We start from the raw sequence: 144,179 nt of genomic DNA on the forward strand, positions 1-144,179 counted from the left end.
GTGTTGCATGGAGCAGTCCTATCCAATCAGTTTTAAGCCTATTCATGGACTCTGCTTTTATTCATTCTTGGGATGTCAAGGCTGCTGGCAGGGTCAGCTTTTATTGCCCATCCAAAATTGCCCATGATGGGGCGGGTGTGAGATGCCTTCTTGAATCACTGCAATCCATGTGGTGTAGGTGCACCCACAGTATTGTTAGAAAAGAGTTGCAAGTTTTTGACCCAGTAGTAGTGAAGGAACAATGATATAGTTCCAAGTCAAGACTGAAACAGGTGGGGTGAATGGCTTGGAGGGGAACTTGCAGATGCTAGTATTCCCAGGATCTACTCTTCTTCCAGGTAGGAAGGTTCTGTTGAAGGACCTTACCAAGTTGCTGCAGTGTATATAGTACACACTGCTACCTAAGCTCCAGTGGTGGCGGTATGAATGTTTAAAGTGGTGGATGGAGTGCCAATCAAGTGGGTTGTTTTGTCTTGGATGGCATTGAGCTTCTTGGGTGGTGTTGCAGTTTCACTTGTCCATACAAGTGGAGACTATTCCATCACACTCCTGACTTGTGCTGTGTAGATGATGGACAGGCTTTGGGATGGCAGGAGATGAGTTACTTGCCACCTCTGACCTGCTCTTGTAGCCACAGAATTTTTATATGACTGGCCTAGTTCAGTTTCTAGTCAATGGTAATCCCAGGATGTTGATGGTGGGGGGTCAAAAATGGTAATGCTGTTGAATGTCATGGGGAAATGCCTAAATTCTCTCTTGTTGGAGATTTTCATTTGTGTGCTGTTACTGTTACTTGCCGCCTATCGGCCCAAGCCTGAATGATGTCCACATCTTGCTTCATGCAGTGTCAGGAACATACATTTTTATTTCTGTTGGACTGTTGTAAAGAACATATCTTTTTATTTTCTGTTGGACTGTGGATTAAAATTACAATGGCTGCAGTTTACAAGACATATCCACTGGAACAGGATGAGAGATATATACAATATTGCAATCCTAGAACAGAGTGTGCCACGACAGACAGGATGGTGCCGGAAAGGAGTCCTGGACCAAGGGAGCTGCCTGACAACAGCATTTTAATTGGCTCCTGACCAGGTGACTAGGGTTTTGTGTGGTAGCAATGCAGCGGAAATCTCCTGGCCTGCAAAGAGAAAACATCTAAAATCTCTTTTCCTCATATCTCTATAACCTGCTTTCTCTCTGAGGAAACACCTGTAAAAAAGAAAAGGAGAAAACTGCTGTTCGAGACATTGAAAAGCAAGTTCTCAATTAGTGAACTAAATGCTGAAATTTCTGGAAGACCACCTCATGTCATCAACAATAACTTAAAGGAATTTGGAAGACATCGATCAAAATCAATCCTTTGAATCCTGTACTCCAGAATTGGCACTATTGAACTGTTTTATCCCACCCTTAAAATCCATGTTTTGTGTGTCTTATATGTCGTATGTGTGTGTGTAGGGCTTTAAGGAGGTGGAGTTTAAGTTATAGTGTTATAAGTTAGCAGTTCATATTTATTTCTTTTGTCACTAGTTAAAGACAATTTGTTCAATAAACAGTCATTTACTTATCAAGTTCACAAACCTGGTGCTCGTATTCTGTTAACCTAAATTAAACAGTTAGGTAGAACTGGGGAAATCTGGTGGTTTGGTCAAACTTTTCACATTTGTCGCCGCTCAGGGAACAGTGGGGCTTGATATTACAGCACACTATCCCCAGTGAGTTATGACAGCAGGTGCAAACCGTTTCGGTATCTGAAAAGCTACAAATAGTACTGAACATTGTGCAATCGTTGGTGAACATCGCCACTTCTGACCTTATGTTGGAGAGAAAGTCTTTGATGAAGCAACTGAACCTGGTCCAACCTAGGACATTACCCCGAGGACATCCTGTAGCAATTTCTTAGGTCTATGACTGCCTCCTACAACTACAACCATCTTCCTTTGTGCTTAGTGTGAGTAGAACCAGTGGAATGTTTTCCTCCTGATTCTCTTTGATTTCAATTTTGATGGATCTTTGATGCCACATGCAGTCAAATGCTGCCTTGATATCAAAAGCAATCACTCTCGTGTGGAATTCAGCTCTTTTGTCCACGTTTGGACCAAGGCTGTAATGAGATCTGGAGGTGAATGGCTCTTCCGGAACCCAACTGAGCATCAGTGAGCAGGTTATTGGTAAGTGCTGCTTGATATCACTGTTGACGACATTTTCCATCACTTTGCTGATGATCAAGAGAGTAGACTGATAAGGTGGTAATTGGCTGAATTAGATTTCCCCTTTTCTTTGTGGACAGGACATAGCTGGGCAATTTTCTACATTACTGGGTAGATACCAGTGTTATAACTGTACATGAACAGCTTGGCTAAAGGTACAGCTAGCTTTGGAGCACAAGTCTTCAGTACTACAGCCAGGAAATTGTCAGGGACCATAGCTTTTGCTGTATTCAGTGCATTCAACAGTTTCTTAATACCACTGAATCAAATTTCCTGAAGACTGGCATCTGTGATGCTGGGGTCCCAGGAGGAGACCAAGATGGATCATCCACTCAGCACTTCTGGCTGAAGTGCAAATGCTACAGCCTAGTCTCTTTCATTGACGTGCTGGTTTTTGTAGCCTCCCCCTCCAGTAAGTCATTTAATTGTCCACTTACATTCACAACTGGATGTAGCAGGACTACAGAGCTTTGGTCTGATCCATTGGCTGTGGGATCACTTAGCTCTGTCTACAGGATGCTGCTTCTGCTATTAGCATGCATGAAGTCCTATTTTATAGCTTCACCAGGTTGGCACCTCATTTTTAGGTATGCATGGTGCTGCTTCTAACATGCTCTCCTGCACTCCTCATTGAACCAGGGTTAGTCCCCTGCCTCAATGGTAATGGTAGAAGGAGAGATATGTCAGGCCATGAGGTTACAGATTGTGGTTAAATACAGTTCTGCTGCTGATGACACCTAGTGCATTATGGATACCCAGTTTTGAGCTGCAAGATCTGCTCTGAGTCTATCCCATTTAGCATGATGGTCACAATGGAGTGTGTCCTCAATGTGAATTAGGGACTTGGTCTCCAAAGGGACAGTGTAGTGATCATTCCTACTAATACTGCACAGACACATGCACCTGCAACAGGTAGACTGGTAAGGGTGAGGGATCAAGTAGGTTTTTCCCTCTTGCTGGTTGCCTCACCACCTGCTACAGGCCCAGTCTGGCAGATATGTCCTTCAGAACTCAGCCAGCTCAGTCAGCAGTGGTAGTACCAAGACACTCCTAGTGATGGATATTGCAGTCCCCCAATCAGAGGACATTCTGCATCCTTGCTACTCTCGGTCCTTCTTCCAAGTGGTGTTCGACTTGGAAAAGCACCGATTCATCAGCTGAGAGTTGTGGTAGGTAGTGATCAGCAGGGTTTCCTTGCCTGTGTTTGATCTAATGCAATGAGATTTCATGAGTCAATGTTGAGGACTGCCAGGGACACTCCTCCGCACCCCCCTCCCCCCCACCCCTTACAGTATACCACTTCTGTCCTGCTGTACTCAGGGATGTTGATGGAGGAGTTTGGGACATTGGCCGTAAGGTATGATCCAGTGAATGTGACTTGTCAGGCTGTTTTGGCACAAGCCCCCAGATGATAGTGAGGAATACTTTCCAGGGTTGATTGGGCATGGTGTGCTTTTCCATGTTTGGTGTCTAAGTCAATGCCAGGTCTTATTCTCCTTCCACCTTTCTGTAGCAGTTTGAAATGGCTTTGCAAGTCACAGAGTTGTATCGGAGGACAGTTAGGAGTCAACCATATTGTTAAGGGTCTGAAGTTACATGTAGGCCAGGCCAGGTAAGGAAGGCAGATTTCCTCTTCTGAAGGACATGAGTCCTAGGCTGCCTGTAATTTTGCAGGCTGGATGAGTCCACGTTTCATGTATGTCTTGAGTATGAGCGGTTGAAGTCCCTCTCCTACTATTTAAAGGAGCTGCACCCCAATTTCTGGCCGCGCTTCTGGTCCATATTCCGGATCTTTGGCCACCTTACATGGAGGGGGAAGAACGTGTCAGAGGACTATCTCATGGAACTGCTCCTGGGCCCAGTCCAGGTGGTCACCAGAGGTCCAGACAACAGACCGTGACTCAAGAGGGTCATTAGACTCAAATGCCTGCCTCTTTTGAGGCAAATGATCAGCCATAATCATACTGAATTGTGGAACAAGCTCAAGGGATCATATGGTCTACTCCTGTTTCTATCTCTTATATTCTTTCTTCTGCAGCCAATTCCGCACCCTGGTATCTCTGCAGAAGGTTCACGCTGTATCTGCTAGTATATTTTAGGTCTTCCATAAACACTGGAGGGACTGGAGTGTGTCAACACCGGGAATTACATTGATGTTTTGTGCTTCACGTATGATTTGGAGTTTATTGTTTGTGTTCCTAAAAAGGAGGCACTTTTGTTAATTTGATTTTTACTAATGACCTCTAATGCCTAATTGGCCTTTTATATGAGCTAGGATTACGTGCTTAAGAACTGGCACTAGCTCTGTGACTTGGGACAGTTGAGGACTTGAACTAGATGTACTCCTACCCTTTTAGCAGCGGACACGTCACATTCCCCACTGCAGCTGCTACCAATTCAAAGGGAAGGCAGAAATGTAACATGGGTTTTGTAGTTTTCTGTCTAATTGCATTCTTGCAACCAACAAGCAGACTGAACTACATGTCCCACTGATCTTTTCAAACTTCGATTCAGTTGAAGTGAGGTAGCAACATATTCGGGGAATAAATGGCCAACGTTTCTTTTTTGCGAGCGATGTACGTACACAGAGTAGGGCTGGCGTCCCAGCAGTATAGAACGCAACTCCGGCTGCAGTACTCTGCAGTGTCCGAAATCTGTAAGTCGCATTTCGGAAGGCCCGGAAATGCAGCAGTCAGAGCTAGTCTGCTGCAAAAACTGAATGCATTTTATTGTGTTGGCTCAGCTCCCAGTCGGTGTATTTTTATCGAGTCCAGACTGAGAAATCGAGTTCCAGAGAGGAAGCAAGACAACAAAGTATCTTTAAAAAGGAGTGCGCCACCCGCATCAACAACTCAGAAAGGTAATTGTTGCAAAGGGATCCCTCCGAACTAACAATTGCAATCTTTCTAACACTGCTGCTGCTCATCGTGAACAAGGTGGGTCCAAAACTATCAGCTATTCCACTTCATTCCCTCAGCCTTCACATTAGCCCAGAATCTAAAGTTGTAAGTTAAAGAAAAATAGAAGAGGATATGATCATTGGTGAGTGATCCCAGGAAAGAAGGCTAACATAGATAAAAACTCAGAAGAACTTGCATTTGGGCAGCACCTTATCACATTGCTGGACATATCCCAACGTGTCCCACATGTTCGGCTGGAACTTACCCAAAAAAGTAGAAAGCTACCCACACAAGAAATAGGAGGAGTAGACCCATTTGGCCTGCGGAGCCAACTCTGTCCTTCAATACGATCACAGCTGATCGTGTACTTTCCTGCCCGCTCCCATATGCCTTGATTCCCTGAGAGACCAAAAGTTAATCTATCTGTAATGAACTTCACATACCGGACAGGTTTCTTACTTGAAATGGATAACTTTATTACAGAATTACCTGGAAAAACTCAGCAGGTCTGGCAGCATCGGTGGAGAAGAAAAGAGTTGACGTTTCGAGTCCTCATGACCCTTCAACAGAACTGGTTGAATCCAAGGAAAGGGGTGAAATATAAGCTGCTTTAAGGTTGGGGAGGGGGCAGTGGGTGGGTTGGGTGGGGGGAGAGAAGTGGAGGGGGGTGGTGTGGTTGTAGGGACAAGCAAGCAGTGATAGGAGCAGATAATCAAAAGATGTCACAGACAAAAGAACACAGAGGTGTTGAAGTTGGTGATATTATCTAATCGAATGTGCTAATTAAGTCACTGAGAAAGGAGATATGGCTGTGAAAGCGGGTTTTAGTAAACACCTTGTCAAAACAAGCTCGTTTAGAAACTGCATGCTTGAACCAGGTCCACAATTAGAAACAAAAACAGAATTACCTGGAAAAACTCAGCAGGTCTGGCAGCATCGGCGGAGAAGAAAAGAGTTGACGTTTCGAGTCCTCATGACCCTTCAACAGAACTAAGTGAATCCAAGGAAGGGGTGAAATATAAGCTGGTTTAAGGTGTGTGTGCGTGTGTGTGTGCGCGTGTGTGTATGCGGGGGGGGGTGGGTGGGTGGTGGCGGTTGGGGGGGGAGAGAAGTGGAGGGGGAGGTGTGGTTGTAGGGACAAGCAAGCAGTGATAGGAACAGATAATCAAAAGATGTCACAGATAAAAGAACACAGGCGTTGAAGGTAGTGATATTATCTAAACGAATGTGCTAATTAAGAATGGATGATAGGGCACTCAAGGTACAGCTCTAGTGGGGTGGCAAGGCTAGCAGGGCATATAAGATTTAAAAATAATGGAAATAGGTGGGAAAAGAAAAAGCTACATAAATTATTGGAAAAAACAAAAGGAAGGGGGAAGAAACAGAAACTTTCTACATTCATTGTATGGACACAACCAAATCTGTTTGAACAGCAACACTTAAAAGTTCCACACCTTTTCAAAAATATTCAGCTTTTCTATTCTTATGACCAAAGTGAATAACTTCACACTTCCTTACGTAATACTCCATCCACCACCTTGTTTTCAACTCACATAACCTGTTTGTATGTCTTTGAAGCCTCTCTTGTGTCCTCCACACAGCTTACCTTCCCATCTAGCTTGATATCATCAGCAAACTTAAATACATTACTCCATGCCTCTTCATCTAAGTCATTATATAGATTGTATATAGCCCAGAACTGATCCTTGCAGCACTCCACTATTCATACAAACAAGAAGCATTTGATCCCTCAAACCTGCTCCCCCTTTTAATAAGATCATGGCTGATCTGATAGTAACCTCAAATCTGCATCCCACCTACCCCCAATAATCTATCACCCCTTTGCTTACCAAGAATTTATCCACCTCTGCCTTAAAAATATTCAAAGACTCTGCTTCCACTGCCTTTTGAGGAAGAGAATTCAAAAGCTTCACATCCCTCTGAGAGAAAAACCCTCATCTCTGTCTTAAATGAGCAACCCCTTATTTTTAAACAGTGACTCTTAGTTCTAGATTCTCCCACAAGAGGAAACATCCTCTTCACATCCACCCTGTCAAGACCCCTCAGGATCTTATATGTTTCAATCAGGTCACCTCTTACTCTTCTCAAGTCCAGCTGATACAAGCCTAGTCTGTCCAACCTTTCCTCATAAGACAACCTGCCCATTCTAGGTATTAATCTGGTCAACCTTCTCTGAACTGCTTCCAACATATTTACATCCTTTTTTAAATGAGGTGACCAGTACTGTACACAGTGCTCCAGATGTGGTCTCATCAGTGCTCTGTATAACTGAAGTATAACCTTCCTATTTTTGTATTCAATTCCCCTTGCAATGAATTATAACATTATATTAGCTTTCCTAATTATTTGCTGTTCCTGCATACTAGCCTTTTGCAATATGCACTAAGACACCCAGATCCCTCTGCAATCTCTCACCATTTAGATAATATGCTTCTATTTTGTTCTTCCTGCCAAACTGGGCAATTTCACATTTTCCTACATTATATTCCATTTGCCAGATCTTTGCCCACTCACAACCTATCTTTGTGTCATCAGCAAATTTGGCAACCATCTCATCCATCTCTTCATCCAAGTCATTTATATAAATTGTAAACAGTTGAGACCCCAGCACTGATCCCTGTGGCACACTGTTCATTACATCTTGCCAACCTGAAAAAGACTGATTTATGTCTACTTTTTGCTTCCTGTAGTCAGCCAATCCTCTATCCATGCCAATATCTAACCCCTTTTCCCGTGAGCTTTTATTTTCCACAATAATCTTTGATGTGGTACTTTATGCCTTCTGGAAACCTAAGTACAGAACATCTACCGGTTCACCTTTAGCCACAGAACATGTTACTTCCTCAAAGAACTCCAATAAGTTGGTTAAACACGATTTCCCTTTCACAAAACCATGTTGACTCTGCCTGATTTCCTTGAATGTATCCAAGTGCCTTGCTATAGCTTCTAACAATTTCCCTATGACAGATGTTAATCTAACAGGCCTGTAGTTTTCCACTTTCTGTCTCCCTCCCTATTTGAATAATGGAGTTACATTTGCTATCTTCCAATCTAATGGGACCTTCCCCTAATCTAGGGAGTTTCGTAAAATTAAAACCAATGCATCAACTATCTCACTAGCCACTTCTTTTAAGACCCTAGGATGAGGTCCATTAGGACCTGGACACTTGTCAACCTGCAGCTGCAACATTTTGCTCAGTACCATTTCTCTGGTGATTGTAATTTTCCTGAATTCTTCCATCCCTTCTATTTTCTGACTTATACTTGTTTCTGGGATGATGCAAAATACCAGTTCAATCCATCTACCATTTCCTTGGGCAGAATTTCGCCCTCAGTTGGCGGGCGGGCAGCCAAACTCCGCCTCCAAAACGGGACCTGCCGCCATTTTGAATGGGCGGGCCAATTAGGGTCCGCCCAGTGGCCTGCCCGACAGGAAGGGCTATGCACTTCCTGTGCATGGCGGGGGGGTGGATGGATCCCCCATTTGTCAAAGTGCACTGTTTCGCACATGCGCACGAAAGAGCGCACTGCTCCCTGAGACTAAGTGCTGTCTCAGGGAGATTAGTGATAGTCTAAAAAAATTCAAAAATAGAAAAATTTAAAAATTATTAACATGTCCCCCTGTGACAATGTCATACAAGTTGGGACATGTTAATAAATATCACATAAAATTTATTAAACTTTTTAAAAATGGACATGAAACCTCATCCCGCCAGTGGATGAGGTTTTATGTATTATCAGAAGCTCGCTGGGGCTCCTGGCCTGCCCGCCAGCCTTAAGGTTGGACGGGCAGGTATTTAATTATCTTAATTACTCTGCCAATGGCCTTAATTGGCCATTGACAAGTCGGTGGGCGAAAAGCTGATTTCGCTGTCCGCCCTAAAAATTTAAGTGGACCGGGATGACGTTGGGGGTTCCTCCCGATGTCATCCTGCATCATTTTCCCGTCAGCAAGCGGGCCCCGTCCCCAAATCACCAACGGGAAAATTCTGGCCCTTTTTTTTCATTGTCAATTCTCCAGACTCACTATCTATAGGACCAACACTCACTTTGTTAATTCACTTCTTTATTAAATACTTATGGAAACTCTTACTATCTGTTTTTATATTTCTGGCTAGCTTTCTCTCATACTCTAATTTTTCCCTCCTTAATCTTTTAGTCATCCTTTACTGTTCCTTATATTCTGTCCAATCTTCTGGCCTTCCACCTATCTTTACACAGTTAAATACTTTTTCTTTAAGTTTAATACCATTGCTAACTTTTCGAGTTAACCACGGATGGTGTATCCATCACTTGGACTTTTTCTTACTCATTGGAATGTATCTACTCGGTGTATTCTGAAATATCCCCTTCAATGTTTGCCACTGCATCTCTGTTGACCTATCCATTAACCTAATTTGCCAATTCACTTTAGCCAACTCTGCTTTCACGCCCACATGATTGCCCTTATATAAGTTTAAAAACATAGGGCAGGATTTTACCGTCGGCGAATGGGGGCGGGGCCCGCTCGCTGACGTGTGATGACGTCGGGCGGAGGTCCCGACATCACCCCGTCCTATTTAAATTTTCAGGAAGGCGGGGGCGCAGCAAAATCAGCTGCGGGCCTGCCGACCTGCCGAAGGCCACTTGAGGCCATTGAGAGGATCAGTTAAGCAATTAAAGGACCTGCCCCTCCAACCTTAAGGTTGGCGGGCTGGCCAGGAGCCCCAGCGGCAACTAGAAAAAACATGAAACCTCATCCAGTGGCGGGATGAGGTTTCATGTAGGGTTTTAAGAATTTTAATAAAGTTGTTATAGAAATTATGAACATGTCCCAACTCATGTGACATTGTCACATGAGGGGATATGTAAGGGATTTTTTTTTTTCTATTTTTAATATTGTTGAAAGTAGAGGCGATCTCCCTGAGGCAGCACTTAGCCTTAGGGAGATGAGTGCACTCTTTCGTGCGCATGCGCAAAAGAGCGCACTCTCGATTTTTAGGCACTCCCCCCGCCCACACAGGGAGGGCATAGCACTTCCCTGCGGACATCATGCTGGGTGGGCCTTAATTGGCCCGCCCACATAAAATGGTGTCGCGCCTCCGATCGGGGGCGCCGATTGGAAGCGCACCCACACGCGCCAGCCCATCACCTTCTACCCCGACAGGGGGAAAATTCTGCCCATAGTCTCAGCCTTACATTCGGTTTGAGGGAGAAAGGGGTAAGAATCAATCATATTATGGTCGCTGCTGCCTAGGGGCTTCACTATGAGAACTTTAATTAATCCCATCTCATTGCACAATACCAAGGCTGGTATAGTCTGCTCCATAGTTAGCTCCAGAACAGGCTGTTCTAAGAAACTATCCTGGAAACATTCTGTGAACTCTTCATCTAGTCTACCTTTGCCCATCTGACTTTTCCAGTCTATATGATACTATGATTCACTGCCTGCCAACTTAAAAAAGCCCCCTTTAGGCCCACTCTTTGTATTTTACCTGTTAACCTATCTTCTATTCATGCTAATATATATTCCCAACTCCATGAGCCCTTATCTTGCCAATGAATGCCATTTGGAAATCCAGGTATACTACATCAACCCTTTGATCTACCCTACCTGTTACATCCTCAAAAAACTCTGATAATATTGTCAAATGGGATTTTCTTTCTGTAGAACCATGTTGACTTAGTCTAATCATACCTTGCTTTTCTAAGTACATTGTTAAGACTTCCTTACTAATAGGTTCCTAACAAATGACGTTAGGCTAACTGGCCTGTAGCTTCCTGTTTTCTCTCTCCCTCTTTTTCTTGCCAACTTCCAATCTGATGGGACCCGTTCCCGAACCTAAGGAATTTTGAAAAATCATAGTACATCCACTATCTCTGCAGCTACCTCATTTAGAACCCTAGGGGTTAGGCCATCAGGTCACGAGAATTTGCCGGATTTTAGTTCTTCAAGTTTCTCCAATACTTTTCTCTGATGTTGGTTTCCTCACTATTTTTAGCCCTTAGGTTACCGTCTATTGCTGGTATGAAACTTGGGTCTTCTACTATGAAGACAGACACAAAATATTTGTTCAATGTCTCTGCCATTTCCTCATTCCCCGTGATAATTTCACCTTTGCTTCTAAGGGACCAACATTTACTTTAGCTACTGTCTTTTTATATATTTATAAAAGCTCTTAATTTTTTTATATTTCTGGCTAGTTAACCCTAATATTCTGTTTTTTTCCTTTTTTATCAACTTTTTGGGGCCTTAGCCCATTTTGAAAACATCCCCAATCCTTGAACTTGGTTTGCAACATTCTAAGCCTCTTCTTTTAATCTAATACTATCCTTAACTTCCTGAGCCACACATGGGTCTTTATTGCTGACTTTTCATTTTTCAATGGAATGTATTTTTGCTGAACATTTCAAATTGTTTCTTTAAATGTTTCCAATGTTCATTTACCATATACATTTTAATCTATTTACCCAATTAACCCATGCCAGTTCTTCCTTCATACATGTGTAATTGGCTTTGTTTAATTTTGGGATTCTTGTTGGTGATTGGGGAATGTCACTTTCAAATTTAATCTGAAATTCAATGGTATTATGATCATTTTCCCAGTGGTTCTTTTGCAGTGACATTACTAATTAACCCTGCTTCATTGCACAATACTAGATAGTTTTATCCCTAGTCGATTTCACAAGATATTGTTCCAAAAAAACTCTCAAATATATTCTACAAACTCCTCTTCTCTATCACTCTTGCCAATTTGATTGGTCCTGTCTATAAGAAGATTAAAGTCTCCAACAATTATTGCATTGCCTTTGTTACAAGCTCCAATAATTATTTAATGCTCTGTCCAATGGTATAACTACTGTTAGGGGGCCTATAAACTCCCACCAGTGTTTTCTGACTCTTACTATTCCTAATTTCAACCCATACTGATTCAACTTCATGATCTCCTGAGGGCAGATCCTGTCTCATTAATGTCCTTATGTCATCCTTTACTATCAGGGCTACTCCTTTTTCCATTCTGTCTGTCTTCCTGAAATATTATGTACCCTGCAATATTTATTTCCCAGCCTTGATCACCTTGCAACCATGTCTCCCTAATGGCGATTAGATCTAAATCGTTTACCTCTATTTGTGCCACTAGTTCACTTATCTTATTACAGATGCTTCATACATTCAGATAAAAAAAACCTTTAATTTCATTTTTTTACTTCTCTGCCCTGCAATTACCTTATTTGTTGATGAACAATTTTTGTAGACACCCCCCCCGTCCCCAACCTCTGTTCCTTCCTGCCTCATTTTGCTTGTCTTTACCCACATCGCTATATTGTTCTGATGCTTCACCCTTTCTCAATCTCCCTTCACCCAAACTCTGTTAGTTTAAAGTCCTGTTCAAAGCCTTAGTTAAAAAATTGGCCAGGACACTGGTCCCAGCCCGGTTCAAGTGAAGGCCATCCAAATGGAATAGCTCCCTCTTCCCTGAGTACTGATGTCAGTGCCCCGTGAATCAAAATGCCTTTTTTCCACACTGCTTTTTGAGCCATGCACTTAATTCTCAAATCTGCTTGACCCTATGCCAATTGGTATGTGGCTCAGGTACCAATCCAGAGATGATTACCTTTGATGTTCTGTGTTTGACTCTAACTCCTCAAATTCTTTTAGCAGAACATCTTTCCTGGTTCAACCTATGTTGTTGATTCCCACATGGACCACAACAACTTGATCCTCCCTCTCCAGCCACGTGGAGATGTCCTTAACCCTGGCACCGGGCAAACAGCACAACCTTTGGAGCTCACAGTCACAGCTGCAGAGAACAGTATCTATCCCCCTGGCTATCCTGTCCCCTTATCACATTCCTCACCGCTGCCCTTACTCAAATGGCATCCTTCACGATCGTGCCATGGCCAGTCCGCTCATCCACATTATAGTCCTTCTCATTATAGTCCTTCTCCTCATCCACAAAGGTAGCATGCACCTCGTACCTGTTTGCCAAAATCAGGTGCTGAGGCTCCTCTATCACTATATGCTGGTTCCCCCTACCTGCCTCTGGGAACAGTGTGTCCAGGTAACTCTACCCCACCCTGGTGCCTCACAATGTCTGCAGCTCAGCAGCTGTAAGCTGAAGTTGTGCATGCTGCAGCCACTTATTGCAGATATGGTTGTCTGGGGTTGCAGTGCATTCCACAGATTGCCATGTGCTGCAGTCGTGGTACACCACCAGCTCTGCCATTTCTGTCCAAACTTAATTATTTAGTTAGCCAATTAGTTAATAATTTTCACATCGAAAGTGATAGAAAGTTGCACTCTCCTATCTTGGTGACAAAGGAAGAAAACTCACCAACTACTTTCAGTTGATTGACAGATAACTGCTACTGTCAGGCATCTCCCTGTTTAACAAGACTATTTAACTCACTTGAAGGTTGAAAGTTCTGTGACAAAGCCTGATTCTTAATCTAATTTTAAGCTTGATAAAAAACTTACGAGAACTTACCCATGAACCAAATTCCAAACTGCACACTCTGTCCACGTCTTACTCTGTGTAGTCACCTCTCCATCTGTCTCCTTACTCTCAAGTATACCCTGTCCACACAAAAAAATGGCATCTAATCAGACCAATTACCACCCCATTAGGCTACTCTCAAACATCAGCATAGTGATGCAAGACCTTCTCAACTGTGTTATCAAATGGCACTTAGACACCAATAACCTATGGATTCCGCCAGGGCCACTCGACTCAAATCTCTCACAGCTTTAGCTCAGACATGGACGAAAGAGCTGAATTATAGAGGTGAGGTGGTTGTGACTGCCTTTAACATCAAGGTAACTGAGAATGTGACACTGAAGAGCTCTAGTAAAATTGATGTTACTGGTGATCAGGGAGAAAACTCTTCACTGGCTGGAGATCTACTTGGCACAAAAGAAGGTGGTTATTGGAGGCCAATCATCTCAGCTCCATGACATCCCTACAGGAGCTCCTCAGGGCAGTGACTTAAGCCCAACCATCTTCATCTGCTCCTTCAATGATCATCTATCCGTTGTAAGGTCAGAATTGGGAATGTTCATTGACGATACAGTGTTCAATTCCACTTGTAATTATTCAGATAATGAAGCCATCTGTGCCAGACAACATCTAGGCTTAGGCTGAAAAGTGGCAGACAATATTTGTGCTACAGAAGTGCCAGGCAATGCCATCATCAGATTCCCCCATCATCAACATCATGGGGTGGAAGAGTTACCGTTGACTAAAGACTTAATTAGCCCAGCCACATAAATATTGTGGTTACAAGAGCAGGTCATAGATTGGGTATTCTGCAGTAATTAACTCCTTAAAGCCTGTCCAGCATCTACATAATGCAAGTCAGGAATCTGATCTTCCCACTTGGTTCAATTCCAACTACTGCCAAGGCTCAAAACCATCCAGGATAAAGGAGTCTGATAGATCGACATCCCATCCACCACCTTAAACGTTCACTACTACCAATGTGGCTGCAGTAAGTACCGTGTACAAGATGGACTTCAGAAACTCGCCAAGTCTCCTTTGACAGCACCTCCCAAACCTACAACCTGTACCACCTAGAAGGACAAAGGCAGCTGGCACATGGGAGCACCACCACTGACTGCAAGTTCACCCTTCACGGCACACATCCTCTTGACTTGGAAACATGTCACCATTCCTTCATTGTCACTGGGTCAAAATCATTGAACTCCCTACCTAACAGCACTGTGAACGTAACTATGCCAAATGACCTGCAGCTCAGGAAGGAAACTCCAACACCAAGGGTGATTAGGGATTGGCAATAAATACTGGCCTTGTCAGTGATGCCCACGTCCCATGAATTAATTTTTAAAAAATGTACATGAATTACTTTGATCCATAGCAGCATGAACTGTACTTCAATGTGAGAGCCAATTTGTCAGCACCAAGGTGCTGCAGACAGCAAGTGCTGATTAGCCACTTATTCTGCTTCTGGTGGTTGTAGTTTGAGGCGAATGTTGCCTAGGAAAGACAGGAAGACAGAATAAGAATCTGCATCTTCTAGCTGCCAAGGAACCCAATTATTGAGATCATTGTCATGTACTTATTCTGTTGCATTCATTTTTATACTTGTGTAGCAACTGGTATGTAAGTGGAAACTGAATATAGTGATCACATTTGAAATGTAAATTCAGAGCACAATGTCAAAATAAATGCTGATAGGACAAGTGAAGGAGCCTAATTTAGAATGATGCCAAGTAGTTCTTCTCACACAGTAATCTGCAACTGCAATTGGTTTTCAAGTAATGAAAGAAAATGAATTGGAGTCAATTAAGAGATAGCGGACTGAGGGTTTCACCAGCTGTACAAACTAAAATAGGCTGAATGGATGAAAAAAATAATATTTTTCCTTGTGATCAAGAGTGAAAACACCCTTTGGTACTTTCTGCCTATTCTCCAAGATTGATAAGACACTAAGGCTGATTGGGATGCATCTAGTGAAGATGATTAAACCCAGCACAGACCTGGGATCAAACCCTGGGTCTCTGGTCTCAGGTCTGTGTAGCTCAGTGCACCACTAAGGGATGCAATTATCCATAGATCCAGGGTAATCATCTTCATCCCTGTCTTAATTTTTAAACAAATAAATATTTGTAAATATTTTCAAGTATCGATTGCTATAGTTTGTGCTTTCTCCCAAAGTGTATTTTGTTTTCCTAGTAAAAAGGTAGTTTGCAGAAGCAGACTGAACTTACAGTGAACTGAAACCTGTACCACCACGAGTGAGAGTGTGCTGCAATTACCCTTCAGTTATGGTGTACTGCACTGATAATTTCATGGGATGCCCATCATGCTCTCCTACCTAATCTGACAAATTAGAACTGCTACATTGGCAGTCATTTGTATTCGGGCTAAGGGTAATGAATTTATTTACAAGTGAAATATTACTCAAAAGTAATATCCAAGTGAAGCCACTAGTAAGATATTTATAGATCAAATCTGTCTAGGAGTGGTGAAAATGTCATTTTCTAGAACGTATTTCTTGTATGACTCATTACACAATGAGATTTGTCAATGAAACGGTTGTAGATGTTATAGAAATCCATGGAGTTCAATTGTCACTTTTAGGATCTGAAGCAAACTAAAGATTGCAGAAAAGTTCACAGTTGGACCATAAGACATAGGAGCAGAAATTAAGCCATTCGGCCCATCGAGTTTCCTCTGCCATTCAATCATGTCTGATAAGTTTCTCGACCCCATTCTCCCGCCTTCTCCCCGTAACCTTTTGATCCCCTTACCAATCAAGAACCTATCTATCTTGGTCTTAAATACACTCAATGACCTGGCCTCCACCACCTTCTGTGGCAATGAATTCCATAGATTCACCACTCTCTGGCTAAAGAAGTTTCTCCTCATCTCTGTTCTAAAAAGTCTTCCCTTTACTCTGAGGCTGTGCCCTCGGGTCCTAGTCTCTCCTACTAATGGAAACATCTTCCCCATGTCCACTCTATCCAGGCCTTACAGTATTCTGTAAGCTTCAATCAGATCCCCCTCATCCTTCTAAACTCCATCAAGTATAGACCCAGAGTCCTCAAACGTTCCTCATATGTTAAGCCTTTCATTCCTGGGATCATTATGCAGTTTCTGGCTCACTAAAGCCAAATCCCATCACCTAAGGTCAGAGGTAATATTAAATTATATATTAATAAGCAGATCTATATACCTACATAACAGGCAGCTCACCATCACCTTCTCAAGGGCAACTAGGGATGGGCAATAAATGCTGGCCCAGCCAGCGAAGCCCAAATCCTGTGAATGAATTTTAAAAAACATGTCTGTTTCTCACCCCTGCCTTGGATTTAAACACGGTACATTTTGGCCCTCCCAAACATGGTTATTAGATTAATCAATCTGGCCTATTTCCACTTAGGTCTCCATTTTAAAATTCATTAAGGAAAAACAGCATCTGTTTTCTTTATTGGCTATAAAACATTTTGGATCATCTTGAGGATATGCAAGTTATTTCTTTGGTACAAAGTTTCATTAAAGAAATTTCATATTTTTCTTACAATAACCTAAGGATAAGTTGTAAATTCTTTTATCCTCGAGTATTTTAATAATTGATGGAAGGTTTTAAGTATGTATGAGTGATGATCATCTAATCAAATCATTTTGATACTGGTAATTTATACCATTTTAAATTGCAAGATTTGCTGTTATATAATTTTGTTTCAAATTCTTGTGTTCCACAGTAAAGGAAGCTGGAAAAGACCTTACCTATCTTCTAGTGGTCTTGGTTGGGATTGGTATAACAGGTAAGAGATCTTGGCAAGACCATACTTGGAGTACTGCATACAACTTTGGTCTCCTTATTTAAGGAGAGATATACTTGCATTGGAGGCACTTTGGACAAGGTTCATTAAATTGATTCCTGGGATGAATAGGTTGCCTTATGACTTCTGAGGAAAGATTGAGCAGGTTGGGCTTCTACTGGTTGGAGTTTAGAAGAATGAAAGGTGATCTTATTGAAACATATAGGGCTGGATTTTTGTCTCCGACTCAGGAAAAGCTAGTCAGGGCAGTTCCTTATCTCGCCAGCCTGAACCTGCCACCACCCCCCATATTCGCCATAGTTTCATCTCCTTGAGATATCAAACACATTGCCATTCGTACTGCATAGAAAAAAACTCCAGACCCATTGAAAGAAAATGTTAAATCCCCTCAAGTGGGCATTGAGTTATAAAAGCAAACGTCTGCTTAGAAACCACATCAAAGACAGATAATCCTTTAATTTTTTTAAACAGGCAAACAGTATACACAGAGATAAAAACAAAAAAACTGCGGATGCTGGAAATCCAAAACAAAAACAGAATTACCTGGAAAAACTCAGCAGGTCTGGCAGCATCGGCGGAGAAGAAAAGAGTTGACATTTCGAGTCCTCATGACCCTTCGACAGAACTAGAGTTCTGTCGAAGGGTCATGAGGACTCGAAACGTCAACTCTTTTCTTCTCCGCCGATGCTGCCAGACCTGCTGAGTTTTTCCAGGTAATTCTGTTTTTGTTTTAAACAGTATACGCAACCATCTGCTGAGCTAAGTGTTTCACTGGATTTTGGATCTTGGCCAAGCATTCATAATGGATTCAGCTGTCAAAGCAAACCATTACAACTCCAGATAATGGAGCCCTTTGAAACTGAAAGAATAGATGCTAGATTTTTTTACTGAGCTACACTCAAAGGCTGCCATTCAAAGAATTCCAGGAGCAATGTGGCTGTTTTTTTTTTAAGTTAAAGCAGGAGGTCAATTCTTTTCAAAGTTAAAGCACAGTGGACATTTAAATCACATCAGATCATGACATGAGATTTCCGAAGCACTCTTCTTCAGTTTTGAATGCAAATAGCACTTTTTCCAATAGAACAGTAGTCTAATGTATTTCAACACTTAACCGTAACATTGACCAGCAAGGTCTTATCTTACTTTTTCAGAACAGAGCCCTATGATCAATCACTGCAGTAAAAACACATCTGACTTATAAGACAACATCCAGTAGTGACATTTGAAGTTGTCAAGACATTTAACACTTAGCTGCCAGAATGTTCCTGACTCTTCAGCAAGCTTCCCCCAAGGTTCCGAACTCTCTTACCTAGCTGGTTTTCCAAAAGTTTCCAAAACCCACCCAACCCGGTGAAAAAACTCTGAGACATAAAATACAAATTTCCCTTCGGCCTGTCAATGGTGACCCCACCCCCCCCGATGCCACAGGATGAACTTTGGTAGAACTAACCTTGTTGGACCTAACCTAACCGCTTCCCAGCTATGGGAAGTCTATGAGGGGCTCTTTTTGAGGGGGAGATCAAATTTCTGGTCCAGCGGTCTCAGTTTGATCATTCCTGCCCCCATTCCTGACTTTTTTGGAACAAAATACCAACCCACAAGATTCCAAGGGAGCTTGACATGGTAGATACTGAGAGGATGTTTCACCTCGTGGAGAAATCTAGAACTGGGGGGATGCAATTTCAGAATAAGGAATCTCCCATTTAAGACAGAGATGGGGAGGAATTTTTTCTCTCAGCAGTTCAATAATTTCTGGAATCCTCTTTCCCCCCCCCAAATAGCTATGGAGGCTGGGATGGTGAATATATTCAAGGTTGGAGTTAAGCAGATTTTTGATCTAGAAAGGAGTTGAGGTTTATGGCGGGTGGGGGTTGGTGGGGCAGGCAAGAAAATGGAGTTGGAACCACAGTTGGATCAGCCATGATCCAAAATCATTTTTAGCAGCTAATGAACATGCAACTTCCAAGGGACATTCAGTATTGAAAAAGATTCATCTGCTCTGTTTCACTTTAGTGATGTATGCTGGTGCCAAAACAATTGCTGATATACTTTGAATGGTAGAGCAGGCTAGAGGAGCTGAATGACCTCCTCCTGCTATTTCTTATGTTGTTATGAATAACTAACATGCAATTTTTTTAATTGCTCTTTTGGGAAGTTAGGGGGAAACAAAAGAACAAGCTTCAGTGTTTTTTTTTAAATTGTCTCCATTTTCCTAAACCATGTATACTTTTTGATTGGCTATGGACTTTCTTTGAACATTTGTTTCCTGAACTAGGTCCTCATCTAGTTCTAGAAGTTGTATGACAGTGGCCTGGGATAATTTGGTGTTGTGCAATGAGAAGGGGTTAATAATTTTGTTGTGCAGGGTCCTTTAGGGAACAGTGACCATAACATGATGGAATTCTTCATTAGGATAGAAAATGAAGAAGTCCCAATCTGAAATTAGGGTCCTAAATCTAAACAAAGGAAACAATGAAGGTATGAGCTGTGAGTTGGTTAAGATAGATTGGGGAACTTCATTAAAAGGTGGACAGGCAGTGGCTAATATTTAAAGAACAAATGTATGCATAGCTAACAGTTATAATTTCCTTTCTGGCACAAAAACACGACAGGAAAAGCAACCCAACCATGGCTAACAAAAGAAATTAAGGATAGTATTAGATCCAAAGAGGAATCACGTAAAGTTGCTAGAAAATGTAGCAAGCTTGAGAATTGGGAGCAATTTAAAATTCCGCAAAGGAGCACCGAGAGATTGATTAAGAGGGGAAAAATAGTATATGAGAGTAAACTTGCAAGGAACTGTAAAAGCTTCTATAAATATGTAAAAAGAAAAAGATTGATCAAGACAAATGTAGATCCCTTACAGTCTGAAATGGGAGAATAGAGAACAAGGAAATGGAAGAGCAATTAAACAACTACTTTAGTTTTGTCTTCCCGGAGGAAGACACAAATAACTTCCCAAAAATATTAGGGAATTCAGGGTCTAATGGGAAAAAGGAATTGAAAGAAATTAGAATTACTAAAAAAAATAGTGTTGGGGAAATTAGTGGGACTGAAAGCCAATAAATTCCCAGGGTCTGATAATCTACATCCCAGGGTACTTAAGGAGGTGGCCGTGGAAATAGTTGATGCGTTGATTGTCATCTTCCAAAATTCTATAGATTCTGGAACAGTCCTGACCGATTGGAAGATGGCAAATGTAACCACACTATTTTTAAAAAGGAGGGAGGTAATTACAGGAAATTACAGACCAATTAGCCTAACATTAGTAATAGAGTTGTGATAACAGGACACTTAGAAAATATCAACAGAATTAGATAAAATCATTTATTCATTCACAGGATGTGGGCATCGCTGGCTAGGCCTGCATTTATTGCCCATCTCTTCTTGCCCTTATTGAGAGGGCATTTAAGAGTCAACCACATTGCTTTGGGATCTGGACTCACATGTAGGCCAGACCAGGCAAGAATAGCAGGTTTCCTTCCCTGAAGGGCATTCATGAACTAGATGGTTTTTTTTACAACAATCAGACAGTGGTTCTCATCAGACTTTTAATTCCAGATTTTTATTGGATTCAAATTGGATTGGGATTCGAACTCTAGTCCCTAGAGCATTACCCTGGGTCTCTGGATTACTAGCCCAGTGACAACACCACTACGCTACCACCTTACCAAGGAGAATCAGTGGATGTGGCGTATTTGGATTTTCAGAAAACTGTTCATGACAACATAAGAAAAGTCCCACAGAAGAGGCTAGTGTGCAAAATGAAAGCACATGGGATTGGGGGTAACATATTGGCATGAATTGAGAATTGGCTAGCAGACAGGAAACGGAGAGTAGGAATAAATGGGTCTTTTTTGCAATGGCAGGCGCTGACTAGTGGGGTATCGCAGGGATCAGTGCTTGGGCCTCAGCTATTCACAATATATATCAATGATTTGGATGAGGGAACTAAATGTTACATTTCCAAGTTTGCTGATGACACAAAACTTGGTGGGAACGTGAGCGGTGAGGTGGATGTTAAGATGCTACAAGGTGACCTAGACAAGTTGAGTGAGAGGGTAAATACATGGCAGATGGAGTATAACCTGGATAAGTGTGAAGTTATCCACTTTGGTAGGAACAGCAGAATGGCAGAGTATTACTTAAATGGTGATAAATTGAAAAACTATGATGTACAAAGGGACCTGGGTATCCTTGTACACCAGTCACTGAAAGCAAGTATGCAGGCGTAATAAGCAGCTAAGAAGGCAAATGGTATGTTGATCTTCATTGCAAGAAGACTTGAGTACTGGAGCAAGAATGTCGTACTGCGCTACACAGGGCCTCGCTGAGATGACACCTAGAGTATTGTTGCAGTTTTGGTCTACTTACCTAAGAAAGAATATACTTGCCATAGAGGGAGTGCAGTGAAGATTCACCAGTCTAATTCCTGGGATGCCAGGATTGTCTTATGAGGAGAGATTGGGTCGGCTAGGCCCGTATTCACTGGAGTTTAGAAGAATGAGAGGGAATCTCATTGAAACGTATGAAATTCTGACAGAGCTAGTCAGACTGGATGCAGGGTCTAGAACAAGAGGTCACAGTCTCAGGATACGGGGTAGGCCATTTAGGATTGAGATGAGGAGAAACTTCTTCACTCAGAGGGTGGTGAACCTGTGGAATTTTCTACCACAGAAAGCTTTGGAGGCCACGTCACTGAATATATTTCCTCCTTAGATAAAATATTTCATTTGTTTTGTCAGAGCTCCTCATGGATGTGCAAGGAGACTTGAAATGGCAATTTTCCATGGGAGACAAAAATGGTGCCATGTTTTACAAAGTATATTAATGGTTGAACTTACGCAGCTAAAGTTGGAGGGAGTGGGGTTGGGAAAAGGAGGTTCCTTGTTCTCCTAAAAACTTCAGACATGGCAAAAGTTGCAACAGACTTACTCTAACATAACTCCCTATCGCTATGGAGCTATAGTCTTGCTGTTAATTCCTTGTCTCAACCACCAGGGGGAACAGGAGGAGAATGGATTTCTAAACTCTGAAGGCATCAAAGGGTATGAGGAGAGAGCAGGAATATGGCATTGCGAGAGGGGATCAGCCATGATCATATTTTTTTTATTCATTCATGGGATGTGGGCTTTGTTGGCTGTGTCAGCATTTATTGCCCATCCCAAGTTGCCCTTGAGAAGGTGGTGGTGAGCTGCCTTCTTGAACCGCTGCAATCCATGTGGTGTAGGTACACCCACAGTGCTGTTAGGAAGGGAGTTCCAGGATTTTGACCCAGCGACAGTGAAGGAACAGCGATATATTTTTAAGTCAGGATGGTGAGTGACTTGGAGGGGAACTTCCAGTTGGTGGTGTTCCCATCTATCTGCTGCCCTTGTCCTTCTAGGTGTTAGTGGTTGTGGGTTTGGAAGGTGCTGTCTAAGGAGCTTTGGTGAATTACTGCAGTGCATATTGTAGATGGTGCACACTGTTGCTACTCTGCGTTGATGGTGGATGGAGTGAGTGTGGTGGATGTGGTGCCAATCAAGCAGACTGCTTTGTCCTGGATGGTGTCCAGCTTCCCCACTGTTGTAGAAACTGCACTCATCCAGGCAAATGGGGAGTATTGCATCTCACTCCTGTCTCGTGCCTTGTAGATGGTGGACAGGCTTTGGGGAGTCAGGAGGTCAGTTACTCATCACACGATTCCTAGCCCCTGACCTGCTCTTGTAGCCACAGTATTTATATGGCTAGTCCAGTTCAGTTTCTGGTCAATGGTAACCCCCAGGATGTTGATAGTGGGGAATTCAGTGATGGTAACATCAAAGGGCAGTGGTTGGATTTTCTCTTGTTGGAGATTGTCATTGGCTGACACTTGTGTGGCACGAATGTTACTTGCCACTTGTCAGACCAAGCCTTAATGTTGTCCAGGTCTTGCTGCATTTGGACATGGAATACTTCAGTATCTGAGGAGTCGCGAATGGTGCTGAACATTGTGCAATCATAAGCGAACATCCCCACTTCTGACCTTATGATGGGAGGAAGGTCATTGATGAAGCAGGACACTACCCTGAGGAACTCCTGCAGCGATGTCCTGGAGCTGAGATGACTGACCTCCAACAACTACAACCATCTTCCCTTGTGCTCGGTATGACTCCAACCAGCAGAGAGCTTTCCCCCTGACTCCTATTGACTCCAGTTTTGCTAGGGCTCCTTGATGCCACACTTGGTCAAATGCTGCCTTGATGTCAAAGGCAGTCACTCTCACCTCAGCTCAGGAGTTCAGCTCTTTTGTCCATGTTTGAACCAAGGCTGTAATGAAGCCAGGAGCCGAGTGGCCCTGGTGGAACCCAAACTGGGCATCAGTGAGCAGATTATTGCTAAGCAAGTGCTGCTTGATAGCACTATTGATAGTCCCTTATTGAATGGCGGAGCAGGCTCAAAGGGCCCAATGATCTGATCCTGCTCCTATTTTCTTATGTTTTCTAATTTTTCTGATTTCCGCCTTCACCCCCATGCACCTGCCACACACCACCCACCCCCCCGCAATTAATTAGACTGCAGTACTCCTATGCACGTGAGAATTACATTTTGCTGTGAAGTATTGTAAAATTCTGTTCAACAAGTTAGAGATGTCTACAGCCAATGTGTGCAAGTGGCCATTTATTCATCCCAAATTAACCGAAATACAGAGAAGTTACCATTGATTTGTGTGGGGGACTGCTGCAAATACTGTCAAAACCCTGTCCTTAAACTTTTGAAAAGATTTGGTGAAATGTGGTTTGGAAACTAACTGATGTGTAAGATTAATATTTCCCTTTTACAATTACTTGTAGGATGTTATATAAACCTAATATGAATATCATCCATACACGTTTACTCATTGTTTAACATTCTTAAAACCATAGCTTGCAATTTTGCTTCTTTTGACTTAATGTCAATTCAACAAAATTATACCTTTAATGAAGCAGAAAACTGAAGTGGAACTTGTATATTGCTACTGATGAAAGGGTGGAAGAAGTTCTAAATTTTTGTTTACAGGTTACAAAACTTCAAACTTAAGTAGCCTTGTGAAGTTTAAAGTACTGTACTACATTGTCTTGGATTGGAAGTTGGGAGGGTAGAATTTAAAGTGTTTTTTTATTCTTTCACGGGATATGAGCATTGTTGGCTAGGCCAGCATTTGTTGCTCTTCCCTACTTGCCCTTGAGAAGGTGGTGGTGATCCCCCTTCCTAAACCATTGCAGTCTGTGGGGTGAAGGTACACCCACAAACCTATTAGGAAGGGAGTTCCAGGATTTTGACCCAGTGACAGTGAAGGAACAGCGATATAGTTCCGTATGTCTGGAGACTTCTGGCCCGAGAGATGGGGTATTTACTTGAGCCATGGAAATACAATTTTGAAAACAACTTTTACCCCACTGCTGACAATGTTAAAACCTGCTGTGTATCCTCCTGTTTCCAGCTGGAAATGCAATCTCAGATGAAACAACTAACTTGCTTCTAATTCAGTTCCTTGTTCCCAAGTCTTCTCATTTCACCATCTCCTCCTCCTGCACATTTATGATAATTAGGGTCTTGCAAATCCTTCGGGAGTCTCATGTGCATCCTGAAATGTACCATATATCACAGTTTCAACTTACTGCCTAAAGCTATTCATTGGCACTAAATGTCAAACTAGTTGTGGTCAACTGCCAAAAGAGACTGAGTTGGTATCTGATCAACTCCATTGTCTCTTCAACACTGGGTTCAGTTATGCTGCCATCATTCTCTGTATGGTGGCTCAGCTGAATATAATCAAACGTACTCAACAGTTTATCACTCAGCAAGATCATACCCATTCAAATCTTTCAATTTGTGTTTACAGCACCATGGAATGTTTTCATTTCAATCCACTTGCATCATTATACAGGTTGGCATAAATATATGCACAGATTGAATGACAAGCATTCCAGTGTGCCTTTTAGTTTTGATTTTCCTCCTGTTCACCTCAAACATTCAGATGTTTTCTCCTCTCCTCTAACCAAGAGGGTTATATTTTTGACTGGTCATCTGTTAATGATGATTTGAAGCAGGATTCTACATATAAACCCATTTATTACCGCCTATGACCCCTCTGAATGGGTGGCTGAGACAGGGAACTAGCAGCAAGACTGTAGTTCCATAGCGATAGGGAGTTATGTTAGAGTTAGCCTGTTGCAACATTTGGCCAAGTCTGAAGTTTTTAAAAGAACAAGGAACCTCCTTTTCCCAGCCCCACTTCAACATTAATATGCTTTGTAGAACATGGCACCATTTTTGTCTCCCATGGAAAGTTGCCATTTCAAGCCTCCTTGCACATCCAGGAGGGGCTCTGACAAAACAAATTACAGGCGTGTCTCAGTGAGTCTCCATCAACTGAGCTAGATATGTCATCATTTTACCTTGCCTTGAAGGCAAGTCCAGAAGTAGTCAAAGTGCGTATTGAACCTAGATGTCTTCTATATTCCCCAGCTTTCAGAGGGAAAAGGAGCCCTACTGAATGCAAATCAATCAAAAAAAGAAATTAATAGATAAATTCCTTTTAAAGTTTCTTTGTGGCGAAAGCACTTTATATGCTCCATACTGAAATACTATAGCACATTCCTTCTCCTTTAAAATGTGGTTCTCTCATTTCAGGTGGATTATTCTATGTAATATTTAAAGAGCTGTTTTCCTCCTCAAGTCCCAGCAAAATATATGGAGACGCCCTGAAGAAGTGTAGAGCCCACCCCGAGGTATTCAACTGTCTTTCTGATGCTTGTGTGGAGGTTCATTTATTCTTTTTAATATTTAAGTTTTGTTTGTGCATCTCACATGGCAAGCTATTGTCCCCCTATTTTGAATATTTTGCAAAGTTATAAGTGTGTTAACAGGGGTGAAGGGCTTCAGTTATGTGGAGGTACGAGAAAAGCTGTGATTGTTCTCCTTAGAGCAGAGATGGATAAGAAGCAATTTAACAGATGTCAAACTTATGAGAGGTTTTGATGGAGTAAATAAGGAGAAGTAGTTCCCACTACTGGGTAGGTTGGTAACCTGATATTATTGATTTACGATAATTCGCAAAAGAACCAGAGGGAACAGGAGGAGATTTTTTGTTTCTGCATTAAGTTGCGATGATCTGTAATATATATTGCCTAAAAGGCTAGTGGAAGCAGGTTCAGTAATAACTTTCAAAAGGAAATGGAATATATACTTGAAAAAAATTTCAGGCCTGTGGGGAAAGAACTAAGGAGTGGGACTAATTAAACAGCTCTTTCACTGCAGCAGGCATGATGGGCTGAATGGCCTCCTGGATTGACTAGGAATAGCTGTTGTGGGATTTTAATTATGTCAATTAATCTTTGCTCTAAGGGAAATGTTGTTAAGCTATTTGCGGTCTCCTCTACATTGGAGAGACCAAACGTAAACTGGGCGACCGCTTTGCAGAACACCTGCGGTCTGTCCGCAAGAATGACCCAAACCTCCCTGTCGCTTGCCATTTTAACACTCTATCCTGCTCTCTTGCCCACATGTCTGTCCTTAGCTTGCTGCATTGTTCCAGTGAAGCCCAACGCAAACTGGAGGAACAGCACCTCATCTTCCGACTAGGCACTTTACAGCCTTCCGGACTGAATATTGAATTCAACAACTTTAGATCTTGAACTCCCTCCTGCATCCCCACCCACTTTCTGTTTCTTCCCCTTTCCTTTTGTTTTTTCCAATAATTTATATAGCTTTTTCTTTTCCCACCTATTTCCATTATTTTTAAATCTTATATGCCCTGCTAGCCTTTCCACCCCATCCCCACTAGAGCTGTACCTTGAGTGCCCTACCATCCATTCTTAATTAGCACATTCGTTTAGATAATATCACTACCTTCAACGCCTCTTCTTTTGTTCTTTTGTCTGTGACATCTTTTGATTATCTGTTCCTATCACTGCTTGCTTGTTCCTACAACCACACCACCCCCCCCCCCACAACTTCTCTTCTCCCCCCCCCCCCCCCCCCCCCCGCCACCCAACCACCTTAAACCAGCTTATATTTCACCCCTTTCCTAAGATTCACTCAGTTCTGTTGAAGGGTCATGAGGACTCGAAACATCAAATCTTTTCTTCTCCGCCGATGCTGCCAGACCTGCTGAGTTTTTCCAGGTAATTCTGTTTTTGTTTTGGATTTCCAGCATCCGCAGTTTTTTGTTTTTATCTCTTTGTTAAGCTAGTGTTTATTTTGCATGTTACTTGGTTTATTTTGGGTTCTTTAACATAAATTAGTCGATCTCGCACAGTAGTGCATATGCAGGTGTTCAATTACAGCATTTAGGTCAAGATGAAGTCAGGGAATAATTGGACCGGGGAGGTAGATGATGAATAATAGGGGAGAGGAGATATGACAAAGGGATGGAACACTTACAAGCAATGAAAAGACCTTCTAGCATGTACTTTATCTCACCCAATTGTGTATCATTTTTAATATACAGAAAATCACAGAATTTTAACAGCACAGAAGGAGGCTATTCGGTCCATCGTGTCTGCACTGGCTCTCCAAATGAGCATTATGACCTGGTGCCACTGCCCTGCCTTTTCCCCGCACTCCTACACTTTGTTTCTTTTCAAATAATCATCTAATGTTCTGTTGAATGCCTCGATTGAACCTGCCTTCACCACACTACCAGGCAATGCATTCCAGACCTGACCCACTCATTGTGTGAAAAAGATTTTTCACACGTCACATTGGCTTCTCTTGCAAATCACTTTAAATCTATGCCCTCTCCTTCTTGGTCCTTTTATGAGGGGGAACAGCTTCTCCCTATCTGTCCAGCCCCCTCATTATTTTGAAAACCTCTATCAAATCTCCTCTTAGCCTTCTTCTTTCCAAGGAGAACAGTCCTAACCTCTCCAATCTATCTTCGTAACTATAGTTTCTCATCCCTGGAACCATTCTTGTAAACCTTTTCTGCACTCTCCAATGTGTTCACATTCTGCCATTAATGTGGCATCCAGAACCGTACTCTCCACTTGCCTCGATGAGTGCAGCTCCAACAACACTCAAGAAGCTCAATGTCATTCAGGACAAAGCAGCCCGCTTGATTGGCACCCCATCAACAAACATTCACTCCCTCCACTACAGTGGCCGCAGTGTGTACCATCTGCAAGATGCACTGCAGGAACTCACCAAGGGTCCTAAGACAGCATCTTCCAAACCCATATCTGCTACAATATCGAAGGAAAAGGACAGGAGATGCATGGGAACACCACCACCTCCCCAAAATCTGTCCACCATCTACAAGGCACAAGAGTGTGATGGAATACTCTCCACTTGACTGGGTGAGTGAAGCTCCAACAACACTCAACAAAGCAGCCTGCTTGACTGGCAGCTCATCCACCACCTTAAATATTCACTCACTCCACCACCAGCACACAATGGCTGCAGTGTATCACACACATACACACACCCTCTCACATTGGCCACTCCACCTGAAGTTGTGTGGTATCCTGAGAGAAGGTGTAAAAATCCTGAACAATTTGCAAAATCTGGGAAATTCCTCTCCAATCGCCTTGCCACCCTCGCCACACCTCCCGCACCCCGAACCATCCCTGGCCACTAGTCAAATAGATCAATTTGGCACTGATAATTCTATGCAGTAACTACCTATTTTTGTTTGAGGTGTTCTCTGCTTCAGTCAGAAACAGGTCCAGCTCTCTCGAAGGAATTCATCACACTAGCTGACAGCCTGTTTCAGAGGTGCACTACTCTGGGAAAAGTACCACCTCCTGACACCTAACCTAGATCTGGACTTGTAGGACATAAAATTCTGACCACTGGTCAACCCTAGCCTATTTAATTGGAACAAACTGTTTACTCAAACATAATCATTTTGTAAAACTCAGTCAAATTATGCCTAAGTCTACATTTCTCTTTTAAGTGTAGAGTCCAAGCTGCTTTAGTCTAAATGATAACTAAGATGCTTCAAACTAGGAATTGACCTAGTGGACCTCCTGCACTCTTTCAAAAGTCCCAATATTGTTCATCATCTGAGGAGTCTAAAACCAGACACAGTATTATAACTGAGGCCTGACCAAGGTCTTGTACAAGGACAAAATCTTATGCCTTGGTTTATGCAGCCCAACACCCTATCCACGTTAGCTATCACTTCATGGCATTGCTCAAGAACCTTTGGAGATTATGCTCTAGAATGTCCAGATTTTTTTCTCCTGCCTGCTTTAGTCACTGTTCCTGAGGGGTTCAGCATTCACTCTACCTACCTACATTGCACTTTCTTAAGTTAAATATCATTTCCTAGTCACAAGCCCAATCCCCCAACACAACAAGATCTGCCTGAAGCAATCTAATATTTTCTGCGGTCTTGACACTTGCACAAAATTTAGTATCATCTGCACATTTGCAGATCATGCCCCAACACCTGTATCAGTAATAAACATCACAAAGATCAACAGTCCCAACACCAGTCCGTGTGGGACACCACAAGTGACTGATCTCCAAGCGATCCAAATCCACCTATAACTATTTTCTACTGCCTTCCGGCCAGTTCTTAATCCAGGCAAGTAAATTACTAATAATACCAGAGGCTTTAATCTTGTAGATTAAGGTTTTCTTTAAGTAACCTCCATTAAGACTGAATTTTATTCCCTCATTGTGGGAAATGATGGTGACCTTCAACAAATGCAATCAAATTTGTAAGAAAGCGCGACATTTTTTTCGAAGTCATGTTTAGCATCCCTCATGTCCCTCTCTATTCAATCATACATTGCATCCCTAATAATTCCCTTAATCATCTTTCCTTTTACTGACTTCAAACTAATTGGCCTATAGTTACCCTGGTCCATCTTTTCTTGTTTAAAGATGGGGATTATGTTAGTCCCCTTCCAGTCTGGGGGAGCCATCCCTGAGTGCAGTGAGCTTTTAAAGATATGGGCAACAGGATCACAAAGTGCTTACTTAATAATTCCACCTTTACCCATGAGTCCTTCATAACCTGCCCCCGAATATCTACCAATGGTCCAATACAGTTTGACAGTTCTCTGACTCCTAGCATAAACTGAATAGCTTTTTGCATTACTTCCACGATTGTCTATGATCCTCTTTTCCATTATCCTTTTAACTGACTTAATATTGGAAGGGACAGAGGGGAGGAGAAAGGGAATATAGGAAGTGTTGGGATATGTAGGAGAACAGGAATGGAACTAGCCAGCCATTCATTAAACTTGAAAATCAGAAAAAGGAGGGATTGACTAGCTCTCCATCCTTCCTTGACTGCAAGTGGCATTGATTTCAAAACCTTCAGGTCAGTAGGACTGTGATATCTATTCTCAGCATCACCAAACTGCAATTTTGATCCACCGGTGCTAGAACCATTGACAACTCACTTTCTAGTTGGAGATTAGACACTGGTTCACCCAATGTTGTGGCCAGTCTGGGACTGTCACTTCTGGGCGATTGAAGAAGCCTACTGGAGCAAAAGGAGGCCCCAGTGTCTCTACTGTATGAAAATATAACAGCATTCTTCGAGATAATCTAGCCTGAAGTTAGTTTATGTTTTAGCTGGGAACTTAAACTAGGAATTTGCCATTTAAAAATGTGATCTGAGCGCCACCTCTAGGCATGTTGCATGGAATTTGATGACCCATCAATTTTAATATACTGTAATAACAGTAAAGCTATTTTGCAAATGTTCATGACTGTTGGACATGAAATATTTTTCATTTCTGGCAAACACTGTTGGGTCAGTAATAACTTCCTCTATTCTGCCTGGTCTATTTGTCCCAGACCCAATCTCACTCTACAGTCTTCTCTACATTAGAGAAACGAAGTGCAGATTAGATGACCACTTCTGTACTATCTGCAAGTGTGACCCTGACTTCCTGTAGCTTACTGCTTTAACCACTACACGCACCCTGCCCCCTCGCCTCCAAGTTCCCTACCTGACCCCTACTGTCACTGGCCTTGTACATCATTCCAAAAAAGCTCAACACCAGCTTCAAGAAGAGTATCTTGTCTTTTTCTATGGCTTCCTGACACTATTTCTAGGTTAGATGTTGATTTCAGTAATTTCAGAATTTAGGTATATGCATCTTTTGCAATAAAAGCAAAATATCGCAACACATCTCTCCAGCTCTGAAGAATCATATAGACTCAAAATGTTAACTCCGTTTCTCGCTCCACAGATGCTGCCAGACCTACTGAGTTTTCCGAGCATTTTCTGTCCATATTTTTAAACCTGTTTTAACTTCATACCCAATCCCACCCCCACCCCCAGAGTTATTCATGTTCCCCAGCTCTTGTCACATTTCCCCAGGCCCATCACTTCCTTAAACAAAAGGACAAATGCAGATGCTGAAAATCTGAAATTATAAACAGAAAATGCTGGAACCTCAGCAGGTCAGTATGCATCTGTGACAAGTTAATGTTTCCAATTTAGAATCCTTCATCAGAATACACACACTGGTGGAATTTTCCCATCCCACCTATGGCGGGTTTCATGGTGGGCAGAGAATCCAGAAGCAAGCAAAATGTCGCGAATCTGCCATCGTAAAAAGAGGTTGCAGTATTCCCAATGGTGTGTTTATGGCGGGTCGGATATCCCGTGGACTAGTGGCATGAATGCCATTTGCATTCATTAACATGTCATGAATGCTCATTAAAACAGCTGCACGCCGGACTCTTGTCAGGCCTTCCAATCTTGCATCACACCAGTGGGAAATTACATCAGCCTCAAATTCATTTGAAAAGAGGTGGCATGCACAAGTCGGACCTCACTTCGCTGGTAACTTTGAGGTAAGTGAAACATACATAGCCTGCCTGTCATAGCACTGCGCCAGTCTTGTTGCGATGAATGCCACACTGCTGGGGCTGTAGGGTTGGTCTGCTCCTGCTCTTTGCCTACATTGATCCGAGGAACATCATTGTGCTGTGGTACTCATGCAGGCTTCCACTTTCAGAAACTAGTGCTTCAAGTAGGACTGAGAGACGAGAGTGGGGTTGATGAACATGATGGGGGAAATTGGGAAGGAAGACTGTGGAATGGCAATGAGGGGAAGGGTAAACACGAGGGAGGCAACAGGGAGGAAAGGCTGCGGATTGCAGTGAGGAGGGAGGGCGAACGCAAGGGGGGCCTTTCTGGGGTCATCCTCTTCTTGCCGCAGGAGCAGACTTAGAAAGAAAGGAGGAAGACCTCCTTGCGATAAAAGCCACTGAAAACCAATGGCTTCATTAGCACTATTAAAGGGCTACTCAGAACTCAGTCGCTTCACATCACAGTTGCTGCATCTCAAGTAACACATTGGGAATGCAGGCAATGGTGAAGGAGGCACAACTGTATCATATATGTCATTCCATCAATGAAGGCCTGTCACACGTTCACCAGATGTGGCATTCCTAGTGGGCCAAAGGACATCCACTCATTGACCATGAGCAACTGATTGGTCATTAATATGCCACATCAGAGATTGGAGCACAGAGCTAGATTGAGTCACTCATCTCACTGAAACTTTAGCATCCCACGCAGGGCTCAATATGTTACATATCTGCGAATGCCATCTTGGTAACCTCAATGTGCGTGCTAGTGTCTCAGGGACAAGGCAACATCATCCGCCATGCAGGTAGGGCATGAAAAACTATGGACTCTTACTGTCTCCCAACGTACCATCTTCTGATCTTCACTTTCTTTTCCCTTGAATCATTAATGTCTTCAATGTTTCCTTTCAGAGAGAAAGCAAAAGCACATATGGGTCAAGGGCCAAATGCTGCCTTTGTTGGGGTTCGAATGCAACGGAAGAGGCAAAGTGAGGAGGGGCAACTCCACGCACAGCTCCAGCAGGAGGGAGGTGGTCAGGCGGAGCCAGAGCATGAATAGGAGGGTCAGGAGGAGAGACATAGACAACCAGGGCAACTCGCGGGGCCTAGGGCTTCTATTAGAAGAGGCTCCTATTTACAAATGAGTGACAGGCAATGCTATGCATGTGTGTGCTTGTCCTGAGCTCTGGTACATCACATATGTCACATCCTTCGTGAAGACCTATGCCATGTAGAGTTGGAGGGTATCCCCTGCCAGTGGCTTTGAAGGTGACCACAGCACTCAATTCCTTAGCCTCCTGTTCTTTCCAAGGGGCAACAGGGAACCTGTGTGGCATCTCTCAGTTGGCAACACATCAATGCATGAAGGAGGTCACAGATGCCCTTTATAGGAAGGCCCATCATTATGTCAAGTTTGCTCTGGATGAAGATAGCCAAGCTGCAAGATTCACTGGCTTCGCAGCCATCTTAGGCTCCCAAGAGTACACGGTACAATGGATTGTACCCATGTGGCTTTACAAGCTCCATGGCAGCAGGCCCTATTGTTTATAAACTGCAAGGGCTACCATTCCATCAATGTACAACTGGTGTGTGATCACTGGAAACATATACTGCACGTTTGTGTGCAATACCCTGGGAATTACCACGATTCCTACATCATGAGTCACTCCCAGGTGCCTGAGATTTTTGAGGAGCCATTAAGTTTGCAGGGATGGCTGCCTGGGAATGGGGAGTACTCACTGAAACACTGGCTGATGACACCAGTGCATTGCCCTCAGAGTTGTTTTGAGGAGATGCACAATGCTGCTCACAGCTCCACATGATCCCCTATAGAGCAGACCATAGGGCTTCTGAAGATGCATTTCAGATGCTTGGACCGCTCAGGTGGCTCACTCCAATACACTCCCAATAGGGTTTCCCGCATCATTGCAGAGTGTTGGGCCCTTCACAATCTGGCTATGCAGAGAGATGAACCCTTGCCAGAGGATGAGCTGGAGAAGGATGAGAGCTCATCGGAGGCTGAAGATCTGGAGGCCCAGCAACTCATGAGGCTGCTGAGGGTCATTATGAGCACGATCACACCACGGAGGAAGGGAGACATGGGAGGCATGCCTGTGATACGTCAATCACTGACAGGTTCCAGGAAGAATAAAGTGAGGGAATATGGCCACATCTTTCCTAGCCCTCAACGCCATTTTCTTTCATCTCAGGGGTTGTCCACCTACTTGCAGCAAGAACGAGTCCTACATTCACATTTGCGCTTCCTGATCTCATGAGTCATCAGGCCATGATCTTTGCTTTGATCCATGGGGCTCTGTGAGTGAGCTTACTCTTGGAACTGAGAGACCACTTGGAACAAGAGCGATGCGTGAGAAGACATGAAACCTTTGCTGCCATATAATGATGCAAACACTGCTGCGACTGAGATGTAGACGTGCCTAGGGATTTCTTCCTCCTGTGTGTGCTGATGAGCTGCCGTCACTCAGTGGTGCCCCTTGAGGAAGAAGGGATAGAAATGCTTACATCACACACTTCAAGTAAAGATTTTAACACATCTCCCTGACGTCACACAAGGGTGCGGAGACTAGTTCAATTGTGGTTGACATCACAGGAATGTAAATCTCACAGTGGAACACTATCACTGAGTGGGAGGAAGGCTAAACCTCAAAATAAGAGGATTCCAAAGTACAAAATCACAATGCCTTCAGTTGACAGGAACATTCACATAACCATCAATTATATTAACAAAAATGCAATTTATTTACATGTCTAGCACACCCGTGACCCAAAAGTGACATCAGTTTTTCTTAACTCTCCTAACTCTACCGTTATGCCTGGGTGCAGCCCCGACATCTTCAGCAGAGGTGACTGCTACATCCTGATGTCTGTGATGACCTTGATGGATGTCCTCTGGTGGCCTGAGGCCTGGAGAGCCTTGGCCTGATAAGGGTCACCTGCTCAGTGGCCTGAGAAGCTGGAATGGATGGGGTCACAGGTAGAGGGGGCTGTGAGTGGCTGCACACCCTTGGAGTGTCCTGAGAGGAGACCCTCGGGGTGTCCAGCTGGCACTCATCTCCCCCCCCCCCCCCCATGTGGGTGCCAGAGGGCCCCGTCCTGACTCCTGCAAGAGATGCCTGGAAGGAGGTCAAGGTGCCTTGTCCTGATGTCACCTACATCATGATGGTGCCCACCAGGGTGCATGGCCATGGATGCAGGGCCGAACAGAAATCCTGCTGGACCAAGGTCTCCACTGTGGTCGTCAGCCTTCCCATGCTGACCTCAAGGCATTCACATTTTGGAGCTACAATATCAGACAGAACACGGATGGACTCCTTCATTGTTCACTTTAGTCTGCTGAGTGACTATTGAGCTCCTGCCTGATGTTCCGCCGCCTGTTGCATCTCCAGCATTGATTTGGTGGCCGCTTCCAGAGGCTCATCATCTGACTCTGACTGAGCTGGTGACCGGTCTCCGAGTGTCAGAGACCTGGGCTGCCCCTGCCTCCAACTGCTGCAGCAACATTTCAGTGAGGTGTCCCCAGAAAGTGAGCCCGAGCCTAATGTGCCCCACCGACGTGTCTGTCTCTGAGCTTGTGGAGGGTGCATGTGAGTTCCATGACAGTTCTTCCTGAGCTTCCCCTTTGGATGAAGTCTGTGGTGCGGGACTGGCTTGGGGGTCTCGATCTGCTGGTGCCTAAAAAATAGAGTTTCAGTTAATGAGCATGAGCTAGTTAAGCCTGCATGTGACTCACTGTGAATGTCAGGATTTGATGAGGTGATGATACTGTGATCCATGCTAGGTTGCTGGGAGAGGCTGATCTCCCCTTCCCCACAGGAGCTATCCCTGTCCTCCCCAGTCAGCATGGCTGAAACCTCAAACTCAATGAGGGCAATGATGTCAGCCCCCGCAACCCCTCCCACTCTCTCTCATACCTGTTGTGCACCAGCTTGGCCTGTATGAAGAAAGAAAGGCATGTGATGAGAAGGGATGGAGCAGAGGTTGGGTGAGATGCATGTCCCCTGTGTGTGGTGAGCCCTCCCCAGAAGGGCCATAGAATGGAGCGTGAGCAACATGACAGATGGGATGATGGTGATGTAAATGCTTCAGTGAGAGTGCTGATATGTATCCCCTGCTAATGGTTGCTTAAGATCCCTGAAGAGAGTAGCCGTTTGAGTGCATGATGCCATGATGAGAGTTTGATATTGGAGGGAGTTGAAGGATGACTTACCCTGATGAAGAAGATGAGATCATTCACCCTCTTCATGCACTGGGTTGCATTTTGGGCGCAGGTGCCAGCCGCACTAACCTGCTCTCCGACGGCCTCCCAGGCTGGAGATGTGAGGCTGCTCTGCTTCCTGGAGCCATCCATGGGATAGCATGTGTGCCTTTGCGCCTGCACCTCTCTGATCAAGGCCTGGAGGGCCTGGTGCGTGAAGTGTTGCTTTCTTCAGGCCTTCCTCTTCTGGCTGCCAGATGTCTCTGGTGGGCTGGAGAGAGTGAGATTGTGTGCTGGACTTGCCTTTAAATATGGCGCCCAGACCTTTGAACCCACCAGCTGACAGCAGGTGGACAAATCAGCTCGCAACCCGCCAGGTGATTCAGACCAATGCACATCTTTGCATAATTAATGATCCTCCAAGATCAAAATCGGGCAAGAGTTTCCACCATTCAGGACAGCAGGGTGCCAAAACCATCCGCCACCACACTTAGTCTCATTAATAAAAATTCTGCCCACAGTCTCTTTAACATGCGAATACTTCTGTCCATCACTTGACCTATTAACATAATTTCAGTCATGATTCCCCTCTCGATTTATCTGTTCCCCTGTTCTGATTGTATCAACTCCTGTGCACCAGTTCTGAAGAAAGGTTCACATTTGAAACATGAACTTGGCTGCTCTCTCTGAGATGCTGACTGGCCAGTTCCATCATTTCAAGTTTTTGTTTCAGAGTTCCAGCAACTGCAGTATTTTGATTTTTGCCTTTGCTTTGAAAAAACTTAAGCTTTCATTTTTTTAAAGTTTGATTTCTAATTCTTAAATGAGAAATTTCTGAACAGATGGTTGCAGCACCAAAGTTTAAACTAAGTGAAATGCCAAGTCTATCAGATGGAGTAAATGACACCCCCCACAGGGCCCTTGCTCATCATGGTGTATCTCCGAGCTCTAATTTATCATGCTTTTTCTCACTTAGCAGTGTCCCTGCCAAATGGAGATATGAATTATGCATTGGAAGAAAACATACGCACTATGCCAAGTATTTTGCATGGGACAATATTTGCGCAGATCTTGTTAGCCTTTTGCTGCCAGAATCATTGGTAATTTAGTAGAAGCCAAGACGTGGGGTTAAGACTTATAGTGCAGGACACCATGGAATGAAATTGGTGGTGGGCAGTAGCTCAAAATGGATGATAACATATCAGCAAGCTGATTTACACGCTGTCCAATTTTCTTTTCAAAAGAAAACCGGCAAGTGCATGAAACAAATGTTCTGCATTACGATAATGACTGCACTTCAAAAGCACTTTGTTGACTACAAAGAACTTTAGGATGTCCTGAGATGAAAAAGCACTAAATAGTTTCTTTCCTTACTGATTCACTTAGACTTCTACCCAAAACCAGTTTCACTGTCCGATACCAATTTCACCCTTGCCCACCAATAATAATGATAAGGAAATAACCTGTCACTAATGTACTGTGCTCTTCTTTGGTATCATTTCTCTAAACTGGGAAAGGTGAGTAGCACTGGAATACTTCAATGAGGGTGGAATAGTTAAATTTTTTAACAGCCATATACTGGTCTAATACAGACTGCACAAACGCGGTTAAGGTTTTAACTTTTCTCTTTAACTGCAAGCCACCATTCTGGTGTTGACTGGGTTCCAACTTCTAATGCGCTTCATCTGCTTTCAGCTGGCTCTTTAGGAAGGGCAAAATCAAACAGATGGAGCAGTAAGTGAGCTTGTATTTTCCCTGTAAGGAGCACCCTTGCTTGTCCAAACTGCTGATTGATGGTTGTTTGATTATCAAATATCCATTTTGCCATTATAAGATACACTTTTGAAGTTGTTCCACACAGATTAGAACTGGACCAGATCTGATGTTGTTTTAAACTTAGTGCATCATTTTAACAACAGCAATAACAATTTTTAATTTTCCATTTAATCTACCTTATAGGAACTGTCTTGCTATAAACAAAATAACTGGTCCATGAAGTAATTTGTATTCTGTTCCAAATTAGCAGACTTGGCTATCATCCAGCAAAGAGAATTTTCTCAAGCAATGCAATACCTGTTTAGTACCCCGAACAAAGGAATTGAGTGCAACAGTTGTCATACATGTTTTTCTATGGTTGTTCATTTTTAGCCAATGACTACTTTTGTCAGTTCTTCTCTGTTGTAACCTCCAAATTTTGCACTTTTCCCATCATTTTTACTTTTCTCAATTTGTTAATCCTTTAAAAAAAATCATTGGCCCTGAGCTCTAAATACAACATAGTACTTATTCTTCAGGGCCCTCAACCATGTCCGGCCCATCTCCCGCGCATCCGCCCTCATGCCCTCTCCTCCCTCCCAGAAACATGATAGGGTTCCCCTTGTCCTCACTTATCACCCCACCAGCCTCCGCATTCAAAGGATCATCCTCCGCCATTTCCGCCAACTCCATGATGCCACCACCAAACACATCTTCCCTTCACCCCCCCATCGGCATTCCGTAGGGATCGTTCCCTCCAGGACACCCTGGTCCACTCCTCCATCACCCCCTACTCCTCAACCCCCTCCTATGGCATCACCCCATGCCCACGCAAAAGATGTAACACCTGCCCCTTCACTTCCTCTCTCCTCACTGTCCAAAGGCCCAAACACTCCTTTCAAGTGAAGCAGCATTTCACTTGCATTTCCCCCAACTTAGTCTACTGCACTCGTTGCTCCTAATGTGGTCTCCTCCATATTGGAGAGACCAAACGTAAACTGGGCGACCACTTTGCAGAACATCTGCGGTCTGTCCGCAAGAATGACCCAAACCTCCCTGTCGCTTGCCATTTTAACACTCCACCCTGCTCTCTTGCCCACATGTCTGTCCTTGGCTTGCTGCATTGTTCCAGTGAAGCCCAACGCAAACTGGAGGAACAATACCTCATCTTCCGACTAGGCACTTTACAGCCTTCCAGACTGAATATTGAATTCAACAACTTTAGATCTTGAGCTCCCTCCTCCATCCCCACCCCCTTTCTGTTTCTTCCCCCTCCTTTTGTTTTTTCCAATAAATTATATAGATTTTTCTTTTCCCATCTATTTCCATTATTTTTAAATCCTTTATGCTCCCCCCACCCCCAGTAGAGCTATACCTTGAGTGCCCTACCATCCATTCTTAATTAGCACATTCGTTTAGATAATATCACCAACTTTAACACCTATGTGTTCTTTTGTTCTGTTGTCTGTGACATCTTTTGATGATCTGCTTCTATCACTGCTTGTTTGTCCCTACATCCACACCAACCCCCTCCACTTCTCTCCCCCCACCCAAACCACCCCCCCCCCCACACACACACACACACACACACCTTAAACCAGCTTATATTTCACCCCTTTCTTGGATTCACTCAAGTTCTGTCGAAGGGTCATGAGGACTTGAAACGTCAACTCTTTTCTTCTCCGCTGATGCTGCCAGACCTGCTGAGTTTTTCCAGGTAATTCTGTTTTTGTTCTGGATTTCCAGCATCTGCAGTTTTTTTGTTTTTATACTTGTTCTTCCTTCTCACTGCATCCTCAATACATTATTAAGTGCATCACGTATCTGATTCTGGTTCATTCTTTGCAGGACTTCAATATGAGGGAGAGAAAAAGTGGAAGAGAATAAAATAACCAAAATGATTCATTCAATAATTAACCAGTCTCCCAATGGAATAGAGTAAACCAAACCAAACTAATTAAAATAGCCTTATTGAATACAATATCACATCTTCCCATGGGTTTTGAACTCTCAATCTGAGTTTTTAGTCCAATATCATAACCACTAGATCACTTCTAATTAAAGTGGTACCTTGTCTATTTTTTTAATAAAGAAAACTTGTGCCACAGTATGCCACCTTAAGTGTACAGCACACAGTGGGGCCCTAAAATTATCCCCTGTAATACTGGAGTACAAACATGTAACACATTTGTTCAAAATTCCTCTCTGCTATGTTAGCAGTGATGCTAACTCATTTAAAATAACTGGGTTAATGCCTTTACTGTCTTGTGGGGAGAGAAATTCCAGAGAATGCATCAAGTATTTTCTATACTTATCTAATTTCAGGGCCTGAGTAAATCTTCACTCTTATCTCCCAAGTGGTACAGAACTCATACAGATAAGCTGTAAATCTGTTGAACTTGTGAGCTCACAATTGCTGAAGAGCTAATATTTGCTTAAGATGAAGACAAGCTGTGTTGCTGGTCGAGGAGCTGGCATTTGTTTCTCTGCTCTGCTTCTGATACATTACCAATACACCCCTGTAATTATTTTACATGCTTGCTTAGTGTGTGTCTCCCCTGCCTATATGATGTACATGTATCAGTATGTACAGTGAGCAATTCTGATGGAAGCAGGTTCCTATGAAATCCATGTTGCTGTTTTTTGGCCCTTTTGTTCCTATCCTACTAAGGGATGTATTATTATATCAAAATCAGAGTATAATGCACCTTTTTTTGCACAGAATATGGAAGAGAGTTTGTGATTAATATCACAAAACTTTACAACAGTATGTATATAATTTGAATGCCTAGTTTTAAGAACAGCTTGTGTTCACAGATAATTGGAGCACTGGGAGAACCTATAAAAGGTTATGGAGAGACATCTCGACGCGGTAGAAGACGACATGTCAGGTAAATTAAGATTCAACATAGTAAAGATTGTTATGTGCCTCTTCAGTAAATTTAACACATTAAAGATTGTCAATAAAGATGGTACCTTTTCTCGTTGATGGAGGATTTGTCTTCACCTTCCATCCCTACAACAACTTGGATTTGTATAGCACCTTTTAATGTAGTAAAATGTTCCGAGGCGTTTCACAGGAATATTGCCAAACAAAATTTGACCCTGAGCTACATAAGAACATGTTAGACCAGATGACCAAATCTTGGTCAAAGAAGTAGGTTTCAAGGGACGCCTGAAAGAAATCAGCGACCATTTTACGTCCCTCTGAACTAGCATGGAAATCAGGAAGGATATATAACAATTGGCCAATCTGTTATCGCCTGGCTTACATATCATAACAAGTTAAAATTACCCACTTCTGACTACAGGTTTAATGAAATTGGTGAAAGTCTGCAAATACTATCAATAACCCTCTAAACTTCCCTCCAATTCTTATGACCTGTGAGTCCCTAGTTTCCATTGGTGCTGTGCTTTTGGCTGTCTAGGCCCAAGCCTCTAGAATTCCCTCTGTAAACCTTTCCATTTCTCTACCTCTGTCTCCATCTTTAAGACGCTCTTTAAAGCCTCCTCCTTTGACCAAGCTTTTGGTCATCTGCCCTAAAATCTCCTTCCTAATAGAGACCCGCAAAACATTTGTAGCCAAATCAGTATCTTTGTTCCAACAGCACTTCTTCAAATCCAGGATTTCTAGTTAATCTTTCACCTAGAATTTAATAGAATCAAAACTACTCACTCTGGAAAAAACTACATTAAAACTGTCTATCTGAAAAAACAGCCCTGGGAATACAAATACAAATTTTGTCAAGTGCCTCGCCTTGTGACTTGTTTAAAATCATAGAATTTGAAAGCCTAATTGGGACTGTTCCTCCTGAGTTGAAAAGGCAAGTTTACACCTGATTTGCTCAATATTATTTAAGGATTAAACACTTTATTTCCTTGAAATCTGCCTGTTATAATTTCAGCATTTATCACCAAAGAGCACAGCTTCCTAACTACCAATCTTGGTCCATGGCAAAGTCCTCTTTTAGGATTCAAATTTTGTAGGAACATTATAGCTGCTCCTCCCTTGAGCCTAAGTTTGTGCAGTGGCGTGCCCATTGGTGTAGAAACTCTGGAGGGTATAGACAGTTATCATATTCTCCATCTATAGAATCAATGCTGATATATGCTTTTCATTTGCCTGACAGTGTTACTAAAGCTTTTTCATTCAAATTCAGTGAATTTTCCATCTTTAGCACAAAGAATAGTATTTAAATAATACATGTCAAATAATTGTCCCCATCATTTTGCCACACTTAATCAATTCCAGCATCTCATCCAGCTATTCCAGGCAATCCCATCCTTCCCTTGTCATCACTCTCATACCATCCCATCCCTTTCATTCCTCCCATCCCATCCCCACCTTACTCTTGCCTTCCCCATCAATCTCATCCCTCACAGTCGCTCCAGACAAGGTAACTTTTTTGTTGAACTCACCCTACCCCTTCAGTTGTTTCTATTCTCCATCAACCAGCACCGCCATGCATCCCCCCCAACCCTGCCAGCACCAACTGTTGGCAGCCACAAATGTATGTCACACATTCCAGTCCTCCACATGCCCCATCAGACTCTGCATGTACCAGGCACCACCCATCAAATAAACCTGCCAGACAGATCCCTTAAACAGACCAATCAAAAAAGTTCAGAGAAAAAAATGCTTATTATGATTGTGGATGTGGCAAATTCTTGTTGAATAGGTCATAAGCTCTCTTGGTTCAGCAATATTGTTTAATGTGAGGAAATATAAGCAAAATTCGGGGGTCTTAACCTCAAAACAAATGCCATTTTGCAATGGTATCATCAACTTTTATTTACGTAAACACCTTTTAATATAATAAAACACCCTAAGGCACATCATTGGAGCATTATGAAACAACATTTGATACTGTAAGGGAGTGCTCCTTGTTTATTCCCCCCTACCAACACCACCAAAAAAGACAATCTAGTCAATCGTCTCATTGTTTTTTATGGCATCTTGTTACACGCACGTTAGCTCATTCGATCCTTGCGAAAACAATGGTGACTACATTTCAGAAGTATTTCATTGGCCTTAAAGCATTTTGAAACATCCTGAGGATATGTAATTGCACATTTTTCCTTCCTTTTCTTCTTCCTTGTAATATTGCTTTTCTGTCTTTTAGTCATGTGGAATACGTGAAGGATGGTGTGAAGCATATTCAAATCAAATTTTACATTGAGGGCTCCGAACCCATAAAAGGAACAGTGCACTTGGATGCAAAAGAGGTTAATTATTTTCTTCAATTGATTGTTCTGCAGGCCTTGCTAGTTCTATTTTTAGTTTTAGTGTCAAGTTTTTTTTAATAACTGCCCTCTCACCACCCTCCCCACCCCCCCCAACGCAAGTTACAATTTTAGTAAAATACTGGTAACTGTGATGTTAATTGTTGAAGCAGCAAAGTTGTGTCACAGAGCATTCATCTGCTGTCCCCTGCTCCACATAGTTCCTGACCTGAGGTACCTAAAGTCAAGATAGTAAAAGAGGACAGTGCCAGTTGGGAGATTGTGCTGTCTCCTTAGTAGGTGAAGGTGAGAATATTCGGTGGGCAGTTTAGGCTTGAGTGATAACTCAGCAACTAGTCATTAGCGGTGCTTTGGGAGAAGGTTGGCAGCAGAAGAGTGAATCAATACAGACGAAAGAATGAAGATTTAGAATATCTAAATATTACTAATTAGGTAATTTAAAAAAAAAAATAAACTATTAAAATGTCATCCATTTCCATGTGTCAGATTGGATTTAAGCTGCAAATTGGAAGTGGATAATGAAATTTTAATTTTTGATGGACAACTTAAAAATTAAAATGTTGATTTGGAATAAAATGCCCATAGGATTTGATTTTTCATATAAAAGTATACAGCTGTATAAAAATCTGTGCTTGAGAATACAGTGGTGCTATTTGAAACACTGAGAAGTTTGAATGTTCATCTCTCAGAAACATCTGTGTTGTTGCCTATCTGCAGTTTACCAGAACAGGCCAGCAAACTTATTTTAACTGCACACCGAGTTTCCGATTCAACAGAATGTTTTGCTTTTAAAGTAAGGTTCAGAATTGTTCACCTTAATTTCCATATTGACATAAAAAAATCAAAACAATTCCAAAAAGACAAAGTACAAATTCAGCGCCATTTGTTTTCTGCCCCTTATTACTTTAGATGAGAGAAGAGCAAATTATGATTATAAAACAAAGCTATCTTTTTTTCCCTTTATTGCAGAACCCCGAAAGTGGAAGGTACGACTTTCATTATATATTTGTGGACTTTGACACTTATCCTAAAAGGACCATTATTGTTGAAGACAACCGGTAAAGGAACTGATTGCATTCGTTTCCATGAGCTAATACGAAACCAGAGATTGCTTTTGGTTTTTGTAGATCGAATAAATTATGTGAATGAAAGATGATTTGGATAATTAATCATCCTTTTCAGATGATGTCATCCCAATTTATTCTTGTAGAGGGTCAGGCTCAGATCTGAGGTATAATATCTGTAAATGATACTGGCTTTTTATACAGTGTATTGATTAACATGCTCTCTATTTTAAATCATCGAGTTTAGCCTGTTGCGTTGAAAAGTTTTACAGGTAATATCAAGTTTAAGGACTAATTGCTAGCCCTTTTCTTTGAACAAACAAAATTCAATTATGGCACGAAAACAAATGATAAGTTATAAATAAATAACTCTGTGATTGCAAATTATATTCTTGTTTTTCATCTTTTGATAGGTCTGCCTAAGGTATGCACCATACACTGAGTGGATACACTTATATGCCACTTTTAAATTACTTCTAATGCTACTTTTAAGCAGGCAGCTAGGAACTGATATTTTTTTCCCTCCATTGTTCCTTCCTTTCTGCCATACTCTCCCTTCCTCCTCTGATCTATACCTCCTTCCCTGGTGGAGAAGCAGCTGATATCTTCTTAGCATCCCCATCCAAGCGTGTTTAAAATCAGAAACGTTGGGAAACTATGGGCAAAGTCCTATTTACTATAATTTAGAGAAATTACTTACATGTTGATGCTCCAGCGTTCATACTAATTTAAATGTGTTTTGAGTTTAACAAGGCTTTGGGAAATCTGAAATCATGAAGGTGTTAAAAGCCTTGCCCGGTAGTCTCCATCTGAGCACCAGACTTTAACTAGTGAGAATAGATAAAGCTTTTAACATTAGCCCAATTGAAACCTGGCGGGTCAGGCCTTTTTAAAAACTCAAAACCTCCTAGAAAGGGTGGCTGACCTCAAGCTGAGCTTAGCTGCCCTGATGCATTCATGCTGATGCCAGTGGCCTGCCCAAGCTATGCAAATATACCTGTGAGCTAGATTTCCTGTTCCACGGGGTAAATTGCAGAAAAAGAACCCTCCCCCCCAACTCCAGTCCAGACTGTAAACACCACCTAATATGTGGGGACAGGTATATTCAGCTTGAGGTCAGCCACCCTTTCTAGGAGGTTTTGAGTTTTTAAAAGGCCTGACCTGCCAGGTCTCAATTGGGCTAATGTTAAAAGCTTTATCTTATCTTACTAGTTAAAGTCTGGTGCTCAGATGGAAACCACTAGGCAAGGCTTTTAACACCTTCGTGATTCCAGATTTCCCAAAGCCTTGTTAAACCTAAAGCATCTCCTCCAAAAGATAGCTCCTCCAACAGTGCAGCACAAGTTCACTGAAATGGCAGCCTAGATTATGTGATCAAATCTCTAGATGGAATTTAGAACCCACAGTGTTCAGTCAAAAGCAGCACCTCCAATAGAACAGCCCTCCCTAAGCATTGCACTGAAGCGTTGGGCTGAATTATGTGCTGAAGTCACTCGTCTGGGATTTGAATTCACAATCTTCAAACTCACAGGCATAAGTGCTGCACTGCCAACTCTAATCATAGGAGGAACTACAGAACAACATTTTAACCCAGGGACAACAGCACAGGGAATCTGCAAGTATAGGGCTTATTTGTTAAATATAGTGAGGTGGTCTCAGGGTTCCAAAAGTACTATGCCAGTAGATGGTGCTATGAATGTAACGTTACATGACAAGTCAAAAACAATGGGTCAGAACTTACTACATGACAGCCCTAACAAAATCCTGAACAATCCTCATGAATTCCAGTCTTGGAAATAAAATAAATGCACTTGTAACTTCCCAAAACCACTTAATCAAGTAGAGAAGATTGCAATCAGCATGTACAACTTCAGAATTGCACGTAAGTGGTAAAGGGGCAGGACAGGTCAGTAAACGTGTGATGCACCTCCTCCAGTAATGCAGATGAAATTGTGCTAGATTGCCCTAACAACCACCCCCACCCACTCCCAATGATGGGAAACATCCACTCTCTTCAGAAATTGAATTCAGGAATAAACCTGGCTGCTCAACTGATGTTATGGACTGAATTTTACTGTGAGCTTCCAGATCCTGATGTTGGGCTGAAGAGCTTATTTCCAAGACTGGAATTCATGAGGATTGTTCAGGATTCTGTTAGGGCTGTCATGCAGCAAACTCTGACCCATTGTTTTCAACTTGTCATGTAACATTACATTCATAGCATCATCTACTGGCATAGTATTTCTGGAAACCAGAGACCACTTCACTATTTTTAACAAATAAGCCCTGTACTTGCAGATCCCTTGTGTTGTCATTCCTTGGTCCTGAGCCTGCAATTGAAGGCAGCAAGATTGACTCAACCATTTTATCCCTAGTTGGGCACCTACTGGCCCACCATTGACCACACTGGCCCAATTAAAGAGGGTGGACATGCTCCTGATGTTGCCAGCCCAATTATATGGGATCTGTAAGTATCTCTGAAACTTCAGAAATGTCACCGGGAGAGGTGGGTGCTGATGAGGCAAGTCGGTTACTGAGGGCACTTCCAGGTACACGGATAAAAAATAAATTCAGATGGCCAAAGATCAGAGGGTAACCCCCTCCAGGGAGATCTTTGGGATTGTGCGGACTGCATTCCTTGACCACTGGCCTTCTATGGGGCATGGAATCCATGGCTGCAAAGGTGACCCCGGCTGCCACCAGGAGGCTGTCTCCATTAAGCTGGAGTGGGCAGCCAATCCACCTGGCAGTCCACCACTGGAAAAATTCCCTGGCAGTGGGACTGCGTCAGGGAGCTGTCCTGATCCAGGACCTGCTATTTTACTGCTCCTCTCCACCGCCTCCCATCCGGGCAGCGGTAAAATTCTGTCTTATATCTTTTTCCAACAACCCCCAAGAACAAACCCTGCCACCATCACCCCTGGAAACCACTAATTCTTGAATGTAATGAGTCACACATCCTGTCACCCCAATGAACAAAAATGTTTAGAGTTAACTAAATCAGAGAGCCAGGGTCAGCTTTGATTTCTTGGCACTTCTTCAAGAAGGAGATTTGTGTCATTCAGGCTGCCAAATGTGGTGTTAAAATGATTGGTTGCTGCAGTAAACAGATGAAGTCTGGGAAAATGCCCCAGTTCAGGTCATTGAGTGCATTTTGTTCCAAAAAAGAATGGATGGTTAAATTCAATCTACTGCCTTACAACAATGGGGTGATTTGCCATATAATACAGGATTTATCGTATTATCGTAAAACAGCAGAAACTTACTGTTAATCTGCTACATGTTGCATACCATTTTGTGTGTTCTCAGTTTTACAGTAAACAAAGACTCTGTATAAAATAAGGCTATTCATTTATGCAAAAAATAGAATTTGCATTAATATAGCACCTTTCACAATCTCAGGACATCCCAAAGCTCTTTACAGCCAACCAATTATTTACTTTTGAAATGTAATCACTGTTGTAAATTGAGAAATGTGACAAACACAGCAAGATCCCACCAATAGCAGTGAGACAATCTGTTTTTGTGTTGTTGGTTTAGGGCTAAATATTGACCAAGTTACTGGGTAGAACTGCCCTGTTCTTCTTTGAAATAGAGCCACAAGGAATCTTTGTCCACCTGAGAGGTTAAATGAGGCCATGGTTTAACATCTCAGCTGGGAGATGGCATCTCCGACAGTGCATGCCCTCAGTACTCTATTAAAGCATCAGCCTAGATCTTGTGCTCAAGTCTCCAGCATGGAATTTGAACCCACAACATTCTAACTCAAAAGTAAATGTGTTACCGCTGAACTGGAGTGAGTAGTGATTTACAATTTTCACAGAAAAAAACACTCATGGAAATCATCCTCAAAACACTAATAAAACAACCTAAAACTATGTTGTATGAGAACAAAATTTGAGTTATTGCAATACTATAAATTAGTAGCCTTGGGGATCCATGATAAATCCTGTATTATATGGCATATCACCCCATTGTTGTAAGGCAGTAGATTGATTTTAACCACCCATTCTTTTTTGGAACAAAATGCACTCAATGACTTGAACTGGGGCATTTTCCCAGACTTCATCTGTTTAGTGCTTGTAAGGAACCCTCCGGATAGTGGCAACTAGCCAGCAGGCAGGCGAGGACGTTCAATTGGTATCAAAGGAAGACTCCACAGCAAACCAGTAAGTTGTGGGAGGCAGTTTCAGGAGGGTCTTGCTAGAATAAAGGGCAGAAGTCCAAGGCAGGGGAAGCGATGACTTTCCTTCTGGGTCTTGAAAGGAGATCTCCTGTTCTTCCTGGTCCCACAAGAGAAAGTGTTTTCACTGCTATGGGAGGGTCTCTTCATGCTTCCTGATGGCACTGGCCTGCTTTCAAGTGGCAACAATGCCACTGCTGCATCTGGTTCAGGCCCAGGTTAAAAAGCATGGAAGTAATTGAACCCCAATTTCTATAAATTCACAGGCCTATTGCTTCTGACAAGTGCAGCGGCCCCTTAAGTGGACTGAGCCATTACAATGGTGACCAGTGTGATTGCAGTGGAGTTTGAGGGGACAGGAGTAAGTCACATTGCTCCATTTTAAAAGGTCCCCCTGCCCCTTACTGTCAGACAGGATGGGTTAAAATTGACCCCAACATATCCTACAATCACAGAAGGCAATGCCACAGATGTTGCTTGTAATATAAGAATAATATAAGCTACGATATCTCCAAAAATATTTAACCAAACACTGCTTGCTACGTTTCTGTCAGTAAAAGAATAGTCTAGAGTGCAGTCAGAGCCAAGTTTGTGGTACCACAAGCGGCTCGGCTGTACAGAAAGGGGGAAGAAGAATGAAAGAGCAATAGCGATGGGGGATTCATTGGTTAAGGGAGCAAACAAATGCTTCTGTGGCCATAGATGAGACTCCAGGATGTTACTTTGCCTCCCTGGTGCCAGGGTCAAGGATGTACAGAGCGGCTGCAGGACATTCTTCTGGGGGAGGGTGAACAGCCAGAGGTCGTGGTCCATGTTGATACCAATGATTTAGGTAGGAAGGGGGATGTGGTCCTGCAATCAGAATTTAGGAAGATGGGCTGAAAATTAGCAAGCAGGACCTCAAACGTAGTAATCTCCGGATTACTCCCAGTGCCACATGCCATTGAGTACAGAGGATAAGGCATATGAATGCGTGGCTGGAAAGCTGGTGCAGGACAGAGGGCTTTAGATTCCTAGGGCACTGGGACTGGCTCTGGGGGAGATGGCACCTGTACAAGCCAGACAGGTTGCACCTGAACATAGCTGGGACTGAAATCCTTGCTAGTGCTGTTGGGAGGGCTTTAATCTAACTCATCAGGGGTGTGAGAACCAAGAAAAAGTATTAGAGAGGAATACCAGGGTGTGCAAAATACTGGGAGGGACAGATGGCACTAGTATTCAGAATAATAAGTTAATAGGTGAAATCAGGGTGAGGGAGAAAGTAACAAAATCTAAATCATGCTTACTATGCATGTATGTGAATGCATAGAGTATAGTAAATAAGATTGGGAGTTACAGGCGTAGATTGCCATGTGGAAATATGATGTTGTGGCGGTAACAGAGACCTGGCTCAAGGAAGGGCAGAACTGGGTGTTAAAAATTCCTGGGTACAGGGTGCTCAGAAAAGATAGGAAAGGAAGGAGAGGAGGAGGGGTGGAAGTATTGATTAAGGAGAGCCATGCTGGAGAAAGAAGATGTCCCAGGGGGTTAAAGGGCAGAATCAATTTGGCTGGAGCTCAGGGACAAAAAGGCTGCAATTGCATTGCCTGGTGTAGTCTATAGACCACCAACTAGTGAGAAAGACGTAGAAGAACAAATCTGCAGGGAAATTACAGAGAGATGCAAGCATTATCGAGTAGTTATAATGGGGGACTTTAATTACCTGAATGTAGACTGGGACAATGTAAAGGGTGGAGAGGGGCAAAAGTTCCTAGATTGTGTTCAGAAAAATTTTCTACAGGTATATTTGTCCAATCTAACAAGAAAAGACCCACTGTCGGACTTGGTTCTTGGAAATGAGGTGGGCCAAATAGATCAAGTGTCAGTGGGGGAACATTTAGGAGACAGTGATTATTGTATTGTACATTTTAGGATGATGATAGAAAAGGACGATAGGCAATCCAAAGAATAATTAACTGGACGAGAGCCGACTTCGATGTGGCAAGAACAGAGTTGGGCCAGATAGACTGGAACTAAAGATTGATGGGAAAAACCATAGCTGAACAATGGGCTACCTTCAAAAAATAATTAGTTTCGGCATAGTCAAGGTATATTCCATCAAAAGGGAAAGGTTGGGCAAACAAATCCTGAACTCCCTGGATGAAAAAGGAGATAGAAATTAAGATAAAAAGAAGTGTGCTTATGACAGTTGGCAGGTAGAAAATGCAATTGAGAACCAAGTGAAAGACAGAAGGTTCAGAGTGGAGGTGAAAAAGCATATTAGAGAAGCGAAGAGGGATCATGAGAAAGGACTGGTAGTCAACTTAAAGGGGAATCCCAAAGACTTCTATAGGCATATAAATAGTAAAAGAGTGGTAAAAGGAGAAGTTAGGCTGATTAGGGACCTAAAAAGGATTTATACATAGACGAAGGGGTCATGGCTGGGGTTTTTAAATGAATGCTTTGCGTCCGTCCTTACCAAGAAGGTAGATGCTACCCAGGCCATGGTGACAGACGAGGAAACACTGTCACTAGAAGAGTTCAAAATTGCTAAGAATAAGTGTTGAATAGACTGTCAATATTTAAAATTGATAAGGCATGGGACCGGATGGGATGCATTCAAGGATATTGAAGAAAGTGAGAGTGGAAATTGCAGGGGCACTGGCTATAATCTTTTAGTCTTCCCTAGACTCAGGGGAGATGCCAGAGAACTGGAGAATTGAAACCATTATACCCTTGTTAAAAAAAGGTTGTAAGGATAAGCCTAGCAAATACAGACCAGTCATTTTAACTTCAGTGTTGGGAAAGATTCTAGAAACAATTATTTGGGTTAGAATTAGTAGTCGCATGGAAAACTATGGTTTGATAAGGAAGAGCCAGCATGAATTTCTAAAGGGGAACCTGTGTTTAACTAACTTGCCAGAGTTTTTTTGAAGAGGTAACAGAAAAGGCCAATGAGGGTAATGCTGTTGATGTGGTGTACATGGACTTTCAAAAGGCATTTGATACAGTGCCACAAAATAGACTTGTGAGAAAAATTATTGTTCATGGAATAAAAGGGACAGTAGCAACGTGGATACAAAATTGGCTGAAAAATAGAAGCAGAGAGTAATGGTTAATGGATATTTTTCAGGCTGGAGGAAGGTTTGTAGTTGAGTTCCCCGCGCGTCAGTATTGGGACCCTTGCTTTTCCTGATATGTATTAATGATCTAGATCTTGGTGTGCAGGGGACAATTTCAAAGTTTGCGGATGATACAAAGCTTGGGAGTGTTGTAAACTGCGAGGAGAACAATGTAGAACTTCAAAAGGACATAGACAAGTTGGTGGAGTGGGCAGATAGGTGGCAGATGAAGTTCAATGCAGAGAAGTGTGAGGTGATGCATTTTTGGTAGGAAGAACATGGGCAGACACTATAAAATAAGGGGTGAAATTTTGAAGGGGGTGCAGGAGCAGAAAGTCCTGGGTGTACATGTGCATAGATCATTGAAGGTGGCAGGACAGGTGGAGAGAGCAGTTAATAAAGCATATAGTATCCTGGGCTTTATTAATAGGGGCATAGAGTACAAGAGCAGGGAGGTAATGCTGAATTTATAAGACACCCATTAGATTTCAGCTGGAGTATTGTGTACAGTTCTGGGTGCCACATTATAGGAAGGATGTGAACACATTGAAGAGAGTGAAGAAGAGGTTTACAAGAATGTTTCCAGAGGTGAGAAACTTCAGTTACGAAGATAGATTGGCGACGTTGGGACTGCTCTCCTTGGGGAGAACAAGGTTAAGAGGAGATTTGATAGAGATGTTCGAAATCATGCGGGGCTGGACAGAATAGATAGGGAGAAGTTGTTCCCGCTCATAAAAGGATCAAGAACGAGAGGGCACAGATTTAAAGTGATTTGTAAAAGAAGCAAATGTGACGTGAGAAAAAACTTTGTCACACAATGAGTGGTTCAGGTCTGGAATGCACTGCCTGGAAGTGTGGCGGAGGTAGGTTCAGTCGAGGCATTCAAGAGGGCATTAGATGATTAGTTGAATAGAAACAATGTGCAGGGGTACAGAGGAAAGGCAAGGCTATGGCACTTGGTCACAATGCTCATTTGGAGAGTTGGTGCTGGCACGATGGGCCGAGTGACCTCCCTCTGTGCTGTTAAAATTCTGTGATTCTGTATTTCTAAATAGGTGAGAAGCTAGGAACTGTGGACAAGCAGAGAGAATTAGAGGTTCAATTACATAAATAACAAGAAACTACTGGACAGATACAATGAATAATTTAAAAGATTAATGGAATGTTGGCCTTTATCTCGAGAGAGCTGGAATATGAAGCGGTGGAAGTTATGGTACAGCTGTAGAGAGCTCTAGTTAAACATCAACTGGAGTATTGCATTCAGTTTTGGGCTCTGCACCTTAGGAAGAATATATTGTCCTCAGAGGGGTGGAGCACTGATTGACCAGAATTATACCAGACTAAAGTTGTTAAATTATACGCACGTGTAGAGCAGTCTTACATTCTCTCGAACCTAGAAGATAAAGGGATGATCTAATTAAAGTAGGTAAAATGGTTTGATAGGGTAAGATAGAGAGAAGCTATTTCCTCAGGTGAGTAAACCTAAAACAAGAGGGCTTGTTGGGGTGGGGGTCGCTGGGCGGGGTGATGTTGGGAAGTGGCATGGGGAGGGAATGTCATAAAGTATTCTTCACACAGTGGGCAATACAAATCTAAAACTGTCCCTGAAAAGTTGTTGAGGCTAAATTAACTGAAAAATTCAAGCTGAGATTGATAGATTTTTGTTCAACAAGGGTGATAAATGTTACAATTATCTCTTCCTACGTAGTGTTCCAGTTCTTTGACGAGCTCATACTATATAATCCATCATGAGTACTCAGATAAATCATACAACACGATTCCAGAATGATTACTTTTTACTCGATAATTCTTTATCGAGCTCACGAGTTACTATGAGAACTCAGATACATCACACTCCACAATCCAGTGCAACTGCAGCATATAGTAGTTTACTCAAAACTCATACCAATTCTACTTTTGACCTCTACATTTCATGCATACTACCACTAAGTCACAATACATCAGAAGACACCTAAAGTGACATCAAGTTGACATCATGGAGTCAAGAAGATATACACTTAGCCCATCTCAATCCCTCCTAATCTTTCTGTTACCATGGTTGAATGGTTTACTTAAGCTCTTCTGATCACCTTATTACAATGAATACAATGATCATACAAACAACTCCCACACCCTGAAGGTAAGGGTGAATGATTTTCACACATCCTTGCCTTAGACCTGCTTCACAAAGCTTGCCTGTTCAGCACAAGGCTGTTTTAACTCACAGTGGGCTGATCCCACAAATAAAGAGGTACACGAGTAGTGTGAACTCACATCATCACAGGCCAAAACCTCCTCCTCCAAGACCTCTCGTGCATTATCCAGCTTGAATGGGATTGCACTTGCATGGTTCCATTATTATCTACCCCATCACAACCAAAGAAACACCTGTAATTACTCCTTTTCCCGCATTCGCACCATTACCTCTAATGTCCCCTATGGATCTATCCTTGGCCCCCTTTAATATATCACCTACATGCAGCCCTTCAACAACATAATCCGAAACCACACCATCACATGTATGCTGATGACAGCCAGTTCTACCTCACCACCACCTCAGAATCACAGAATTTTAATGGCACAGAAGGAGGCCATTTGGCACATCGTGTCTGCACCAGCTCTCCAAATGAGCATTATGACCTAGTGGCATTGCCCTGCCTCTTCCCCTGCACATTATTTCTATTCAAATAATCATCTAATGGCCTCTTGAATGCCTTGATTGAATCTGCCTCCACCACACTTCCAGGCAGTGCATTCCAGACCCAAACCACTCGTTGTGTGAAAAAGTTTTCTCACACGTCACATTTGCTTCTTTTCAACCCCTCTCAACCCCTTCAGTATTTCTAAGACTGCTTGTCCAACATCCAGTACAAGATGAACAGAAATTTCCTGCAACAGATATTGGAAAGACTGTCTTTGGACCACACGTCAAACTCCGTTCCCAAGCCAGCCATTCAATTCCTCTCCCTAGCAACTTCCTAAGGTTGGATCAGACTGTTTGAAACTTGGTGTCATATTTAAGTCCAACTGCATATCCACGTCATTCCTAAGACCACCTAAGACCAGTGGCGTAGTAGTATTGTTGCTGGACTGGTAATCTAGAGACCTGGGTAGATGGTGGAATTTGAATTCAACAAATATCTGGAATTAAGAGTATAATAATGACCCTGAAACCATTGTTGATTATTGTTAAAAAAAAATCCCATCTGGTTCACTGATGCCCTTTAGAGAAAGAAATCAGCTGTCCTCACCTGGCCTAGCCAACATGTGACTCCAGACCCACAGCAATGTGGTTGACTCTTAAAAATGCCCTCTGAACAAAGGCAGTTAGGGATGGGCAATGCTGACCTAACCAATGACACCCACATTTCATGAATAAATAATTTTTAAAAATTCAGCCTTCATAATATCACTGGATTCCAGCCCTGCCTTGGCTCAACTGCTGTTGAAACCCTCACCTTTGTTACCTCTAGTCTTAATTATTCCAATGGACTCCTGGCCACTCTTCCATCTTCCACCCTCCCCATAAACTTAGGGTCATCTAAAACTCTGCTCCCTGTATCCTAGCCCACATCAAGTCTCACTCATCCATCACCCAGTGTATACTGACTTACATTGGCTCCCATTTAAGCAATGTCTCAATTTTAAAATGCTTACCGTTGTTTTCAAATCCTTCCATGGCCTTATCCCTTACTATCTATGTAACTTTTGCCAGTTCTACAATCCTCTAAAATATCTGCGCTCTTGTGCAACTCGGATTTTAATCACTCCATCATTGATGGCCATGCCTTCAGCTGCTGAGGTTCTAATCTCTGAAATTCCCTCCCTAAAGCTCTTTGCCTCTCTACCTTTCTTACTGCCTTTAGGGCAGTCCTTCAATCTTAACTCTTTATCCAAGCTTTTGCTCACCTGTCTTAATATCCCCTAATGTAACTAAGTATCAAATTTTGTTTAACGCTCCTGTTTAGCGCCTTGGGATGTTTTACTATGATAAAGGCGCTGTATAAATGCAAGTTGTTGAAACCAAGGCACATAGATGAAGTTAAGATAGAGATCAGCCATGATTTAACTGAATGCAGGACAGGCTTGAGGGGCTAAATGGCCTGCTCCAGTTCCCATTTTCTTGTAAGTGGAGAGAACTTCACCATGGCATTTTGAGTAAATTAATTAAATTAAAAAGACTGTAAATTAAAGCTGGTGTCAGTAAAACTGGCCATGCAGTTGGCAGATTGTTGTAATGGTTCACTAATGTCCTTTAAGGATGAAAACCTGTTGGCTTACCAAGTCTGGCCTATGTCTGACTCTTGTTTTGTTCTTAACTACCTTGCTAAGGTTCCCAACAAGCATACAGTTGTCGCAAACTTAGTGCAAATAGAGTTAGGCATTAAATGCCAGCTTTGCTAATAGTGTCCACATGTCAAGAATAAATAAAAGGAGCAGGAAAAACAAATTAAGTAGATGACAAAAACCCCTTGTAACATATAGTTAGCAACTTTCAACCTGAGCACCGTAGACTTCACACAGTCATGTAAAGGTTGACTTCAGTCTGTTTCTGTTCCTGTTGATGTGAGCATTAAACATCAAAAATGCCAAACTGAGGCTAAATAATTTATATAAGAATAGACTTAGCAACCTGCGCACAACACTAAGCAATGAATTAAGTAGCAGAGTATAATGTCATCCACAAGTCACCTATAACCACATGCTAACTGTACCATACAGAATGCATAACAATTTTGTAAGATAGATGCCATCCAAAAAAAAATGAGATGATGAGTCTGAACAAGTAAAATCAACTGTAAAAAATAACCCACCAAACTTTGCACCAGTTACCTATGAAATTTCATTCTGCCATTTTGATGATTTGCATATAAAGTTTTCAGAATCTTCATGGAACAATTAACCAAGGAAATGGAACTCTATCACATAAACACGTTAGGACTTGTTTAGGCCAGCAATGTGATGTCTGATTATGCCTTCTTTGATGCTACTTATGGTCAAACTGCCTCTTTTTCTTTCCATTGCCATCCCCTCCTGAAAAATGTAAGAATGTTTTGTCTAATAGCAAACAGCCCTGTACGTGCCACATCAGACACAATGTTCTGATTGATCCAAGTATCTGAAGTATTGTTTAAGCATCCTGATGATTTGATTAATGTATAACTTATGCTTTTGTGTTGTAACAATGCACAACAAGGAGTTCAGATCTGCGCAACAACATCAATAGCATCTCTGCAGCAAAGACTGAGAGTCCAGAAGGCTGTGTTGCCTGCCTGGTGCCAGGGTTCAGGACATCTGCTCAGGGCTGGAATGGAACCTGGAGGGGGTGGATCCAGTTGTCATGGCCCACGTAGGTAGCAATGACATAGGCAGGACAAGGAAAGAGGTTTTGAATTGTCAGAGGAGCTAGGCACCAAATTAAGAAGCAGAACCTCAAAGGTAATAGTCTGGATTATTATTTGAGCCACATGCAAATTGGCATAAGGTAAATAAGATTAGAGGAATGAATGTCTGGCTCGAAGACTGGTGTGGGAGAAGTGGGTTCCGGTTTGTGGGGCAGTACTGGGGAAAGTGGGGTCTGTACCGTTGGGACGGTCTACACCTGAACTGTGCTGGGACCAGTATTCTAGCAAACTGCATAACTAGGGAAGTAGAGAGGGATTTAAATTAAATAGTGGGGGCAAGGGATCAAATTTAGGAAGATGTGGTAACTCACAGACTGGAGATGAGGCAAGAGAGAAAGATATTAATATGGGAAATGATAAACAGACCATGACAAAAAGGAATATAAAGTACAATTCTTAGAGTAAGTCAGCAGATAAGGTTTGTGGCTACAAAAATAATAAAACAACAAAAGTAAAGGCTCTTTATCTGAATGCATGCAGCTTTCTAAACAAAATAGATGAACTGATAGCTCAAATAGAAATAAATAAGTATGATCTGATAGCCGTAACAGAGACATGGTTGCAGGATGACATAGATTGGGACCTGAATATTGAAGAGTACATAACATGCAGGAAGGACAGGAAGTCAGGAAAAGGTGGAGGCGCGGCTCTATTAATTAATGATGGTATTAGTACAATAGAGAGGGATGACCTAAATTCAGGAAACCAGGATGTAGAACCGATTTAGGTGGAGATGAGAAATGATAAAGGCAAGAAGTCACTTGTGGGAGTTGTGCATAAGCCCCCTGACACATGGTAGGATAGAGTACAAAGGAAGAAATAGTGGGAGCTTGTCAGAAAGATACAGCAATAATAATGGGTAGTTTAATCTCCATGAATCTACATTTCAGTCTACTGGAAAAGCCAGATGGGCAATGGTAGCCTAGATGAGGAGTTCATGCAATGTTTTCTGGATAGTTTCCTAGAACAGCACATTCTGGAGCCAACCAGAGTGCTGGCTATACCAGATCTGCTACTGTGCAATGAGATAGGGTTAATTAGTGACATCATAGTGAAGTGGCATCATGGTGGCAGTGATCATAATATGATTGAATTTTACATTCAGTTTGAGGGAGAGAAAAGTGGGTCCAAGACTAGTATTAAATAAGGGCAATGATGAGAGCATGGAGGTGGAGCTAACTAAAGTAAACTGGCAAATTAAATTAAGTGATAGGTCAATAGAGATGCATTGACAGACATTTAAGGCGATATTTCAGAATACACAGTATAGATATATTCCAACGAGAAAGAAAAATTCCAAGGGAGGACCCACCATCCATGGTTAACTAAAAAAGTTAAAGATAGTATCAAACTTCAAGAAAAAGCATATAACTGTGCAAAGATGGGTGGCAGGTCAGAAGATTGGACAGAATATAAAATGCATCAAAGAATGACTAAAAGATTAATAAAGAGGTAAAAATCAAAGTACGAGAGAAAGCTAACTATAAATATAAAGACGGATAGTAAGAGTTTCTATGATACTTGAAAGAGAAAAGCGTTTTAAAAAGTGAGCATTGGTCCTATAGAAAGTAAGACTGGGGAATTACTTATGGAAAATAAGGAGATGACAGATGAACTGAACAGGTATTTTGCATTGGTGTTCACTATAGAGGTTAGAAGTATATCTCAGAAATGGCTGTAAATCAGCAGATGGTAAGGGGGGAGGAACTCAGGAAAATTACAATCACCTGGAAAGTGAATCCGAGCAAATTGTTGAAATGCAGGTTGACAAGTCCAAAGGTCCTGATGGATTTCATCCTAGGGTCTTAAAAGAAGTGGCTAGTGACATAGTTAATGCGTCAGTTTTAATTTTTCAGAATTGCCTAGATGTGGGTAAGGTTCCATTAGGTTGGAGAATAATAAATGTAACTAATTTATTCAAAAAGGGAAGGAGAGAGAAAGCAGGAAGCTACTGGCCAATTGGCTTAACATCCATCATAGAGAAAATGTTAGAAGCTATTATTAAAGACATTAAAGCACGGCATTTGGATAAAATCAAGGTAATCAGGCAGAGTCAACAAGGTTTTGTGAAAGGGAAATCATGTTTAACCAACTCATTGGAGTTCTTTGAAGAAATCACATGTGCTGTGGATAATGGAGAACTGGTGGTTGTACTGTACTTAGATTTCCAGAAGGCATTTGATATAATGCCACATCAAAGATTATTGCGGAAAGTAAATGCTTATGGTATAGGGAGTAACATATTGGTATGGTTAGAAGATTGGCTGGCTAACAGGAAACAGACAGTATGCTTAAATGTGTTGTTTTCTGGTTAGCAAGCTGCAACAAGTGGTGTGCTTCAAAGCCCGGTGCTGGGGCCTAAACCTTTTACAATTTATATAAACAACTTGGATGAAGGGACCAAAGGTATGGTTGCTAAATTTGCTGATGACACAAAGATAGGCATGAAAGTAAGTTATAAAGAGGACATAAGGAGGCTACAAAAAAATATAGATAGGTTAAGTGAGTGGGCAAAGATCTGACAAATGGAGTTTAGTGTGGGAAAATGTGAAATTGTCCATTTTGGCAGGAAAAATAAAAAAAAGCATATTTTCTAAATGGTGAGAAATTGCAGAGCTCTGGGATGCAGAGGGATCTGGGTGTCCTAGTGTGTAAATTGCAAAAGGCTAGTATATAGGTACAGCGAGTAATTAGGAAAGCTAATAGAATGTTATCATTTATTGCGAGAGCAATTGAATACAAGAGAAGGAAGATTATGCTTCAGTTATACAGAGCACTAATGAGACCACATCTGGAGTATTGTGTACAGTATTGGTCTCCTTATTTAGGGATGTAAATGCTTTGGAAGCAGTTCAGAGAAGATTTACGAGACTTAGACCTGGAATGGCGGGCTTCCTTATGAGGAAAGGTTGGACAGGCTAGATTTTTATCTGCTGGAGTTTAGAAGAGTAAGAAGTGACTTGATTGAAACATGTAAGATGCTGAGGAGTCTTGACAGAGTGGTTGTGGAGCGGATGTTTCCTCTTGTGGGAGAATCTAGATCTAGGGGACACTGTTTAAAAATAAGGGGTCACCCATTTAAGGCAGCGATGATGAGAGCATTGTGAGTCTTTGAAACACTCTTCCTCAAAGGATGGTAGAAGCAGAGTCTTTGAATATTTGTAGGTCAGAGGTAGACAGATTCTTGATAAGCAAGGGGTGAAAGGTTATCGGGGCTAGACGGGAATGTGAAGCTCGGGTTACAATCAGATCAGCCATCATCTTATTGAATGGCAGAGTAGACCCGAGGGGCCGAGTGGCCTACTCCTGCTCCTAAATCATTTGTTCGTAAGATTGAATCCATATTCCAGCAACAAGCAATGTTCTATTTCCCAAAAGTAAATGATGTAACATTTTCACATAACATAGTCCCAGATGTGCACTAAGTGAGGTAGCGGGTTTTCACACTGTATCTTGCCAAACCCTTCACACTCCTTATGCATTCTCGGGAAACACACCATTTCCAAGATGGGCAGGTTCTCTTTCACCCACCATTCCAACACCTCGCCACTTCATCACGCCAGGTGCCATATTTTAAGTCCAGTCGTGCGCACACATCTCATTGCTCCCAGCCCATGACTACTGCAGGGATGATGTCCACAAAAGGCAACAAGACTGCAGCCCCAGGTTTAATGACGCATCACTGGAATGCCATGTGGAGCCTGCCATGATGCCCTCTACCTCTGCTCTGGCCATAGGACAGGCAGCAGCATCACCAATCCAGCATGGCAGGCAGTGGCAGCAGTGGTCACTGCCAATGCTGCACTGAAGAGATTGACTATCCAATGCCGATAGAGGATAAATGATCTCACCTATGCAGCCAGGTTATGGCAACCATCTCAGCACATTAAACTCAAACGTAAGCTCATCACACATTCACTGGCATCTCACTCACTGCCAGCTCAAGGGAGATCACCACTCATTCTCACACACATACCCTCGCATGCCCATCTGTCCTCATCTCCTCTGGCCTCACCATCTTGAGGCCACTTGCAAGTGTTAACATGTGTCACCACACACACCCTGGGTTACCCTCCACCCCCATTACAGCTCTCGTCCTGCGGCCTCGTCCTTTGCCTGAGGCCACTTCTCCCACTTCCCCATTCAAGACCTTGCCCTGCAGCCATTGAAAAGCCACCCACATATGGCTGATTTGGTAGGTAGAGACCTACCGGTGAGCCCCCCTAAAAGTGATGTGGTGCTGTCTGTGAAGCCTGGCGCTGATGACTGTGAGTCCTGACCGAAGCAAGGTAGGCAAACAAACCTTGAAGTCCTGAGCAAAGTGTGCACATCACTTATGTGCTGTTGTGAAACACATCAGCATGTTTTCTGCCAACATGGGCAGGCAATCCATTTGGGGAGAATGAGTCCGGCAGGCTGGCCTTATAATTATATATTGATGTATTACAATGAGGTTCCTGCTGTCTGATGTCAGGAAGCGCGGCCCACCATTGGCGGGCTGAGCGGACGATCGCAAACTGGTTTCACGCAGTCGTGAAACTGATCGTGCCACATTGTCCGCTGACGCTAACGAACACACCTAATGCCAGCGGGCACAGAAAATCCCAGCCAATGTAGATTTCCTCAAGCTGAAAGAGTCAGAAAGTTTAACATTACCAGAATCAGATTTGGGCACCACACATCACCTACATAGTCATCAAGGAATATTTTTCTGTTGATGTATACCCACAGCATTAGGGACAGATGCTTACATTTCACTTAAGGGCTACAACCTATAACTCAAGAAGCTCTGAAAATCATAGCAGAGGAAGACCATTGATTAGCAAGTTGCTTTATGCAAATATTGAGAAACCAGAAATGCCAAATCAGAACAATATATATGAAAGATATGGCTGCAGTTCTGTCAGGAGATGTGAGCCTGGCACTACCGATCCCACACAAGGTCACTCCAGGTGTGCACCATACCACATGCATGCTACTGGCCACAAAAGCTGCAGCGGGCATCCAAAGCAATTGGGTGTTGTGTTTGCTCTAGTACAGCCACTGACACCATTTTCATGTGTCTCAACAGGAGAAGAGATGGCAGAATACAAGGGAGAGGGCACTGACCAGAGGCGGGCCCGCTCCTCGCTATTCTGACCCCGATGCAGGAGAAGGTGGTTGTTATTTCTTCTAGTTCACATACGTCAGAAAGAATCACACTATAGACTCAAAATGCTGGAGTTTCATTGAGTGTACTTCTTTCAGCTCTCCACATAGCTGGTAAGCTGAATAGGCTGATACATTGTTACCTAGTACGTAACTGCAGTGCAGCATTAAACATGGCACCCTGAGACATATATTCAGACAACAATTAGTACCTAGCTCTTTATGAATAATATAACAATATTTCAGTCCTCCTTTTAAAAAAATGTAATTCCCCTGTATCAATAAAACTGTTCCAACCATTAACCTTTTTTAAACTAAAGGTTAACATTTGACTTTTATAAATACCTTAAGAGTCTGTTTTAACCTGTTTTCCTTTTGCAAATTATTATTCATGGTTTCACTTAGATGGTGGATCTGTTTGTGGATTTGGTTTTCATTGCTCTCAATGATCAGTTGACATGCTGCACAGGCGTCTTGTGTGTTGCTCCTGGTGTTGTAGGAGCTGTGCTTGATGCTGCTAATGTTGTGTCATTCGTTGATGATGTTGTTGATGTTGTACCGCCAGTTGGTGCTGTTGTTGATGTTGACTCGCTGGGAGTGATGTTGCTGGTGTTGTTGATGATATTTTCTGCTTTATCAACTCAGGTATAAGTTCAATATGGAGTCTGTTCCTTCTCATTTGCTTACCAGTTTCAGTCTCAATGATGTATGACCTTGGAGTTTCAGCTTCATCAACAACTTTTGCTGGCTTCCAGGTTTTCATGAATGGATCCTGTACACGTATAGTTCGTCCTTTCAACAGCTCAGGCAGGGATTTAGCATGCATGTTCAAGTGTTGACCCTTCTACCTGTGCATCAGGGAGTTGTTGGCTTACTTCCTCCTTGTCACTTGGAGGAAGTATCTTGCTTGATAGAGATATACTTTCTTCCTTTCAACAGCTCCACAAGTCATTTCATGTCAGCCTTGAGAGGTGTAGATTGAAGTGACAATAAGACAAGTTTTAGATCTTCCTTCATCTCTTGGCATTTTCTGAGAATTCTCTTGAATGTCTGGACATGTCTTTCTATAAACCTGTGTGCCCTTGGATATTGTGGTGACAAAGTGATAATGTTGAACCCATACTGTTCAGCAAATTCCTTAAATTCTCTGGAGGTGAGTTGGGTTCTATTGTCAAATATTATTCTTTCAGGTATTCCTTGCTCAGGGTAGAAAACTCATACTGGCGAGATGATTGTCATGGCTCTCAAACTTTTCAACTTTCGGGTAAAAGGGAACTTTGAGTAGTAGTCTGCAACTCGTTTACTTTCTGCTGGAACACATCCTGGCTCACTTTGAGGCCAAGAGGTTCACACAGCAATTTGTACTGGCCAAAGGATGTGTTGAATTTTGTCAACAGTGAAGATTTTTCGTCAAGCTTGACATTCCAATAGCCATTTCTGGCATCAAGCTCGCTTAAAACTTTTGCCCCTACCAGTGCTGAAAATGGTAATGATTCCTCTTTGTTGTTTGAGTAAGATCTTTGGGAACTGAGCAAATTCTTAACCATCCATTTGGCTTCTCTCTCTTCTGCTGGAATTTACCCAATCTATAGGTTCTGTGACTCTGTCAATCATCTTTGTTTTTTCCATCTCTTAGAGCTCTTTTTCAAACTTCCCTTTTAGTTCTATTGGTATTTGATGTGGGGAATGAATCACTGGTTGCATCACTAGGTCAATAATGATATGATATCCAAAATCTTCAAAACATCCAAACATCTTGCCAAAGCAATCTGGATACATTTGTACCAGATCTTCATTACTTCTGAAACATATTGCTTCTCAATATGGTGTACTACCTTCAACCCTCAGTGCCGCCTCCTTCATCTCATGGCTCATTGAGATAAGCTGCAGCTCTTCACAGCTGCTCAATCTCAGGGTAGCAGGACCGCCTGTTTTAGTGACATAGAACATACCGTTAACATCATTTTCTCTGTGTGTCCGTCTGATTTGGGTTGTTTGTTGAATTTCAGTTCCCCCATATGTCATTAGCATGATGTTGCTCAGTTTCAGGAGACCTTTTCTTGGGTACCCATTTTCCTTCAAATTTTCAGGACAGATCTTCTGAGAAAGACTGAACTCTGTGCTGCATTATCAAGCTTCAGATTCAATTTATGGTTGTGGGCTTATTTCTCAGCCTCCTCCTGATCTGAATGGTTATGTGACTATCCTGTCTCTGGGCATAGTCACATCCAGCCATTTCATGCATTTGTATGGTTCCTTTGCATACTGTGTTCTCAAACTCATCGTTATCTTCAAGGGTATGGATGTTTTGGGTTTTTTTCTTATACATTTGTTTAGTTGCTCTGTCTCTGATAACTTGTTTGCCATTTTCTTTATTTATTTTGCACATTTTTTGATTTGCCTTTCCACAAGCCCTGCAGTTTGATCCACATTTCCTTCTGTCTGTGAACTCATATGAGTGTTTGCAGCTCCTGCAAATCTTTCTCTCTGTTTTACTGTATTAATGCTGCTGCCTTTCTCTTAACTGAAAGTTCACCATTTGGGTAGTCAGTGTCTTCATCTATCAATTCATGACTTCATGTGCTCTGGCAGTGTCTATAGCCTGTTATATTGTGAGCATGTCCTTTCCAATTAATCCTTTTTGTACTTCAGGGTGTGCAGAGCTGCAGATGAGCATCTAGCAGCCTTCCACCTGTGCCCTTGAATTTACATTTTCAGTTATTTTAAGAAATTGTTAATAAGTTCACCTGTTTCCTGCCTCAGCTCTTGAAATTTGTATGGTAGATCAGACAATTTGGCTTTAGCTGGAGGTGTGTGATGAATTTTTCTAAAAATTGTCTGCTCCCAGGTATTAAAGTCTCTCCTGCCCATAAAATGATGCAGCTGACTCTTTCCTTTTTGCTAGTGCCTTTTAGAAAGCTACTGAATGTTAGTCTGCACTTCTGTTTAAACTTCTCAAATGCCTCAACGGCATCATTAGCCTCCTAATTAATCATGGGCTGGAGCTATGTGTTTATTGCTGTGGCGGCCATTATGTTTATGCACAATTAACTCAGCTTTTTTCTTTCTTTCTCTGGCACTAATTACAGTTGATTTTTGAATCTATTTCAGCATTAAATTTGTTTAAAATGTTTGGGGTTTTACCCACAGACAACCGTTGCCACCATGTTATGCCTTCCAGTTCCCATAAGCTAGAAATAATTGCACTTTAGACTCAAAACGCTGGAGCTTCATTGAGTGTGTTTCTTTCAGTTCTCCATATGGCAGTTAGATTGATAGACTGATACATTGTTCCTTGGCACATGACTGCAATGCAGCAGTGAATATGGCACCCTGGGATATTTATTCACATAATAATTAGCTCCTAGCTCTTCACGCATAATATAACAAATCAACAATGTTAGAGCTGATGGGATACCAGGATGGCTGCTCCATCGTGAATGGAGAGGCCAGAGTACAGTCTGATGAGGGTGAGTTGCCTTGGAAACAGGCATGGGGAAAACATTAAGTGTGCATGAGGGATGGTCACACCTTCCAAGTTACAAACATGCATTTGAGTTACAGCTGAATATGTGGGCCCCTGAAGGGTCGAATAGACCTGACCATTCTGTTTTCTCATGCAGGTCAACCATAGGACCATAGAGCCATGCCACCCTGGGGGACATCAGCCCACCTCTAAAGAGGAGGAGGAGAGGACCTCAGAGAGTACAGCATCACATCCTTGCCCCCAGCCTGCACCAATCCTGATACTTTCATTTCGGTGGATATGCGCAGGATGGTGGATTCAGGGTCATAACCTGCTTCGAGCATCACACAAGCACCTAACCAGCTACCAGAGGTTGTGACAACTGAGACTTCTGACAGTCAGAGCAGGGTGGGAGATCAGGCACATGCTGAGAAGCAGGCTGATGATGAGTCTTTGGAGTTGACCATAAGGCAACAGTAGCTGGAAGTTCTATGTGAAGAGCATGATGATCAGGCAGAGTTTCCAGAGGGTATACATGCTTTGGCTCAGACAGCGGAGAAGTCCACCCAGGCCATGTGTGCTGCAATCTTCCTCTCATCTGTGCCCAAGGTCACCTCCATCGAAAGATTGGCAACTCTCATAGAGAGTCACATCTGGCAGTCCCTTCGGTGGCAGATCTGCATATCATCACTTTGTCACTGAGTTCAAGGGAGCTGATGCAAGATAAAAAAGAGTGTGAGGCATCTGAAGTCACCACCAGGTCCATGTCCATCTCAGGTGGGCAGGGAGGTACAACTGTGCCTTTCAAGGGAAGAGAGGATGCTGTATCTAGGGGCACCTCTCTGGGCACTCCGAATGTGGACATCCTCAGCCCCTCTGCCAGTGACACTAGTGCCTCAGGTAATCTCAATGACAAAGGAGGCTCCTGCACCTGCCAGGCAACCAGAGGACGGCCGCCAAGATCATCTCAGGCATGGGACAGCAAATTCGGCAGCCTGCTTCCACCACAGCTGGCAGCAAAAGGGGAGCATCATGTAGGAGCCGGCATAGAAAATTTAAGAAAACACTTTGAATGAACATGGACTTCACAGGTGCTAGTTATATATAGGATTATTGCAACAGTTAATGCAATAAATGTTGAATGCCACTTATGACCATCTCCATATAGTAATATAAAAGCAAAAAAACTGCAGATGCTGGAAATCCAAAACAAAAACAAAAATACCTGGAAAAACTCAGCAGGTCTGGAGCATCTGCGGATAGGAGCACAGTTAACATTTCGATTCTAAATGACCCTTCAACAGTTCTGTTGAAGGCAAAAACAGAATTACCTGGAAAAACTCAGCAGGTCTGGCAGCATCGGCGAGAAGAAAAGAGTTGATGTTTCGAGTCCTCATGACCCTTCAACAGAACTGAGTGACTCTTAGGAAAGGGGTGAAATATAAGCTGGTTTAAGGTGTGGGGGGTGGGGGTTGGGTGGGGGGAGAGAAGTGGAGGGGGGTGGTGTGGTTGTAGGGACAAGCAAGTAGTGATAGGAGCAAAACAAAAACAGAATTACCTGGAAAAACTCAGCAGGTCTGGCAGCATCGGCGGAAAAGAAAAGAGTTGACGTTTCGAGTCCTCATGACTCTTCAACAGAACTAAGTGAATCCAAGGAAGGGGTGAAATATAAGCTGGTTTAAGGTGTGTGTGTGTGTGTGTGTGTGTGTGTGGGGGTGGGGGTGGGGGGGGGCGTTGGGTGGGGGGAGAGAAATGGAGGGGGGGTGTGGTTGCAGGGACAAGCAAGCAGTGATAGAAGCAGATCATCAAAAGATGTCACAGACAACAGAACAAAAGAACACATAGGTGTTGAAGTTGGTGATATATATCTAAACAAATGTGCTAATTAAGAATGGATGGTAGGGCACACAAGGTATAGCTCTAGTGGGGCTGGGGGAGCATAAAAGATTTAAAAATATTTTAAAATAATGGAAATAGGTGGGAAAAGAAAAATCTAGGTGCAGATAATCAAAAGATGTCACAGAAAAAAGAACACATAGGTATTGAAGTTGGTGATATTATCTAAACGAATGTGCTAATTAAGAATGGATGGTAGGGCACTCAAGTTTTGGTCTAGTGGGGTTGAGGGTGCATAAAAGATTTAAAAATATTTAAAAATAATGGAAACAGGTGGGAAAAGAAAAATCTATATAATTTATTGGAAAAAACAAAAGGAAGGGGGAAGAAACAGAAAGTGGGTGGTGATGGAGGAGGGAGTTCAAGACCTAAAGTTGTTGAATTCAATATTCAGTCCGGAAGGCTGTAAAGTGCCTAGTCGGAAGATGAGGTGCTGTTCCTCCAGTTTGCATTGGGCTTCACTGGAACAATGCAGCAAGCCAAGGAGAGACATGTGGGCAAGAGAGCAGGGTGGAGTGTTAAAATGGCAATCGACAGGGAGGTTTGGCTCATTCTTGCGGACAGACCGCAGGTGTTCTGCAAAGCGGTCGCCCAGTTTATGTTGGTCTCTCCAATGTAGAGGAGACCGCATTGGGAGCAACGATTACAGTAGACTAAGTTGGGGGAAAAGCAAGTGAAATGCTGCTTCACTTGAAAGGAGTGTTTGGGCCCTTGGATGGTGAGGAGAGAGGAAGTGAAGGGGCAGGTGTTACATCTTTTGCGTGGGCATGGGGAGGTGCCATAGGTGGGGGTTGAGGAGTAGGGGGTGATGGAGGAGTGGATCAGGGTGTCCCGGAGGGAACGATCCCTACGGAATGCCGCCAGGGGTGGTGAAGGGAAGATGTGTTTGGTGGTGGCATCATGCTGGAGTTGGCGGAAATGGCAGAGGATGATCCTTTGAATGCGGAGGCTGGTGGGGTGATAAGTGAGGACAAGGGGGACCCTATCATGTTTCTGGGAAGGAGGAGAAGGCGTGAGGGCAGATGCGCGGGAGATGGGCCGGACATGGTTGAGGGCCCTGTCAAACACCGTGGGTGGAAAACCTCGGTTAAGGAAGAAGGAGGACATGTCAGAGGAACTGTTTTTGAAGGTAGCATCATCAGAACAGATGTGATGGAGGCGAAGGAACTGAGAGAATGGGATGGAGTCCTTACAGGAAGTGGGGTGTGAGGAGCTGTAGTCGAGGAAGCTGTGGGAGTCGGCAGGCTTGTAATGGATATTGGTGGACAGTCTATCACCAGAGATTGAGACAGGGAGGTCAAGGAAGGGAAGGGAAGTGTCAGAGATGGACCACGTGAAAATGATGGAGGGGTGGAGATTGGAAGCAAAATTAATAAATTTTTCCAAGTCCTGATGAGAGCATGAAGCAGCACAGAAGTAATCATCAACGTACCGGAGAAAGAGTTGTGGAAGGGGGCCGGAGTAGGACTGGAACAAGGAATGTTCCACATACCCCATAAAGAGACAGGCATAGCTGGGGCCCATGCGGGTACCCATAGCCACACCTTTTATTTGGAGGAAGTGAGAGGAGTTGAAGGAGAAATTGTTCAGTGTGAGAACAAGTTCAGCCAGACGGAGGAGAGTAGTGGTGGATGGGGATTGTTCGGGCCTCTGTTCGAGGAAGAAGCTAAGGGCCCTCAGACCATCCTGGTGGGGATGGAGGTGTAGAGGGATTGGACGTCCATGGTGAAGAGGAAGCAGTTGGGGCCAGGGAACTGGAAATTGTTGATGTGACGTAAGATGTCAGAGGAATCATGGATGTAGGTGGGAAGGGACTGGACAAGGGGAGAGAGAAGGGAGTCAAGATAACGAGAAATGATTTCTGTGGGGCAGGAGCAAGCTGACACGATCAGTCTACCGGGAGAGTGCTGTTTGTGGATTTTGGGTAGGAGGTAGAAGCGGGCCGTCCGAGGTTGGGCAACTATCAGGTTGGAAGCTGTGGGAGGAAGATCTCCAGAGGGGATGAGGTCAGTGACAGTCCTGGAAACAAAGGCTTGATGTTCAGTGGTGGGGTCATGGTCCAGGGAGAGGTAGGAGGAAGTGTCTGTGAGTTGACGCTCAGCCTCCGCGAGGAGTTTTGTTTTGTTTTGTTTTTGTTTTGGATTTCCAGCATCCGCAGTTTTTTGTCTTTATTTTTAGTTCTGTTGAAGGGTTATTCGGACTCGAAACATTAACCGTGCTCCTATCTGCAGATGCTGCCAGACCTGCTGAGTTTTTCCAGGTATTTTTGTTTTTGTTTTCCATATAGTAATGGTGCCCCAGTGACAGTGCAGGGGTGGGACGGGTCGAAACAGGGGCTGGCTGGGATTAACCATGGTGGGTGTGCTCATCTTTTGCATACTGCAGATGCAACAGGTGGTAGTGGATGAGGGGCTCTGGATTTCCAGCAGAGTTGAGTATCTTTTGTGTATTTGGAGTGTGAATCTTTATTTTTCTGGATGGCTGAAGTGGTAAGGGTCAGGAGAAATGCTTGAACATAAATCCCTCTGAACCTCCCTTGCACCTAGATCTTGATGCCCTAGAAGCAGCCCTTTTTATCTGTCAGGATGCTGTGGCTCCTTTTCAACTTCTTCATCTCTTCCTTGTCTAAAAATGTCTCACGTTCCACTATGTCTTCAGTAGCCAGAACCCGCACTCCCTGCCCCACTCTGCAGTGCCAGGTTTTGGGGGAGGCAATAGCATAGTGGTATTGTTGCTGGACTAGTAATACAGAGATCCACAGTAATGCTTTGGGGATCCAGGTTCAAATCTCACTATAGCAGATGATGAAATTCGAATTCAATAAAAAAAATCTGGACCATGAAACAATTGTCGTAAAAACCCATCTGGTTCACTAATGTCCTTTAGGGAAGGAAATCCTTACCTGGTCTGACCTACATGTGACTCCAAACCCACAGCAATGTGGTTAACTCTTAACTGCCCTCAGAAATAGCTGAGCAATCCACTCAGCTCTCAAAGGCAATTAAGGATGGGCAATAAATGCTGGCCTAGCCAGCCATACCTCCATCATGTGAACAAGTAAAAAAAAAAGACCAGGAATCCATTGTCTCTAAATTGGTCAAGGCATCTAATGGATCAAGGCCATTACACTTCAGTGGAGTTCTGTTTGAGTTTCTCTGCCCATGGTAACCAGATTACTTGGCCTGTCTCCAAGCTGAGGTGTTAATCCAGAATTCTCAGTTTTACTAGAATTCTCTGTTTTATTTTGAGTTAAAAGTACATTTCAAAACATAACCGTCTTATAAAATCTGTTATGAAGAGCATGTGGGGTCAGAATCTTAGGAGGAGCAGCAAAATTGCAAACAGTTTGGTTTAACCTGAGGTAGTGTCTGGGGAGTTGGTGTCAAGGGTGCAAAGTTTGTGCTAAGGACTGAAAATAATTGCTTTGATTTTCTCATTGTTTAGTTGGACTAATTTGCGACCAGATGTTGGACCAGCATACTGGCAGCACACAGAATGTAGAGGGGTTGAGAGAAGTAGAGTTGGGTGTGTTTAGTGTACATTTGTCTATCGCCAAAGGGCAACATTTAGATGGAGGGACTAAGTTTGGGTGACTGAGGTACTTTGGAGATAACAGTGTATGGTTAGAAGGGAAGCCATTGCTGGAGTTGATCTGGCCACAGTCGAATATTTAAGAATGGACCTAAGCAAGGAAAGTGCAATAAAATTGGAGAACTAAGGAGAGGGAATTGAGAAGAAAATATGGACGACTATGTGAAAGGCAGCAGAGAACTCGAGGAAAACGAAATGCAATCATGCGCCATTATCTCAGTCTCAGAGGATGCCATTTATGACTTTATTTACAGGTGTTTCAATTCTGTGCTGATTGGAGTGATTCAAGCACAGGATTTGGGAGAGATTTGCATGAACTTGGAAGGTGACAACACCTTCAAAGACCTTGAAGGTAGCAGATAGGGCAGTAGTTTGCAAGGATAGGGCGTTTGAGCATGTTCTTCTTGAGGAGTACCTAATAATGGCAGATTTGGTGGGAGGGGAATAGTACTGGAGAAAAAAATTGGCAATCTCAGCTCGTTTGGGGGTCCAGAAGATGTTCATCAATTTAATGGAAATTGACCAAGAGAGCAGGAGGTGGGATTCATGGATGAAATGAGTTTAGCAACGGCGTGGAGTAGGCTGCAATTGAAACTAAAGATATACAGATGATAGAGAGCTAAGAAAGGGGGTAGCCTTTGACACATAGCTCAACTCCTGCCTGTATCATCTGAAATTCCTTTCTCTCTTTCCTGGGCACCCTAGTTATCATCAGGAGACTGAAACCTTTGCTTTCTTTCTCTTCATCTTCTATAGATAGAAGATCCAATTCCTTTGAGCAGCAAAATTATGCATGCCTCTATACTCTTTGACATCCTTGCGGGGCTAAAGTGAGATTCCACAATGCTGATGACCCTTTCAATAATGATGTGTGTAGCACATAAGGCTTAACTGAGTCTGTTGCCAGTATCTTTCTTCAGATGAAGGAACAGCTTCATCAGCCAGGGTGGCTCTGGTCTTCAAGTAATTATCCTGACCCATTGTTCTGGCTGAACAATGTTGGTCTTTTTGATGGCCAGAGAACAAAAGAATCATAGCTTCCATGGTGGTAAGCATTCACATGCAGGATGATGTGGGGATTAGGGGAGCTGGTGGCTGGTAATGTCACTGGACTAGTAATCCAGAGGCCCAAGCTGATGCTCAAGGGACTTGGATTTAAATCACAGCATGGCAGTTGGTGGAATTGAAATTAAATTAATAAAATCTGGAATTAAAAGCTAGTCTCAGTAATAGTGATTGTTGATTGTCATAAAAACCCATCTGGTTCACTAATATCCTTTAGGGAAGTAAACCTGCCATCCTTACCTGGTCTGGCCTACATGTGACTCCAAACTCACAGTAATGTGGTTGACTCTTTACTACTCTCTGAAATGGTCTAGCAAGCTACTCAGCTCACGGGCAATTAGGGATGGGCAAGAAATGCTTGCCTTGCCAGTGAGGCCCACATCCCATGAAAGGATAAATGTGGGAAAGGTAGAATAATAGTTCCAGCGTGAAAACTTCAAGGCAGAATTCCAATGTGTACGCCAAGTCTTCCTCTAAGCATGAGATTGGCCAAAACTTTGAAGGCACAGCATAGACTGCTGTTTGAAACTTTTTAACCTGCTTGTCTTAGGGTTTCTTCAATCTTCTGCCAAAATTACAGTGGGAGATTGAGAGAACCATGCTGAAATGCTAGTTGCTGATTGTTTGCTTTGGAGGGGTTTAGAATTTCAATCCAAGCCTTTGCTGATATTTGAGCTTCCAAATCATTATTAGAAAAGCTTTGACATTTAGAGGCATCATTGTAATAGAACTTGAAGCTGGGACTTTTGGGACTGGAGGTTCTAATGTTGAACGAAATACAGTTTTCACTGGATCAAAGTACTTTGAATCATCAGTGGAACAGGAAAATGGTTAATAATTCACTAGTGTTCTGCTTTACAGTTTGGTTCTTCAGTCTACTTCAGACTTTTATTTTCGTGAGTACCTTCAATTAAGTTAGGTGATGCAAATTGTAATTCTGTACGTATTTAGATTTTTTTCATATATTCAACCTTTCTGTCCTGAAGCTGTTGTGGCTCCAAATACTTTCCTTCAGTAGGGGGTGGGGGAATGAGGAGGCATTGGGGGGAACGGGGTGGGAGGCAGAGTCCTTGCCAGCTTCTTCTACTAATATGAATGCACTCAAATAATACTTCATGAGGAGAGGAGGAACTATATGAAAATCTTGCCTTTCTCCTTACACAGATGAAAAAGTCCAACAAAATATTTTAGTAACATGGACAATGTCATTCTTTATGTACAATTCTGCATTTTTAAAAAAGTCAATTTTCTCCACTTCATCCTGGGCTTTGCTTCCACAGGTGTTCACAACCCTTTCATAACTTGCCCAAGTGCTCATTCATTGTGTATCAACTGAACAGTGAATGCTGACAGGCTATTAAATAGTAATGGCCCGTACAACAAATCTTGACCCTCTCCTCCATCTGACATCATACATATGTATTTCCAGCAGGGAGGTTAATGAACAGCCATTAGGAGTAGGAACCTTGACTGATCATTCCCGCTCCCTAGGCCAGGTACATGTTGCACAGTTTTTGCTGCAATCTTCAGCCAGAAGTGCCGAGTGGATGATCCATCTTGGTCTCCTCCAGAGGTCCCCAGCATCATAGATGCCATTCTTCAGCCAATTTGATTCACTCCCCATGATATCAAGAAATGGCTAAAGGCACTGGATATATGGGCCCTGACAATATTCCGGTAATAGGTACTGAAGACTTGTGCTCCAGAACTTGCTGCGCCTCTAGCCAAGCTGTTCCAGTACAGCTACAACACTGGCACCTAGCTGGCTATGTGGAAAATTGCCCACATATGCCCTGTACACAAAAAGCAGGACAAATCCAACCCAGCCAATTACCATCAGATTGCTCTCGATCATCAGTAAAGTAATGGAAGGGGTCATCAACAGTGCTATCAAGTGGCATTTGGTTAGCAATAACCTGTTCACTGATGCCCAGTTTGGATTCCACCAGGGCCACTCAGCTCCCGACCTCATTACAGCCACAGTTCAAACATGGACAAAAGAGTAGAACACCCGAGGTGAAGTGAGAGTTACTGCCCTTGACATCAAGGCAGCATTTGACAGAGTGTGGCATCAAGGAGCCCTGAAAAAACTGGAGCCAATGGGGATCAGGGGGAAAACTCTCCTCTGGTTGGAGTCATATCTGGCACAAAGGAAGATGGTTGTGGTCGTTGGAGGTCAGTCACCTCAGCTCCATGACATCACTACAGGAGTTCCTCAGGGTGGTGTCCTCGGCCCAACCATCTTCAGCTGCTTCATCAATGGCCTTTCTTCCAACATAAGGTCAGAAGTGGAGATGTTCACTGATAATTGCACAATGTTCAGCACCATTTGCGACTCCTCAGATACTGAAGAGTCTATGTCCAAATGCAACAAGACCTGGACAATATTCACGCTTGGGCTGACAATTGGCAAGTAACATTCACACCACACAAGTGTCAGGCAATGACAGTCTCCAATAAGAGAGAATCCAATCATCGCCCCTTGAGGTTCAATGGTATTACTATCACTGAATCCCCACTATCAACATCTTGGGGGGTTACCATTGACCAGAAACTGAACTGGACTAGCCATATAAATACTGTGGCTATAAGAGCAGGTCAGAGGTAAGGAATTGTGCGATGAGTAACTCACCTCCTGACTCCCCAAAGCCTGTCCACCATGTACAAGGCACAAGTCAGGAGTGTGATAGAATACTCCCCATTTTCCTGGATGAGTGCAGCTCCCACAACACTCAAAAAGCTTGACACCATCCAGAACAAAGCAGCCCCCTTGATTGGTACCACATCCACAAAGATTCACTCCCTCCACCATCGATGCACAGTAGCAACAGTGTGTACCATCTACAAGGTGCACTGCAGGAACTCACCAAGACTCCTTCGACAGCACCTTCCAAATCCACGACCACTACCACCTAGAAGGCCAAGGGCAGCAGATAGATGGGAACACCACCACCTGCAAGTTCCCCTGAAAGTCACTCACCGTCCTAATCTGGAAATACATTGCTATTCCTTCACTGTCGCTGGGTCAAAATCCTGGAACTCACTCCCTAACAGCACTGTTGGTGTACCTACACCACATGGACTGCAGTGGTTCAAGAAGGCAGCTCACCACCACCTTCTCAAGGACAACTAGGGACGGGCAATAAATGCTGGCCTAACGAGCGAAGCCCACATCCCATGAATGAATTTTTAAAAATTGTAGCATTTCAACCAGTACCTGAACAGGAACAGCTACTGCAACTAGACCATACCATGCATTCCTAATGGGGCATTGGATGGTGGTGGGCAGATGAGTACATGACGAAGATCATAATAACGAATCCAATCTTCATTCACTTTCTGCTAAAAAGACTTTTTTCAGCAGTTGACTGTGTACCTTGGCTTTCTGTTGTTGCCAAACTCCGAGATTAAATAAAATCTGGCACCTATTCAGAATAATAATAGGACTTCCAAATTGCAGGAGCTGTGTTCTCTGCAGATCCTGTTACCATATAGCTTCCTACCAGTAAATCACAACTTCTGCTATCTGCTTCTGATGCATGGATCATGAGCAGGCAGCAGGGCTGAAACCTGAGAGCTGCAGGGCATGAATAGACACAAATTCACCATAATCTGAAATTTAACATTTGTTTATTTTTTGATCTTTTATCATTGATTAATGTGGATTCAACATTGATTAATCTGAATGGGGAACTGTGCCATTGCAATAACTGAAAGGCTGTGGAGAAATCTTTCAGTGCTATTAATCAATCATTTCTTTATGCACTGCCCTTGGGTACCTTCTGTGCTGTGATCCAGTAGTGTGATATGAAAGGTGAAAAGAGGGCCTGAAGTATTCTGTTCATAATTGTTAATTTTCTTACAGTGGATTAAGCTAAACAGATTAGCACTGCTAGGAGACTAACCTTTAACTATTGTCCATGTTTGTTTGGTACAGATGTCTGTTTTCCATTTTGGAAGCCATACAATTTTATTTGAAGTTCTACAATACATTCAAATACCTACATACATACAAGTGTTAGCCTTGGCTCAGTGGTAGCAACTCCCCTTTGAATCTGAAGTTTATGGGTGGGTTCAGGCACGATTCCAGAGATATTAGCTGTCACCTCAGTGCTACTCTGTTGCAGGTTCTATGAGTGTTCAACTGAGTCTCCAACTTCCACTCAGGGTATGCAATATATTGATGGGGAGCTCTCCTGATGAGCATCTATCCCTTAAACAAAATTACTTAAACAGAACTGGTCATTTATCCCCCTGCAGCTCTACACATCTTAGCTGTTATATTTGGCTACATTACCTCAGTAACTACACAACATTCCATTTTTAGACATTGTGAGGTCATGAAAGTTGCCAAATAAACAAAAATCTTCCTTTTTCCTCCAATACAAAAATATGCTATGCTAATTTGTGATTATTAAAAGAACCTTGTTTGAAGCACATTGTTACAGGAAAATTACATAGTATAATTCTGTCATTTAGTTTGCCATAGAACTGGAGGAAGATTAAAGTATTAGTGGGTGACAAAAATCAAATCACCCAAAGACATGCTGTTCTTCAGAGATTTCATTTTGTGAAACAAGTTGCTGGGACCTGACTGGATTACCAGATGTTTAGTCTGAAAATGCAAATGTCTATCTAAAGTACAACACTGGGTCACATAGACACTCGATGCAAGGTATTAGCAGTTAGGTCCTTCATTTCATGCAAAATACTGCTGCTAAAGGTACTGGGGGCTAAATTGGATAGCCCCTGAGAATGGGAGAGGGATTGCATACATGATTAACCTGTACCCACTCAGCATAATGCATGCTGTCTGCTCATTACCAGATTGCTGTGTGCACCCAGTGCTAATTGCGCTGTTCATTGGCTGCATGCATCAACAAAAGCCCTGATTTCATTACTTGTTAGCATTATTTAAAGCAAGACAGCACTAATTAAAGCTAGCCTGCACCTCTTATGACTGCAGGAAGCACCATCATTTGGAATAGTGCTGTGCAACAAAGAACAATGGCTGGCCCTGGGAGAGAGTCTGCACCAAGGTTTTCTGATGTTGCACTAGAATTCTTGGTGGAGGATGTGGAAAGGAGGGGGAAATGTTTCAATTGGCATGGAAGGAGGAGGCCCTCAAACATATGATGTGAAGGCAGTGGGAACAGATGCAAATCCAAGAGTTTAGTCCTAAGCACCTGGATGCAGGGCTGCAAGAACGTAAAAAAGGAAATCGGAGCGGGAGTAAATCATATGGCCCCCTGAGTCTGCTCCTCCATTCAGTACAATCATGGCTGCATGATCCTGCCTCAACTCTACTTTCCCACCCATTTCCAATATCTCATGATTCACTGAGAGATCAAAATCTAGCCATCTCATTCTTAAATGTACTCAATAATGGAGCATCCAGAACCCTATTAATGACATTAAAAGAGTATTCAAGGTGAGCGCATCTTCAAATGCCATATTCTATCAATTATACCACCAACCTCAGCTGCCGCTCTATTCAGCATTCCCCCATCCCTCACTTAACAACATTCTCTACCAATAAGGACTCATGCCTAACACTCATATGCTTCACCTCACCCTGACACAGCGTGTGAAGTGATACACTTTGGTAAGAATTACGAGGAGAGGCAATGTAATTTAAATGGTACAATTCTCAAGAGGATGCAGGAACAGAGAGAGCTGGGGTAAGTGTGCACAAATCATTGAAGGTTTGCAGGACAGGTTGAGAAAATGGATCAGAAGGAATATGCGATCCTGAGCTTTACAGAGAGGCATTGAGAACAAAAGCAAGGAAGTTATGAAAGATAAAGTGGACCTTTATAAAGCACTGTCCATTCCTCATTGCCCTTGGGAAGGTGGTAGTGAGCCATCTTTAATGAATACAACTGAGAGGCTTGTTAGGCTATTTCAGAGGGAAGGTAGGAGTCAACCACACTACTGTGGGATTGGAGTCACACATTGGTCAGACTTAGTAAGGACAGCAGATTTCCTTCCTTAAAGGACATTGATGAATCAGATGAGTTTCCACAACAATCCTGTAGTTTCATGGTTTCCATTATTGAAACTAACTTTTATTTAATTAACTGAATAAATTCCCTAGCTTCTACATTGGAATTAGAAATCAAATTTCTAAATCATTAGTCTAGGCCTCTGGATTACTAGTCCAATAACAAAGCAACTATGGGATGAAACCTCACTGAAGTTAGTAGACTCTCACGAAGGTTGATAAAGTGTCATTAAAGTGGTAACGTGTCACTGAAGCTGGTGTTGACAGAATTACCAGCTCTCACGTCAATTGTCCATTACTAACAAGCCGAATGGATTGTACCTACTGAGACTGGAAGCTGTCTCCTTGACAGCACAGTGGAAACCAATGACCATGAGCTTCTTGGATCAAACAGTCATTTCTGGTCCCTCCACAAGGGGGGCCAGGCTAGGGCTGGGGACTAAAGTGATATTGTGCTGGTGTTGATAGGTGACTTGGGGAAAGAATACAACGAGGGGACACAGTTTAAAAATAAGGGGTCTCCCATTTGGGAATGAAGAGAATTTTTTTCTCTCAAAGGTCATGGACAGAATTTTGCCATTGGCGAGCAGGGGGCGGGGCCCACACGCCGATGTGTAAAATGACACGGGATGACGTTCAGGCCATTGACAGGATCACTTAACCAATTAAAGGACCTGCCTGTCCAACCTTAAGGTTGGCGGGCAGGCCAGGAGCCCCAGCGGCAAATAGAGAAAACATGAAACCTCATCCACTGGCGGGATGAGGTTTCATGCAGGGTTTTAAAAATTGTAATGAAGTTATTCTGTAAATTATGAACAAGTCCCAACTCATATAACATTGTCACATGAGGGGACATGTAAGGGATTTTTCTTTTCTCAATTTTTAATAGTTTTAAAAATCAAAGCGATCTCCCTGAGGCTGCACTTAGCCTCAGGGAGATGTGCGCTCTTTCGTGCGCATGTGCAAAAGAGCGCACCCTTTTAGGGATTTCCCCTGCCCTCATAGCGCTTCCTGGTGGACGTCACACTGGGCGGGCCAATTAAGAGTAAGGGAATAACTAGGGAAAGAGTAGGGCCCATTAAGGACCATAGTGGTAATGTGTGTGTGGAGCCGGAAGACATAGGTAGGGTTCTAAATGAATACTTTGTGTCGGTGTTCACAAATGAGAGGGATGACGTGGGTATGGAAAACAGGCAGAAGGACTGTGATATAATCAAAGAAATTAGCATAGAAAGGGAGGAGGTTCTAAGTGGTCTGGCAGACTTAAAAGTAGATAAATCTCCAGGCCCAGATGAAATGTATCCCAGGCTGTTGAGTGAGGCAAGGGAGGAGATAGCAAGGACACTAGCAATAATTTTCAATATCTCTCTGACCACAGAAGAGGTGCCAGAGGACTGAAGGACAGCCAATGTGGTACCGTTATTCAAAGAGGGAGGAAGGGATAAACCAGGGAACTACAGGCCAGTCAGTCTAACCTCAGTGGTGGGGAAACTATTGGAAGCAATTCTGAGGGACAGAATTAATCTACACTTGGAGAGCGGGGATTAATCAAGGACAGTCAACATGGTTTTGTTTAGGGGAGGTCATGTCTGACCAATTTGATTGAATTTTTAGAAGAGGTGACCAGGTGTGTAGATGCGGGCAATGCATTTGACATAGTCTACTTGGACTTCAGCAAAGCTTCTGATAAGGTCCCACATGGGAGACTGACAACGAAGGTAAGAGCCCATTGGATCCAAGGCAATTTGGCAAATTGGATCCAGAATTGGCTGAGTGGCAGGAAGCAGAGGGTGATGGTCGAGGGGCGTTTTTGTGACTAGATGCCTGTGTCCAGTGGGGTTCCACAGGGTTCGGTGTTGGGTCTCTTGCTGTTTGTGGTAGATATACACGATTTAGACTTGAAAGTAGGAGGGTTGATCAGTAAATTTGCGGATGACACAAAAATTGGTGGGGTGGAAAATAGTGAGGAGGATAGCCTTAGATTACAGGAGGATATAGACGGGCTTGTCAGATGGGCTGATTAGTGGCAAATGGAATTTAATCCGGATAAATGTGAGGTGATGCACTTGGGCAGGACAAACAAGACATGGGAATACCCAATGAATGGTAGGACCCTGGGAAGTATCGAGGATCAGAGGGACCTTGGTGTGCATGTCCACTGGTCCCTCAAGGTAGCGGGACAAGTAGATAAGGTGGTTAAGAAGGCATATGGAATATTTGCCTTTAATAGCCAAGGCATAGAATAAAAGAGCAGGGGGGTTATGCTGGAACTGCATAAAACACTGGTTAGGCCACAGCTAGAGTATTGTGTACAGTTCTGGAATCCGCATTAGAGGAAGAATGTGATTGCACTAGAGAGAGTGCAGAGGAGATTTATCAGGATGTTGCCTGGGCTGGAGAGTTTTAGTTATGAGGTGAGATTGGATAGGCTGGGGTTATTTTCCCTGGAGCAGAGGAGATTGAGGGAGGACATGATTGAGATGTATAAAATTATGAGGGGCATAGATAGGGTAGACAGGAAAGAACTTTTTGCCTTGGTAGAGAGATCAATAACCAGGGGGAATAGATTTAAGGTAAGGGGCAGAAGCCTTAGAGGGGATGTGAGGAAACATTTTTTCACCCATTGGGTGGTGGGAATCTGGAACTCACTGCCTGAAAGGGTGGTAGAGGCAGAAACCCTCATAACATTTAAGAAGTATTTGGATGCGCACTTGCGGTGCCATGGCATACAAGGCTATGGGCCTAGTGCTGGAAAATGGGATTAGAATAGTTAGGTACTTGTTTGACCGGTGCAGACTCGATGGGCTGAAAGGCCTTTTTCTGTGCTGTAGACCTCTTATGACTCTATGGGAAAAATTTTCCCCCCTTGGGGAAGTGCGGGAGCGAGCGCAGGCAGACGTGCCTTCAAACGGCGCCCTCAATCAGGGGCACGCCGCCATTTTACATGGGTGGGCCGATTATGGCCCGCCCGGCGTGACATCCGTCAGGAAGCGCTATGCACTCCCTGTGTGGGCGGGGGGGGGGATTCCCTCAGCCAGGAGTGCGTTCTTTCGCGCATGCATGCGAAAGAGCGCACTGATTTCCCTGAGGCTAAGTGCCGCCTCAGGGAGATCGGCTCCAAATTAAAAATTGTAATACGAATGATAAAAAAATTTCCCTGACGTCTCATCATGTGACACTGTCACATGAGTTCGGACATGTCCATAACTTTTTTTCAAACCTTTATCAAAAATTTAAATACCCTCATGAAACCTCATCCTGCCTATGGATGAGGTTTCGTGCTTTTTCTGAAGCATGCCAGAGCTCCCGGTCTGCCCGCAAACTTTAAGGTTGTACGGGCAGGTCCATTAATAATTTTGATTATTTCTCAATGGCCTCAACGGGCAGTTGACAGGTCGGCGGGCACACAGCTGACTTGGCCATGCCCCCGCCAACCTGAAAATTGAAATGACGCGGGTTGATGTCAAGAGCTCCACCCAACGTCATCCCACATCATTTTACGCGTCGGCGAGTGGGCCCCACCCCCAACCCCCACTCCCCGATGGGAAAATTCTTCCCTATAACTCTATCATCTTAACAAATAGTGGAGCAGGCGCGATGTGATGAATGGCCTACTCCTCCTCCTAATTCATATGTTCGTACGTTCATTTGACGTATAATAACACCAGGATCATTACTGTTCTCCCAGTTGCCATCTTGAAAGGGCAGTTTAGATTTTGCACAGTTCAGGGACTCCCTCACAGTCATGTCGGCCAGCGATAAAAGTTGCATTCTCCACAATTCTCTTATACAAAAAGGGCTAACATGAAGGAGGCAGAAGGTGACATCAATCTGGAATCTAGGCCAGAGTAACAAGTAGACACTTAAAATGAAGAAGTGACTGCAGAAACACTCGTGCAGGTTGGAAGACTGGTAATTTAGGCATTTGCCCAAAATGCATTTAGCAGCCTGAGATGTCCTTTGAATCACCCCTACTGTCTACACATGTCAAGGAAACTGTCACAAAAAACACCTTCAGCGTTTCTTCCACCATTATCAATGTCCGTCTTTTATTGTTGTGCGGACAGAATGTGCATAGCATCCTCAATGTTACAAAATCAAACTGTTGGTGCGGAGCTTCGTTTGTGGGAAACATAATGAATGGGAAATCATTGTGAACATGTCTGTGTTTACACTTGGTGCATTAGGCTCCCACCAGGAACTTGTCTTCACATATCATCCTTCAGGTGAATAAGATTTATGGAATAAATTGAGTATCGTATGATTGGCTCAGGCGTTTTGCAACAAAGCTGGCTGTCAGTGTTCCTGCCTTGCTTCAAGCACCTCCTTTCTGATGATTTCCACGTGGAGGGAGTTAGTGTTTAGATTGGCTGCAGAATTCTGTTGACAGCCTGTTTTCATTTCAGAAACCCTGGACCTTGCTGGGCTGCGTATCTCCTAGTGCTTTTCTGACAGCACTGAGTTAGAGGATTTAGTGCTATTCTATTATCATTGACTAACAAACTGCATTAGAAAAAAAAGCCCACAGTCCTTTTTGTCCAGAATAAAAATAATTTAGCTGGAAAAGCAGTTGGGAGGAAGTCTTGTGGCACAGTGGTAGCATCCCTACCGCTGGATCAGAAGGTCTAGGTTCAAGTCCCACTTCAAGACTTGATGGCCACTGAAGGCGCATTCATAATGTGACCAAGCAGATTCATTACTAGCCTGTAAAACTTTTCAATATGCCTGAAGGTAGGCAGTAAGAGTGGGAGAGTTTCCTGGTCAGCCATATTGCAAAAGGCAACAGCTGACCATTGCAGTACATTGCCAAGCAGAATCATGACCAATCTAATGGAAGCCCATGGTTGCCAATGCCTCTTTATGGTTTGGTACCTAAAGGAAGAGGAAAGCAGTAGGAGATATTTCTCCCAGAATCTTTCACTCACTCCCAGCTTTCCCACAGTTAGCAAATGTGCAGAGATTTAGTTCCATTTAGTTCAATAATATCTCCTGACTAGCTCCCATTTTGCCCAGTCTGTATGCTTAAACTGCCTAAAAAGTGCTTCAGTAAAGTGAGAAGGAACCAAAGAAAAAAGAACTGACTGAAAAATAGAAAAATATGGAAAACCCACTGTTTACAGTAGACAGTCCCCGATGAAGGAAGAAGATACTACCACTGGCGCCACGATTATTGACATTAAAGGAACTGTAGATTGCAGCTATTATATAGTGAATAATGGAGGCTTGGATGTGTCAAAAGGTATTGGTAGATGTTATAAATTGCATAGATATGAGCTAAGCTTTATGTTTCAATGTGTGTCCAAGTAATTACAATTTACTCTGATGCAAATAAATTTTCCTGTCACCTTGGTGCAGAAGCTTAGTTTGAATGCTCTTCAACTTGTTTGTTTTTGGATTTGCTTTCCTCTGGTTCATTGCTGGGAACAGAAGGCTCTCCTGAAATCGAAACATTGACTAATACCACATTACTCTCAGTAGATTTTTAATCAGTACACCACACCTGATCTGATATTTTCTCATCCCACTAAAATTTTCTAAGAAGGCTGCAAGTTGGAAATATTTCACAGTGAAGCATATTTAAAACCAGTCTGGACCAACACATCAACAAGTTATATTTGCAAGTAAAATATCAAGGGCCAGGTCCATTCTCTGAAAAACCATTCTCTGAAAATAAATGTAATTTATTCATTAAATCTAACAGTATTTAAAGGAGAAAATTTCAACATAAAGTACATTTTAAATTTTCTGCATTAGAGGACAAACCTTTTTTATGCTCATCCTTTTCCTAACTTAAGATTAATTAAGTTATTTTCTCATTACCTCATTGATTATGCTATTATTCTCTTTACCACACTTGTTGAGGTATTATTATCTCATTGATTATGAAGTATGTTAATTTTCTTCCTGGCAATGTAAACAGCAATTTCCAGAGTGAATTGAAATGGGATTGAGTTAATCAAAATTGAAGGTAAGGAAGGGGTGCTTTCAATGTAAATTCCTCACCAATCTAGTCAAGGTTAAAAAAGGATGTAATGGAGATATTGAAAATTAGCGTTAATTTGACGTCATCCCTGAATCTGTCATTTCAATTTTTTGCATAATAACAAAGGAAACTGTCCAGTCACTAATTCATGAATCAGCATGTGCTGGATGATGACTTGGAGTGCATCTGAAGAGAACTTTAGCATTATTGCACAAATGCCTCAACCCTGTCCCAAAAATACCTCAACCTCAAACTCAAATAAACATCCCTACTTTAGTCATTTGGTAGTACAGAACTTGAGTATTGCTGAAAAATGGCACATGTTGTCAAAGCTTTTCATCTTGCACTCATCAGGACAATTCACAAGAATACCAAATGTAAAGGGAACAACGACTTATACTGCATGAGAAGAGAGTGCTGATTAGTTGGCAAGTGGACTCTGATTGGTAGCGGCAGTGCATTCTCCATGGCAATGCCTTATCTTGGAGGTTGGGGTGCAATGATGCTGGTGGGGGAAGTCAGTGATAGAATAAAATGGCCTTTTCTCACTACAGACTTCGTTCTTAAAAATCTAGGGAAAACGCCAAGTACTCTCTCAATTGCTTCTCAAAGAAACATGCATATTACATAATATTTACAGCACAGACCAAAGGATCAATACCTGTGCTTATGCTTTCCATATGTCTCCTCCACCACTGGTTCATCTCGACAGTTTCTGTGCTACATATTCTATAAAACTACAATGGTGTGATACTGAAACCATAGGGATCAGGGAAGGTCCAGGTTCAATTCCCAGCTTGTGCTGAATTAACTGATCTTGGCTGGACTGACAGCAGGGATGTACAATTGACCTCAATGCTCTGAGCTAAGTAGAAAAAAAACTGAAACAAAAACAAAAATATCTGGAAAAACTTAGCAGGTCTGACAGCATCTGCGGAGAGGAATACAGTTAACATTTCGAGTCCGATTGACTCTTCATCAGAACTAAGGAAAAATAGAAAAGAGGTTAAATATAAGCTGGTTTAAGGGGTGGGGGGAGGGGGAGGGGGGCAGGTAGAGCTGGACAGAGGGCCAGTGATAGGTGGAGATAACCAAGAGATGTCATAGAGAAAAGGACAAAGAGGTGTTGACGGTGGTGACATTAGCTAAGAAAAAAAACTGGCCTGGCAACATTCACTGTCTCAGATCACATGCAGAATGGCACTTGAGCAAGGCAATGGAGAGCTGCCAGGGACCGCAGGGGAACCAGATCCCAGTCAGTGTCTATGCCAGAAGCACAAAGAAAAGTGTAAAGAAGATTGAGAACAATATAAGCCTGCAAATCACTGTTGCCAAAATTACTGGACGAGCACTTGATGCATCTGCATGATGACAGTCTTTTGCTATTTTAATGCAGGCAATTAGCTGACCGTTTTAAAAAAAATTGTTAACACACAAACCTCAAAAAAACACAAAAAACAATATGTTTAGGGATTTTTATATATTGACTTGCTATCAAATATTTAGGCAGTTATTTTCTTTTAACTTTCAGTACTGACCTCTATCCCTCTCCCGGTAACCGTTTGAGGCTGAATGAGATTGTTCACAATTTCCGTGTCATATTTGATCCCGAAATGAATTTACAACCATATATGCATACCATCATTAAGACCGCACATTTCTACCTCCATAACATTGCCCAATTCCAACTCTACCTCAGCTCTGCTGCTGTTGCCTTTGTTACCTCCAGACTTGGCTATTATAATTCACTATTGACCGGTCTCCCATATCTTAGCCTCCTTAAACTTGAGGTTATCCAAATTTCTACTGTCTGTGTCCTAACTCGCAATGAATTCCGTTCACCTATCAGCCCTGCGCTCGCTAACTTCCACTGGCTCGATTTTGAAATTCTCATCCTTGTTTTCAAATTCTTCCCTGGACTCACCCCTCCCTATCTCTGTATCCTCCTCCAACCTACAACCCTCTGAGATATCTGAACTTTTCTAATTCCAGCATCATCAGCATCCACGATTTTAGTTGCTCCACCGTAGATGGCCATCCATTCTGTTCCCTGGGCCCTCAGTCCTGGATTACCCTCCAACACCTCTCCACCTCTCTACCTCACTTCCTTTTTTAAGGCACTCCTTAAAACTTATCTGTTTGACCAAGCTTTTGGTCATCTGCCTTAATAACCCTTTATGTGTTTTACAATTCCTCTGTGAAGCGCTTTTGATCATTTTATGACGTTTAAGGAGCCACATAAATACACGTTGCTGTTGTTTATTTCTGATACTTTACATTTTTAAAGGAGCATTATCTAATTTAAAAAAAATGTTTAGTGAGTCTTATTTAAATTCACGCGGAAGGTGAACCAACAGAATTATGTGTTGCTTTTGTCATTATGTCACGATGCGTAAGTAGCACATTGATTTATTTATTTTGGTTGTGAGAGGTAATTTCATGGCCTGAACTAAATATTATTTCAGTGGAAATAGGAAAGAGCTCAGGTGGCATGAAACAAAAAAAATTGTTACACAACTGCCACCTACTGATACTGTGGCATTTGTTAAAATAAAATGCAAGAAAGCTACCAAAATTAACTATGTGTGAAACCCTCCAAAGACTGCTAAATATATTCTTTCACTCAATCAGATGGTGATCTACATAAGTCATATCCGCTGGATACACAAGAGAATTATGATTCTTGACATTCGTTATCAACCTTGATATTAAACAATTCAACTGTCTTCTTCCACATATTTGTATATATAGGAACACGAGTAAGTCATTTGGCTTCTCAAGTCTATTCCCCCATTCAATAGATCATAATTAATCCTTACCTCAACTACATTTACCCACTTTTACACCATTTCCTTGATCATTGATTATGGAGTGTGAATAAATCTCACTGAACTTTGGGACGCTTACTGCTTTAGAGAGTAAAATATTCAGTGTGCATACAAGGAAGGCTTTCTGGGTGATGGTTATTCCTGCAATGAGGACCTTGTGGAAGTGCTCTCTAGTTACTCCAAATTTTCAGTCTTTTATTCAAAATTGTTAGATTATGCGATCTAGCTATCTTGCCCAAGGAGGTGACAGAGAGAGTAGACAATGGTAATGTAGTATATGTAATTTATCTGGGTTTTCAAAAGACCTTTGATAGAGTTTCCCTAATAGGCTAATGAATAAGAACAGAGAATGTGGAGTCAGAGGACTAGCTGCCTTCCAAACAGAAAGCAGAGAGTGGGAAGATGGAAAGTGGTGTTCCACAAGGATCAGTGCTGGGACTACTGCTGTACACAATTGTGAAAACACAATTACTAAATTTGCGGATGACACCAAATTGGGAGGGATAGTCAATACTGAGGCAGTCTGTAAATAATTACAGGAGGACATTAAAAAACTTGCAGAAGGGGAAAATAATTGACAAATGATGTTCAACACAGATAGGGTAGTTGCTTATTACGTGGAAGCTGTAAGTCTTGGTGGGCTAAAGGAATAAAAGGATCTCAGAGCACAAATATATCAATCACTAAAGGTTGTGTCACAGGTTAGCAAGGTCATAAAAAAGCAAATCAAGTACAATGTTTTATTTCTAGTAGAATAAAATTAAAAAGTAAGGAAACTATGCTAAACCTGTGTCAAATCTTGGTTAGACCACACTTAAAGTACTGCATGTAGTTCTGTTTGCCATATTATAAAAATGATGGAAGTGCACTGGTGAGGATGCAGAGAAGATTTACAGTGTTTGGCTGAGAGCCCAGCCATCCTTTAGTCAGTTGAAACAGGTGCACACAGGGGAAAACATTGCTTGATTGACAGCTTTTTCTCTTAGATCTATTTTATCAGTTGCACATTGAATGGATAATGGCTTCTAGTGGAGTTTCACAGGACTCAGTGTTGGGTCCCTTGCTGTTTGTTGTATATATTAGTGATTTAGAGTTAAATGTGGGAGGCATGGTTGGGAAATCTGCGTATGACACAAAAATTGGCCTGTAGTTGATAGTGAAGATGATAGCTGGTCTCCAGAATCATATCAATGGTTTGGCTGAGTGGGCGGAAAAGTGGCAGATGGAATTCAATCCAGAGAAGCGTGAGGTAATGCAATGGGGAAGGCAAACAAAGCTAGGGAATAAACAATAAATGGGAGGATACTGGGAGGGGTGGAGGAAGTGAGAGACTGCATGTCCACAGTTCCCTGAAGGTGGCAGGACAGGTGGATAAGGTGGCAAAAAAAATCTGGAATTTTTTCCTTTATTGGACGAGGTATAGAATACAAAAGCAAGGATGTAATGATGAAACTGTATAAAACGTTGGTTAGGCCACAGCTGGAATTTTGCATAAAGTTCTGGTCACCAAATTACAGGAAGGACATTAAGATAAAAGCAAAATACTGCGGATGCTGGACGCAAAACATTAGCTCTGTTTCTCCCTCCACAAATGCTGCTAGACCTACTGAGTTTTTCCAGCATTTTTATTTTGGTACAGGAAGGATTGCTCTGGAGAGAGGGAGAGATTAACAAGAATATTGCCAGGATTTGAAAATTGCAACTATGAGGAAAGATTGGATAGGCTGGGGTTGTTTTCCTTGGAACTGAGGAGGCTGAGGGGTGAGCTGATTGAGGCGTACAAGATTATGAGGGGCCTTGATAGAATAGACAGGGATGTCCACTTTCTCCTAGCAGAGAGGTAGGTCAATTACCAGAGGGCACAAATTTAAGGTGATTGGTAGAAGGATTAGAGGGGACATGGGGAAAAGCTTCCTCACCCAGAGGATGGTAGGTGTTTGGAATTCACTGCCTGGTTTGCTGGTGGAGGCAGAAACTCTCGCCTCATTTAAAATGCACCGGGATCTGCACCTAAAGCGCTGTAACCTGCAAGGCTACAGACCAGGTGCAGGAAGGTGGGATTAGAAAGGGCACCCGGGTATCCTCAGGCTGGCAAGGACAAGGGCTGAATAGCCTCCTTCTGTGCTGTAATTTTTCTATGGTTCTAAGGGGGGATTAAAATGGCAGCTATTTTTTTCGGCCGGCACAGACATGATGGGCTGAATGGCCTCTTTTTATGCTGTAACTTTTCTATGTTTCTATGGGGTTATGGTTTACTTACACAAGATAAAGTGCATATAGTTTCTGCTGTTGATATTTTAAAGATCTGGTTGATTGATGCTTTTATAGGGTAGTTGTAACAGCAGTTTTTTTTAAAGAAAGTTATGAATGGCTGTTTGTTTAAGCTTTTCCATATGTGCCATTGTTACTGTAGGGTTCATTGATTCTGTACAGACTATGTACTAGCTGAATGGGCATGGAAGTGCTCTGAGTTGGCATGGAGAATATGAGAGGCTATTGGAGGTGGTGTAGGGGCATGAGTTGGCATGAATGGGGCATGGATTGGGTGGGGAGTGGCGAGGGGTTGTGGCTAGAGGTCCCAATACTGAATATAACACTGGGACAAAGTCCCAGAGAACCGAACCGGCCTATTAACCAGCCCACATTGGCACCTGGCAGCCCCCGTGGCTGCCTCTGAACTGTTTCCAGGGGCAGCAGGTCTGGCTTTGGCATGCACCCCTCCCCGAAGGGAATGTCATGCTTTGTTGGGCGCTTTTTCCCTGATGTGGCGCACCAAGTAAGGAAATTTCCTGAATCCTGCTACCTGCCTCTAACATTAAAATCCAGCCCCAATGGGCCGTAACCTCCGAGCACCCCAGTGTCGGATTTGGGGTTGCCCCAATGATTTGTTGGGGGAACCTCTTGGAAGTTCTCAGTAAGGCTTTGCATGGCAATTTCCCAGAAGTGCACATTTCCTCTGGACAATTGCCTTGCTCTGGGAACCATCTGAAAATGTGGTTTACATCGCAAACTTCCGATGGTTCTGCCACGGTTGCACCAATGGTTACTCAGATAAAGTTGGAAGAATTAAAACCTCTTCTAATTTCTGGGTAACTATTGTAAACACCCAGACCGATCCCATGGGACACCACAACACGCCTAAACTATGCCACAGGAATCCCCCCACACCCTTGACACCCCACCCCCACAGGACTCTCCCCACACCCCCAACCCTGCCAATGGAACTCCCCCCAAATCTGTGACAACCCCCGAACCATGAACCCTCCACCCCCAATCTCCAACCCCACCAACCTCCACCCCTCAGACCTCCGACCCCTCCCAACCCCCACCCTCAGACCTCTGACACCCCCCCAACCCCGGTCTCCGAGCACCGCCCCCCCCCCCCCTCACCTTGAACTCCAACCCCCCAATCCCCATCCCCCCCGACCTCCAACCCAATGACCTATGCACCCCCGACCTCCGACCCCTGATTTGTATTCTCAATGCAATGCAGAATGGCTGAACATGAAGCACCTGCTGACTTTCCCATAAATGTCAAGGAGATTGGCCAAGGTTACATTTGGACGTGAGAAGTGATGTGCTACTTGTGCAGCATGGACTTAACAATGTGGGCAAGGAGCAGGGAGATGACTAATAATAGCTTCAGTGATTTATGTGCCATTGCGAAGCCAACATCCTCGGGGGAAGTCATCTTTTTTTATCCTGTCTGATAAACATCTGCTCCCCTTGGCCTTCTAGGGAGTGCAGGATGTGGGTAAAGATGTAGCTGTAGATGAAGGCTGGCAGGGGTTGCCACACATTCAGAGCAGGCAAAGGTTTTCAGGTGAGGTACTGATGGTCTTGTAGGTGTCTCATTCCTGGGCAAAATGATTGATGGTGAGGTTGTCCCTGACAGCCCTGGCACATTTCTCCATGACTCCAACATATTGGAGTAGTGCGGCGATATCTCTGTCCTCTCCATCATCATCTGAGGAGGTTAGCAGCTCCTCCATGTCATCTTATGGCAATTCCTCTCCCCTTTGCATTGTGTCATGCCCAGTACAGGCATGTCATATTATGAGCAAAAATAAAAATACCTGGAAAAACTCAGCAGGTCTGACAGCATCTGCGGAGAGGAATACAGTAAACATTTCGCGTCCGTATGAATCTTCAACAGAACTGAAGAGTCATACGGACTGGAAATGTTAACTGTGTTCCTCCCCGCAGATGCTGTCTGACCTGCTGAGTTTTTCCAGGTATTTTTATTTTTGTTTTGGATTTCCAGCATCCGCAGTTTTTTGCTTTTATGTCATATTATGACATACTTTTAAAAATTGGACACAAACAAATCTGTTAAGATGGCTGTTGCAAATCATGTGACCTTTGGACTACAGACAGTATTGAGTCTCCAGTGAATATCTAATTAAATATGAGCATAGGTGAGGGTACCTCACAGCCATCTGTGGTATTCACACATTTCATTGTTTAAGGATGGGCCAATACCTAAATACTATGAAGTTTCCAGATTGCCATGTTTTATACTGGATGAAAGGGAAAATTGAAGCTCAATGGCCACTATCAACTTCCCCTTCTATCACAATGGACTCCCCCATCCAGATTAGACTTGCTTCAGAATTATTAACCCAGTGGTCATGTGATTGAACTGGTTTCAGGGGCTGCACCCTTATTACCTCAGAACACAGCAGATCCATCAGAACCATCAGTTGTCACCAGTCTGAGAACCAAACTCTGAAACTAGCTGCAAGCCATCAAGCTGCCAAAGTACTTAACTTGTTCCACTTTCAAGGTTTACCTGAGAACTGACCTCCATCATATTTGACTACAAGAAACCTCACAGCCTACTGTGAACCCTTCACTTTACAAGACCCTCATTTCCACTTTAAATCATTGAACCCATTCAAGAAACCATAGGCCTGCCACTTGGGAGACTAGAAATCTGAATTAACTAATCTGTAAAAGTGCACTATCTTTATCTATGTTCAATCTTTGTGTGTGTGTGTGTGTGTGTGTGTGTGTGTGTGTGTGTGTGTGTGTGTGTGTGTGTGTGTGTGTGTGTGTGTGTGTGTGTGTGTATGTTTGTGTGCACATGCAATAACCTTTTTAATTTTTAAACTCACAAAAGCTTACTTCTAAATTATTTAACTGGAATACACACTCCAAGGATAAGAAAAGGTACACCTCATCTCATACAAAACATACTGATTATGGACAGTAAGAGAACACATTCATTCTGCCCATGACAATTGTGATATTGTGCAATGCACAACAGACAATGACTATCTTGGACACCCTCTGTGGTGCACATTGCAATGCTCTGCTGAATTGGTCAAGGCAGTAGAAGTGCGTTTTCAGCAGTGCTATGGTCTGCTCTTTGATTGCCCTGGTCAATCCATGTGCTGCATTGTAATGTCCCTCTGCAGGGCTGTGGCAGTAATGCACTGGTGACAAGAGTCACATTCTGAGGAGCAGCCCTCGTCACTTAGGATCCAACCCTGCACTTGGACAGTGGCCTCAAAGAGCTGAGGCAGCTGGGAGCTCCATTAAATATATGAGACACTGGTAAACTAGCATAATTCTCTTCTGGTAGTCACAGACCAACGGAGTGAAACCTCTTCCTCCTGATCTCCCTCACCTCAGCTGGTGCCAGATGATCATCTTGTGGCCTGTGTTTTTGTGCAATATAAAGGGTACAATTCTAAAGGGAACATAGGAGCAAGAGGGACTTGACGGTATATGTGTATAAATCACGGAAAGTGGGTTGAGAGAGCGGTTAATAGAGCACATCCTGGATTTTGTAAACAGGGGCATAGGGTAAATCTGCATAAAATGCAGGTTTGGCCTCAAATGGATCATTGTGCATGGTTCTGGGTAACCCACTTTAGGAAGGATGTGATAACATTAGAGAGGGTGCAGAAAAGATTCATGAGAATGTTTCCAAGGATAAGGAACTTCACTTTGGTGGATAAATTAGAGAAGCTTCTCTTTGAAGAGAAGGTTGAGATGAGTTTTGATAGAGGTATTCAAAATTATGAGAGGTCTGGACAGAGTAGATTAGGAGAAATTGCTTTCACTGGTGCAAGGATGGGGAACCAGAGGGCACAGATTTAAGGTGATTGGCAAAGGAAGCAACAGCAACATGACAAAAAGCTTTCTTATACAGCGAGTGGTTAGGATCTGGAATGGGCTTCAATCATGACTTTCAAAAGAAAATTGGATAATTATCTGAAGAGAAAAAATTGCAGGGCAATGGGGAAAGGGCATGGTTTGGGACTAGGCGAGTGGCTCTAGTAGAGAGCCGACACAAACAGGATGGGCCAAATGGTTTCTTTCTGTGATGTAACCACAATTTCATTCTGTGATCGTATAAAAGAATTAATAGCCATATTTCATAATTGCTTCCTTCAAATGAGCCATTGTTCCTTCATACTAATTTCAACTTGACTTCGTTCAAGATCCTCCATGTTATTAGTAAAAAGTGGAGTGAAAAATACTAACAAATTAATTTCAATGTTCTTCTAGACTCAAGTCTGTTTTTGTACTAAATGTGAGCATTGTAATTGGGCAAACAGGGCAATTTGATGTTAGGCATAGTATGATTTGGTCTAACCAAGACATGTTCTTTTATGAGTAACTTTGCAAATTCTTGCAGATATTCTCATGCTAAGAATACACATCAACAATTTGGGTACCCAACCCCTTGAGTGGCTCTCTGTTAAATACATTTATAAAATTATCTTGTTTAACTGCAGTTTTAGGACTTTGCCAAGTTCAATTCATTTTCCATACAACTTGTTTCCATTCTGAGTAAATTATGAGTATACATTTGTACACATAAAAGGTACAGAGGCAATTTCTCCCGTCCTCCACACCTCCTTCTCAGCATCCAAGTTGACACTGCACAAATTCATTTTGCACAGGATCCTTACAATCACTCAATCATTAATTAGATGAAGGAACCTCATCCCAATTGAATCCCTATCCTAAATCTAAATGCATGCTTGTTTTATTAACTGTGTTGCTCATTGTTTCAGAAATCAAAGTATCTAAAATACAAAGATAAAAACAAAAAAGCTGCGGATGCTGGAAATCCAAAACAAAAACAGAATTACCTGGAAAAACTCAGCAGGTCTGGCAGCATCGGCGGAGAAGAAAAGAGTTGACGTGTCGAGTCCTCATGACCCTTCGACAGAACTGAGTGAATCCAAGAAAGGGGTGAAATATAAGCTGGTTTAAGGTGTGTGTGTGTGTGTGTGTGTGTGTGTGTGTGTGGTGGAGGGGGGCGTTGGGTGGGGGGAGAGAAAGAAGTGGAGGGCGGTGGTGTGGTTGTAGGGACAAACAATCAGTGATAGAAGCAGATCATCAAAATATGTCACAGACAACAGAACAAAAGAACACATAGGTGTTAAAGTTGGTGATATTATCTAAACAAATGTGCTAATTAAGAATGGATGGTAGGGCACTCAAGGTATAGCACTAGTGGGGGTGGGGGGAGCATAAAAGATTTAAAAATATTTAAAAATAATGGAAATAGGTGGGAAAAGAAAAATCTATATAATTTATTGGAAAAAACAAAAGGAAGGGGGAAGAAACAGAAAGGGGGTGGGGATGGAGGAAGGAGCTCAAGACCTAAAGTTGTTGAATTCAATATTCAGTCCGGAAGGCTGTAAAGTGCCTAGTCGGAAGATGAGGTGTTGTTCCTCCAGTTTGCGTTGGGCTTCACTGGAACAATGCAGCAAGCCAAGGACAGACATGTGGGCAAGAGAGCAGGGTGGAGTGTTAAAATGGCAAGCGACAAGGAGGTTTGGGTCATTCTTGCGGACAGACGGCAGGTGTTCTGCAAAGCGGTCGCCCAGTTTACGTTTGGTCTCTCCAATGTAGAGGAGACCGCATTGGGAGCAACGAATGCAGTAGACTAAGTTGGGGAAAATGCAAGTGAAATGCTGCTTCTACATTGGGTGGTCTCAGTTCAATGGTTAGTGGTCATAAAAGCACAGGACATAACTGTCTGAAATTTACTGAGAGGTCACAAAGCTATCAAGTGTGAGAAGCATTAATATGGCACTGATGCATGAGGGAGTAACCTTCTGCGATCAGGATTAATATGTATTGTTCTGATAGGCAGATAGCTTCATGTTATCTCATTGTGTACTGGATTGGGAAGTAACAGCATTGCAAGCACTTGTAATTCTGTTCATGATTTATTAATTTTTGTGTTATTGATTTAATGCACATGATTCACAGATTTAGAAAAAAGGGAGAACAATTCTCTATTTCTCCCTCATATTCTGGTGACTCATACCTTTTAAAACAAACATGAAAAATCAATAAACAATGAATGAAATAATAAGTATTGGCAAAGTTGGAGTGTTGACACCACTGTAAAAACCTTCTATTCAGCACTAATTATTTGAATGGATGTCACTTCTTTAAGTAGAGTAAGTAAGCAGGAACGGATGTTGAGATGTGGTAGAAGCATTAAGAGAGATGATGGAAAACACAGTGAAGAAGATGCTTTTTGAGGAGTTTTTTTTAAGTCAGAAGAGAAGTAACAAAGTGGAGAGGTTTAGGGAGGGAGTGCCAAAGGGTAGAGTTGAACTGGTGGAAGATTTTGTAACCAATGGAGAACTAGAGGGAAGAGAAGATTTACAGGAAACCAGAGTAAAGCCAGAGGTTTGTTTTCCTTGGAACAGACGAGGCTAAATGGTGACCTAATTGAGGTGTACAAAATTATGAGGGGCCTAGATAGGGTAGACAGGAAAGACCTGTTTGCCCTGGATCGGCATCTGAAGTGCTGTAACCTGCAAGGCTACGGACCAGGTGCTGGAAAGTGGGATTAAAATGAGTGGCTAGTTTCTTTTTCCTCTTTTTGGCTGGCACAGACACGATGGGCTGAATGGCCTCTTTCTGCACTGTAACTTTTCTATGGGCAGAATTTTCTGCCGGTCGGGCGGGCGGACCCGACCCAATCTCCGGCAGGCAGGAAGCCGATCCCTGCCGCCATTTTACATGGGCGGGTCAATTAAGGCCTGCCCAGCATGATGTCTGGCAGGAAGCGTTATGCGCTCCCTGTGCAGACAGGGGGGATTCCCCAAAAGCAAGAGTGCACTCTTTCGCGATGCGCATGAAAGAGCACACATCTCCCTGAGGCTAAGTGCTGCCTCAGGGAGATTGCTGACAGTTTGAAAAATATGAAAAATAGAAAAAAAAATTCCCTAACATGTCCCCCTCATGTGACAACGTCACATGAGATGGGACATGCTCATAATTTACAAAATAACTTTACTAAACGTTTTAAAACCCTACATGACCCACTGGTGGATGAGGTTTCATGTTTTCTCTATTTGCCGCCGGGGCTCCTGGTCTGCCTGCCAACCTTAAGGTTGGACGGACAGGTCCTTTAATTGTATAATTGATCCTGTCAATGGTCTCAATTGGCCATTGACAGGTTGGCGTGCCCGCAGCTGATTTTGCTGCGCCCCCGCCTTCCTGAAAATTTAAATGGGGCGGGATGACGTTGGGGGTTCTACTCAATGTCACCGTGCGTCATTTTACGCATCGGCAAGTGGGCCCTGCCCCCTGATTGCCAACGGCAAAATTCTGCCTTCTGGTTCTGTGGTTCTAGGACCAAAGGACATAGGAAAAAAGGCCTGGCCAGAAGTGGGGATTGCTTAAGAGGAGGAATAGTGATGGCAATGGGAGGGGAAGAGGGTAACTCTATTCTGCAATTCTTCACTCCATCTTCAGGTAATTATATTCTAAAAACATACCTTTTTGGTGCTGATCTCAGTTAGGCTGCATGTAGACCTGGCTTTGCTGAAGAAACATTGCATTCAGGGCAACCCAATCTTTCACAGTGGACTTCAGAAAGCATTAAATCCCTTATTTGCATATGCAAAGAACCTAAAACCTATTTCAAGATTTCAAGCAGGGGCCCGTGACACCTTTTTTTTTTGTCTATCCTGATATTGCAGATTATGTATTTCCAGTCTGTAAGGATCTTTCCCTGAAAGTTCTCATTAAAAATCGGGACACTGAGTGAGCAGAATTTTCCGAGCCCGCTGGCGATGGGCTTGATAGGTTACGTGCGTGGAAAATATGGTGGGACCCACTTCACGACATTGTGAAGGCAGGTCGCGATCGTCCGCTCAGCCCGCCGATGGTGGGTCATGTTTCCCACCATCGGTCGGCGGGGAGCTAATTGTAAAGCATTAGCAGATAATTAAAAGGCCATCCTTCCAGGGCCTTGGAGCCCCACTGTATCGTCCGTCCACGTCTGTGGGAATACACGCTGACGTGTTACACAACAGCACGCAGGCAACGTGCACTTGGCAGCCTTCACTTTGGGGGAACTGCAGTAAGTGAGCAGTAGCGTTCTCTACAGCTCACCCATTGTTTACAGGCCTCGGGAGGGCCAGGGACCAAGGGAAACTGATGCCTGGCCTCAGAGGCAACTGCTGAGGGGTCAGGGTGCCCGGGGGGCAAGTGCTGGCCAGCCTTGGAGGCGACTGCTGTGGGGGAGGTGTCTGGGGGCAAGTGCCAGCCAGCCTTGGAGGCAACTGCTGTGGGGGAGGTGTCTGGGGGCAAGTGCCAGCCAGCCTTGGAGGCAACTGCTCTGGGGGAGGTGTTTAGGGGCAAGTGCCAGCCAGCCTTGGAGGCAACTGCTCTGGGGGAGGTGTTTAGGGGCAAGTACCAGCCAGCCTTGGAGGCAACTGTTCTGGGGGAGGTGTTTAGGGGCAAGTGCCAGCCAGCCTAGGAGGCAACTGCTGTGGGGGGGATGGGTGGTGTGGTCAAGTGCTGCCCTGGCACTGCATCCCGCACACAGATGGAGGCCAGAGTAAGCGAGGGAATTGACCATGCATTAGGGACACCTATATAAACTGACCATGCCTCCATAACTGAGACAGATCAGGCGCAGCCACAGTGATATGATTAGGGTCGTGCTCCTTGCCTGCCCGCCTATGTAAGCAAGATGGAGGCACCGAAGGGCTACCAAGCGCTCCATACCTTACCCCCACCACCCACACCACCCCCCTCCCCCCCTCTCCTAGCACAGACCTCAAGTCCGCCACCACATTATTGGACCATGGAGCAGTTGGACTGAACACATTGTACAATCTCCTCTTCAGTGCTGGCCATGTAACAGTCACTGCTGGAGGCACTTACAGCCCTCAGCCCCTTGCAGCCTCAGCAACCTGGTTTGGACCAGTGTCCCCATGTCACAGGTTGACAGGGCAGCCATGCAGCGCACTTACGTCTAGCCATCCAAGGGGTGACCAGCACTCTCCGGGAAGCATTAAAGGGTGGTCACATAGGGCCAGGAAAGGTGCTAAGTACAGCCATGATAACCACATCTCTCTTTCTTTCACACTGCAGGAAGACCACATCAGGATCATGGATCCTGGTGACCTAGCTGTGTGCCTGATGGCCTACAGAGACCGGAGAAGACGGAGGAGAGAGCGACTGAGACACCTGGCCATGCAAAAGCAGGAGCAGCAACCTCATGAAGAAGGGACAGCAAGGGCTCCTTCACACACTGCCCAGGAGCGACAGCGAGCCGTGGCTGGTCAGTGCCTAGCAACACTTAGGTCTATAGATGTCACCTGACATTCCTGCAGATGACTGAGAACCAGTGTCACCGATGACTGCGGATGTCTAGGGACCTGGTGGCTCACATCTGCCACTTACTGCAGGACTTGGCGCCAAGGGGACATGGAGGGCATCCACTGCCAGTAACTGTGTAAGTGACCGTGGTGCTCAATTTCTGTGTCAGTGGCTCCATTCAGGGTTCCACAGGTGACCTCTGTGGGCTTTCACAATCCGCCACCCACAAGTGCATCCATGAGGTCATGGATGCCATCTTCTCCATGGCACAGAGCTTTTTGCATTTCACCCGGGACTGGGATAGCCAGGATGGAAGGGCCATTGGATTCACCCTGATCTCAGGATTCCCACAGGTACAGGGTACGAATGACTGCACTCATGTGGCACTCAGGTCTCCACTGCTGCACACAGTGGACTTCATCAACCGCAAGGGCTTCCACTCACTGAATGTGTAGCTGGTTTGCGACCACCAGAAACTCATCCTGCAGGTCTGCGCACGATGCCTACATCCTGAGTCGCTCGCAGATCCCTGCAGTCTTCCAGGGTCCACAGAGGCTGCAGGGTTGGCTCTTTGGGGACAAAAACAGAGGCCGTGACTGCAGCAGAGCGGCGCTATAAAGAGGCTCATACAGCAGCTCGCAACTTGGTGGAACAGATCATCGGGATGCTGAAGATGTTGCCCCAGTGCCTGGACTGGTCTGATGGAGCCCTGAAATGCAGTCCACATCGTCGTCATCTGTTGCGCCCTTTACAACCTGGCGCTGCAACGGGGAGAGGAGCTGGCTGAGGAGGAGATGGAGGAGCTAGAGGTCTTCTCCGATGAGGAGGGTGCTGATGGGGATGAGGGTGAGGGGGTCCTCGGTGGTGACGATGATAGGGATGAGGCTCGCACATTGGCTAGACAAGGCAGGTGCACTCGGGAGGCCCTCGTAGCTGCCTGATTTATGGAGGATGATGATGACATGCAGTGAGGTGTCCTTGGAGATCCTCACATCACAGTTGTGAACGTTTAACTCCAGTGTGGCTTATTGCAGCAGCAATATCCTCTGTGAGAATGCTCCTGCCATGGAGATGCAGTAGAGGCCCTAATAATTACTCGATTACAGGAGGATGATGATAACATGCAGTGAGGACACTCCAGAGATCTTCACGTAGCCTCTGAGAATGTCTGATTCCTGTCTGGCCGAGGGTAGCTCACTTGCGCTCCATGATCAGGGCCATCTCAGAGACACAGCCATGAAACTTTAAATGCATCTGATGCTGTGTCCACCTTCAGCAACTCAGCCCTTCAGGAGCTGGTGCACAGCATCACTGGTCGCAGATGCTGGTTTGATAGGGGCCAGCCCCACCTTAAAGGTGCTGAGAGCACACAGAGAGTATGAGAGAACTCTGTGGCACCTGCCCACTACATTCTGGAAGCAATGACAAGCACCGCCGAGGTGCAGGAATCAGTAATGTTTCCAGGGAGTATGAGGCTGGCCCATCACTTTTGTCTGAAGGCCGCACAGAGCACAGGGAAGAGGCCCTGGACTGCGACTTGTGCAGAAATGTTTCACATCTGAGTGACAAAAACACTGCTCATCAGAACAAGGAGCGATAGGCAGGGAGACATTCTTGGGAGTTTATTAACAATAGTGAACATTATGTGCATCTGATTAACACCCATGCCCATTAGTTGCCATGTGCAACTAATTCTCCTTAACTTCCCTAATCCTGCCACTACATCTTGGTGATCCCCAGACATTCACAGCAGATGTGGAGGCAGCCTGCTGACTGTGACGCCCTGTCTATGATGAATTTGGTGGCCCTCTGGAGGGCCAAGACTTGGAGGGCACTGGCCTGCTTTCGGGGTCCTGCTGTGTGGCGGTTGCACCCTCCTCGGCCTGTGAAGCTGGATCTCTGGAGGTCACAGGAAGAGGGGAGTCAGATGAACCAGTCACTCCCACAGTCACCTGGATGGATGGCCCTGGAGCGTGCACCTGCTGATCTTCTTCCCTTTGGGTACCGAGGACCCCTGGCTAACTCCATGAGCGGAAGGGGTAGCTGGAGCGGGATCGAGTTGCCCAGCACCCCTCTCGCGTACACACAACTATGGCATCAGCGATGGAGGCAAGCCCGCGCAGCAATGCAGGGGTGGCCAAGGTCTCCATTGTGGCCGCCATCCTGCCAGTGTTGACCTCGGTGCGTTGCGATGCTGGCGCTATCACCTCAGCCTGAAGATGGACAGACTCCTCCATCGTGCCTTGCAATCTGAGGAGTGCAGTGAACATCCCGTCCTGATGTTCCCCAGCTTGCCTTTGCAGCTCCAGCAACTGTGACATGACTGAGTCCATCTGACTCGGACTCAGCAAGGTTCTGGGCTTTAGCAGTCCTCCAAGTGCCAGGGACCTGGGAAGGCGCTCCCTCCACCTGATGTGCATCTATTGTTGCGATGTGCTCATGAGATTGTGACACCAAGGCTACTCTAAAGCTAAGTCCCACCAAGGTGTGTGTCTCTGCGCTGGTGGAGGGTGTGGGTGAGCGCTGTGATGGGACTTCAAGGAGGGTGCCTTCAGATTCTTCTTCAGAGGTTTCCTCGGAGCTTGATTGGAAGCCCTGGGTTATGGACTCTGTTGGCTACTTCCCAGAGGTGCCTGCGAAAGCAAGGGGAGATAATAGTGCATGGCAGTGGCCTGTGAAAGAGGACACTTCACTCACGGCATGGTTGTCTGATGGATGTTGCACTGCTGGATCCCCACTTGGTAGAGTGGTGCCGAAATCACTGTCAGCACAGGACCAGTCCAGATCCTTGCTGGCCAGCTGGATGGCTCTGTTTTCAAAGTCCGTAAGAACCTTGATTTCAGGCATCCCTCCACCGGTCTGTGACCTTGCCCTCTTGTTCTGAGCCAGTTTGCCCTGCATGGATAGAGATGGGGAGGGTGTATCAGGATGCCTGCCGGGCCAGATGATAAGTGTGCCTGGCCCGTTTGGGTGGTGAGTGGTCCCATGGATGTGGATAGAGCACATCCTGGTGAGCCTCCACGGCATCCAACAGTTGCTTGAGAGTCCTGTCGTTGGAGCGGGGGGCTGCAGTCTTTTTGCCTTTGCTGGCCATGTCTCCCTGGCAGCGGTGGTGAGCTGGTGGCGCTGAGCGCTTTGCTGGTGGCTGCCTTTTAAAGATGGTGGCTGGCATGATGCAACAGTGGGGTGATGTCAAGCGGGCGAATAAAAGCCCACCCACCATGGAAACGGCATGTTTCGCGGGAGTGAATATATAATGAGGCGGGCTCAGGAAGATGCAGCATGAAAACCCCCCATTTTCATTGGCGGGTAGGACTCTAGTTTACCCAACTGCCACTGCCCTTAGTGCAATTCTGGGAAAATTCAGCCCAGTGTTTCTGAAATGCTGACACAATTGGGGTGTACCATGAGGACTGTATATTCTTTTTATCATAGGTTACCTTTATTCACATGTGCTCTTCCGAGGTTGGGAGACTGGAGGGTAGCATTTTCTGTTCACCCTTGGGTCAGTTTCATGGATGGATTTAGTGGTGTTGCTGTTCTGCAGAGCTCAATATTCTTCAGTCTTTTATTTTGCTGTATTGGATAGCATCCAAAAATCTGTATCAACTCCTTCACTTTTCTAATTAGTAGTTTGTTTACATTTCTCTGTAGTCCATGTCTATCCCAAATAAGCATCCTCTTCATTGGACTAATCCTTTGAAGTCCAGATATCATGCTCAGTATCTTTGACATAAGGTGCCTGTTCTTATCCACCCCTGTCAATCAGAAGCCTGAATAGACTCCTTCCTCCCCCTGGGCTCACTCCCCTCTCCACACTCCTTTCCCCCTCTGAACTCCATCCATTACACCTTCCACCCCCCTTATACCTACCTCTCCAGTTGCCATCTTCTCCCTGTCACCCCTCCTCCCCGATACTCCCTCCCCCTCCCAACCTCACCCTCCAACATCTTCATTCCCCCCTTCCCAATCTCGCCCCCCCAACACTTTCATTCTCTCCTCCCAAACTCATCTCCCCATGACACGTTCATTCCCCCCCAACCTCACCCTCCCGACACCTTAATTCCCCTCCTCCCATCCTCATCCCCCCCAACACCTCTTCCTCACCCAGTCACTCCTAGAGCGTCCTTTCCCACCCCCTCAACCATCATCTATTGTGAGCATCAATGGTGACTTTTCAACTTCCATGCGCTGCTTCACGGTGGAGCCATGCCCATGAGAATCCACCCAGCATGGCATGGACATTCCTCCAGGATCCAGTTACTGCCAGGTTCCAGCATCCTCTGCTCCTCAGATGTCCAAAGTGTGAGCAAGGCCCTGGCAGTAAGTCCCGACTTCTGCACACCATAGTTGTCAAGATGTGTTCTGCACCGGCGTGTTTTCTCGCCAACGTGGGTGGACGATCCTGCAGGGGGCAAGCCTGGTGGGCTGGCCTTATAATAATATACTGATTTATTACAATGAGGTTTCCAATGTCCAATGTCGGGGTACGCAGCCCGCCATCGACAGGCTGAGCGGACAATCGCAAACTGGTTTCACAATGTCGTGAAACTGATTTTTGGCCTTTTCGCCATATTGTCCGCTCACACCAACTAACTCACCCTACGCCAGCAGGCACGGAAAATCCCAGTCAAAATTACCAACACGTACTCACACACTAAGAAAAGGTTACAAAGGAAGATAAAATTAGATCAGTTTAGTCCATATTCGGTACAGGCCTGGTATTTTTGAAGTTGAGATGTTGCGTTGTCTGAAGTGAAAATTTGAAATTGTCGGATTGTCTCTACAGCTAGGATGGCTTCCACTGTCGAATTGCTGGAGGTTGCTTTAACATGTAGCTTAGTCGATGGAATCAGGCTTATAAGGGGGAGAGAAGCTTCCTTACTCTGTTCTGCAAGCGTTGCACTTTTAGCTGCCTCGTTACTTTGCAGCGGACCAGGAGCTGTTTTTAGATGCCTTTCTCTCCCTGGGTTGAAGCTTCTTCAAGGTGGTTCTCTGTTGTCAACCAACAACATAAAAAAAAGATTATCTGGTAATTATCTTGTTACGATTTGTGGGATCTTGCTGTACCCAAACCTGTTGCCATGTTTCACTACATTACAACAGTAATGACTCTTTAAAAGAGCTTCAATGATTATATAGTCCTCTAGGGCACTCTGGGGTCATGATGGGTGCTATATAAATGCAAGTTTTTTTCTTACTTCATGTTGAGTCCAGGATGGGTAGTTCTCTCAAAATGGTGGATTTATCATATTAGAGTGCGCTATGCTAAACATCTTTGAAAAAAACTTTCTCAAAATTAATATATCTTATTCAAGGCCTTTCACAGAGTGAACATGTTTTGCAGCACATATTTTATGTATTCATGTCAAAGCTGGGAAAAAATACACTTTTAAATATTAGGTGTCTGGGGACAGGAGAAAGGTGGGTTGAGGAAAGAGAAAGCAGGCTACTTAATGAGATAGGAATAATAGCAGCCATAGAGAATTGCAAAGCTTATTACAATAGAAGTCAACTGATTGAGAAACATTCAGGGCAAATTACATCTCAATTATCAAGTTGTTGCCAATAATCAGAAACCCATTAAAATCACTGAGCCACATCATCAGTACACAGAAACACAATACAATCAAAAGGAAATATGCCAGAAACTGATCAACAACTTCTTACATGGAGTTCATTTATTTAAGATATTGACGTTTATGCATTTAGAGCTCTGGATTCCAGTCAATTGAACAGTCATCGTTCACATAGATGGATCATTAAATGTATTAAAGAGCTATTGTTCAAATTGGATTGCTAAAATTGCACTTCTATTATAGTTCACACATTTAAAAATACATTGGCCCCAAACCTGCTGGAGCAGGACATCTCACAGCTTGCATTGTGAGTCGATTTTTATTTCTTACCCTTCAGCTGCAATTATTTTCATGTTGAAAATTGTTGCGAGTGCAAACTGATAATGGCAATGGGGCACTTTGGTGAATAAAGGGACAATACCTCCTTAAGCATTGCAATTTAAGGCTAGGGAAAGAACCAGAATGAATGATGGAGCAGGAAACAGGGTAAACTGGACTCAAATTCCAAAGACTGGAATTCTCCATTCCAGGCCTAAATCTTGTGGCAAGGGCCAGAACCAGAATTGTTACCCGCTGTGGAGGCCAGTGGGAATTTGCGCCAAATCGCACGATGCTGGCCTAATTAATTATGCAGTCGGGGGTTTCCCGACGTTTTGCACAGCAGGGCAGGCTGGATGGTGTGCCATCATATTGGGGTGCCATACTTAAGAGGCATCCAGACATCAAATAACTGTTGAAGTTATAGATGGCACACTGATCACAGGGAGCTCTGACCCCCAGATCCAGCGACACATCCCTCAAACTGCTGCTCAATGTAGTGGATGCCAAGAGGGGCATCCTCTACCTTGAGGATGGAAAGAGGAGGCCAAGCTTTCAGGCCAACCCTGCATGGGACAAAGTCTCCAGGGTGGTCAGTGCCTACTGCCTTCACCAGAATACTGCCCTGCATTGCCAGAAATGGATGAATGACCTCATCCGCACTGACAGGTAAGTAAGTGAACTTGCAACTGCTCACACTCATCTCGCTGAATGGTACAGGGTACATGGGCCTCAGCAGCAAGGGCACCATCCAGGTGGCCCATGTATAAAAGAGCTACTCAACTTGATAAGGTGATGCCTAATGGCCCCACTGCAGTCCATGTAGCCAGCAGGTGGAGAGGCCACTATGGATCCATCTCACTTCCACACGGAGAGCCCAGTTGCTGTCTAGGGAAGTGGGGGAGGAAGGGAGCTAGGCATTGAGGGCATCAGCGAGCACCACCAATAATACACCTCTGTGAGCCTTATCCTTCTATCCGCATGGGCTCACTGGTCTGGATAGTGCTGTCCAGGTCAATGTGCAGTGTATCAATCACATGGCACAAAATCCTCTGGGTTATTTGTGAGACAGGAAGAAAGAGAAAGGTACCTGAAACCCAATTGCTCTCAACTCATCTTCTCTCTTTATGCAGGAAAATTTAACGCACAACAGGAGAGAGAGGGAGACAGAAAACAGTAGAGGGCCAGCCTGACCTCAAGAAACTCACTGAGTGGGCAGCCCAGCTAGCAGGGGAGGAACTTGACTGAGCCTGTTCAGATAGAGAGGTCTGCGGGCAGCCTCCATCCAGTAAGAATCCATGTATAATTTAGCCACATAGAAACCCAAGGGTCATGCGTTTCTCCATGTTGGAGGCAGCTCAATCAGTCACTCACTCTCTCCCGTCTCACTTACAGGAGCCAGCAGGAAAAGGGGCAAGGGAAAAGAGGAAGCCCTGTCCAGAAGTTCCTCCAGCCTATACAGGACCAAGGACACTGGGAAGAAGGAAGAAAGTGCACCTGTAGATGCCTGCACCCTCCAGTGCAGAGGCACACCCCTTAGTGGCTACTAGAAGTAGTTCAGATAGGGTCTCACGCTCTGGTGGTCACCACATAGATATGTATCCATAGCAGAAGATGCAGGATCAGCCAAGCTCACTGGCACTTGGAGGACTGCTGGGAAAGAGGCATCTGCGATGTCCAAGTTAGCTGATGAACTTCTGGGTGGCCCTGCACAAGATGCTGGGGAAGCTGCAAGAGACAGGGGAACATCAGGCAGAGATGTCAGAGGCCCTCAACAGTAGCATGTGAGGCCGAGGAGTCCATCTGCCTGCTCGCTGATGAAGTGTCGACATGTGAGCACATCGAGGTGTCCATAGGGAGGATGGTGGATGCCATGGAGAACCTGATCCATCAGAATGCTCAGTTTCTGAAGGAGATATGCGCAAACTTGTACACTGCTGCTGTAGCCATGGATGAGCTTTTGCAGTGGCTACATGAGGGGGGTGACGGGGCACTTCGACCTCCCTCCAGATGCCCCTTCCTCTCAAGGAGACAGGCAGGGGCCCTCGGGTATCCAAAGGGAGGAGAAGCAGCTGTTAGACACCCTGGGGCCTCCAATTAGGAATCTATAAGGGTGTCCAGCCATTCGGAATCCCTCTGGTCTGTAACCCTTTCAACTTCTTCCTCTGTGACCTCAGAGGAAGCAGCTGCCCTACAGCAGGACAGCCAAAGTAAGCAGGGGCCCTCAGGCCTCCAGAGGACGTTTGCTAAGGTCATCCAAGGCAACAGGGCCAGCTGGGTCAGCAGGCTGCCTACACCCCTGCTGCGGATGTCAGGGGAGCACCCAGAAGAAGCGGTAGGGAACGTAAGATTAAGAAGTTTTCATTTCACATGTGGTTGCACAGGTGTAGTGTGATTGTTGTTCTTATGTCACTTTTGTAAATAGAGTACACTTGCACTTTAGTGGGCCCTGATGTGTTTACTTGCATTTTGCGCACTCCCCCACCCCTCAACCAGTTATAGGGGGACATCCTAGGCTGGGTCTATGTCCCCCAGAATCAGGCATGTTCAGGGGGGCAAGGATCTTTGCCAGGGCCCTTGCAAGCCATGTGCAAGAAGCCTTCCATGCACGCCGAGCCTTTACCCTTCACACGCTCATCTGTCCGAAGGCCCCAGTATTGCCAGTACTACATGCTGGGGTTCAACTTCCGTTGTCCAGTTGAGACGATCTGCAACAGCGCCCAGCCCCCGAAGAGCCAACTCCCATCCAGCAGCTTGAGACCGCCGTCATGAGGCTTTGGATTGTTCCAAGCAGCCATGATTCTTGTTACCTTCAATGTGTAGTTCAATATCTTTATCCCTCGTGACCCATACCCTGCCCCCCATTAACCATTGGCCTCCCAGACGTAACATTTGACCTTCTCAAGGTTACCCTCAACCCACCCCTGTCACCCTCCTTCCCATGCAGGTGAATGCCCAATTCCCCTACTTTCCCGAGGAGCCCACTCCCATTACCATCGACATGCCCCCTCCCACCCCCAACACCCCCATCCTGCATACTTCCGAATCTTGCATTTACTTCCATATTCCCTCTGTCAACCCTCAGCACCCCTTCACCTGCCATGGCCGAACCCTCACCCTCCAGCTCTACTGGCCCCCACTGTCCTCTTTAACCCTCACCACACCGCCCTATCAACACCTGTCTCAGTATGCCCCCAAGGCCTCATCAGTTGACACCACAGATCTCTCCCTCAGAAACATTTTACCTCTTCCCCCATGCCCGTTCACACCTGCACACCCCACACCGCCCCCCCCCCCCGCCTGTCTGCACTCCACCACAGCCCTTCCCACCCTCCCACTCTATACCAGCGATCACATCCCACGACCCCAGCAGTACCTCTCTCTTTCCCCTACCACTCTGACCACTCCTGTGCCCACCAGGCCTCCAAACCCACCCCACCTCTCCATTCCTCTCCTCCCCGTCTAACCGCGCCCCCCCACCCCTGACACAACAGCACAACAGCGGCGCAACAGTACCTCATGCAGCTAGAAGGCCCACATCGTTGATGCTCCACCTACTCTCTGCTGCACTTCTGTTCCAGGCTACCCAGTCACTGGAGGCTGCCATCTTCTGATCGACACAGGCTGCCCCAGGCTTTGTTTCAGGTGAGTCCTGACATGTCCGCACCACCTTGGCCTAGATATGTCAGCATGATATCCCTCTGGTGGCGCAGATGATTGGATGTGGTGGGAGTGGGAACAATTCTAGTCAAGCCTTCATCTACATCCCATTGACGGGATGCAAAACGGCTTCATGCCGGTCTCTGGCAGAAATGGCAGCCTGCCATGATGGGTGGTAATGCACAATCCTGCCCTCATTTTGAACCGGTGAGAAACCAATTTTCAGTTCCCGCTGCATTGTTCCCCCCCACCCAGCACCCACCATTACACCTGCTGTTCTTGGGACTGGAGAATTCCACCCAAATAGAGAGAGCGAAAGATTGATTGGATTAAGAGAGAATGAAAAAAAGAGGCATAAAAGCACATTTAAAAACCTCTAGCAACAATTTACTGCCTGCAGGACTGAGACTTCACAGTTTGAAATCGTTCCCTTTCTGCACCTATTAGGGTGACTGATGCTGCAGAGACAAAAAGTACCCAATCAACAGGGTTCGTACACTGTGAAATTACAATCCTAAATTTTTGTTGCAATTTTAATTTATACTTATCCCACAAATCCAACTAGAACAGCTTTATATTGGTTTATTTGCAGCTACTTAACAAAGTTAACAACATCACGGAAATGGTAGGAGTGGCATTTATGATCAGCAAAAGTGACATCAGTAAAATAAGTGATTGTAAAGTCTACTGAGAGGCACTTGACAGATTGAAATGCATGGCACTTCTATATTATTAGAGACCCTTTGGGAGTGGACCTCAGACAGACGCATGAACTCCATTTCACTCCATGACATACCTGCTACCACTCCAAGTTAGTATCAGAGATGTCATTAAGTAGCTCTTATAAACGTTCAGTGTCTGGGGCAGTCTGCAACATTTCTGAGGGAATGTAACTCTACAGCAAGAATTACCTCGGTTGTACTGCAATTTTTTTTAACCCTACCAACCTTGTATTTCAACTTTATAATGAGTATGAAGTAAACTTTATATTGGCAGATGACATATAATACATCAATTTATCTGCACCACCATGTGCAAAGTGTCTTGCAATATACTTCACCATAGCTGTCTCTTTAATATGCTATACCTTTAACCATTCTCTATCAGTGTGCACCCCATAGTGCAATGGTTCCATAGTACTGGGGAGGGGGGAGGCTACTTCTGTCTTGTCCAAAGCCATGCCCTTCTTTTGTCTCTTGCTTTTGTAGCAAAAGATATGTGCACTGAGGAGCAAAATAGTCATAGAGTCGTAGAGGTTACAGTGCAGAAAAAGGCCCTTCGGCCCATCGAGTCTGCGCTGGTCAAACAAGTACTTAACTATTCTAATCCCATTTTCCAGCACTAGGCCCATAGCCTTGTATGCCATGGCACCGCAAGTGCACATCCAAATACTTCTTAAATGTTATGAGGGTTTCTGCCTCTACCACCCTTTCAGGCAGCGAGTTCCAGATTCCCACCACCCTCTGGGTGAAAAAATGTTTCCTCACATCCCCTCTAAACCTCCTGCCCCTTACCTTAATTCTATGCCCCCTGGTTATTGATCCCTCCACCAAGGGGAAAAGTTCCTTCTTGTCTGCCCTATCTATGTCCCTCATAATTTTATATACCTCAATTATGTCACCCCTCAATCTCCTCTGCTCCAGGGAAAATAACTCCAGTCTATCCAATCTCTCCTCATAACAAAAACTCTGCAGCCCAGGCAACACCCTGGTAAATCTCCTCTGCATTCTCTCTAGTGTAATCACATTCTTCCTATAATGTGGATTCCAGAACTGCACGCAATACTCTAGCTGTGGCCTAACCAGCGTTTTATACAGTTCCAGCATTACCTCCCAGTTCTTATATTCTATGCCTCAGCTAATAAAGGCAATTATCCCATCTGCCTTCTTAACCACCTTATCCACCTGTCCCGCCTTCTTAAGGGACCAGTGGACATGCACACCAAGGTCCTTCTGATCCTCGGTATTCCCCAGGGTCCTACCATTCATCATGTATTCCTGTGCCCACTTCCCACTTATATACTTCCCACATAAGGCAGCCAATGTAAACATCAAGCACATCCAACTGCGGCATAAGAGAGCTGCCAGTCGTTTAAAGCTCCCTTTATGCCAGCTCAACATTTAACTTTGGCCCCAAGATCAGAAAAGTATCCACTCTGCACTGGTGTCATGTTTTCATCTCCTACACCAGACATTGAGCAATTGTTGTTCTGTTTGTAAGCATCTGTTTAAAACTGCTTTGAAATTGCCAAGGCTCATTTCATGGAAGACCCTGCGGCCAACAGAGGAAGACCATTATACTTGACTGGATCTGAATCCAAAACACAAATGTGAAAGGGCAAGTTATATTAATTTCTACACAGCCCAAAGTCTCCCAAAGTCATAGTTTTCATGCAAAATGACAATCTATTAAGTTTGGTTTCTGGATCATATATTTCATTGAAAGTACATATTCAGCCTTGGTCCTATTGAAAATACTCTTTTTAGTACACAGCAGTACCTATTATACCTGTAGATGATGTGGTGTTGTGTTTTCTCAATGTTAAATGGCTGTTACAGAACCACATGGGCCTGGTGTCACACAATGTTGTCATGATTATAAAATGCAAAAAAGCCATCTGCATTGGATAGTCTCTAACCACGGAGTATGGAGACGTTTAGCTTTTTAATTTTCCAATTTGTTAGCTATATTAGCAAAGGTGAGTAATGAAGGTAAAAATTAGAGTTTACATTTAAAATATTCACATTTTACATTCACAGGCCCAGATTTGCACCTTGATGGAGAGCCTTTCCATCATGGCAAAAATAGCGGAGCTGCCTCAAAATGGTAAATCCCGCCCCATTACTATTTTTGTGAGGGAGGGCGTGTTTCACACATTTACATTTTATGGAGGCAGTTGGCCATTTAAATCAGCAGCTGCCTCCACTCAAGTTGGATTTTGGTAGCCTAGGAGTGTGAAATCTGAAGTGTGCAAAGTAGGCCTGGTAAGAGCACATCTGAATTTGGTGTATTTTTTTTTGAAAGATAGGATACATCGGTTTAATTTGTCTTAAAATTATATTCACTATCCCAGAAGCAGCACAAAACAAATTACAACTGTCTTCCCTTAACCCAAGGGAGTAGGATGGTGGGTCTCTTGGTCTCGCAGGGCAATTATGGTCATCCCCACTGACTCATACACTCAGGTGCCAGGAAGAACTTTGTGCTGGAGAAGGGCACATAGCGCTTCATGCGAAGGAATGTAGAAGATGGGCAAGGCACCCTCGCACATAGAAGCCATAGAAGCCAGTCACCATGAGCAGCTGGAGGTTAGTGGGAGGACAGAAGGTCAGGAGGAAGAGGCTGCTGCTTGTGCACCAGGAAAGAGGAGGAGCAGAGGTAGGACAACCAGATACTACCCTGTGGGAGGGGTGTCCAAACATTGGACATCCTATCTCAACATGATGGAGAACCAGTGTCAAAGGCAACTGAGGCTAAGCTGTGAGGTGTGACAGACATATGTTGCATAGTCCATCAACAGCTAGAGCCACAATCCATCAACCCCCCATGCCCTTCCAGTGGCTGTGAAGGTAACCGTCACTCTCAACTTCTTTCCAGGGATCATCAGGAGATCTGTCTGGTATATCCCAGTCAGCAGCACATAGCTGCATTAATGTAGACAGCCATGGCCTTTGCCCAATTGGCAGGCTATTCTCAGGTGCAGGGTGTTATTGATTGCACACATGATACCACAAAGGCCCCAACCAGAAGTCCTTCCACTCAATCAATATACAGGTGGTTTGTGAACACCACAAAACATTCCTTCATGTGTGTGCAAGCTTCCCTGGCAGCTGCCATGACTCCTTCATACTAAGGAATCCCAAACCTCCTCAGCTATTTCAGCCATTAATGCAGATCCTTGGTTGGCTTCTAGGGGACAAGAGCTAACCCTTAAGAACTTAGATAATGACCCACGTTCGGAGCTCACAAATGGAGGCAAAGCACAACTACAATAGCAGACATGTCGACATTAGGACTACCATTGAGCAAGCAATTGGCATTTTAAAGATGCACTACAGGTGCCTCGATCGCTCAGGTGGAGCTCTGCAATATGCCCCAGCGAGGGTGTCAAGAATAGCAGCGGTGTGCTGCAAACTGCATAACATTGCGCAGTGGAGGGGCATATAAATCGATGATAACAAGCTTCAACTCTGAGGAGGAGGAAGAAGCCTCTGTCCATTCAGAGGATGCCAAAATGGATAAGGGGCCGCCAATGGCAGAGCAGCTTGGAGGCATGGCCATGTAGACTTGGCCATGGCCAGGGCTTACTCTGCGCAGAAGGGGATCATCACCAGATGAGTCCTTGTGCAAAATAGATTCTCATAAGATCCTCCCATATCACAGTTGCCATCAGCCAGGCCCTGGTGACATACTTCTATCTAAAATACCTCGTACAATGACTCCACAATTACTCAAGGGATTGCCCATCCCCCACAAGGGAGAGAATCAACATCAATGAGTTGGACTCAGTCTCATTCTTATGGCTGAAACCCTCACCATCATAACCATGGGGCTCATCATATTGCAAACACACATGGTAATAAGTCATTCACAGCCTGAGCCCCTTCACATGAACGCCAATGACTGTAAAAAAAAGGGCCCAAATTGTCCTTAATCAAACAATGCCCACAATGCTGAGAGTGACATAATGTCAGAATCCAACCACTATACATGCCGATAGGATTTTATGTCGTAGCATACATGCAGATAAGGCATTTCACGCATGATGAGCCCATACCCGTGCAACAACAGCTCTTTGAAGAACTTGTGCACCATCCATTCCAGCTAATGGTCCAATTTCTGCAGTTGGCACCATATGCAATATCCTTGCCTTCCATATACCTCCTCTTGCTGCACAAAGCACATCCTGTGACACTAGGAATGCAAACACAGCGAAATTATTAGGCACAACAGACAACCAATAATATCTACATGATTCATGGCTTCTCGAGCTGTGATCCCTACACCTAGTCACTATGTGACACTGCAATGCAGATGAATGCCTTGCACCCAATGCTCATGCTTAAGATACACCTGGTACCTAGCATCTGATCGTAGAGTCTGATCATTCAGCCTCCTTTAGAGTGAAGATTGGTCGACATGAAAGATACAAGGAGCATCTCAGTGCTTGAGCCTTTGAATACTCCAAGCTTGGCTGAGAAATCAGACACCTATTACAATACAAGAGCACCTGCTCCCCAGAGGAAACATTGTTTGATTGATAGCTCAGGCTCCCTGATCTGTCCGGTTAATTTCAAAATATCTATTGACAAAAGTTAAGTGGTTTTAAGGTTTTATGGTTTGTAGTTGTTGACTTTTGAAACTTCAAAGGGCCTGGATGATTGACACTTTTACTAGATTGGTCCAGACTTTTTTTTTTCCAAGCATAGGATAAAGTTATCAATAGTTTACATTTTTTCAAAGTTTTTTTTTACATATCCCACTGGACACTGTGGTGTTCCTTGGTTCTAGAAAGTGCAAGGTAAATCAATGGGCATGGAAGTGCAGAGCTCAGCATAGGGGGAATGAGGGACCTGAGAGTGTGGGTGAAGGGCAGAACTTGGCACAGTGCATTGGGAAACATAGGGGGCAGGTGGAATGGCAGAGCTCGACACAGGGAGCATGAGGGGACATGGGGTGGGTGGGGGGAGTCATAGGGGGACCTTTTGAACTTACATTTTAAAAAGACCCTTCATGCACACTAGGGTTCATGACTCCTCTGACAATCCGTGAACCACGACTCTGTAAAAGCCTAGCCCAAATCCATTAAAATTTCAGAGGAGTAGGAGATCCCTATCTCCGCAATGGAGTCAGCCAGGTCAGGATGTGGGCTTCTGACAGGAACCAGCCCATACCCTTTAAAGGCACTCCTGAAAATTAGACAGTCCAGGAATGAGGTTGGGAGTCCCAGAATTGGGACCAGCCTGACATTTTTCAAGGGGTTCCAAGTCAAACTGACTCGGTGAAAATCCAAGCCTTTACCTATGCCTGATTATGTTTGTTGATATGAAGAAATGACAGAGCTAACTTCCTCACTATTCATAGAAGTTTTAAATATAAAAATACTCAATAAGTAAAAAAAAAGAAGTTGCCTTTTGCACATTTTCTATCAATTGAAAAGGCAAAGCCTCCTTAGCTCTTTCTATTTTGAGATTGTCAAATTGAAACAAAGGATCCTTGTCTTGACAGATCACTACCAATTCAACTTTTCTTCTATCAAATGAGTAAAATACAGGCTACAATATAAAAACTAACAAATGCTCCTTCGTTTATGGTAGTGTAGTGGTTACGGTACTGAACTTAAAACCTAGAGGATAGGAGTTCAAATTTAAAATTGAATTCAGTAAATCTGATAAATTGTGGACTAGCATGTTGCCATAGCAATGGCTGGGGGTGGTATTCTTTCTTCTTGCATACCTATGGTAACTTTTTAAAAATACATTTCGATATAGGTTTTTTTTGTTTCTACTGGTGGTGCACATTTGCACCATTACCTCGATATTGGTGCACATAACAAAATTCATTCTGCACATAGATGGAAAAAATTAGAGGGAACATTGACACACCACATGTGGATCCCAACCTAACATTACCCTCTAAGGAAACTCCTGTGTCAGTATCTGAGCTGGTGGCTGGAATTGTTAGATCAAGTGATAGTGCCACTTTCTGAGATGCCTGTAGTAGCTCTCACCCTTCCTTGTAATACTGCACTGGCTGACCAGGCAGCAGTTTTCAATATCTGTAAATATAGAAGGGGAAGGTTCGGGTAAGGGAAGGGGGCTGAGTGGAAGGCAAGGGTTCCATGGTCACTCTACCTGCAGCTTCCACTTCATGCCAAATTGCAGGATGAGGTTGAGATGGGATTTGAGAGGGGGCATAAGGCAGGAACATACCATCATCTAAATGTTCTCAGTGACAATGGATGCATTGGCCTCAGTCACTGCTGGCGCCATGGTGTGAAGCACTGTCCCCTCCACAGGGCTCAGGAGATGCAGATTTGCCTGTCCAGCTCGAGTTATAGTCTGCTCCCTCCTGTTATAGACCACCTTGCCCTGCAATAGAGTGTGTCAGGCCTGAGACTGCAGATGAACAGCAGAGATTAGTGGTATGAAGGGTAGGAGATGGCCTTTGAAAATGCATTTACTGACCTTGACCATACGTGTGAAGTCATGAATTACTAGCGACACTGCTGCCAGACTCTCAAATTGATTTCCCCGGCCACCTGTTCCTATTCCTAGTTGAAGGCCTCCAGCCCCCCTACAGAAAGACTGCTCCTCTCCTCTTTTCCACCCCTTGTACCAATGCCTTCAACGTCACATGAGAAAACCTGAGAACCCACTCTCTTCTCTGTTACTCCATCTGGGGTGCTTTCCTGCCCCATTCCTGCAGAGACAGCCTACTGCGCAGTCTGTGTAATAAATGCAGATTCTCTTTAAAAAGCTTAAGCTGCCTTTCAGAGGTGCAAGCTAACTAAAACACATGCTGGCCATGCATGCTGCTTGACCCCCTGTTGAGATGCAGCCACAGCCATGAGTGCATTCTATGCTGGGCTGCACTCTGAAACCCATGTGATAGCACAAAGTTTGCATGCTGCTTCTTCAACAGGATGGTGTGCTGAATAATTGAGAGTCGTGATCCCCACCCCAAGAAACAGGAGTGATCCAATTTTTCCATTGTGGGTAGAAAATCAAACCTAGTTGCATCTGTTTTACAGGTATTAAGTGAATATGAAAAGGTCCAATTTCAGGGTGTTCCAATGACTCCTGAAAGATGTTTGACCTGATACTGAGTTGGGCTTTTTTCAGGCATCACTGACAGCCACCTAAAACAGACATTATGCTCCTTACGTGTCAAAATGAAGGACCGAATGACTGCTTTAGGCCCACTCTGTGAAACTGGATTCCAATGGATTTTTCGGCGGTCACTGTAACCTGAGTAGTGACAACAACCAAGCATAATTCTATTTTTAATGATTTGTCCATGTGGAGACAAGAAAATCATGAGTACTTCCCCAATACCACAGTAAAGATGCTTCACCCCACACCCCTCCCACACTGCCAGTTGACTCCTCCTCCCAGGAGTTATCTGCGGGCCTCTGCCAGCGTGGCAAGTGGCCAGAAATTCATCTACTTAAAATGGGTGAGATATCTGTGAAGGTCAACATGTACTGACAATTCAAACGGATTATTTAGATGAGAAGCCAGGCCCAATTTTGGGCCAGCCTTAGGCCTCCCAGTTCTAGTGCTTTGCTACTGCATTCATGCCTTTGCAACTGAAACCAGTTACCATGGAATTTCAACCCCAATGTTTCTGTGAATAATATATAATGCCTCATAGCTTCTCTTCTTTGTAATAAATCATTCATTACAATATTTAATGTGACAGTGCAATTTTTCTAATATATATTTTGTATGTGTACATTAATTAAAAGATATATTACTTAAGTGTAGAACACATGGAGCAGAATTTTTAGCTGAGCGGGCAGGCACATGCCCAATCTGCTCGAGTGTAAAATAACACGTGATGACATCAGGCGAGCGCCCAACGTCCTCGTGCACTCGTGCGATATTTCAATCAGCAGGCAGGCGCGGGTGCTGGAGTCATTAATTAAGAGGCCAGTTAAGTCCATTAAAAAGGCAACCGAGCCGATTTTGCATTGCCAGTGCAATTTCGTGCTTGTCACATGGGCAAAACAGGCAGGCGACCACCCGACAATTTCAAAAACCTCATCCACGGCTGGGATAAAAAGAGTCAGCAGCACTGCTAGTGTGAATAGTGAGGAATTTAGTAGGTAGTTTGCTGCTGGTGACTTATTGGTATATGGCAGCTTTACCTTTGTTTGGGGCTTCATTGTTGGCATTTCCATGCTTCATTTCAGAACTCCTTGGTGTCTCCAAGGAGCCTGGAGAATGTGTGGACCCTTCCAGGTATCCAACAGCCTTCCAATACTCCGGTAATGTGGATTGTGGTCTCCGCTGGTGGCACCTCCTCTGAAGAGGAAGAGAGGGGCAGAAGGCAGAGAAGGCCAGGTGTCCCATTGCAGCTTCCAGGTGAACAACTAGTGGGAGGAGAAGCGCAGGCACAGGGGGCACAGGGCTAGCTGGCAGTCCAAGGTGTTAAGGGCCGCAGAAGATGCCACTATCCTGTTGCCAGGGTTTACAGGCAGCGATGCAGCTACCTCAATATGTCTAAGGTGCAGTGCCGATGGAGGCTTCGCCTCACAAAGGGGACAATGACCTCCATCTGTCAGATGATTGGGTCTGAGGGTAGGTCTGACTGTGTGGGTGGACAACCCATGCAAATATCCCTGAAGGTCACAGTGGCCCTCAACTTCTATGTCTCTGGTTCTTTCCAGGGCTCAGCGAAGGATCTGTGTGGAGTCTCCCAATCAGCTGTCCACAGTTGCATCAAGTTGGTGACAGAAGCTCTGTTCATTGGGGTATTGACTTTCGTTCATTTTTGTACGGACGAGGCCAGTCAGGCTGAGTTGCAAGAATTGAACCTTTCCAACAAATATGACTTTACTGTCACCATGTCCTTATGCAATATGCAGAACATCTTAAAGAGGGCTCAGGCATTCACCAAAATCAGTGTTATCATCTGCACAGTGTTATAAATAACCACTGGGATATTTTCCTGTCAAATTAACAATATTACACAATGTTGTTAAAGTAAAATTTGTACCCTCTGGTTTGTTTAATAGTCACAATAGAATCACCTATAGGGTGCCCACAAACTAACACTGCATTATATCATTGCTGTTCTTAATATTAATGACCCATGCTGCAAACATATTACATGATATTTTGTAACCAGATGCCAACAATGGGCATTATCATTTTACTAGGGCCTCATTGTGATTGTTCGGTGAGTCTTAAAAAGGGAAAAAGTATTGTGCATGTTTGAGGGGGAGGGTTAAGGGTGGGCGGGGGTGGGGGGGGGTGGGTGTGGTGGTGGGTTGGGGGGATGGTGGGAAGTGGAATAAGGAGTCTGGAAACAGGAGAAGCACCAGGGCCCGTGATTTCTCTCCCTGGCCCTGATTAAGGATGGACATTAAATGCTGGCCTTGTTAACAATGACCACATCCTCTGAGGGGAATAAAGAAAAATGAAAACAGCAATGTCAAAGGAATCATCTCCATTTTTATCTAAGTTAATTATAGGCTTTCACATGGAGCTCTTTGACCTAAGGGAAGGAGTGTGTTAGCTTTATCAAAAATTCTAGAGCAGAGATGTAGAGAAGTGATTCCACTTAGAAAGTCGTCAGGGTCTGGAATGCTCTATCTGAAAATGTGGTGGAATCTGCATAAATAATTTTAAAAGGGAGCTGAATAAGTACTTGAAGATGAGGAATTTACAGTGTACAAAAACACAGCAGTGTGGAACAAAGTTCTTTTGAACAGCCAATAGTAATGAGCTAAGTGATCTCCTTCTATGCTGTAAGATTCGTTGATTGTATAATTCAATGATTATCCATCAATGAGGCAACAGCTCTTAGAGCAGACCTCTCCAAATCTACAAATCCAACAAGTTCAAACACAGCAAACCACTAAATGATACTATTGTGAATGGAGTTGAATCATCCTAACTTTGAGGGTTGGGTTAGCAAAATTCTTATGGTTGCAGCTTGAAAAATCCTGTCCTAGACGGCACATGAAGAGACAGCAAGGATGCACCAAGTCAGATTTTTATACTTGTTAGCTTACGAAAAGGTTGGCCCTAATTTCAACTGGAGCAAGCCAGCCCAGGGTGGAGGGGTAAGGAGGTGGGGGGCGGGGAGGGCGGTATGGGCAGTGAAAATAAAGGGGTCATGTGCTGACATCATCAGACACAATCTACTTATTTAAAAAGGAGTCTGCTTCCTTTCCATGGTGTCCCAATTATTAAGCTGCTGTTCTGAGCAGTCAGCAGGACAGCTGCAGGAAGAAAGCAGAGCTCTATTTTACATAAAAATAAAAGCAAAAAACTGCGGATGCTGGAAATCCAAAACAGGAATAAAAGTACCTGGAAAAACTCAGCAGGTCTGGCAGCATCTGCGGAGAGGAACACAGTTAACGTTTCGAGTCTGAATGACTCTTCATCAGAACTAAGTAAAAATAGAAGAGAGGCTTGTATTTCACCTCTCTTCTATTTTTACTTAGTTCTGTTGAAGAGTCATACTGACTCGAAATGTTAACTGTGTTCCTCTCCACAGATGCTGCCAGACCTGCTGAGTTTTTCCAGGTATTTTTATTCCTGTTTTACGTAAGTCAGCTTCGGGGGATGGACAGGGTCAGCTGTCCCATCAGGCAACATCGGCTGGGATCCTGACCCAGATGAGGTACTGAGGTAATGTTACATTTGTTTTCAGGCTTCTTTGTGGGCCAGAAGGTAGAGTTGCCAACTGTGATTAAATATATTCCTGGAGCTTTGATCACATGACTTGCCCTATACTCCAGCCATTAGAAAACCCACAATAATAATGGCATAAATTGAACCAGACAGCCTGCAAACGAATGGCAATTTAAAAGAATGGAGTGTTTCTTCTGCGATCTCAATGGGCACATTATGCAATATTGTAAAGATAGATTAAGACAAAATTTTAAACAAAAAGGTAGAAATCGTGAAATCCACGTAATAGAGAAACAGAGTCGGATACTTACTCACTACATAACTTAAAAATGGGTAAAACAGAGCCAATCTACGTGTCAGTGGAAGTCAACGGAAAGCCCATCCAAATGGTAGTGGATACAGGGGCATCCACGAGTTATTGGGGAACATATGTTCAAATATCTGAATAGAGGAGACCACTCATTAAACCTGGAAAATTCAGATGCTAAATTAAAGACACATACTGATAAAGTCATATGAGTAAGAGGTATATGCAAGGTTCCAGTACAGTTTGAAAGACATCCTGTTAATTTACCCCTACTAGTAATAGCAGGGAAGGGTCCATGTCCACTTGGCTGGAACTGGCTTAAGGAAATAAAGTTGGAGTGCACTGAAATTTTTCAACTCAGAATGAAAGACCTGCAAAAATTATTACAGAAATATGGCTCTGTGTTCAGGGAAGAGCTCAGGAAGATTCAAGGGCTGCAAGCTAAAATCCACATGGATCCTCGGGCAACCCCCAGATATTTGGAGGCGAGGCCAGTCCCCTACCCATTATGAGAATAAGTTGATGATGAATTAGACAGACTGGAAAAGTTGGGAGTCTTACAATCTGTCCAATTTTCCCAGTACTAAAGCCTGACCAGAGTGTGTGAATATGCGGGGACTACAAGTTGACCATTAACAAGATAGCCAGACTTGATAGACATCCTATACTGTAAACTGATGAATTGTACTCCAAGCTGGCAGGGGGAACCACATATACGAAACTTGACACGAGCCACACATATCAGCAAGTCGAGATAGAAAAGGCCTCTCGGGATTTTGTGATTATCAACAGACATAGGGAATTATACCATTATACCAGGTTACCCTTTGGAGTCTCATCGGCTTGTGCCATTTTCCAACAGACTATGGAAAATTTACTTCAAGGTCTGCCCCATATTATGGTTTATCTCGATGATGTCCTAGTAACAGGACTGACTGATGAAGAACACTTGGCTAACCTGGAAGAGGTGTTGAAACTTTTTTGACAAAACAGAGTATGCTTGGAAAGAGAAAAATGTATCTTCCAAGCAAAAGAAGTGGTTTACATGCGTCATAGGGTTGACTTGCAGGGCCTTCATCCAATAGAAGACAAGGTGAGAGGTATTTGTGAGGCACCAGCACCAAAAAGCGCAATAGAACTCAAGACCTTCTTGGGAATGATTAACTACCATGGCTGTTTTGTCCCAAATTTGTCAATCCATTATACGGGTTATTCAAGAAAAACCACAGGTGGACTTAGCAAGCTCCACAACAACAGGCTTTTACGACAGTACAGCAGTTGCTACATTCATCAGCCCACTTGGTACATTTCGACCCAAAGAAACAATTAATTTTAACCTGTGATGCATCCCCTAATGGGCTATAGTCTCCCACCGGATGGCAGGTGGCTCCAAATGGCCCATTGGCTATGTCTCAAGAACACTCAGTGAGGTAGAATGAAGATACTCACAAATAGAGAAAGAAGGCTTATCCAATGTATTTGTTGTTGAGAAGTTCCACCAATAGATCCATGGTCGCCACTTCACTATCGTATCCAACCATAAGCCACTACTAGGCTTATTTGGGAAAGATAAGGCAATACCCCCAATTGCTTCGGCAAGCATCCAAAGTGGGAACTAATTCTAGCTGCTATACTTTTATCCACCAGTCAGGAAGCCAGGTTGCAAGTGCCAACGCACTGAGCTGATTACCTCTAAAAGACAGCAATGTGAATGTCCCCATTCTGCAAGAATTTGTCTTATTATTAAACTTTCTGGATTTGTCACCAGTACATGCCAAACAAATAAGAGAGTAGACAGACCATAATCCAGTTTTATCTCATGTCAGGGAACAAGTCTTGCAGGGATGATCTAATGAGCCAAAGTCAGACGAAATGAAGCCCTATTTTAATAGGAGATACGAGCTCACTGCCAGAATGGCATCTTGCTGTGGGGAGTGAGAGTCATTGTGCCTTCACGAGGAAGAAAGCCATAACTGACCAAATTGCATAGCGCTCACCCCGGCATCTCTTGAATGAAAATGTTGGCACACAGCTACTTATGGTGGCCAGGGATGGACACAGAAATCGAAAACTTAGTCAAGAGTTGCATACAGTGCCAACAGGTACAGAAATTGCCCCCTTCTGCTCCACTGCTTCTCTGTGAGTGGCCAGTCAGGCTATCGGTCTGCCTCCACATTGACTATGTGGGGCCTTTTTTGGGCACAATGTTCCTCTTGATTATAGACTCTCACTTGAGTGGATGGATGTACATGAGGTGAGATCAGCCATATCTGCCACCACCATAGACAGATTGCTTCAGAGTTTTGCGATACCTGGGTTACCAGAGGTAACAGTGTCTGTTTAATGGAACGGCATTCACCAGCGGGGAATTCCAAAGATTCACAAGTCTCAATGGCACAACACATGTTAAGACCTCACCATTCCACCCTGAATCCAAAGGTTTGGCCAAGAGGGCAGTCCAGACCTTCAAGTCTGGAATGAAAAAAACTGGATGGAGATCTATTGTAACTAGATTATCATGTTTCCTGCTCAGATATAGCGCTACACGACCACTGGTATTGCCCCCGCAGAGTTATTGATGAAGAGACGTCTCAGGACACGTCTGAGTCTCATAAGGCTGAATTTAGAGGGGAGGGTAGACAGAAGTCAGGAGGCCCAGAAAAATGGGCATGATTACCACATACGCGAAAGAACCTTCACTGTTGGAGACACAGTTTTTGCAAACAACTTTGGAGATGGGCCTGTATGGCTATCAGGTGAAACTAGTGCAGTGACAGGACCTCTGTCCTATCACATATTGGTCAAAGGTCGGATAATTAGGAGACATGTAGATCACTTCAGGAAAAGGGAAACAGACCTGTAAAAAAGGATGCGCCAAGCATTCCCAAATGTAGAAGGAACTCCACTTGGTTTGGAAGTACCTGTAGGATCCATTTGCCTGAGAGAGTCGAAGAGACAAACTTACAGGTTCTTACTGGAGAGCCTAATGGACAGGTGACTCCTGAGATGGAAGCCTCGGATAAAGCATCCAAAGTTGTAGAACTATGACGTTTGGCATGCTTGAAGAAGCCTCCAGAGAGACTGAGTTTGTAAATAGTTTATTTGTGCAAATAGTTGATTTATTGTAAAGATTGTAAATTGTACTTTCAAGTAAAGGGGAGGGTGTCATGAAGCTATTAATGTATATAATATTATTGGAAATTATTTTTCTTTTAAAGTAGAGGTTTAGATTGTGGATGTGTGTTAATTGGAGTAAAGCCAGCTAGTCTGCGTGCTTTGATGTATACTAGTTGAGATGTAAGAGAGGTAGAGTGTGTATGCATTTTGTTGAATGGGGTATTCACCTAGCTGCCAGAGACCAAACAATGTTTATATCACTAATAACATTGGTACCATGAAAGGGGTTTTATTGTTAGAAGAGGTGGAGTTCAAAGAAGTTGGTGATACAATGAGAACTTACATTTGAAGAGATGTGCTGGGTATAACAGACAGCAGTTTTGTGTGTGCAGAGCAGAGACAATGGAAGATCAAAGCCTGTAAGCCTATCTCTTTATCTGCAAAGGAATCAAAGTGAAAGGAACCTTATTTTGAATTTGTAAGGTGAAAATGCTTTGCCTGGTGTCTTCTTAAAGTCTATGGGTTGCTGTTGCCTTAGTGGAGATTAATTTTGGAATTTGTTAAAAGTTATGATAGTAGTAATTTGTAGTCATGTGTATATATTTAACTTGTGTAAATTAATAAATGTCTCATGTAATTTGATATAAAACCTCTCGAGAATTGGTGGTTTTATGCCTGAATTCAGAGTTGCATCTCAAACACACCAAATGAAAATATAGGTTATGACAGTTGTTTAAAGGTTCCCTCTGTGATTTTTAAATAACTCAGCTTTACCAACTGCTGTGTCATAACAGGAGGGATGCGGTAATCTGAGGCGCAATACACCTTTAAGAGAATGCGAGCAGATTGACTATGTGACTGTATTACCCAATGGCTTTGTAGTGCGGGCTACAATATTAATCAGTGGTTTAGAATAGGGTCTGATTGGAGAAGCACACATTGTGTTAGTTCCCATTGGACTCTACGCCAAATGTAGAAGGAACTTCACTTGGTTTGGAAGTATCTGTAGGATCCATTTTCCTGAGAGAGTCGAAGAGACAAACTTACAGGTTCTTATTGGAGAGCCTAATGGACAAGTGACTCCTGAGATGGAAACCTCGGATAAAGCACCCAAAGTTGTAGAACTATGACGTTTGACATGCTTGTGTTAGAGCTTTGTTACTTCTGTAAATAAACAGCATGTGCTTCATTTTATACTGGTCTCTGCATCTGCAGTATATTGTTTGCCAACTCACCCACCGGTAGATAGACATGCAGCCGTGTTCACGAGCAAAGCGACCCGACAGAGGAACTTAACATCTTTTTTGTACTGTTTAACTTTGGATTGCTTTTGCATGTTAGGATGAAAGTCTTTGGAATTGTTTCAGTTTTTGGAGAGGGTCTCCACATAAAATAACTTGAAACCTACTGAAATATATTTGCCTCCATTTATTAGGAGCCAAGCAATACCTCCATGTTAAAAAGAAGGCTTAAATGTGCTTCATTTGTTTCCTCCTACATAACTTTCAGTAAGATATTTTGTCGTAGTTTGGTTATCTATCATTTCACTATGGAACGTTTTTAAATCATTTCTTTAAAAGAATCTCTGTCAGGCAGATTTTAAAAAAGCGGCCTGATGCAAATTTGTGACTCGTTCTCTCATCTTGAAAGGACAGTACTCAGCTTCAAATAATTTTTTACAAAATAATTGCTTGATTTTCTATCTTTCCACCTGCCTTTCTACCCAGTTAATCAGGGATTTCTCCCGTTTCCCCTAGAACAAACTAATTAAAATGACTGATGAGTTATACTTTCTTACATTCATGGGCTGAATACGCATGTGTGTACTTTGTCAAGTAGTCTTGCTGTGGTCTGTGGGTGAAAACACTCTGCTCAATTTAAAAAAACTGTTAGGCCTCTGTAATAAGAAAAATAGGCATGTCCATACCAGTAGCTGAAGTAGAATACAAATGCAGGTATCAGTGTCAGCACACTGCTGGATAAGTCACCTACAGTGACTAACTGCCCAGTGCTTTTATGAATACCACAGGAAAGATGCATTTTTGATCATTGTAGCTGAGAAATTTCATGCTTACCTATTAACAAGAAACTTATATTTCCCCTATTTGCATGTAGCAGTACAGCTCGAACCAATTGGAATCTAAAATGACTGTAGAAATTGAAATTCATCTTCAGGCTTTTTCAGGTCAGAGTCCTCTCCTATTAGATATACTTGGAATGCATAATTTTTGATCTTATTATGTTTAGTGATGATCCAAATAGTTTATTTACAGTGCTAAAATAATCGTGGCCTACCCCACAACAGTTGCAATACCATTAACACACTGATTCCAAGATTTTCAGTGCAGGATGTTTGATCTCCCAAACTTGCTGCAGTTCCTACATTATGTATTCGTTTCACTAAAGGTATGAAGTCAATCTCTACAGCTTCCTGCTCTGGCCCACCTGGATAATGTATGATCTTGGAGCTTTTGCTGATGTGTATGACCATTCCATTTAAAACTTTATAAAAGAAGAGTAATGCAACTATTAAAAAAGTTCAGTGTAAATTGAAAACCCCAAGTCTTCTGTTGATGATTTGTTTGTTACAGATTATCTAAATGATTCCCCTAAGAAATATTTTTTTATATAAAAACCTGCACAAATATTGGGGGTTCTGTTAGATTTGATGGTTTTCTTCTGAGGAGATATTTCAAAAGGACAAATAATAATCATCATGAATATTATGATTATAACCGTAGATAGACACTGCTCTAAAGTCTGAAGATAAGTGTTACAATTGTGCAGATTATAAGGTGATGATGTTTTAGGATTGTATTTTTCATTTATAAGATTACCATATTTTGCTTTAAATGTAGGGTTGTGTGACCTGTGCTGGAGTCTGCCTTACAGTAAGCCTGGATGATTTAATTGCTAGCAATCTGAGGAAGACTCAGATTGTTTTATTGGGAGGGAGGTGCAAGTTATTTACATTTGGGGGTAATGATAGCAGTTTCTATGCCTACAATGAGTAGACCCAGAGTCTTCCAAAGTCCCAGAAAGGTGTTGTAGATATTAAGTTGTAAATAGTTGTGCTGCAAACTAATCCTTTACTTTAAAAATGAAAGGAAGCTGGGATCAAGGAAAACTAATTAACATTTCTACTTAGATAGATACAATGATAACGTGTTTCCTGTTGCCATAGAGAAGTGGTTTTGAGATCAGGTTATAGGTTTGCCCTTAAACACAGCGATATCATAGACAGACAACAGTTGTATTTTTGTCTTGTGTGATCTGTAGTCAACTGAGAAGTAGAGAGCATGAGCTAAAACCAATCAGGCCTGCACCTTAAGCAGAGAAAACGCTGAATCTATTGTTGACCACGCAGAACGCAGGTGAGAGCTTGTGCTCAGATTGAAGACTGAGTTTGTGAGGAGTTAAAGGAGGCTGGAAGGCTGGCCTAATTTGAAGCTACAGGAAGAAGTCCACAGTGTAACTCTCATAATGAGAGATAGTTCTGGGATTAGGGGTTACCCAGCTGGGAAAGTAAAAAGGAAGTGACCCATTGGAAACTGGGAGCAGCTGTGAACTGTTTGCGATATGAACTATAATTCTGTGACTAGTGCAATATGTGATAAGCAAAAAGGAACCATCTATTTCAATAGTATAAAGTGTAAGTTGCCTACAGAAGAAAATAATGTTTAGTCAATAGCATTTTTAGTCACTAGATACAGTAAAAGTTTTAAAATGTGAGATCTTGACATGTTATTCTTTCAGCTGTTAACTAAAAGTTTGAATTTCTCTTTGAAGGTTATTGGTCTTTACAGAGATCGTGGCATAAGGAATTTTTTCCTCCACAGATAATCAGCAAAAGGATGAGAGGAAGAAAACAGAAAATTCTGGAAATACTCAGCAGTTCTGGCAGTATCTGGGGAGACAGAAACAAGAGTTAATTTGCCATGTTTTCAAAGTATGGTTGTATCCCGACACCCAGATGAACTCCAAATTTGACTGAAAGCTGTACACAAGCTTTATTAAGAGAGGTAGTTCCTTCAATTGTGATTGGACCATGTGTGAACATGGGAGAAAATGGTCTACTTTACTCCTAAAGCACATCATGTATCAACAAACACATTTGTAACCTGTATAGAGATCTTTCTAGCTGAATTATGCCCTCAAACAGAATAAAGAGAACAACATTGGTGTGGAAGTATTATTTGGTTCAGGAAGAGGAGAAAATGTAGATTTCACTTTACCATATTGTTTTTTTCTAACAAACGTCTGTCAAACAATGCAGCCAGATTGGGGCTTGGGTCATTGTGCTGTCATTTTTAAGCAGTTATCTCTTATCCATCTGCACTGAAGGATGACCTTATAAGTCACCCCAATCCTTATCCATGAATGGATATACATAATTTATCTCCATGGCCAGGATTTTAAGGCCCCACAGCAGCATGTCTCCCCCACCGCCCCCACCTTGGCGGATATGGCCAGGGGGTGGTGGGGTGGGGATGGACAGGGGGAGGTGGTGGGGTTGGGGGGGGTTGGGGGGTGTGGTGGCAAGAGTGTGGGTGGCTGGGGGGGTGGCAGGGTGGTGGGGGGTGGGGGGGTGATTGGTGTGGTGGTGGGGGGGGTGGGGGGGCGACAGGCAGACAGGGAGGATCTCCCTGTAAGCCTGCTCCTGGGCCTGGCCAAGGTGCCATCAACAGGTCCAGGCAGTGGACGGTCAAGGGGGTCATCTGGCCCAACCGTCTGCCCCTCTTCCATGGCTATGTTCACGGTTGGATGACCATGGAGAGGGAGCACGTGATGTCCACCGGTATGTTAGAGGCCTTCCGCAATCGGTGATCACCACAGGGGCTGGGGTGTGTCATCACCCCTGGAAATGAGATTTTGATTTGATTTTGTAAGTTTCCTTTCAAATTTTTATTTTATTTAGCATCCCATCAGGGGCTGTCAACCCCTCTTATTTATTGATATTTAATTTAATTTATTGATTTTGTTTTATAGAAGAGTCTATGTCAGAGCAAACTGAAAGTATAGTTGTTGGCGTATGGTCTGTCATGTGTTTCTCTGTAAAACAAAAAACAACTTGTGTAAGTATTCTGTCCTTCACTTCCTGGCTCTTCTAAATGTAACATGACTGTGAGAATCATGAAAGAAATTGGGACACTAAGTTAAAAAAAAAAACTAACAAAATGTCAAGCTTTTTTTAAGCTTTTTGTAGTTAGCTAGGACAGATAGGTCCCAACCTAACAGAATGTTCCAATAGACTGAGTAATCATTGGTTTATTCAGCCAGGCAGCTGAAGCCTCCAGGACGGATTTTGTGATGTTTCTTACTCACTCATTGTCTTTGTTGTTAGCTAAAGATAATCTCTGTGCGAAACCGTAGCTATATGTTTCTGTGAGGTGTACTCAAGTCCACGAACCTTCTTGTAAAAATAAATGTTGGAGGCATGAAAGTCATAAAATAATCTCTAAACAGGCAAACTGGATCCTCTCTTCCCTCTTTGGTTTGTTCAGGGGATCAGCGACCTTCCTTTTTCAGGCCTGACAAAGAATATGAAGCTAAAAGGTTAATGTGTCCCCCCACCCCCCTTCCCCCCACCTCCCCCCTCCCCTTAAACCAGCTTATATTTCACCGCTTTCCTATTTCTACTTAGTTCTGTTGAAGGGTCATGAGGACTCGAAAAGTCAACTTTGCTCTTCTCCGCCGATGCTGCCAGACCTGCTGAGTTTTTCCAGGTATTTCTGTTTTTGTTTTTGTTAATGTGTCCCTTCTCATTTCAAATGACTGACTTGTGGTGCATTTCCAATTACTAACCTACTGGACATAGGTGATCAAAAACCTTTCCCAAAATTGCCTAAATATCACTTTGATTTAGATTGCACTCCTATTAAAATGGAAAATGACAAACTGCTTTATTATCTTAGTTTGTTTAATAATCTCTGCATATAATCACATTTATACATTCCACATAGTTTATTATACTTATGCGTTATTTGCACCAATAATCACGGGCAGAATTTTTCACTCGGCCGGGCACGCTCGAGTGTGAAATAAAGTGTAATGACGTCAGCCGAGCGTGCTGACATCAACGCGCACTCATGTGACATTTTGCTAGGCGGGTACGCAACGGAGACGGAGGCACACCCGCCATTAATTAAGAGGCCAATTAAGACCCTTGCGACACCAATTGTTTTCAGCTTTACGTAGCCCATGTGATTTTACGGCCATTGCAACGGCAAAACAGGTAGGCGGGCAGGCCACAATAAGCAAAAACTCATCCACGGGTGGGATAAGAAGGATCACTGGCATTGTCAATGTGAGTAGTGAGGGGTTTTGGATCAAACTTGCTGCTGGTTGCTTCTGTAAACTGGACAGCTTCACCTCGCTTCAGAGCTGCATTCTGAGCACTTCTAGGCTTCACTTCAGGACTCATTGTTGTCTTCCAGGCCCCCGGAAGATTCAGACCATGTGGGCCTTCCCAGGTATCAGGTAGCCTTTCTTTACCCTGGTAATGGCGATTGTGGTCTCTGCTGGAAGCACCTCCTCTGAGGAGGAAGAGAGGGGCAGAAGGGAGAGGAGGCCAGATGTCCCAATACAGCTTCCAGGGGAGCGACCTGTTGGAGGAAAGGTGCAGGCACAAGGGGTACAGGGCCAACAGGAAGTCCAAGGCTGAAGGGGCCGCAGAAAGTGTCACTATCCTGCTACCAGGGTTTACAGGCGGCGATGCAGCTACTTCAATATGTCCGACGTGCCATGCCAAAGGAGGCTCCACCTCTCAAGGGAGTCAGTGACCTCCATTTGTCAGAGGATTGGGCCTGAGATCAGCTCCGAATGTGTGGGTGGATACTCCATGCCAGTGATGCTAAAGGTCATTGTGGCCCTTACCTTCTATGCCTCTGGCTCTTTCCAGGGGTCAGTGAGGGATCTGTGTGGAGTGTCCCAATCAGCTGTCCACAGTTGTGTCAAGTTGGTGACAGAAGCTCTGTTCAGGCACGCATTGACTTTCATTCACTACCGTCCAGACCAGGCCAGCCAGGCAGGGTGAGCCAGAGGCTTTGCAGCAATTGCTGGGATCCCCCTTATCGGTGGTGCGATCAACTGCACACATGTGGCCATCAAGGCGCCAGCGGGTGAGCCGGGTGACTTTGTCAACAAGAAGGGATTCCACTCCATAAATGTGCAGATAGTGTGTGATCACAAGATGCAGATTCTGCAAGTGTATGCAAGCTGCCCTGGTAGCTTTCATGATGTCCTGAGACACTCTCAGGTGCCAGGGCTCTTCAGTGCTCCAGCCGGCTTGATGGATGGCTGCTGGGTGACAAGGGCTATCCCCTCAGAAGGTGGCTCATGATACCTCTCGACTATCCAAGAACAGAGGCCAAGCAGTGGGCCACACCTCTACAAGGGCGGTGGTAGAGAAAACTATAGGTCTTCTCAAGATGCGCTTCTGATGCCTGGACCACTCAGGAGGCGCACCTCAATACCCATCAGATTGTGTGTCGCTGATAGTGGTCGCATGCTGCGCTCTCCACAATCTGGCACTGGCAAGGGGGGACTCAGTGGAAGAAGAAGATCTGGGCAACAGACAATGAGTCCAGTAGTGAGTTCGAGGACGAGCATGGTGAGGAGAATGCTGAGGGCATAGATGCTGACCTGGGTAACCTCCAGGGAGGCAGGGACACCCGGGACGCTACCAAATAAGAACCACCGCCACATGCCAGGGCTGCAGGCTCCATACTCGATCCCTGACAGGACCATTTCCTTGGCCAACAACATAAACTTGGTGCCTTTGCAATAAAGTTTCAGGAGACACGCATCCATCATTACATAATGGTTTCCTGGCACCTACAGAACAAATGAAGCATACAGAAGCCAACAGCACAAATAACATCTCATTCAGTTGAGAATGTGAAACAGAGCGGAAATGAACATTAACTGCTGTTTTTAATCACACCATGAGAAAGTTCAAACCAAAATTGGAAAACAAAATATCACCCATGATAAGTCCGTCTTGTGCTTAATGTGCTTTACATTTACGTTTGCAGATGTTACATCTTGATGCTCTCCCCCCCGTTGGCATCAGCATTGGAGGCAGTCTGCCGACTCTGCTGTCTTGTTGGCCTTGATGACCTTGGCGGTCGTCCTTGAGCCTGTGAAGGAATGGCCAGTGCCACGGCTGGCATCTCCCCAGTCCACGCAGCCTCATCAGATGCCACGGTCATTGGCAGTGGGGTGGAGGAGCTGCTGCCATCATCCAGGGTACCCTGAGAGGAGCCTGCAGAGATGACAGGTCGCATTGTACCTCCCTGCTCACCATTGATGGCCGCGCACCTAGCTGGGTGCCCAATCCATCTCCCAAACTGACACTGACCAGCTGAAGTCATTGCCGGTGTGAGGGCTTGCAGGTCCGAGTGCATCCCCAGGATCCCTGATTGAGTCCTTGGAGCAGCCCTTCCATGAGAGTCGCCACTCTCTGCGTGGAGGAGGCAGTGCACTCGGCCATGAGGGTCAACACAGTGGTCACATTCCACAGGGACTCCTCCACAGCGGACACCATGGCACATATTCCCTACGTATCTCCGCCAGGTCCTCCAACACACCTCGCTGGACTTCCAGCATCTGCTACCTAACCTCGCCATGGCCTCTTGACCGAGGTATATGGCACTTCTCAAACTCCAGGGCCTCCTGCTCGTAACACGTGAGGATTAGTAGGTGTGGCGGTGGCCCACCAGTCCACATCCTCTCACTATTGTTATGGGATGCCTTTTCCTGAAAGGATAGAGGAGCATTGATTAGTCCATTGTCTACCTGCAGTGCCATTGCAGCCTGACCAACCCCACCTGAGGAATACCTTGCAGGGCTCAGCTGATTCGTGACCCCGGAGTCCCAGGGCTCTCAGTTCAAGCAGCCAGAGCTCACCCCCTCGGCCAGCTCCTGCCTCATTGACATTTGCCTCTCACACTCTCACACTTCTGAGGTCTACGGGGGGGTGGGGGGATGGCTGGCTCTTTACTGTTCTGTAAAGTGACCCATGCCAACATGGTGTTCACCCTTCCTGATCGCAGCAGATCATTGAAGCGCTTCCGGCACTGCACCCATGTGCGCCTCACCACGTCGTGGCTGCTGACCCTGGATGCCACCTCCTCCCAGGCCTTTCTGGTGAGGTGCGGGGGTCTCCTCCTCCTGATTCTGGGGACAAGGGTTTCCCTCCTGGCTGTAACCTCCTCCAGGAGGGCTGCAAGGTACTCATCTGAGAAATGCGGGGCTGACTGCTCCCAAAACCTGCCCTCCCGCATCCATGTCCAAATGCAACGGGATCCATTTTCACTACCGCGTCCATCCGTGGCAGCCTTTCAGGGGCTGCCTGGGCCAGTTTTGAATGGGCCGCCAGGTTAGCCATTGGACCCGGAGGACATCATGACCCCGCCTATGCCTGTCCCTTCTCGCTGATTCCCCAGCCACTTTTCATGCTGGGTGGGTGTTAATTGACCCACCAGCGTGAAATCCCAGTGCGCTGCTGATCACAGGCACCATGGAACAGCGCAGGGGGCTGGAACAACACGGTGGAGGATAGAAAACAAAAACAGAATTACCTGGAAAAACTCAGCAGGTCTGGCAGCATCGGCGGAGAAGAAAAGAGTTGACGTTTCGAGTCCTCATGACCCTTCGACAGAACTTGAGTTCGAGTCCAGGAAAGAGCTGAAATATAAGCTGGTTTAAGGTGTGTGTGTGGGGGGCGGAGAGATAGAGAGACAGAGAGGTGGAGGGGGTTGGTGTGGTTGTAGCGACAAACAAGCAGTGATAGAAGCAGAATATCAAAAGATGTCAACAACAATAGTACAATAGAACACATAGGTGTTAAAGATAAAGTTGGTGATATTATCTAAACGAATGTGCTAATTAAGAATGGATGGTAGGGCACTCAAGGTATAGCTCTAGTGGGTTTTTTTTTTTTTTTGGAGGATAGAATGGCACGGGGAGGGTGGAACAGTGCGGGGTGGGGGAATGAAACAGCACGGGGGAGCGGGGATCGAGACTGCAGGAGGCCATGCCAGGAGCAGCAACAGGCATACCTAAAAATGAGGTGTCAGCCTGGTGAAGCTTTAACACAGGACAACCTGTGTGCCAAACAGCATTAACAGCAAGTGATAGACAGAGCTAAGCAATCTCACAATCAACAGATCAGATCTAAGCTCTGCAGTCCTGTCACATCTAGTTGTGAATGGTGGTGGATAATTAAACAACTCACTGGAGGAGGAGACTCCACAAATATCCCAATCCTCAATGATGGAGGAGCCCAGCACATTGGTGCAAAAGATAAGATTGAAGCATTTGCTACAAGTTTCAGCCAGAAGTGCCAAGTGGATGATCCATCTCTACTTCCTCCGGAGGTCCCCAGCATCACAGATGCCAGCCTTCGGCCAATTTGATTCACTCCATGTGATATCAAAAAATGCCAGACAGCACTGGATACTGCAAAGGCTATGGACCCTGACAATATTCCGGAAATAGTACTGAAGACTTGTGCTGCAAAACTTTCTGCACCCCTAGTCAAACTGTTCCAGTACAGCTACAACACTGGCATCTACCTGGCTATGTGGAAGATTGCCCAGGTATGTCCACAAAAAGCAGGACAAATCCAACCCGGCCAATTACCAGTGCATCAGTCTACTCTCCATCATCAGTAAAATAATGGAAGGGGCCATCAATAGTGCTATCAAGTGGCACTTGCTTAGCAATAACCTGCTCACTGACGTCCAGTTTGGGGTCCACCAGGGTCAATCAGCTCCTGACCTCATTACAGCCTTGGTTCAAACATGGACAAAAGAGCTGAACTCCCAAGGTGAGATGAGAGTGACTGCCCTTGACATCAAGGCAGCATGTGACCTAATGTGGCATCAAGTAACTCTAGCAAAACTGGAGTCAGGGAGAAAAATCTTCGCTTGTTGGAGTCATACCTGGCACAAAGGAAGATGTTTGTGATTGTTGGAGGTCAATCACCTCAGCTCTAGGACATCACTGCAGGAGTTCCTCAGGGTAGTGTCCTAGGCACAACCATCTTCAACTGCTTCATCAATGACCTTCCTTCCATCATAAAGCAGAAGTGGGGATGTTCACGGATGATTGCACAATGTTCAGCACCAATCACGACTCCTCAGATACTGAACCGGTCTATGTCCAAAGTCCTGGGCAATATCCAGGAATTTGGCTGACAAATGGCAAGTAACATTTGCACCACACAAGTGTCAGGCAATGACCATCTCCAACAAGAGAGAATCCAACCATCGACCCTTGAAGTTCAAAGGCAGTACCATCACTGAATTGCCCACTATCAACATCCTGGAGGTTACCATTGACCAGAAACTGAACTAGACTAACCATATAAATACTGTGGCTACAAGAGTGGGCCAAAGCTAGGAATCGTGCGACGGGTTACTCACCTCCTGACTCCCCAAAGCCTGTCTACCATCTACAAGGCACAATTTAGGAGTATAATGGAATATTACCCACTTGCCTAGATGAGTACAACTCCCACAACCCTCAAGAAGCTTGACACTGTCCAGGACAAAGCAGCCTGATTAATTGATTAATTCCCCACCACCAGCACACAGTAGCAGCAGTATGTACCATCTACAAGATGCACTGCAGGAATTCACCAAGGCTCCTTCAACAGCACCTTCCAAACCTTTGACCACTACCATAGAAGGACAAGGGCAGCAGACAGTTGGGAACACCACCACCTAGAAGTTCCCCTCCAAGCCATTCACCATCCTGACTTGGAAATATATTGCTGTTCCTTCACTGTTGCTGGGTCAAAATCCTGGAACTCCCTCCCTAACAGCACTGCAGGTGTACCTATACCACATGGACTGCTGCAGTTCAAGAAGGCAGCTCACCACCACCTTCTCAAGGGCAACTAGGGATTGGCAATTAATGCTGGCCCAGCTAGTGAAGCCCACATTCCATGAATGAATTAAAAACAAGGAACAGGAAGATGGGGGTCAATCCCCCTCTGTACTGTTCCATCCCCTTCGGTACTGTTTCTTCCCCCCACCAACTGTGCTCTTCCATCCCCCCACTGTGCTTTTCCATTGCCCCCCCGTGCTCTTCCATTGCCCCCCCGTGCTCTTCCATGCACTGCCCCTTCCGTACTGTTCCATCTGCCCTGTGCTGTTGTGAAGAGCAGAGGGGTGATGAAATAGCACGGGGCGGGGGGGGGGGAATGGAACAGCACGGGGGGAAATGGAATAGCACAGGAGGAAATGGAACAGCATGGTGGGGGGAGTGGAACAGCATGGGGGGGAGTGGAACAGCACGGGGGGAATGGAACAGCACGGGGGTGGAATGGAACCGCCGAGGGGAATGGAACAGCACAGGGGGAAATGGAACAGCACGGGGGGGAGTGGAACAGCATGGGGGGGGAATGGAACAGCACGGGGGGGGAGTGGAACAGCATGGGGGGGAGTGGAACAGCACGGGGGGAATGGAACAGCACGGGGGTGGAATGGAACCGCCGGGGGGAATGGAACAGCACAGGGGGAAATGGAACAGCATGGGGGGGTTAATGGAAGAGCACCAGGGGGAATGGAACAGCACGGCGGGGGATAGGCCAGCACGGGGGGGGGAATGGAACAGCAAGGGGGAGAATGGAACAGCACAGCAGGGAATAGGCCAGCACGGGGGGGGAAATGGAACAGCAAGGGGGGGAATGAAACAGCACAGGGGGGAATGGAACCCCACGGGGGGAAATGGAACAGCACGGGGGGAATGGAACCGCATGGGGGGAAATGGAACAGCACGGGGGGAAATGGAACAGCATGGGGGGAAATGGAACAGCATGGCGGGGGATGGAACAGCACAGGGGGGGAAATGGAACAGCATGGGGGGAATGGAACAGCATGGCGGGGGATGGAACAGCACAGGGGGGGAAATAGAACAGCACGGGGGGAAATGGAACAGCATGGGTCGGGAATGTAACTGTACGGGGGGGGGGAATGGAACAGTACGGGGTGCAGTGGAACAGCACGGGGGTGAATGGAACAGCATGGGGGGAATGAAACAGCACGGGGAGAATGGAACAGCACGGGGGGAATGGAACAGCACAGGGGGGAATGGTACAGCACGGGGGGGGAAATGGAACAGCACGGAGGGGAATGGAACAGGACGGGGGGTAATGGAAGAGCACGGGGGGGAATGGAACAGCACGGGGGGAATGGAAGAGCACAGGAGGGAATGGAACAGAACGGGGTGTGAAATGGAACAGCACGGGTGGATGAAATAGTGTATGAGAGGGTGGAAATGCATGGGGGGTGGGGCTGGACTGGCATGTTGGAGGGGTGGGGCATAGGGTGGGCCAGCATGGGAGGGAGGAAAGGCCGGATGGGGGGAAACTGTATTGGGAAGGAACCACATGCAGGTGGGGCAGGGGAACGGCATGGGAAGAGGCAGAATGACATGAGCATAGGGAATGACATGAAGGGGGCATAGCATAAAGGGGAAAGAAGGGCATAGGAGGCAGGGGGAATGACACAAGAGAGGGGTAGGAGTAGGAGGATGGAAGACCTGGGAGTGCATAGTGACATGAATGGGTGGGTGGACTCCATTTTGCAGGGGGAGGATGGCATGGAGTGGGGTGATAGCATGGGAGGGACAGCAATGGAGGGGGAGAAATCATGAGAGGTACGGAATGGGAATGGTATAGGAAGAATGGGATGAGGTATGCGATGAGAAGGATGGCGTGGGAAGAATGGAATTACATGGGATGGGAATTTAAATAAGTATTGTTGAAATAGAGGTACTAATTGCACCACAAATATTTTGCAGGCCTTTGTCAGTTACACAATAATAAATAGCACTTTATATGGTCTATCTTTTCTACTGTGAAAATAAATGACTTACCATGAATTTTATGTATTATTGAAATAGAAGAGCAGATGTGTGATATTTCTGGTGGCGTGTTGGAAGGTTCACTGTTGCAAATAACTACAGACATGTTGGCATGGGGATAGTATATTGAGCAATATGTTTTGAGTCTCTAGAAAAAGAATAAATGGAGGAGAATTTCTACGTGGATTTTTCTGATCACCTGCCACAACATTTAGCGGAGGATTGGTGAAATTCCTGGAGATTGTGAACACAGCTGTTTTTCTGGGAGTCAGCCCTTCTTCTGCTGAGCTACACCAGTGGGTTGGAGAACCCCACCCAAATTCCAGCTAATAATGTTCTCCTTATTAACTAAAGGGACACACATTAATAAATTGGGCCACTTCATATGCCATAGTTCTATGCATAATTCTTTACATGTAGCAATGGAGATGCTACACTGCCCACCTATTCAGGGTACTAGTTTTATTCCAAGGGCCAGGAAATATATACAATTTAAAGGTGGAAAAATGTTTCATCTTTACCAAATATTTTTGCAAAGTGTTACAAAAGTATTCTTTTTAAATGAACTTAATCAAATTCAGAACTTTCTTTCCAAACCTCTTGGCAAATGTTAATAACAGTAAATCCTTGAAGGATTTGCTGCTATAATAATGATAGCTTTTCTGGTCTTTTTCAAAGCACATAAATAAAAAGAAAATACAGCTGACCAAAAGATTTATACAATATTTCACAGTTCAATGTTTCATTTGTAAGATATGTAAAACATTATTGGTGATTTATGCTGGAAGTATATATGTGGTTTTGGGTGGCGTGGGGGGAAGGGTGATGGAGGTGAGGGCTGGTAGCAAAGGTGAGAAAAGGTGCAGGAAGAGGAAATAGGATTAAGTTTTACCATGGTACAATAACTTGGCAGCACTGTCCATACTTATTCTTCAAGCAGGTAATCGGGGGTGGTTGGAATGTGGAGTTGAGACCACAATCAGATTAGCCATGAGCTTATTGAATGGTGGAGCAGGCTTGAGAAGCTGCTTGATCGACTCCTGCCCCTAATTCGTATGTTAGTATTTAGGAATTCTTTTCTGTCCCAAACCTACATGACTATTCTTCATGTTCTGAACCTCATGATTGAATTGAATAATAAAGACTGATTATTTAACAATGAGTGGCATCACAACCACTGGAAAGGCTGGAAGAGATTTGACACCCTGGGATATAAATTTAGCTTGGGGTACAGTGAATCAGATTCGCTATCGCCTGTTTTGTGTGAACACTGAAAATTAATTTATATTCCATCATATCTGATTACTGTGGTGCCAGCCTTCTGTCTCATGAGATGATGGTTTGTGCTGTAGTGGTTAGCTCTGTATTAAGCAGTACCTGGTGTAGCTCAGGATCCCCACCCTGGCATGGCAGTCCCTGCCCTATTTGTTGCAGAGGAAGACAGTGGGCTGAGAAGGTGCACGATTCACTGCCTCTGTTTTCTATGAGCCCTCTTCTCTTCCAGCTGAACTTTTTGTTTCTGCTCGCCTCTTCCAATGCCTTTCCTACAGCCAGAGGTCACAGCCATCAGCGACTGTCTCTCAGTTGTCAGTATCAATATCCACCATGTTCATATCTCACTTGTAGGTATCCTTGTAGCAGAGATATGGACACCCAGGAGGTCATGATCCAGTGACCAGTTCACTGTACAGAAGGTCTTAGTATATATGGCTGTCATCCATCCAATTAACATGGCTGAGCTAATACAGACATCATTGGCTCAGCAATGAGTGCAAACTGATGAAATTGGCACACTCCAGGACATCTGTCGGTGACCGGTAAGCAGCAATCAACAAAGCAAACAGAACACCGTAGCCAAATATTGCCAAATCAGCTAAGTATAATTCTGAGATTATTGTATTGAAGTTGTTGATGCTTACCCTACACGCTACACCTTAGCTACTGCATTGAGTCATGAAGAGGTGATTTTTTTTCTTGCCATTGCCCTGACAGCAGAGATCTAGAAATCTGATGGTGACCCTGAAGGAGGTTGGAGTATCATTAGCGTATATACAGGGGCTTGGGAAGGGTGCTGCACTATCTTCAGGCCTATGGGCATTCTGGACAACAAGTTTCCACTGCGCCCAGTGAAATTAGGTGGGTGCAAGGCAATGATGCTGAGGCTCAGTGGAGGCTTTCTGAGTCTGAAGTTTGTGGGTTTGTGTCCCATTCCAGAGGCATGAACATGTAATGAGGGTAGTATTGAGGGGCGGTTATGCTGGCAGAGATGCTGACTTTTGGATGAGATATTAAACCAAGGCCCCATCTGCCCACTTAGGTGGCAGTAAAAGGTCTCAGCGCTGTTTTGAAGAACAGCAGGGGAATTGTCCCCAGTGTCCTGGCCATCATTTATCTCTCAACTACTAAAACAGATTATCTGGTCATTTTCACATTGCTGCTGTGGGATCTTGCTGTGTATGAATTGGCTGTCTTAAGAGGGGACCTTAAATATATGCAAGAGACAAAGTGAAATAGAAAATGGTAATAGGGAGTTTCATTTGATGCTAAATTAGGACTGCTGGACAACATGGCAAAGGCTTTTTAAAAGAACAGGAGTTCTGGATTAGTTTTCCTCTCTAGCCTGAAACCAACTATAGTCCATCCATTTCCAATTAACTCCCCATTGAACATACATGGGCACACAGGATCTTCCTGACCTGTTTTGCTGAATACCACACCATGTGCAGCAGTTAATTCACCGATTTAGCTTGTGATTTATTTAAATTATAAAAGTTACCTGTGTCATTTTAAAGATGATTTTACCTTTTTCATACTGCGGTTTTACCAGCCTTTCAATGGACAAGACCACGTGGGTGGTTGCCATCATGATGTAATCCACAAGCTATAACGTTGAAGAAGTAGTGATGTTTTGAATAGAGGGAATCTTTCACTCTGCTCTTTACTGGTGTGTACAGTGCTGACATGATGCTCAGAGAGGGAGAATGTGTGGTAGACTGTGGTAGAGTGGTGTGGTGTACAGTGCTGACATGCCCTGTTTAGAGTGCGGATGTGTGACTGGTCTGGAGTAATGTAGCGTATTTGTCTCACAGGGTGATGTTTTGAATATTGAAGCTTTGCTCTGTGCTGTGACGGAGTGGTTTTATGCTCCGTTCATTGTTACATGGAGGGAACTCTGCTCTGTTGATTGCTGAATGAATTGCGTTTATGTAAGTTCGGCATCATGTTACAGGCAGCAGGACCCGCCCCGCTCAGAGTTTAGTAACTTGCTGGAGGCAGTCTCTTGCCTGTTACAAAAGCTAGTAATTTATTTTTAAAAATCTTATGCAACGTCAGCAGTTGTTTTTACATTTACTCTTCCGTAGATACATTGCGAAAAGTGGTAACAGTGCGCAGTTTCTGTAAAGTCTTTTGCCAAAGGATATTTCATTGAAAAGTTAGTGTTTACTCGAGTGAGTATTACTTTTTGCTTGTAAGCTTCTAAATGTGCCTATATTGCCAAATACAAATGCCCAGTTTTGCTTACACTATTGTAGATGGGCGGTTCTTATTGACTTTTATGTAGATTTCTTATTACGTTTATAACAGATGCAAGGCAATAAGGGTGTCTGGATGACCTCAAATTGAACGTATTTATTTTAAAATTTCATTTCTCTTTTTCGCTTTAATTGTGACCCATTCGAGTCACATCTTTTCTGGGCTCTTTTCTCCATCTCCACTCCATTTCCCTCTCCTCCCCTCCCCTCCGGTTCCTCGGAGGGTTCCGGATTCAAGTTCCATTCCAGAGACTTCAACACAAAACATTAACCACTGCAGAAGTGAAGGAGCGCTGAACTGTTAGAGGTGCTGTCTTTTGGGTGAAACGTTAAACCAAGACCCTGCTTCTTTCCATGGTGGATATAAAGAACCTATGGCATTATTGAGGTAGAGGAGTTATCGCCAGTGTCCTGGCCAATATCACCCTTGATCAATATCACAAAAACTGATTATTTGGTCATTATAGTATTGCTGGCTGTGAGAAAATCGGTTGCCACATTTCCTGCCTTATAAGTGACTACACTTCAAAATGACTTAATTGATTGTTAAACACTTTGGGACATTCTGATGGGCAATATATAAATTCTGATAGCTGCAGAAAAACCAAAACCCCTCTTGGATGGATGTAAAGCATCATTTAAAAACAACAGATTAGCTCATCTTTATCAAATTGTTGTTTGTGGGAACTTGTCGTACGTAAACTGACTACAACAGCGATTACATTTCAAAGGTGCTTCATTGGCTGAAAAGCACTTTAGGACATCCTGAGATTGTGAATGGCATTTGTAAATACATATCTGTCTGTCTTTCTTTAACTACTTTCAGCCTACAGCTCTCAGATCTCCGCACACCTTTTGTGCAATCCCTGTTTTCTTCAATCTTGGTTTTAGGTCTCATCTGATAGACGGCAACTCCAATAGTGCACTCCTCCCTCAGTTACAGAGATAGGGAAGGGAAAAGCATGAAACAATGCGAAATCTATCGTTGCCGGTGTTGCCTTCAATTGCCTGGGCCCTAAGCATTGGAACACCCTCCCTAACCCCTCTATGCTCCTCCTTTAAGAAGCTCCTGGAAACCTATATCTCTGACCAAGCCTTCAACCTGCCTTAATCTTATGTAAATGGGTGTTAAATTTTGTTCACTAACCCCTCCTGTATAATGTCTTGGGACTTTTTAGCATTGTGCAATTGAAAGCTCTTGTGCTACTGCTATGAAAGCTTACTTTCTTTTAATATGCTTTCTTTTACTTCTAATTTTCCCTTCTGAATCCTTTGTATGTAGGTAGTGTCTATTTATCAGGTTGTGGTTCCTTGGCACTGGCTGTACCTCTTTCAAGTTACTATTGTTTGTGTGTGTGAGCCTGGACTGCCAGTAAATCAAATCCATACAAAAATCATATGCACAAGGATGGCTCATGCTTGTGAGGAAGATTCCTGGTACTTTATTGGACACAGATGGTATAGCATGGTTTCCTCTGGTGAGCAAGGTCAAAATATTGTGGATCCAACCAGGGATCAGGCTGTTTTGGATCTGGTAATGTGTAATGAGACAGGTTTAATAAATGATCTGAGTAAAAGATCCCATTGGAAACAGTGACCATAACATGGTAGAATTTAGCATTCAGTTTGAGAGTGAGAAACTTGAGTCGGAAACAACTGTGCTAAACTTAAATAAGGGTAATTATAAAGGAATTAGGGCAGAGTTGGCTGGAGTGGGCTGGGAAGGGCGTGTAGCAGAAAAGCAGCTGATGAATAATGGCACAAGTTTAAGAAAATAGTTCATGACTCATAACAAAGTTTTATCCCAGTGAGAAAGAAGGATTCTAGGAAGGGGATAAATCAACCATGGTTAACCAAGGAAGTTAAAGATAGTATCAAATTGAAATAAAAAAGCATACCATGTTGCAAAAATTAGTGGTAAGCCAGAGGATTGGGAAAGTTTTAAAAACCAACAAAAGATGACCAAAAAAATAAAGCAGGAGAAAATAAACTTTGAGGGTAAACTAGCAAGTAATATAAAAACGAACAGTAAGAGTTTCATTGAATATATAAAAAGCAAGAGATAGGCCAAAGTGAACATAGGCCCCTTACAGAATGAGGCTGGGGAAATAATAATGGATAATAATAATACCAGGAAATGGTAGAGGAGTTGAATAAATACTTTGCATCAGTCCTCATGGTAGAAGACACTAATAGAATTTCAAAAATACTAAATAATCAAGGGGCAAAAGTGGGGGAGGAAATAATAATGATAATGATCACTAGGGAAACTAATGGGGCTAATGGCTGATAAGTCCCCTGGACTTGATGCATTACATCCTAGGATATTAAAGGGAGTACCTACAGAGATAGCGGGTGCACTGGTAGTAATCTTCCAAGTATCCTTAGATTCTGGAAAAGCTCCAGAAGATTGAAAAATTGCCAATGTAACACACTTATTCAAAAAGGGAGGGAGACAAGAACAGGTAACTATAGGCCAGTTAGCTTAACATCTATCATTGGGAAGATGTTGGAGTCTATTATAAAGGATTTAATAGCAGAGTATTTAGAAATACATAATATAATTAAATAGAGTCAGCATGGCTTCATGAAGGGGAAATCATGCCTGACAAATTTATTAGAATTCTTTGAGGAGGTAGCAAGCAGCATAGATAAAGGGGAACCAGTAGATGTAATATATTTGGATTTCCAAAAGGCCTTTGATAAGGTACCACACATAAGGCTACTTAATAAGATAAGAGCCCATGGTGTTGGGGATGGTATATTAGCGTAGATAGAAGATTGGCTAATAGAAGTCAGAGAGTTGGGATAAGGGGGCATTTTCAGGATGGCAGCCTGTAACAAGTGGAATGCCACAGGGATCAGTGCTGGGGACACAATTATTTACAATTTATATTAATGACTTGGATGAGGGAAGTGAATGTACTATCGCCAAGTTTGCAGATGACACAAAAATAGGTGGGAAGACAAGTGACACAAAGAGTCTACAGAGGGATATAGACAGGTTAAGTGAGTGGGCAAAAACTTGGCAGATGGAATATAATTTGGGAAAGTATGAGGTTCTGCATTTTGGTAGGAAGAATAGAGGAGCTGAATATTATTTAAATGGAGAAAGACTGAAGAAAACTGTAGCACCGAGGGATTTGGGAGTCCTTGTGCATGAATCCCAAAAAGCTAGCATACAAGTTCAACAGGTAATAAGGAAAGCAAATGGAGTGTTGGCCTTTATTTCAAAGAGAATGGAGTATAAAACTAGGGAAGTCTTGCTAAGACATACAAGGCACTAGTTAGACCACACCTAGAATACTGTGAACAGTTTTGGTCCTCTTATCTAAGGAAAGATATACTGGTATTGGAAATAAAGAAGGTTCATTAGGTTGATCCCGGGTATGGAAGGATTTTCTTACGAGGAGCGATTGAATAGGTTTGGCCTTTACTCATTGGATTTAGAAGAATGAGACGTGATCTTCTTGAAACATACAAAATTCTTAGGGGGCTTGACAGGGTAGATGCTGAGAGGTTGTTTCCACTTTTGGCAGAGTTTAGGACATAATCTCAGAAAAAGGGTCATCCATTTAAGACAGAGTTGAGGACAAATTTATTCTCACAAGGGTATTGAATCTGTTAAATTCTTTACCGCAGAGGGCTGAAGATGCTG

General features: G+C 43.9%; 2 protein-coding genes across 5 annotated transcripts in view; both read left to right on the forward strand.

Annotated features, from left to right (window-relative positions):
- Nucleotides 1–4,695: 4,695 nt before the first annotated feature.
- On the forward strand, nt 4,696–66,943 carry timm21 (translocase of inner mitochondrial membrane 21). 2 transcript variants are annotated; one of them, XM_041189128.1, is made up of 7 exons: nt 4,696–5,073; nt 17,340–17,402; nt 26,058–26,155; nt 40,999–41,072; nt 43,305–43,407; nt 44,395–44,411; nt 65,950–66,943. In XM_041189128.1, exons 1-7 carry the CDS (start codon nt 4,761–4,763, stop codon nt 65,966–65,968), a joined length of 687 nt encoding a protein of 228 aa, XP_041045062.1. In that variant the 5' UTR covers nt 4,696–4,760; the 3' UTR covers nt 65,969–66,943. The 2 variants fall into 2 exon arrangements, with proteins under 2 accessions (XP_041045062.1, XP_041045061.1); XM_041189127.1 differs by lacking the exon at nt 65,950–66,943 and having other exon boundaries at nt 4,699–5,073; nt 44,395–44,873.
- Nucleotides 66,944–140,266: 73,323 nt separating this feature from the next.
- Nucleotides 140,267–144,179, forward strand: part of si:ch211-161h7.5 — a 48,160-nt gene continuing 44,247 nt past the window's right edge. The window contains exon 1 of one of the 3 annotated variants that reach the window (XM_041190123.1): nt 140,267–140,437. The gene's annotated coding sequence lies outside the window, so the exon portion shown is untranslated. The remainder of the gene's footprint in view (nt 140,438–144,179) is intronic. The other 2 variants (XM_041190127.1, XM_041190124.1) reach the window with 2 other exon arrangements.

The sequence above is a fragment of the Carcharodon carcharias genome, chromosome 6 (genome assembly GCF_017639515.1).
Source record: "Carcharodon carcharias isolate sCarCar2 chromosome 6, sCarCar2.pri, whole genome shotgun sequence".
NCBI classification, from domain to species: Eukaryota; Metazoa; Chordata; class Chondrichthyes; order Lamniformes; family Lamnidae; genus Carcharodon; species Carcharodon carcharias.

Coding starts and splice junctions, on each gene's coding strand:
- timm21 (XM_041189127.1), top strand. CDS start 4,761: ATGGCCAACGTTTCTTTTTTGCGAGCGATGTACGTACACAGAGTAGGG. Junction 17,403..26,057: donor GGTTGGGATTGGTATAACAG/GTAAGAGATCTT, acceptor CTCTCATTTCAG/GTGGATTATTCTATGTAATA. Junction 43,408..44,394: donor TGCACTTGGATGCAAAAGAG/GTTAATTATTTT, acceptor CCTTTATTGCAG/AACCCCGAAAGTGGAAGGTA.